This window comes from Zootoca vivipara, chromosome 5 (genome assembly GCF_965207765.1).
Source record: "Zootoca vivipara chromosome 5, rZooViv2.hap1.1, whole genome shotgun sequence".
NCBI lineage: Eukaryota > Metazoa > Chordata > Lepidosauria > Squamata > Lacertidae > Zootoca > Zootoca vivipara.
This window is the reverse complement of record NC_142588.1, coordinates 42,103,533-42,218,861: the sequence shown is the minus strand read 5'-3', so window position 1 is coordinate 42,218,861 and position 115,329 is coordinate 42,103,533. Positions and strand designations below refer to the sequence as shown.

At 42.4% G+C, this 115,329-nt stretch overlaps 1 protein-coding gene across 1 annotated transcript; it reads right to left on the bottom strand.

Annotated features, from left to right (window-relative positions):
* Positions 1–5,026: 5,026 nt before the first annotated feature.
* Positions 5,027–73,529, bottom strand: CPXM2 (carboxypeptidase X, M14 family member 2). Its single transcript, XM_035138310.3, has 14 exons — positions 72,846–73,529; positions 61,690–61,791; positions 48,128–48,237; positions 42,198–42,337; positions 27,867–27,951; positions 26,898–27,048; positions 25,131–25,219; positions 20,740–20,863; positions 18,895–19,091; positions 17,441–17,620; positions 16,804–17,101; positions 10,899–11,038; positions 9,414–9,513; positions 5,027–5,489 (listed from the first exon to the last, which is right to left on the bottom strand). The coding sequence occupies exons 1-14, from the start codon at positions 73,171–73,173 to the stop codon at positions 5,218–5,220; spliced, it is 2,316 nt and encodes a 771-aa protein (XP_034994201.1). The 5' UTR covers positions 73,174–73,529; the 3' UTR covers positions 5,027–5,217.
* Positions 73,530–115,329: the final 41,800 nt, after the last annotated feature.

The window sequence follows — 115,329 nt, the reverse complement described above, 5'->3', positions numbered from 1 at the left end:
CACTGCCCCACCATGTTGTCCACTACTGGCCTTATCTAGAACTCCAGCATTGGAGTAATTGACTTCTCCGCCCAACCATATTTGTCATTTCTATGGACAAAGGTTAGCACCACTGGTTGGTGGGACTTTGGTTGGCATCCATCAGTTTTGGGAGACAATGGCAAAGTTCTCTTTCAGGGCTGAAGGAGCTGAAATGTTGGAGAGCTACAGCACCTGCTGTGGCTGTAGAGACCGATATAGTAGTAGAGAGATGTTTTGCTGCAGTTGTGGCAGATGAATGCGTCCAGTTGTGCTGATGCATGTGTACCATGGCATTTATTCTCTTTGCACCCCTGCCAGAGCTCATTGATCCTCTAGTCACTGCTGTGGCTGCATGGAGCTAGGAAGCAATTTTATGTGCACTCATGAGCCAGCTTCTAAAGATTTTTTTTTTTACCATAGATCACTTGAAAATTGTTGTAGAAATTGTTGTGCATTGGGCTGGATGCTGTATGATTTTTGTTGTATTTGCATTGTTTCTTATCATAGAATCATAGAATTGTAGAGTTGGAAAGGGACCAAAGGGTCATCTAGTCCAGCCCCCTGCAATGCAGGAATCACAGCTAAATAATCCCTGACAGGTGGTCATCCAACCTATATTTTAAAAGCTCCTTTGAATGAAAGCCCACTACCTTCCAAGGTAGTCTGTTCTACTGTCAAACAACTCTCCCCTCAGAAAGTTGCTCCTAAAGTACTTCACAAAGTGGCACTAGGCAGAGAGAGCAAATATGGACTTATTTTGTATGTAGGAGTAAGGAACGGAGGCAAAGGCCCCTTTTGTGAGGTTGAAAATGGAAAGAGCCTCTGAGGTTTGGCCTACGTAGCAAAAGGGATGCCACTTTCAGTGCTTATCTTGAGTCAGCGGATGAGGTAAAACTGAAAACAGTCTTAGATTTACAGAATGCAAACATACCTTTCCTTCGTCAAGAGCAGTCAACAGATTCACAGTAGATATAGCCATTCTAGCAGGAAACAGTGTCACAGCAACCAGCAGAAGTGGATTAAGCAGCCACTTGTAGATAAATCAAAACTCGCACACCACACTCTTCTATAAATATCTAATTCAAAACCTAGAGTGACGTCGAGCAATAATACATCCTGACAAACGCTAGTCAATTCAGGTGACGAAGTAAATGCCTGAATGAGAGCAAGTCTTTGGACATTCTGATTTTTTTACTCATAGCTGAACCGCCACAAGATTGCATTAAACCTGATGGATTCACTGCCTCTGGGCACAGTTTTATTGCTCAGAAACTCTCTTGCTGTGTCAAAGCAAAGTGGAACAATCCTATTCTGGATTCCAGCCTTTTCATGAAATATCAATACAATAATTTACATTATGTTCAGAACAAGACTGTGCCTTAAGTCCCTAATCCTGAGAACTGAGATCCATTTAAGAAAAGCATTGTCTTACTCTGCAAGGGCTTTGAAATGATTCATATATGACAATAGCTACACAAAAAGCACCTACCCACATGGGTACTTCATGAGACAGTATTGTATTTAAAAGCTCCATGCTTTGGTCTACATTAGGATTACCACATTCCACAAAGGTTGTTGAGGTCCCCCCCCCCCTGCAAAATCACACAAAAAATATGTTTCTGAGCTATTGGGGGGGGCAGCCAAAGCAACATTGCCGACATGGGATGCCATTTAGCTGGATTTTCCCAAACATTTTGCCGATTTTCACCAGGACACTGCTTCCAACTGCAGTATTCTGGGTATGTCTGGGAAATTCTGAAAATTCTGGCACCTTCAGTACGTATCTTTAGGTGCCAGGAAAACATGTTTCTCTATAACCAGGCCTTTGGCTTATTAACATTCTATGTCTTTTTAAATGTGCTTGTGGGAGTGGGTATATCGGTTTTTATTTTATTTTATTACGTATTTTGTATTCCCATTTTGTTTTCCCCCGGTTATGAACTGCGCTGTGATCTTCGGATGAAGGGTGGTATACAAATTTGATAAATAATAATGGTGATGCAGGAGAGATCCAAGACCCAAACCAATTTGAGGGATTTGCTCAAATGAGTACTTCCCGCTTCTGACCACGTTTAATTACCACAACAACCATTCCAATCTTCTGCACTTCATTGGTCAGTGCTCAGCACTGCTCCTCTTGTGCCAAATGTCTTCTGGTTCACAGGACATGCCACTTGCTACTTGGTTGTTAGAGGAGAGATTAAAATTAAACCACCGCGAACAGCCTTCTGGGAGAGCATGCTGGGTGTTCCTTAGCAACCCACCATTTTTTTATGTCCTTCTGCCTCATTAGAAGGTGGCAGTTCTGATCTGTGTCAGTCATGTGAGCATGCTTTCTCAGAAAAGCAGAGGGCTTAGGGAGAGAGATATGGGGTGATGGGAAATTTTTCACTATATGCACTACTGAAAGTTAGGATTGACAACTGACCAGGGGATAGGAACAGTGCTTAATGGTACCCTGATGTGGCCAGAGGATTATGCTACACTCTCATTAAAGGCACAGCTATGGATGCCAGTTGAAAAGCTGGCAACCCCAGTGAGAAGTCTGTGGGACTAGGGGAGGTTTCATGCATATAATGTGTTGCTGTTGAGAAGGCTGAGGGGGAAGGAGATCTCCCCAGGTGGACCTGATGTGACCCAGGACTGTCTCAACCTGATCCAGCCAAACCATGGATCGACCCAAATCTGCCTGATTTCATTTGGGACCTGGGATCCAGTTGGCTCCAATGCACAGCCCTAATAGATGCCATCCATTATGGAGAGCACAGTTATTTTGTATAAAGATAGCCCTTTTGGGGTGGCATCATCACTCAGTGGTCCAGCACATGCACAAGGTGTAGTTTGGTAACCTTTGGCAATATGTTGCCCTGAGCAAGGCTAAAATTTGGCACCTCCAAATGGATTTTCTCCATTATAGAACTTCTCAATTTTGTACCCCCTTCCCCACACAGCCCTATATCCAGCACTGGTCCCAGATTTAATCCCTGGTATCTTCAGTTAAAAGGAGTAGGTAGCTGATGATGTGAAGTCCTGCAAAGCCACAACTAGTCAGCAGTAGACAACATTGGTGTTGACTGACAAAAATACTCACCTGGTATAAGGTATGTTCACCATGCAGTAATACATGAAAGGGAAGACAATCTTTTTTTAAGTTTCCCGTTTCCTTGTGATCTAAAGGGAAAGAAATGGAATTTGTATATATGTGCCCTTCATAATCAATGCTTTGTGCTGGTATTATGATGCGTGCACACAGCAGAGGTTGGGTGTTCATCTGTCATGGATGCTTTCGTTGAGATTCCTGCATGGTGAGGGGTTGGAATAGATGCCCCTTAGGATCCCTTCCGCCTCTACAATTTTGTGATTCTATGACATCCATGCAAACATTTTTCAGCCTCATTACCTGTAAACAAGCACTCTCATCAGATGGATGCAGCATGAAGATTTGCAGTGGTTGGAATGTACGCACTGCTTGCTTTTAATGAGATTTAGTCACTCTGCACATTTTGTAGCTTCTGTTCATCACAGAGGATATGTTGGTTAGTGTTAATAAATTGAATATAACAAGTATGTTGCACATCCACTGTCAATTTCCTACTTGCAGCAGTTTTATTTTCTTTAGTTCTGAATGTGACTGAGACAATCATTATTATTTTTTACACGTCTCACAAATATATACTGAATAAGACAACCACTGCAATTAAAAATCATAACGGCTAACGAACAGTGTAATTAGAAAGGCTCAGTAAAGTCTTGTTGCCATGCATGATTCTATATGTGACACAATTGGATTATTGTCAGACATAAGAGAAGGGATGAGGCTCTGCCATTGAATGGCATAATAATGTTCAAACCCTATATAACTGATACGAGCTTACATCAAGTTACATAAGTTGAAGAAAATGTCCAGTATTGACTGGTTTGTTGTTTTACAAGCTGATCTCATTCATTTATAAAGACAGTACCAACACACCTTTTATATATCGCATCTATAGTTTTCACATACATTATCCTTACATCTCTGCAAGGCGGGTAAATACTGTTATTTCTGTGTTGCAGGTGTAACGCAGAGCTGAGAGAGAATCCATTTTCTAAGATCACCTGTTGAGTTCATGGCAGAGATGTCTTGATTCAGGGCCCAATTGCTGGGCTCCACACCTCCTCATCTTTTTGGTCCATCACAATCTAACTATAAACAAGCCTGCTCTTCAATAATTTTAACTAGTTTACATCCTGCGAATCACTAGGAGGAAACTCAAGCTACTATTAATGTTAGAGAGTGAAAGTTTCCCTGGTATTCTATCTGCTAAAGATTTCTCCCAGTCACTTGTCCAGTAAACCTGGAAGTAGCAAGAATATGCAACACTAGTTTAAAGATGATGTTAACTTTATAGTGAGACTAAATATTGAGGTCACTACATTTGCAAGGGTGATGCATTTGTTAAACATTCAACAACAATATGGTGACTGGTGATGTGTAAGAGGTGAAGCTCAGTGTTCCCATTTTTGCAGAGCTATATGGACCTCTAAGCTGTTGCCTTCATGACAGCATGCTGAAATCTGTTCCAACATGGCCCCAAGTTGGACTGATCTGGCATCACAAAGGTGATACCTGAAATAACTCTTGAAAGAACCCCTTGATCTAATGTTTCATTCCTCCAAGAAAAAAGGGCACCATTTTAATTGCTTTTGTTTTAGACATCTCTTTGCTCACTTTTGCACTTTGTTTGTTGGATCAATGACAGAACAGATGCTGGCTGAAACAGACAGGTAGTATCTCAGACAGAATCTGAATTCTGTCTCCCAGCTCAAAAGTATTTCAGAGCTGAATCTTGAAATCTCATTTCCGAACCCCAAAACCAAAGCTTGTATTCACAGAATCTTTAGTTCAATGGTTTCAAGGAAGTACATGGTCTGATGCTGTGTATGTGTGGAATTTCTTCTGGTTATAAAGCCTCTCCTCTGGGTCAGAGAATATCGATGCCACATGCAATCGTTACACATCAGATCTTTTTAGAAGACAATATTTTATTCCACATTTTTTCAGATGAGCATATAAATCTAACATTAAGTAGTAGAATCCCAAGATATCCAATAATAAAATATCCCTAATTAGAATACTGCCGGACAGGGTTGATATTATATATTCTACTACGGGAGTAGGTCCAGGTTAAATGCAGAGCATGATAGCATAATTTGTTACACTGTAGAAAGTTGTCTATACTGCTGGCGCCTCTGCCTTGCTCGCTGTCTGTTCCGCCGAAGTGACAGACTAATGGGCTGTTTCCCAAATTTCTCCATGATCTCTTTGATTCGAGCCAAGTTGGTTTTGCTGATGGTGAAGTCACACCGGGTCGCACCCATGTCATAACCCACAGCACAGTTTTTGGTAGCGGCAGTATAGCCCTCTGCTTTTGCAGTGACGACGTATTCTCCAGGGTTTAGAAGGCGCCAGTAATCTCCATCACTTGCTGTGGAAGAAGGAAAGAATTAATACTGTGATACATTTTTGTTTAGCCTTAACTTCCATCTTTCTATTTAGTACCAAAGAGCTTATCCATCCTTGCATGTGAAATGATTGCTCTAGGATGGGGATTTTGGGATTGGTATAGGAAAAAACTTAATTATCTCAGACTGGTAACCTTGGGGATTTAACTACCATTTTCATGTGCATTTCCATGTTCTAGTTATATAGGCTTGATTTGTTCAATTTATTGTTTCAAATTTATAACACTAGGGAGACCATGTTTCATACCAGTCCACCTAGGTTTGCAACAGTACCAGTCAAGGTTTCATTCAATAGCTTTAGAACCAAGACTGGGGCAGCTGGAGACGTGGACCTCTGGTATAGTTTTCCTCATGTCTTATGTTTGTTTGAGTTTGTTTTAAATAAATAATTTTGGTCTGATCACTGTCCTTTGTGCCAAGACTACATCCTCCAATAGTTTTCCTTCCCCAAACCTTCCCCAAGAAAGTTCTAACCAGCTGTTAGGAGCCATTTTCATCTGATGGAAAGAACACTGGAGACTTAAGGCATCTTTGTAATAATCTGAAAATATACAGGTTGAAGAATAACTTAGGGCTTGTAGGTACTAACACACATGTAGTGTGAGCATCCACAGCATCATCATTCCCTCAAAATCAACCTCCACAATGCATCAGAAAGGATGAAGAGCAGTATACAAGTTTTGATGATGATAATAATTCATTTCCTACTCCACTGTTAGCAATGGAAGAGTAGGTAGATAGATCTGGATTTCACTGCTCAGTAGTTCTGGAGATTCATTTTTCCAAAAGTCAAGAAAAAACAGGCTTCATCTGAAGAATCCAAAGAAACAAAGGAAAGATTCAACACTCTGCACTGCATTTCATTTGATAATAGATTCCTGCATCCTTCAATAGGGAAATGTGGAAGAAGAATCTGTATGGCTAGTAAAAATGTGAATTGCCATCATGTAACACTGGGTGTGTTCACATTACCACATATTCCACATCCAGTGCTCTCCCAGTGCTAGTTTTTAAAGCTGCATTCACACAACTTTAGCCACAACCATATAGACCCTGTAGTTTATCAACAACTACTTCTGTCTGATGCACTTTTTTTCTCAAACCAGATTCAATCTGACTAGAAAACTTAAGCTGCATTCACTTTGTACTGACAGCTGCCACAAATGTGCAAACAACAGCTTCACAAATAGGAGTTCCGGGGGGGGGGGGGTTTGCAGGGGCAGGGAAGCTAAAAAGCTCAGGTGCATCAGAGAAGACATCCCTGCCCCCTCTTTGATGTAAACAACACCATGCAAATGCAGCTTGAAATTCAGCCGGGGGGGGGGGGGAGAGAGACTTTGCTGTGTTTTAAGCCACTGATGTGAACATAGCCACCATTACAGTGTTTATGTCTCATTCTATCCTTCCACAATAGTGATTCTTCTGCCTGGGAAACTAAAGCATATGATTAAACTGTTTCAAACCCATTGATTCCAATGAGACTCAATTGGCTGAAATCTAAATATTGTGAATTGGGCTGCTAATTAGCAGGCTGGGAACCTGTTGTGGATCACAGCCACACACACACACACACACACACACACACACACGGGGGTTCTTTTAGGGTGGAGTTAGTACGGTATATCATGATTTAACTATTGTGAGCTTTGTGTAAGAGGATGTTAACTGTTAGAAAATAAGATAAATTATTATGTATTTTTTTTCTCCTTTATTTTTCTGAGTGCAAAATAGGAACACAGGAAGCTACCTTATACTGAGTCCGACCAAGGGTTCAGGCATCTCAGTATTATCTACAGTCTGGCAGTGGCTTTCCAGGGTTTTAGGCCACAACTTTTTCTCCAGTCCCTATCTCCCTATCTGAAGACACCAGGGATCGAACCTTTGACATTCTGCATACATGTCAAGTTCACTACTACTGAGCTGCCTTTTCTCCCAATACAAGCTGCACTTCTTCTGGAGGGGTTGCCATCAAAATACTAGCTTACAAGTGACAGAGGTAGGCAAATATTTGAACATATTTTCAAGTTTCCTATAAACAATTCCTATAAAGAATGTAGAAAGTTTCTTGCAGTTGACATTTCTCACGATGCAGGGCATTTCGACAGGTAAATTGCCTGCACTTTGTTTTGAAGTATTGTCAACATGTTCAATCTGGGTTATTCCCTGTGAAGCCAATGACTTCCCCTGCAGATTACCTGTAGCCCGCTGAGAGCCTTTCTCCATGTTTCTGAGCATGTAACGCTACATAAAAACACAAAGACAACAAAATAGCTCCCTGTTTTCACACTAATGCAAAATGACACCATTACTATTATATTTGTCTTGCCCGTGGGTAACTTACAATGCCCTGAAATACTATACTAAAAAGACAAGTTACATTAATGGAATGCATGTTGATCATTTTTGGGCTGGTTCTGCACACATTTGAGAGGATATGAATTGTGCCCCAGTAGCACGAAAAAAAAGTTTATGCCTAACCTAACCAGGATAACTCCTCCACCACTTCCTGTGAGCAGCTGAGAGTTGAGACTAAACCATCTATACTATAGCAGTGAACCTGAAGCACCTTGGCAAATTATAGTAAATTGTTGAAATTTAGAACACACAGAGCAGGCTCATTGGTATTCAGCTCCACTCACTTTTCATACTGACCCTCAAAACCTATTTGCTTAAGAACAGCATATAGCAAGCAGGTAAACATCCCAAACAAAGCTTGCCCAAATATTTGATACCTGAAGCACAGGGGTTTTGTTTCCAGATTAAAACTGGAGGCACATGTCAGTCTTCCACTTCGAAAATATTATAGGTATTTTCTCAATCTGCAGCAACTGGCAGACATTCTGCCCCAATTTCTCTCAGTGGGTTAGTTATCCTGCCCTCTTTTATTTTTCTAGTCCGGGCTTGAGGAGGAGACTGCTTTCTGGGCAACAGTGATGATGCTTCTGGGATGATATACCTAGCAGCTGTAATATAGGCTGTGTCAGGGAATGCCGGTGCAACTTGACTTCCTCCTTTGCTATGGTGTCACAAACTATACACTGTCCAAAGGAGGGTGTCAAGAAAGCCTGGTTTTGCTGTTCACTGAATTCAATGGGTTCAACTTCTGAGTAGACATGCATAGGATTGCACTGTAAAGATATGCTTCATTTTAAAAAACAACAACAAACAAGCAAAACCTGATTTTTCAAGACAGTAGATAGCTGACACGCATACTTATGGGTCCATAATCCAGCAGCCTTGGCCCTGTATACCTGGAGCGTCTCCACCCACATCATTCTGCCCGACACTGAGGTCAAGCTCCAAGGGTCTTCAAGTGGTTCTCTCACTGCAAGAAGTGAAGTTGCAGGGAACCAGGCAGAGGGCCTTCTCAGCACTGGCACCCATCAGCTTCCCCATTGGATGTAAAGGAGATTAACAACTACACCACTTTCTGAACACATCTGCAGGAATCCCTGTTCTTTGATGTTTGATGTTTTGCTGTGCTTTTATTATGTTGGAAGTTGCTCAGAGTGGTTGGGGCAACCCAGTCAGATGAGCAAGGTAATGATGATGATGATGATGATGATGATAATTGTATACCACCCTTCCTCCATAGTTCTCAGGGTGGTTCCCAACATAAAAATACAAGATAAAAAAAAACCACACAAAATCCATAACAAAAATAGGAACCAGAACAAACCAATACCTCCCCCCATTGTGATGTCAAGTGGGCAGCTCCACCAACACGACAAATTTAGACCACAATAATTCTGTGCAGATGTTGTACCAAAGCCCATGCTCAATCCGACAAAGTGGCTCATTAATAAAGCCGCAAGCTAATTAACTTGGCATTGTGTGTTCCAGCCCTCCTTTCACCCTTCTCTTGCGACACAGAAGCATGCAATTACCTGTGCGGATGTCGTGGTTAACGCCTTCTACAGAAATAATAGCATTTGGAATCCCCTTGCCGTGTAGATCCCTCACCATGCCTTTAATGCCTCGGTGCACCTGTCAGTAAAATTAAGTACATGGAAATGAAGAATTAGGCAATGGCGGAAAAAAGAGGAGACATGCCCGTCATGATGAACCAAATGATGTCAACTACCAGTAAATAATAGAGAATGGTATTTTTGCATGATATATATGCTATTCCAAAACTATGTAATTCACGTCAGGTCAAAAGCCTGAAAAGAGACATAGGCTCTTAGAAACAAGAAACAAGTAAAGTGATGAATGTCAGAGGTGCCCATGAATGATATTTTACTGGAAGTTTATGAACAAAGTCATTTTCTGCCAGTATTGGGTGGTGCCATATTTCCAGCATCAAACATGACATGGTGTAAGGGCGTTTGTTGGATTCTCATAAGTAAGAGGCTTCAAACTCCGTAGCTGGTTTTTACAGAGTTTTATTATATACATATGTACATGACAGAGCTAAAAAGTCCATGACTGTCTTAGTCCGAATCAGAATCCGGAAGTGGCGTGCGTCTCGATTGGTGCCAACAAAGGAACCTGGGAGCCCTCAGCTTCCACTTTTGCTCCCGATTTTTGTCGTCCCCCCCCCTGCACTCCTGGGGTGGAGGGGTGGGAACGTTGCCTCCCCCCCCCTGAACTACTAAACTGTTGGGCAGGTTCTCTGGTTGCTGACACTTCTCCCTCTACAGCGCTCAGGTCTGACACTTCAGACCTTCCCCACTGCTCCTGTGATCTGCCAGCATCCCCTGGGCTCTCCTCCGCTGACAGAGCCTCAGCCCCACCTTCTGGGAGATGCCTTGAAGCAGCAAAATCTCAGAGCCCTACCACCGACCCAACGGGTTCCCTGCTGACGCCGGTGGTCCCCTGACACATGAATCTTGTGGGTTATATTCATGTTTTTCAAATGAACATTGAAAGCTCTAAGTCTTGGGTCCAAAGCTGCCATCCTGCTCACGTATCAGACTTCTGCTTGTGCAATGTAACTTCCTCCTCACCCCTGCAGCCCCCGCACACCTTCTAAATATGCTCTGAAGCTGATTCTGGGGACACACGGGGGGGTTGGAGAGGAAGGGGAATTCCCATTGCATGAGTGGAGCTCCATTTGCACAGCATTAGACACAACCTCAAGTTTCACGGGGCACGCCCCACAGAAGTAATTTGTTTTGACTTTTCAGAATGTGATCTGCCAAATATATACCATCCTGTTCTGAGTTAGTGGAGCATGACCCAGATTTTGACTCAACTGCCAGTTTCTTTGGAAAGACTTTGCATTTAGCTTTCCTCCTTGATAATCTCATAGGCAAGTAATGGAAAACAGTGAGTTGTGGTAACCAGATGTAAAACACCCCAATTAAAGAAAAGGAATTCACTTGGAACAGATCTAGATTTGAATCATCCCAAGTGTTCTTATTTCATACCTGCTCCATGAAAACAATAAGGGACTCCCTGTTATTTTCCCACTCTTCAGGTAATTCACTTTCATGGGGAAATTTATCACAGCCAACATATATGGATAGTTCAAAACAATTTGTATGTAGGTAGCTGAAGTCATTTATACCTGTCAATGCAATGAAAAGAATAAATAAAAATAATGTAATAAAGAAATACAGCTTTTATTTAATCTAGGGACAATCATTTTAAATAATTAAATGTTCCTAATAGTTGAGTTAAAATAGATTTGATTAAAAAAAGCTTTTATGGAAATGCATGCATTTTGTAATGATATCAATAATTTAATTAAAATGAACTCATAAAACATTCTGCCAGTAAAAGGTGAAGATTTATATTCATTTTTAAAAATATAACAGACATCTTGAAATTTAGCCTGGCCTTGTATTCTGTCAGAGGCTTCGGAATCTGGATGGACTTCCAGGAACTTTTTAGAAAGTCATGAGTTTTAAGATGGCAATGTTACAAAAGCCTTCAGTTTCAAAAGTCTTGACATGCATGTGATTAAATTCTAAATATTATTACTTTCTCATCCAAAGAGGATAATGTCAGGCCACCACAACTTAGTCTGCAGCTCACCAGGATAATGTTAAATGGTTGGTTAAGAAAGGTGCTTTGTTCCAGAAACACTTGTTACTGTCAAACTGAAATTAATTTATAAATATTATTCACAAAAATGCAACTAAATTGCTGATGCCAAAGGTATGTGTACTATTCCTTAAACAGTTGTTACTGTATCTTGGAAATTCATTTTTTATTATTACAGTGGTACCTCAGTTTAAGTACACAATTGGTTCCGGAAGTCTGTACTTAACCTGAAGCGTACTTAACCTAAAGCGAACTTTCCCACTGAAAGTAATGGAAAGTGGATTAATCCGTTCCAGACGGGTCTGCGTAGTACTTAAACTGAAAGTACTCAAACCGAAGCGTACTTAAATACGCGCACAAAATACAGTCATACCTTGGTACTTTTGTCTCTTTATTTCTCTTAGTAGGAATAGGAATACTTTGTTCGTGAGCAAACTAAATTTCAAATTATATGGAGAGTTTTAAGCTTATAGATGAATTTTAATTGTTTTAATTCATTTACTTTATAATGACCAAATATAGAAGAACATGGGTGGAACTAAGTGAAGAGAGGGTGGGGGGCAGGAATCTATTACTATACAGCTGCTACCAAGCACTTAATGAGCCTGAAAACACCTCTGGTTTCTCTGTAGGAGGATTATGTAATGCAGAAGTTAAAGCTTGTCGATAGGGAAAGATTGAAATATCAGAGTGTCGGGTTCTGCTGCTATGCTAAAGCTTTTCTCCTTCCCAGTTAAGAGTAAGAAGCATTTTTACTCAGTCTGAATTAATATTTTCCCAAAGATGCTTTATCTACAAAGTTTCATTAAGTTTTTTAGACTGTCCTAATCCTGAGATGGGGCACCTCTGGCTCTTCCAGTGTTCTTGGACTACATCCCCTATTATCCCTGACCATCCTGGCTCAACCTGATGGGAGTTGAAGTCTAGCATCATCTAGAGCAGGAGTCCCCAAACCTCATTTTCCAGCTGTTTTGGACTACAACTCCCATCAACCCTACCTAGCAGGACTAATGGTCAGGGATGATGGGAACTGTAGTCCAAAACAGAGGGAGACCCAAATTTGGGAAACCCTGATCCAGTGGCGGAGCAAGCTACATGGGCAGCTTGGATAAACGTTACTGCTAAGAAGATCATAAGTAAAATGTAGCAGGAATTCTGCGAAGTAATAGTCAGTTATTTATTGAACACATGCTGTGTAAAAGCTGCTCTCATTCAATTAACACCTTTTAGCTAATTCCACTTTATGTTCATTAATCTGAGACAATTCCTCTTGTATGTCAAGAGTAAATAGATGGAATTTTAAGCCAATATTTGAGAATCATAATCACACAATGATCCGAAATTTATCATTGCATTAGGGTTAGGGTTAGGATGCGTATTATTATTATTAAAAACATCAGAATATAATATAGCTGTAAAAATGAATTTGTTGAAATAAATCCAAAGCAATAATTGCTGCTAAGAAATAAAGGTAGTACTTATTCTTGTGGTTAAAACTCTAGCATGCTGGATCAATTCATTATCAAGTTTGCACAGCACTTATGAAAGTCATAAATTAATGAAGCAGTCAATTCTGAATTTAAAATGCATATTGTATTTGGGGGGAGGAATAGGACATGTATTGGGCCAACTTATTCAAATGTGTGGTTTTTTTATGCTGTACCACAAACATGAAACTATCTCCATTTCCTGAGTTCAAAGAGTTTTTGTAGACAGCAAAAGAAATATTCTGCATGCTGGCATGTGAATCATTATGTCCAGGCCAAGACTAACTTCATGTGGTCCAATGCAAATATTACAAAATTAGCTTCCAAGTTGTACACTGTTTGTTCAGTGAAAGCGCAGCTTGTAGCAACAAAACAGGCCAACAAAAGGACTGCAGGAACTGTTATCCTTATTACTGCTAAAGAGACAATGCTGTGGAGCCTTTCATTACAGTACTCTGTGTCCAACACACACAATTCACTTGAGGTGTTTTTAGCTTGTTTCTACCAAGGTTCATCTTGATGAGATTCATGTCAAGCAAATGTTCAAGCAGGAGCTTTGAAAGCAACTGAGATCTTGCCCACCCTGAATCCTCTACTTTGCACACAATATCCATGGAACCCCATGTGCTTCTAATTGGGTACCCAACTGAAAAAAACATATTTAGACCCGGCCAATTTGGCCAACTATCGCCCAGTCTCAAATCTACCATTCTTGGGCAAGGTGATTGAGCGAGTGGTTGCTGAACAACTCCAAGCACGCCTGGAAGAAGCGGACCATTTGGATCCCTTCCAATTGGGATTCAGGCCTCACCATGGGACTGAAACTGCCTTGGTCGCGCTGGTCGATGATCTCCGGCGAGCTAGGGACAAAGGTGAGAGCTGTTTCCTAGTTCTGCTGGATCTCTCAGCGGCGTTTGACACCATCGACCATAACATCCTTCTGGACCGTCTAGAGGGGCTGGGAGCTGGGGGCACTGTTATACAGTGGTTCCGCTCCTTCCTCCTGGGCCGTGTTCAGAAAGTGGTGTTGGGGGATGAGTGTTCAGACCCCTGGGCACTCACTTGCGGGGTGCCTCAGGGTTCCGTTCTCTCCCCCATGCTTTTTAATATCTATATGAAGCTGCTGGGAGAGATCATCAGGGGGTTTGGGCTGGGTGTTCATCAGTATGCAGATGACACCCAGCTCTACCTTTCTTTTAAATCAGAACCAGTGATTGCGGTGAAGGTCCTGTGTGAGTGCCTGGAGGCAGTTGGAGGATGGATGGCGGCTAATGGATTGAAGTTGAATCCTGACAAGACAGAAGTACTGTTTTGTGGGGACAGGAGGCGGGCAGGTGTGGAGGACTCCCTGGTCTTGAATGGGGTAACTGTGCCCCTGAAGGACCAGGTGCGCAGCCTGGGAGTCATTTTGGACTCGCAGCTGTCCATGGAGGCACAGGTTAATTCTGTGTCCAGGGCGGCTGTCTACCAGCTCCATCTGGTACTCAGGCTGAGACCCTACCTGCCCACGGACTGCCTCGCCAGAGTGGTGCATGCTCTGGTTATCTCCCGCTTGGACTACTGCAATGCGCTCTATGTGGGGCTACCTTTGAAGGTGACCCGGAAACTGCAATTAATCCAGAATGTGGCAGCTAGACTAGTGACTGGGAGTGGCTGCCGGGACCACATAACACCGGTCCTGAGAGATCTACACTGGCTCCCAATACGTTTCCGAGCACAATTCAAAGTGTTGGTACTGACCTTTAATGCCCTAAACGGCCTCGGTCATGTATACCTGAAGTAGCATCTCCACCCCCACCATTCAGCCCGGACACTGAGATCCAGCACCGAGGGCCTTCTGGCGGTTCCCTCATTGCGAGAAGTGAGGTTACAGGGAACCAGACAGAGGGCCTTCTCAGTAGTGGCACACGCCCTGTGGAACGCCTTCCCAGCAGATGTCAAGGCAATAAGTAACTATTCTACTTTCAGAAGACAACTGAAGGCGGCCCTGTTTAGGAAAGTTTTTAATGTTTGATGCTGTACTGTTTTTAATATTTGGTTGGAAGCTGTCCAGAGTGGCTGGGGAAACCCAGCCAGATGGGCGGGGTATAAATAATAAATTATTATTATTATTATTATTATTATTATTATTATCTGTAGGCAAAAGTATAACAGAACATCTCTTCTCTCTTTCGCTGTTAGGCAGAAACAAAAGAGTTGGATGTGACTGATCATTTCTTGTTTCTGAGTGCATCACAAGGACACTCCAGGAGAGCACAAGGGGTGGAAAGGCCTTTACACCCAACACAGCTCATATCTCCAGCTCATATCCCAAAATATATTAAATGACTTCTAGAATGATGATGCAGTTAGAATTCATCAATATATAGGTACATATATGCAGCTAGTTGTTGGGTGCATGATTTTCAATGTATTGTCAGGTTTCAAGAAGAGGGGTTTTTCCCCCCAGACTTGTATGTGTTAGTTATATCATTTAATGCAGGCATCCCCAAACTTCGGCCCTCCAGTTGTTTTGGACTACAATTCCCATCTTCCCTGACCATTGGTCCTGCTAGCTAGGGATCATGGGAGTTGTAGGCCAAAACATCTGGAGGGCCGCAGTTTGGGGATGCCTGATTTAATGCTTTAAACACCAAATTCCTCCACTGCAAGGCAAGATTATATTGGGGAAAGTTTCCTGCACTGCTGAGTTTGGATTGGTCCCTTCTAACTCTACAATTCTATGATTCCATAATACAGTTGTACCTTGGATCCCAAACACCCTGCAGCCAATCAGAAGCCGCAATTTAGTTTTCAAGCATTTTGGAAGTCGACCAGACTTCCAGAACAGATTCCGTTCAACTTCCAAGGCACGACTGTAATTAGAGAAGAAATAAACTGCAGTAGTATACACCTAAGGCAAATAGCTTACGGTCCCCTAAATATATAGCTTTGGCAACTAGGTACTTTAGGGCTTAGCTATATATTACATTAATTGCAAAGTTTACAGCCATGTGTAGGAACTTTTTTTTAAAAAAAGAAATAATCAATCAATCAATATATAGTGTCATACAGAGGATGACATATATAGAGAGACAGAATGATTTAAGAAATAATAATCCTAGGTGCGTCCTCCTCCTTGATTTCTATCAGGACAGTAGCAAGTGATGATGGGAGATTTGACTCTTCCATCTCCTGCAATGATTCAGTTGGAAATTAGCCCCACACCATAATTAGTGGTTGAAAAACAGCAACAACTTCCCATTGATGCAAATGGGACCTTTTTTAAATAGCTAATTGCCGCATTTGCCACTGCAAATGGGGGAAAGATTCCATTGGGATTGTGGTTAAGGAGAAAAGGATTAAACACCCGCCTCTCTACATGGCAGCTGTGATGGGAAATGAGCCCCTGCACCTTGAATGAACCTTGCAACTTGGTTGCAAGTCACACAGTTTACATGTAGCCAAGCCCTTAGTTTCATATCAATTGCCAGTTGCTTAAACAGATGCGTAGTCCCTACTGTATTAAATCACTTCGACAGGTACTATTTAAACCCATTGCACTATAAAAGCAGAGTAGTATGCACAGCTGTGGAGATCAGCAACAGAAACCAAAACCTCCGTGGTGAAAATCTGACAGCTCTGCATCAATCCAGGATGCATTGTAAAACACAAAGAGAAAAAGTTAGTAAAGTATTGTTTCTGCGCTGCGTAGGTGGGTGACAGCCATTCAGTTTAAGTTAAGGTGCTAGAACAAATAGTACAGGCAGCCTTTTTTATTTTTGAACGTTTAGGGGTATTCTGCTTTACAGACACTTACTTCCTGCAACAGTATGCCACGAAGCTCCATTTACAGTCCCGTCTTCCTTCTGGAAGTCCTCCGTATGGCACACTCTCCTGCGAGCGTCTGTCATCAGCCGATGGGTGGAGGCATAAGAATATGCCAGCCACCTAAAAACATGGTCATCTGGGGTAGGCGTGTGCTCCTGGGTTTTCCACGTTGACCGGACCATATCATAGGGGTAGGCAACAACAAGTTCTCCACCTTGTAAGTTGCCACCAAGCACAAAAGGGTTTTTCTCCATCCATGCAATCACCGCTCGTGTTTCAACTGCTACCTGGGAAGTGAAGGAAGAAAAATAAAATCAGGTCAAGAGGTATGAGAAACTCATCTCGGAACAATTGCCACATTTTTTTTATTAACCACATTTTTTTTTAACCAAAGGCATTTTTAAACAAATGGCAGCTATTTCTAGCACATCTACAGAAGCAGAAAACAGTCGTAGTTTAAACATTGTAGTTTCCTGGTCCATTGAGGGATGTAAATGGGATAGGTATGAATTGGAGAGAGTCCCAAGGGCCAGATAGGGAAACACGGAAGGCCGCATTTAACCTACTTTAAACGATTTCAAACAGAGAAGGCGAGTTTCCTTCCCATTTGCACTGATTCTACTCACTGTAGCGTTTTCGGACAGGTACCATTCTGGAATTGGTATGTGATGATTTGGGACCTTTCTCAGAACCCTTTTACGATCTTCAGATTCCCAAAGCAGAGTATTTAAGTCAGGGAAGTTATTGTTGATGTCAATGCCATCTTGAGTCCATCTTCCTAAAGACCAGCCTCCTAATTCTGAACCCTGTAACAAATTAGGTTAGGTTGTATTATAGTGACAAACTCTGTGTGCCTTTCTTAAAGTAATAAAACAAGTCTCCTGAATGTCTACAACTATGGCAGAGCTACAGCGTTTTCAGGACCTTGGTGATGAAGTTATATTCCCCTTTTCTAGAAAGCTCACATTCCTCTAAAACAATTTTTATGGCACTCCTGTTTCCTTTGTAAAATGTATCCCACTGCATGGCTTATGGCTAAAGACTGTGGTTTGCTGAGTGGAGATTTATAAAAGCTGAACTTGAATAATATTCAGAGAAAACGCTAATTAATGTGTAGAAAGAATCAGTGCTGAGCTGTAATTTTTTAAAACGTTACTCTGGTGCAATAAAGCATTGTTTATATACAGCTTCAGTTATTAACTTAATTACAGCAGGAGAAGAAATAAATTCAATATCACTTAACTGCAAAAATCTATCTAAAGACTCTCTTTATTGCTTCTCCCAACCACTCTTTTAAATTGCACAATATGCCACCAAGGCACTTTTAGGTCTTAAGAAATGTTGGTGCTTTGATCAAGATGTCACGTTAAGTGAATTACTGGAAGAAAGGCAAGTCGAGGAGGTGATATCAAATCAGAGCTGAAACAAAATCTCTCAAAGTTTCAGGGTGTTTGTATTTTGAAAACTCAATTTTGGTGTGGACATTTTACCTTAAAATATGACGCTGGAAATTCGGATTCTAAATTTGGCACCAGAAATCACACATTCTGCTTATTTAAATAAAGTCGCAATGTAACATTAACCAAATTCTGTTGCATGCCACCTATCATATATTGTAAGTGGCTGGGGGAACCCGGCCAGATGAGCGGGGTATAAATAATAAATTATTATTAAATTATTATTATTAAAGTGCTGCTGCCAGTAAGCCCCTCATTTTGCCTGCATTGCACTCCCTTAAAACGTTATCAGAATGGCATTGCATTTGACTGCCCATGAACAGGGTGAAGAAAGGTAGCGATGGGGAACATTTCAACTCAACTCTGTTTATGACCACTATTGTGTAATCTCATGGTATCTACACTCTCATACTTCTTGAAACTGTATCAACATGAATTACATATTATTCTACAGTATTATCTTCTATTTTATATTTTTTCATGTAACCAAATAGCAGGAAATAATCTTCTGACTCAAAACTCCCACTGCAAGTTCTACAATGCCCATGATTCTATGCCTCAAAAGGCAGCATATGTCTCTTCTATTAATCAATCAGCTCCATTCCAGTGCAGTTCTTCCTTACCACTTCGTAGGCCTTTTCATATCCGTCTGGGTTGATTGAAGGAAGAAGGTGAATTCTGGTATCCTTAATAAGGCGTGAAATACGTGGGTTCCCAGCCAGATATTCCTGGCACATGAACTGCATTAACAAAAGGAGTAACTCACGTCCAAGCACCTCATTCCCATGAGCCCCTGCCATGTACCGAAATTCTGGCTCACCTGTTCAAAAAACAAAGGAAGATGTGAGCACACCAAAAACAGAATCCAGCTAAAGTAATGGGATTTGGAGGGTCTGGCACAGAAGGAAGACACAACAAAACATGGTACATTCCAGCGTATCATTCATGCCTCTTCGATACCATATGTTAGGGATAGGCAACTACGTGTCTGAGGACAAAATCCAGTCTCTAATAGTTTTATAACCAACAAAGCTATGTTTCCAACGAAACTTCGTCTCCCAAGCCTATCTTGGTCACTTTCTCTAAATGTGCAATGGAGGCAAAGGGGTCTCTTTAACTCCCTCTCCTGCGCTTTGAACAGCAGGCAAGAAGCTTTAGCAGAGTCTTCCCTTATTACATATATCAGCTGCTCTTTCCAATGCACAAAGAGAGATCTGTCAATTTTGATTTCCCTCAGCTTCACGTTTTCTCAATCTTAAACTCAGTTCTCCACATTTCCCTATCAGTTTGCGATTATTATTGCAAATTTCAGTGCAAATTGGCACAAATTTCTTCTAATGTAATTGTCTCTGTATACATTTGTATACATTTGTATTATAATGCGAGATGAGCACGCAACCCCAGAGTAGGTCACGACTGGACCTAATGGTCAGGGGTCCCTTTACCTTTTACATTTGTCCCCAATATGGAATTTTTTGCAAAACAATTTATCCCAATGTAATGCATGTTTTGTGTTATTTCCATGAATATATGCATTTTTGTGCACACTTTTATTCTATGCACTTTTGTACACATTCCTTGGCTAGAGAACTTTTGCACTGCAAAATTCAGAGAATTGCAAATTTCAAAGGCTGGCTGTGTTTCGGTTGGCATATTGTTTCACAAAGGGCAGATGGGGTGGGTTCACCTTTAAATGCAAACTGAATCAAGTTTCTCACCCACCCCTATGCACAAGACAGGGAAATTTCTGTGTGGTAAAAATTGAGCCCACTAAAGCCTCTGCTGCTCTTCACATGGAGGAACAGGCTAGAGGGCTGTTTGTTGGTAAGTCAATTGGCAGACAGTGTTGCTTCCTTGCACAGTCAAAATTGTTACTGACTGGGACCACAAACTCTTTCTCTCCACATTTATGTATTCCCCCTACGTGATTATGCAATTTGAACCACCACAAAGCACACAAATATTGGGGCAAATGTTTTCTTCTCACACCACTGTAACAATTTGGTTACTAATAACTATCTCATTATCATTAATAGTTTTTAAAACTATAGTACAATATGACCAGCAAACATTCATAATCTAGATTTTATTTATTAGTCTACAAAACCGCCAAGTTACTTTATACACCTCTTGCTGTCTATTCTGACAAGGACTGTCAGTGCATACTTTTCGTCATGAAAGTTGGCTCCATTTTTTATTATTGCAAAAGAAGAATATATGATTAGCATAAAGGAGTTTGATCCCACTCTTTGGATGGCTTCTATTTATATCCCTCTTCTTCTCTAATTAGAAGAAGTATAATCAAAATTCCTCCCACGTGTACTCAACACCATGACTGCTTGTAGGCACATGCCTCCACTGCGAAGTGCTGCAGACATGTGGAATGTTAAAAATTTAAACATTCAAAACCACTTCATCCACCAGTCCGCCAGCCGGGATTTTATTTGGTCAGAATATATCGTCCTAACCAACTTCGTGTTCTCCTGGGTTGTCTGAGATTTCAACAGCATACAGCTTTAGCCCTTGGTGGCTTTTCCCAATATTGTAAATTCTTGTGATATTTGGACACATCTCATTCACCACTTTCATCAGCTGTAAAATAATCAAAGAAAGAAAGACATTTGTACAAATTAAAGATAGGTGTGATATATATAAAAGCGTATACCTCGCCCCATGATTGTTTCCATGTTGCAGGGTGTAGGGACAAAGATAGCACTCAACAGGGATGGGAGGCCTACAGATGATGAGAGACTCTATTGCCCAACATCCTTGACTATAAGCCACGTTGACTGAGGCTGATGGGAGTTGGAATTCAACATAATCTGAGAGGGTTGTGGGTTCCCCAGAGCTCGAGGTAGTATGCAATTAAAAAAATCACCCCCTGGTGTAGGATTATGCTTAATGTTTATGAAAATGAAATAATTATGTAAAAGGGAGGAATAGACCAATAAGAAGGATGCAGGATTTTAAACATTATTCAAGAAACTTTGTGCTTCGTTGATTAATCATACAGGTGCTGCTTTTAGGCTTCTCACAAACATCTGGTTGGCCACTGTGAGAACAGAATGCTGGACTAGATGGGCTATTGGCCTGATCCAGCCAGCTCTTCTCATGTTCCCTTACCTCTTTTTCTGGGTTGATTCTTAGCTAATAGACGAAATATGTGGCTGGTTGGGCTGTGTGTATAGTGCAGTGTTTCTCAACCAGTGTGCCTCCAGATGTTTTGGGACTACAACTCCCATCATCCCTAGCTAGCAAGACCAGTGGTCAGGAATGATGGGAGTTGTAGTCCCAAAACATCTGGAGGCACACTGGTTGAGAAACACTGGTATAGTGCACACAACAGTTCCCACCATGTGTGTGTACTCCCTACAACAATTTCTCCAGTTTGAAAATGTACCCACAGGGCCAAAATGTGGGTGACCTTGACATGGGTGATATATAGATATATAATGTTTAAATTAAATGACAATAGCAATTGTTTGGTCTTATGGTAAAATGACTCCCCCCCCCAAGAAATGCAGTAAATAAGAGAGCATTTTTTGCCCTATTTCCCTCTCGTTTCCAAAGCTGTGCGGTACAAATTGCATATTTGGCAATGTGATGTGTTAATGCCTGCCTTCCCCCCCCCCAACAACTTTTGCTTGTGTTTGCAGAAACAGAGAAGCCTCTGATAATATGCAGTCAAAGCTATTAACAACCAGAATACTATAAATCATGCCCAGAGTACATTTGCTAATAGACAATTATTATGAGTTGTATGCAGCAATTATTTCTTCTATTAACTTTCTGGCAAAAAAGCTGCATAAATTCCCTCAGAGAACCCATTAGTTTCAATCTCAGCTCATACGGTGCCCAAGGCTGCAGAAGGATTTTGAGAGCAAATCTAAGCCAGTTGTCGCAACCTTTGAGGAGAATGTAGTGCTGTGGGGCCAATTTATGACAAATTCTCTTTCAGGTTATTGACTAGGTCCTTAGCCAGACTCATTCCATCTATTTATCTCTGTCATTCTCGTCTTCTCTTTCAAGAAGCCAAACATTATCTGTTACAAACCATATGAGACTAATGCAGAGATCATTTCAATATCTCTTCCCTGCAATATGCAGCACATGCTAACATTCAATTGTGGTCACAAAACACAACACGGCTTCTCTTGGCTCAGGGTTTCTTTTTCATTCTTGTTATGACAATTTATTTAGATAGAGTTAGATATACAGTGGGAAACTGTTTCGTTCCCCCCACCCCCATTGCATTGCTTCCTGGAACCTGCAGATAGACTATAACAAGTCTACGAAACAGGCCTACTAAACCTATATTCACAATTGCCTGGAAGTAGTAAGTACCACTGAACTCAATAGAGCTTGCTTCTGAGCACACATTTGAAGAAATCTCTGGCCCTCCAAATGTTGTTGGACTCCCACATCCATCAACCCCAGCCAGCATTTTCAGGGATGATGGCAGCTGTAGTCCAACAACATCTGAAGAGCCACAGGTTCTCTATCCCTGATTGCACTGTAAGGTAGTTTTTGAAGGCTGGTCAAGACACTTTGATAATAACTAATATAATAAGTAAAATAAAATATCACATAGTCCAAAGTGATTATGTAGCATTAATCTCCCATCATATTGAGTATGTGATCCTAGAATGGCTGGTATCACCCATGTGATAAATGAAGGAAGAAAAGGACCCAATTATTTTCTTTCTTTTTTGAGAGGTGGCACATAGACATCAGCAAAAGGAAAATCAATGTCAGCAAGCGACAAAGGTAAATATTAAGTCAATCGTGAGACTTTTTAGCCCCTTTGAGATATCTAGTTCTGCCTTAAAAATCAAAACAAGCAAATATTACCTCTAAACACACACATTTCTTAGAATTAGCGAATCACCCTTTGATTACACCATAGCTAACATTTGGATAGTGCAGAATCAATATCAGTGAAAAGAGACAACTAAATGCTGCTTAATGGCCCAATTATAATAATACTCTCCAAAGGCTCAGTGATCAGAGAAGCAGAGAATGTGGAAGGCTCTGATGAAAGATTTTGCTCTCCACTGGCCAGTTAAGCTGCTGCTACTATTTAATCACATATCTTTTTGCTCATTATATAAGACCAGAGGAAATAATTTTCTCCTGCTTTAAGCTATTAGTTTCCCCCAAATATATTTCAAACCTGAACAACTTATCTTTGCACAATTAGGATCTGAAATGCATTTAACTTTATTGTTCTTGACACTAATTATGCCAATTGCATTTCTACTCATCTAATCTGTCTGCTGAAAATATAGGCCATGAAATCTCTTGTGAGCGCAGTGTGTGACTCAGTACACAATTGCTCAATAAAAAATGAATGATGACTCATTCAGTATAAATACGCTGAAGATTCAGCACACTAAAAATGATTCACATACTTCTTGTCCAAACATATTACCTTTATATATTTGAAGAAAAAGATAGGAAGAGATATCTTTAACACATTGTACACCTACATCTGTGGTGATATAAATCTGTCCACAGTGCCATGTGCTTGAAGCTAAAGGACCATAATTATAGCTGTTAGGTCTAAATGTAGACTGGCAGGGATTAATGCCTATGTGAATCTCGGTCATTTGTGTGGCACAAGCCTTCTGTTGCCAGTCACAGTACCTGTCAACTCTGGATGAGATACTGTTCACGTCTACAGTGGTATAAAATTATAGCTATAGAACTGTAAGGCTTCCTGAAGTACCTTTCCTAAGATGCTCCACACATTAACCCAAATCCATGCCACAAATTCACATAAATGGTCAACATTGTGTTGTATTACAAGGAGAGAAGGGAGCGATGAATCAGTCCTTTTCTAATCCATTTCATGTGTTCATCCAAAGTATGTTCTACCACGTTTCTGCATTAATGTGCTACTTAAAAGAATTACATGAAAATACAGGTGCTAAAATATATATATTTCTCTCATATGTTGTTGTTGTTGTTGTTGTTGTTGTTGTTGTTGTTGTTGTTGTTTTGGAGCCAATAACTACATCAGACCATTTGGGTTGTGTGAAGTCCAATGGATAACTATGTTCTTGGGGTGTGGGGCATACAGGAAGTCCCATCCACTCCAAAATGATATTTTTGATTCTAGACCCTTCTCTTCTTTAATACTCATCAGTGGAGCAAATGTTCTTAATGGACTTGTGTGGAGCACAAGGGTCTACATCTAAGTGGTTTTGGCGCCAGCAGACTTTCCTTTTATCTCATACAAGTGGGATGAATATCCCCCATTCACATGTGCAGAACCAACCTGACAAACATATTTCAGATAGAACAGTTTCAAAAAAAAATTGTGGCATGAGGAGAGTTCTCCACTTGTGGAGGTGAGGACTTGTGTTCTTGTCTTCAACCACTTATGCAAAGTGCCTTGGCTCAGTTCAATCTCTGCCTTTCTCTCTCGTTCACATATCACTAAGACACATGGCATTCTGGAGGGTCCTTTAACCCACATTCTGCTCATGGAAGTATAGATCCATGCATAGGTATCCAACCCAAAGTTCACAACTGAGGAATCTGCAAGCAAGCATAGCTTTTTTCTTCTTAAACAAGTAATTACCTCACACTCCAGCCGTAATGCAAAAAAATTAAATTATCTGGACAGACGAAGGATGAATCTTCATATGAATATAAGTGAATTTCAGTGGGATAAGATCCAACAGAAATAGTTTTTATGTAGGGTGCTCTGAAACCCACATATTGTTTCAGAACATGCTGGATTTGAAAAGTGATTCAGGTGGTGATGGCCTGTTATTGCAGTGCTAAGGATCCATTCTTCTAAAGTCACCACACAAACACATTTGCACCAGAACCTCTATTTGTTGTGTCCTACCTGCCTCATTTCTTTGTAGTTGTGGTGCTTAAAATCAAGGTTGTCTGTTGTTGTCATTTCATTTCTTCTGTGGTAATAATTATTTGGGTCTATGATTAAAAAAACCAGGAGGATACAATGAAGAACCAGAAAACAATTTAACAGAAAATACTTTTAATCTAAAATTGGGGTCCCCAATGCGACTCTCAGATACCCACATTGCCACCACCTCTAAAACTGAACTCTACAATGGTACCCTAAAACAACACCCTTGAAACCCACCCCAAACCCCTCCCTTTCCCTTTGTTTTTTTAAATATCCAGACATTTTAGTTTGAGGAGGTGTTAGTTGATGGCAGATACCAATGGGGGTATCAGAGAAGGGTTCCCTACTTTATTGTCTGTGATGTACTTATTTTGAGGGGGATATAAGTGTTTTGCCTACTTTTTGGGGGGATGGGTATATGAGCATCATCAGTTTCTACCAAAAAGGTTGAGGTTTTTTAACAAAAAACAAAACAAAACAAATCTATCAAGATGGAGAACCTGTAGCCCATAGGCCCCTTGGAGCGTGTAATTTGACCTGTAGGGCTTTTTCCTCAGGAAAAGGCTCACCTGTTAATCAGCTGGTATTACTTATGATAACTGCTGGAGTTTTTTTGGGGGGGGGGAGATTGAATTCTGCATTGCCTTTTCAAGAGTGAATAGGCACCTTCAGCCAATGCAGCAGTCAAGACATGTACTGGAGAACTCCTCAAGTACCATTTCAGAAGAAGTGCCAGCTTGGCCCTGCAACTGTGGGTGCCTGGGGAATTTTGTGGGTGCTCGGGCACCCAGAGAGTTGGCACTTGAGCGTGGTTATGGAGAAGGAACAGATGCTAGTAGTCATCTTCTGATCTTCTGATTCAGACAAGTTGCAGGCTGTGTGACTATATTGTTATGGAGACCACAGCATGCCTAAGACCACCCAGTGAGTCCTCAGCTAAAGTACGATCTGGATCTGCATTGCTATCTGCTACATTACCAAGTGCCTACAGGTGCATACTGATTCTCATTCTGCAAAAAATGTCACCCTGCCTTGAAGCTACCAATTCTATGACATACTCATAAATAAATAAATGTGTGTGCTCAAAGACATTTCCTTCTCTGCTTATATCAAGATACTTTCTTTTCTAAAAGTAATTTCCGGGTGGTTTCCCCCCTCCCCCCCTTTGTGTTCAATTTGTGAGACAACTAGAAATAAAAGTACATCTATCCCTTTCAGGCAACTGCAAATCTCTGTATGTTATTCTGTATCCATCTGCACAGCAATATTCTGGAAACCAGAAAGGAATCTGAAGAGCTTTATCTTCCTCCTCTGAGCCTTCATTATCTTCCTCTTCAATCTCTGCCTGTCATATTTCCTCTTTCCTTTTTGAAGACCGTTTTGCTGATTATCCACTGCTGGGACTATGAACTGGTTGAAGCCCCCCCCCCCCAAAAAAACCCTCAAACATTAATTGCCTGCCTTTAACTAGCTTGGTGATTCAGTGAGGAATTCCAGAAAACTTTCTGGGGAATCTGGGGCTTTTCATTAAGGATGTTTCATTGACTTTATCCCAGAGTAATACAGAAGAATTATTATGTGCTCTGAAAAAACATCTCCAGCACATCTCCTGAATCAAGGGAGACAGACAGGATGCTTGCCATCAGGCACAGTTGTTTTAATAAATAATTCAGACAATTCCCACTGGATCTGGCCTAGGAACTTTGCTATTATGCCAAGCCTGGTCTTAAGCCTGTCACTTACCTGGGAGAGGGCAGCCTAAGATTTCCAGCCTCATGCATATGCTTCCATCTTCATACCATGTCCTAGGATTTATCCGAATGTAACGTGCAACAAGAGGTACTGGCAGCTCATTGAGGACTGGGATCTCCTTTTCACTGTTGCCTTCAAAAATCTATTTCAGCATACAAGTAAGTGAGCATCATTAGTCACAAGACCTGGAATAAGTCAAAAGGTTTTCTCCCTCTTTCATAACACTGGAACTCGTGGACATCCAATGAAGCTATGTGTTGGAATTTTCAGGATGGATAAAAAGAAGTACTTCTTCACACAACTGTCTCCCACGGCAGGCAGTGATGACCACCCATTTGGATGGCTTTAAAGTAGGATTGGACCAATTTCTGGAGAAGGCAGCTATTGATGGCTACTAGCCACAACAGCTATGTTCTGCTTCCACAGTTGGAGGCAGTAATGCTTCTCAATGTTGGCTGCTGGAAATCACAGGAGGTGAGAGTGGTCTTGTGGTTGAATCCTGCTTGCTGGTTTCCCACAGGCCACTGTTAGAACAGGATGCAGGGCTAGATGGGCCATTGGCATGATCCAGCAGACTCATCTTATGTTCTTATCATTAAATCTGGCCAAACAGAATGAAGAAACCAGAAGCACAGGATATGTAACTGGAATCCAGTATCAACTACCGAATATGCCTTTTGCCAATTTCAGTTATTCTGCTCATGAGAACTTGGCAGAAAAGCCTCCACTGAAATTGAGGGAGTGAGTAAAAAAATTCCTTCAGTAGCACCTTAAAGTTTTTATTTTAGTATGAGCTTTTGTGTGCATGCACACTTCGTCAGATACACTGAAACAGAATCAACCAGACCCTTATGTATATTCAGAGGGAGTGAGTGTTACCCTTGAGACATTTTATTAAAATGGAGCTGTGATAAACAAGTGCAATGGAAAAAAATATATATTATGTTTTGTGATACTAACCATGTCTCCGGAACCATTTTTGACAGTGATCCATGCATGGCTGTCATTGCTCACCATGACTTTGTAGGACGTTACCCAGTCACTCCTAGAAAGAATCAAAAGGTTTTCTTTGTTAAAAAATGAATATTGATTTACTGGCTCACACAATATTCTAGTAAAATAAATCAAAACAAGGGAAGTTATAGAAATGTAAATTTAGCAGACAATGCAAGAAAACCTAAGCTTATGAGAAGCACGGGGTAAGAAAAGTAAATGTGGACAAATTCCTCAGGGAAGTTCTCATGCTGAAGCACCTTCAACATATATGAGAGCTATACAAGAGTGCTTGCAGAGTTTAAATTCATTTCAGTGGGAGAACTCCCTGGAGAAATTGGGCCCATTCTTGTTTTTCATCTTTTTCTTTATCTTTACTGCAATAAAACTATGTATGTCAACATAAAGTCTATAACTCTGCTTACTTATATACTAATGGCTTGCAGAGGAAGTTTTGATGTATTCACTGAGTTGAAACAGCTGTTCACCGGAACATGGTCTTGCTTGCACACTATTTGAATTTAATGGTGCTAAATGAACTACATTTAAAGATCCACAGGATCAAAATTGCTTTTCCAAATCAGATCAAAATGCATCAAGTCCATCATTGTGTTTTCGAATGACACCCTGCTCCCAATCAAATGGGATGGGAAAGGTCAATGAATAGGTCTTCCAAAATCTTTTTCTTTAGATAAAAGCAACAGGGGTGGGGTGGGGTTTGAACTGAATCAGCGCTCTTTCCTTCATCCACCATTTCCCTTATTTTAAAGCTCTATTCAGGCATTATGATCACACATAAGTAGATTCCCCACTTCAACTCATAGAGGGTAGCCGCCAATACAATCATCCCCATTTACACATTGCCCCATACGCAATAAAGGCTCAGAGGCATATTTATATCCCATCATTCCTTCCCAAGGAGCCCTGGGTAGCAAACAAATACGCCAATTACTTATATGTGCATCTGTCATCTACACTGCAAAAGTGAGATGGTTCTGGGCTACTTGGTTTGGCTTCTATTTTACAATTGGATAGCACATAGCCATATCACCCCTTGTAGTTGTACAGGAAAGGAATCAATAACAAAAAAAATTCCGTACACTCGGAAATGAATGTGAACCTTTTTGCAATGCTGCAGTCAGTAGAGCCCCGGGTGCAAATTGGAATCATAGTAGGATGCAATAAGTTAAAGTCTCCAACCTATCGATTGTGCACCCAGGGCCGGAGCGTCCATAAAGGCGAGCTAGGCAACCACCTAGATCGCCGTCATGGAGGGGGCGCTGCCAGCCTGCCCCCTGCCCGCCGCCCGCTGCCCTCCGCTCGCAGCTTTCTCTCCTGCTGCTGCTGAGGCGCTTCCCTGCAATGCTCTGCAGGGGGCGCAGGGCTGCGCCACATGACGGGGAGGCGGGGGAACCTGAGCGCTGCCGCGCCCAGCGCAGCAGCGACAGCGCCGTCCGAGCGCCATGAGCCCAGTGGGGGCGGGCGGGCTTCCGCGCTCTACAGCCAGCCAGGCGGCAGAGCTGGCTCTAGGAGAGCTCAGCGCCCTCCCGCCTATGGAGGGGACGCCGAGAGCTCCCCAGCGGCAGCTGCAGCGAGCGAGCGGCGGCGCTAGTGGCGGCAAGCACCCGCAGCCAAAGCCTTCAGCTATGGGCGTTGCCGCCGCCGCTGCCCGCCCGCCCACCCACTCGCTCGCTGAGGATCTCACAGCGTCCCCTCCATAGGCGGGAGGAGCACGAGCCGAAAGGAGAGCTCAGCGTCCTCCCGCCTATGGAGGGGATGCCGAGAGCCCCCCAGCAGTGGCTGCAGCGAGCGAGCGGTGGCGGTAGCGGCGGCAAGCGCCCGCAGCTGAAGCCTTCAGCTATGGGCACTGCTGCCGCCCGCCCGTTCACTGAGCTCACAGCGTGCCCCCCACAACACCAATGGAGGGGACGCAGGGGCATCAGCTGTGTTGTGCGTGCGTCATGACGCATGCGCCCGGGGGGGGGGGCGCCAGAAGCTTTTTTGCCCAGGGCGCAAAAAGCCCTAGCACCGGCCCTGTGTGCACCCGCCACCCACCCACGCTGACAGTCTGTGGAAACAAAAGCAAAAAATCTTGTTCACTCAAGGACAGAACTATGCCATCTAATTTGTCTCTCATTACCGTGTTTCCCCTTTTTTAAGACACCGTCTTATTACTTTTTTTTCTCAAAAAACCACAGGGTGGCTTATTTTTGGTGGGATGTCTTACTCGTATTTTTATTATGAGTCTGAGGGAAGGGAGGTGTGTGCGTCCCTGGCCCAGCCCTCTCTCCCCAGCCCTGGGATGTTCTCAAAGGGCTGCTCTCTCTCTCCTCTGATGTGGGGACTCACTTAATAGCAATCTGCTACACTGGAGCTTCTTAAATCTAAACCAGTATAATGGAATCTATCTGTGTGATACAGTCCTAGCAGTAGCCTATAGTAAAGCAAATAAGGATCTCTACTAGCCAGCTGCCCAAGACTTAAGTTCCAACAATGTAACACTTTGTAGTGCTAAAATAAAAAAATTCCTTCAGTAGCACCTTAAAGACCAACTAAGTTTTATTTTGGTATGAGTCTTTAAGGTGCTACTGAAGGAATTTTTTTATTTTACTTCGACCCAGACCAACACGGCTACCTACCTGTAACCAGAACTTTGTAGTGCTATCACTGATAGCAAAGAAGCTACCTGCTGAGAACAAAGAAGCCAGCTAAACAGCAATTAAGATTGCTGACTTGGTAAATGGTAGCAATTAAGAAGCAATTGAGCTAGCAAGGTAAAATTTTGTGGGTAAAGGAAGCTAGGACCGGCAGTTTAGCTTTTGTGCTCACAAACAGCAAGAAGGAAAAAGTCCTTAATTTTTTAAAAAAAGTCCCCAAGGCAAGGACTGCGATCCAGACTACTTACAAATCCTTAAAGGGGCAGCTCCACAGACAAGCAAGCATAAGGTAGAAAGGAAGGCTGCAAGGAGACAACAATCAGACACAGGAGACTGCCGTCAAGAGGAAATCAACAGGCAACTCATGGGTGGACGCATAGAATGGAAGGGAAAGGTGGAGGGAAGCGAGAGGTGGGTTCTGTGTGTGTGTGTGTGAGAGAGAGAGAGAGACAGAGAGACAGAGAGACACAGACGCGCACACGGAGATCTCTCCCTTAAAGGGAAAACAGCCTTTGCATTCAATCGCTCCTCTCCCGTCAAGAGGAAATCAACAGGCAACTCATGGGTGGACGCATAGAATGGAAGGGAAAGGTGGAGGGAAGCGAGAGGTGGGTTCTGTGTGTGTGTGAGAGAGAGAGACAGAGAGACAGAGAGACAGAGGACACAGACGCGCACACGGAGATCTCTCCCTTAAAGGGAAAACAGCCTTTGCATTCAATCGCCCCTCTCCCGTCAAGAGGAAATCAACAGGCAACTCAGGGGTGGGCGCATAGAATGGAAGGGAAAGGTGGGGGGAAGCGAGAGGTGGGTGCTCTCTCTCTCTCTCTCTCTCTCTCTGTGTGTGTGTGTGAGAGAGAGAGAGAGAGAGAGAGAGAGAGAGAGAGAGACGCAGGGGGCGGGGGGAGAGAGAGAGACAGACGCGCTCACGGAGGTCACGAGGCTTCGGCAGCCAGCAGCTACGGCTCTTCAGTGCATTTTTACAAGCTTTTAAAGGAAATACGTGTCTGTGGAGCGACAGCAAAATGGAGATATTTTTAAGGGGGGGTTGGCTGGCGGGAGGGGGGTTATTGCTACTGGGTGAAGGGTCTATCAGTATGTCTTATTTTCGGGGTATGGCTTGTATCGCGCAATTGCTTAGAAATCCTGCTATGGCTTATATAATGACTACGTCTTAAAAAAGGGGAAACACGGTATACTATGACCCTTAGGTTCTTGAGGGGCAGGTAGTAAGGATAAATGATATAAAATTAATGTAAGTTTTGAACATAGATATGTTCTCTTTTTTCTATTGTGCGGCAGAGTTTGGTCTCTTTCTTGACAGATCACATTGGACTAACATAGCAAGAATGATTCCACTTAAATGAATAGGTAACTTCCCCATTATTTCAACAATCTGGTATTTAAAAAAGAAATCTGCTGAAGATATTCGGGGGGGGGGGGAAACAGATTTGTGGAATATGTTTGTATTTAAAAGCTGGAATCTGAAGGCTTTTTATACACTGGTTTAATGCTTGTCACACAATCTTTTGACGTCAATAGCCCCAAAGCCCTTTAAACAGTTTCCTAAACTTCTGTCTGTTTAGAAATCTCTAAGGGCATAACTTTGCTAGGGCTTTAGCTCGGGGGGGGGGGGACAGACTGGCGTCTCAAGTCTTTCTAGATGTAAAGTGATACAAAAACAATGCAAGTGCGAGCAATTTCAAAGCTTCATACAAGTTCAGTAACTAATCTCAATTTGTTTCTCCTTCCCTGCTCCCCAACCACATTAATGAAAATTATTGTCCTACCTGATCCTACTGCAAAGATGAATATTGCTTTGGAGGCAATATTCCATCTAGCAGTGTTATAGAAGAGAAACCCAAGCCAAATGCCAATTAAAAGAGAAAACCAGTAGTAGAATGCAAAGGAGAAAAGAAAACGCAGACAAAAAAACATTCAAAATACCGCCACTAATGAGATGCAGCACTACTGAATTTGTTAATGGATGAAATTGCCTAATTACTGTAGTTAAAAGCAGGGCAACTGGAATTTTTAAAACTCTATAAGCAGTGGCCAGTCCAGATTTTAGTTTGCCTTATATAACCATTCCCCCACAATGTTATCAGCTCAAGGAGACTTAGAACTACCAGGAACATGTAAAAAAACATCTGGCCATGTTCATCAGGGCTGGCTCTACGTAGACCCCCGTTGGCGCGGTGCGGCAGGGCGCTGGGCCGGTAGGTAGGGCGCCGCGCGGCAAAGCCGCACGGAAACCATGCTGTGCCCTGCGAGGGCGGGGGCACCGGAGCGATCTCCGCCCCTCAGCACCAGGGCGCGCGACCTACTCGAGACTGCCCTGTTACTCATCAGTCTTAGGTATGTCTATTTTGGAGCCTGGCATCCTTGGAATAATAGTTCTGAAGGAAGTCCTGCTGAATTTGATGGGACCTACTCCTAAACAGGTGTACGTATCAGAGTGCAGGTCTGAATATCCCACCAGGAAAAAACATGGGATTGATTGTATATTTCACGGTTAAGCATTTTGGAAAGAAAAGTAAGCACTATTTTGTCTTCTCATTTATTTCTCCCTACTTCCTATAAATCTGTGGTCATATTTACCTATTAGAAAACAGATGCATGCTCTCCATGTTTCCAAACACACACTGGGGGTATGGCCAAACACAGTTTTGGGGACTCACTTACAAAATGTAAAATGTGCCACGTACACAGCAGCCAAAAAAATCCTAACTATAGGAAGCTAGCAGAAGATACATTGTCTTAAGTTAAGTTGGAAAAAGTTGCCCCAGATCCAAACTCCCAGCAGGTTGATCAGGCCTGAGCCTGGCAGAGGGAAAAAAAGTCTTTATTTTGACTTACACCACCATTTTCATATGTTCTGCTGGGTTGCTGGATCATGTAACTGAGCTGAAAGGTGGTTAGACTGGGTGTAAATCTGCCCTTGTCCTGTTCCCAGCCATGGTCCCAGAACACCCATTTCAGGAATTACACCAGCCTCAGTTCAATCAGCTTCTGCTGAGTCCAGACTGAGTGTTGGCTGAGCTGGGGTGAAAGATTTACCATGGCACAAATCCAGCTGAACTAGGATGGAGGACTTCAGCTGGTGTAGCCTCGGCTGAGTCAAGCTTAGTCCAGATCAGCCAGAGATCTGCTTATTCCAAACTTGCACATCCTGGTGGATCTTGGGTTTGGCTTATGCTTAAAAATGTAGTTTGTGGAGTACAATACATATACACACAGTGAAGTACATCAAACTGTGTACAGATCCCCCCCCCCAAAAAAAATCTCCTTCCTTTTTTGGGCAGAGAAATTATGAGGACCATTTCACTGATTTTCTCAGGGGGGAAGGGAGATAATTTCTCCAACAATTGATCAGGGGTTGGATTTACCATTAGCACAGCTTTTTCCTCCTCCTTGGTTTTTCATTTTCTGTTTATTTGTGTTACCTCTTCTGAAAGTGGTAGCAAGAGGTACTGTGTTGGCCTTCTCCATAATAAGCAACATCTTGGATCTTCCACAATGCTCTAGGACCTAGTGTCATTCATAGGCATTTGGGAGAGGTTGCACAGAAACATGGTAGAGAATATTCAGAGAAAAAATTCTTTCTTTGTTGAGGGGGAGGGAGAAAAAGATCAATCATTTGAATGTTTTGAGGGGCGGAAATGTATTTTGAGAGGTTTTGACCCAGCTCTGATTGCAATAGTCTTCTATATCAAAAATAGCTCACCCATGTTTATGTAAATAAGCTGCAATAAATAAAATCTTAAAGAGATTTTTCATGTAATTTTCAAAAATGAAAGATGTTTTATAATCACAGAAAACATGCTGAGGGGCTGAACTAAATTAGTTTAAAACTACTATATGCCTGTAGCATGCAAAATTAGGGATATGCATCCCATTTATGGCTATATAAAAATATAGGAGGGAAAATCAACCATCTGCATAAGAATAATGAATTCATTATCAAGGCTATTTTTGAGCATAGAACAGACAGTCCAAATCTGAATTTTTAAAAGCTTAAAAAGCAATGTTGTCACAAATATATTTTGTGCAAGCATGAAATGGATTACCCCTTTCATAATTCTGCACAAAAAGCTGAATCTAAAAAGAAAAGAATATTTAAATATTTAGCTATTTGACCAATTGGGGTCATTTGGAATCCTGTTTGATTCAGATACTTGGTACGAATAATGTTCTATTTTCCGTTTGTGTCCCTTTTTTGTCAATTGGCTTAGCTTCAGTACATAGGAGCAAAAGGAGCTGCCTGACACTGTGTCACACCAATGGTCTATCTACCCCAGTAATATCCACACAGACTGGCAGTGAGTTTCCACCCTACCAGGAGATCCCAGGGGTTGAACCTATGCTGTTGACATGATCATTCCCAAGGATCCTCTCTGGTGTCGCAGAACCCACACGTCAGACAATGAAGCAAACTGGGGGACAACTGGAACTTAGGTGGTGGGAAATTCACACCAAAGCTGGCTGGGCACTCGTTAGATTACATAATTCTGCCTACCAAATGACAGGGAAGATGGCAAAGCAGAACTACTTTGCCATTGTGTTGCATCCTCAAATAATTGTTTTGGGCAGTCACAGTGGCAGAAGGGCCTCTGGTGTACTTGCTGGCATGCTGTGACCTGTTTGCATGCTACTTTGACAATAAAATCATTAAATTCCATGTTGCCTCAATTGCTGCGGCTTCCTATATCTTCTGGAAAACAGCCCTGGTGGAGAGGGTTGTCAGAATCATAGGATATGCACAAGAGGAGGACTATTAATACCATTCCCTGCACACTGCAGTTCCCATCCCAGTTGCCCCCTTTTCCCCACCACTGCTATTTTTAAAATAAGAAACAAACACGTTAAATGCTGTCATGCACTTGATACAATATTCCAAACACAATCACATTCACTACTGGCCTACCACCTAGAAAAGGCAGGGTTCCAGATCACATAGGCACAACACACACCTGTATAGTTTGTACCCCTTTAGACCTTATGATGAGCATGCACGGGGTCATGATCCTGCTTCTTCTTCCTCTGTGTGTGCTCACAATAACTTCCCAATAGGGCCTTCATCTGTAAACATGGGAAGTTTCAAAGCTGAAATTTCCAGAGATGAATACCCAAGCAAAGCTTCTGGCTTCATGAGTTTGTCAGACTAGCTCTAATCCCCAAAGTGCTTAAAGGATTTGTCCCTATCACCACATAACCTCACACCTCAATGCAATTCAACATGATTGGCAGTTTCTCTTCAACAGAGGGTCAAGTCTGAAATAGCAATATTGGAGATTATTCATTGGGGAAGTTCAGGGAAACGCTCATCGCAATATATGCAGCACCTGCAGATAGAATTCGCCTTTCATTGCCCCAGAAACCCTATTTAACTACACAAAGCCATAATGAATGAATGGAAATTCTAAATAGTCAAAAGAACAGGTTTTCACCTTAATCATAAGCTTCCTAACATTTACAACTAGAACGCTTTGAAGCAAATCAAACTCAAAGACCAGGTTGAGATTTTCTCTCTCTAATACTTTAACTTAGTAGTTGTCTCATGTGCACAGCCAAATGGCAAGAAAAAAGTACACCAGGATTTAAATAAATTTGTGCCTGAAATGAAGTTGGTCCTCTTGAGCAATTGTGTTTTGTTTTTTTAAAAAAACCAAAGGGGACACTCAACTTATTTTTCTAGTTGCACATAAAATTAAGAAAAAAGGCACATGTGGTTGAGTAGAGAAGTAAGGTTAGTTGAAAGGTATGGGTATAGTCTCTGCTCCCATGCTCAAACACTCTCTTTTAAACTGGCCTCCTCCCTATACTAGATGGCCTTCACTCTTACCCTGTTTAGGGAAGTTTTTAATGTTTGATGTTTTATCATGTTTTTAATATTCTGTTGGGAGCTGCCCAGAGTGGCTGGGAAAACCCAGCCAGATGGGCGGGGTATAAATAATAAATTATCATCATTATTATTATTACTACAGCTGATCATACCTGGATTCTGCATGCACCTTTATAATCGAGAGTAATAGCTCAACTCATTTGTTAGTTGGTCTGGGAATACATCTACTCTCTGCTTGGGGCACATTATGTTCAGTGACATGGGCACCACAAGATACCTATTTGATAGAAATAAAATTTGTGATGCTCAGAAACTTCCCCCTCACCAAGCAACAGGCAAAGCACCTACACTCACCAAAAGAAATAAAGCACACATCGTTTTTTTAAAAGGTCCACCTCTCCAACAAAACAACCCCCAAAGTAAACAATTATGTAAAAAGAAATGAGAGGGGTAGGGTGCCAAGAGGGGAGCTTCAGGGCACTATGGTGCCCATGGGCACCATGTTAGAGACCTGAGACTTAGTATATATTCAAGGCGGGGTTGGCAATCCCTTCCAAGTTTAAAATACATGAATTTCTTCAAGCCAGGTTGCAGATCTGGTTCTCATTGGTGCCTTCTTCTTCTTTTTTCTAGCCAGCCTCCTCAGGTTTAACCTCCTGCTGGAAAGGCTTTTTGGCACATGGCCAGTATTGATGTCTGTTAGCAGCTTCGTGGAGCCACCAGCAAGCATTGAGTATCTGACTGGGAAATGAATGCCTCTTATAAAAGAATGTAGCTATCCTTTGGCAAAGTGCCATTGCTGGATAGACAATAGAAACTGTGGGTGTGGGTGCGTGCTTGCGCGCATACACATAGAAATTCTTAAATGCACTTTCTTAAGTTTTCAAGTAAACACATTTATTTGAAGAAAGAAATAAAAGAAGGAAGGAAGGAAAGGAAGGAAGAGAGAAGGAAGGAAGGAAGGAAGGAAGGAAGGAAGGAAGGAAGGAAGGAAGGAAGGAAGGAAGATTGCTGCAAAATGTACAATATTTGGATGGCATCCAGTTTTCTTTCCAATGTTGCAGCATTGAATAACCTATATAACAACCTTATCCCAAAGCCAATCAGGTAGTCAGTATTTAAATAATAAGAGCCCAATTATCTCTGAGGCTCAGGAGCAGCTGGCAATGGGAAGGCCTGCACAGATGTCCTCCTGACAGCAGGATGCTTACCTGGACCGGGCAGGACCAAGGGAGGGTGAAGGTTGGAGCTGTGCTACTGCACAGTCTCATGCCTTGCCCCTTCTTTGACCTGATCCTGCACCATCCCCATAAGCAGCAGTGATGCAGCTGCTGGAAAGGCATCTCCCCTGTGCCAGCTCTAGCATGGCACTTCCAGACAGATAAAGTCCTCAGCATTCAAGCCGAATGAAGTAATACTTTGGCTATTGCAATACCTTATACAGTCATACCTCGCAAGACGAAAATAATTCGTTCCCCAGGTCGTGCCGTCTTACGAAAATTTTCATCTTGCGGAAACAAATGGCAGATGGCAAAAAAAAGAGCAGGGGGGGAATCGTCCTGCGAGACGCGGACTTCGTCTTGCGAGGCAACAAAGAATCGCTAGATGCTTTCATCTAGCAAGCTTTTTTGTTGCGCGAGGCATTCATCTTGCGAGGTACCACTGTATCTACTGTTGCACAAATACATCCCTAAAGGACAAAGCAGAAGCACCATACAGACAAGGCCAGTAAAAGCTCTTCTTGCCTAGGTAATAACCCCAGCTTGGGTGGTGATGAATAGTTTCAGCTCTTAATTAAAACTGTCAGCTGGTAATTTTGTTATGTCAATAGTCCCCCCCCCCATTTTCTCATAAACTGGTATTCAGCGGAATACTGCCTCTGACCATGGAGGAAGCACATAGCCTATTAAATGGCTAATAGCTCCTTTAACAACTGGATGTCCGGCATGGTGTTTTAACAGGACATTTAACTACATCTCCTGACATGTGGCTGTTGAAGGCAAACCAGCACAGAACATAATTCTCCAGGTTTAATCAGGAAGACTTCCCATTATGGTTCATTAGTCTGAACAAAAAAGCTGCATTTTAATCAGCACTCTATAGAGCACAAGTGTTTTTGTTTAAGCATCTTAAATTAGAATTTTGATTGAGGCTACAATGCTAAACATGCTTCCTTAGAATAAAACTTACTGAAATCAGCAACTTGCATCTGAGAAAATATGTTTTGGGTAAATGCAATAATGGGAAAGAAAGCTCTAATCTCTGTTTGGAAAGTTATAATATGTGAAACAAAGCTTCTTTCCCCAGCCAAATATATAGTTTTGTTCCTCCCGGCCCAACACACACATTAGAGTGAAGACATGAGGCAGAGTTATGGTTATAAAGTGTCTTGACTGTGTGGTGGGCTGGATGAGCGCCAATAAACTGAAACCAAATCCTGTCAAGAGAGAGGCCCTGTAGGATCCACAGTCTAGTACAGGCACATCCAACAGGTAGATCATGATCTACCAGTAGATCACTGGTAGATCACTGGCTCCCCCCAAAAGGGGGGACCTGAACCCCCCAAAAGGGGGTAGATCACTGCCACTGGCCACTGATTACCCATTCTAGATGGGGTTACACTCCCTCTCGAAGGGATAAGTACATAGTTTGCTCAAGTGGCCTCAGGGGCTAGGGATGCTTTTTACCAGCTTCAGCTGATATGCAAGCGATGACCATTCCTGGAAAGAGATAGCTTGTCTACAGTGGCCCATGAACAGGCGACCTTGACAATTGATTATTTCTATGTACTCTATGTTGGGCTACCTTCATGATGGGACCCAGGTGGCGCTGTGGTTAAACCACTGAGCCTAGGGCTTGCTGATCAGAAGGTCAGCGGTTCGAATCCCTGTGACGGGGTGAGCTCCCGTTGCTTGGTCCCAGCTCCTGCCAACCTAGCAGTTCGAAAGCACGTCAAAGTGCAAGTAGATAAATAGGAACCGCTACAGCGGGAAGGTAAACGGCGTTTCCATGTGCTGCTCTGGTTTGCCAGAAGCGGCTTTGTCATGCTGGCCACATGACCTGGAAGCTGTACGCTGGCTCCCTCGGCCAATAATGTGAGATGAGCGCCGTAACCCCAGAGTCGGTCACGACTGGACCTAATGGTCAGGGGTCCCCTTACCTTTTTATGTACTCTATGTTGGGCTACCTTCATGTCCAGAAGCTGCAGCTAGTGCAGAACTGGGTAATGTCACTTGTGGCTGGCACTGCCCTCTGTCAGCACGCGACACTGGTGCTGAGGAAATTGCACTGGCTGCCAGTATGCCACCAGACCAAGTTCCGGATTCTGTTGTTGGTCTACAGAGCCCTAAAGTAATCAAGAGCAAGATTCCCTGTCTCCTTGCTCAATCACTATGGTCATTTGTGGAGGCCCTCCTTCTGGTACTGCATGTGCCAGAGGTTTCCTCTGTGACTCTTTGCCCCGGAGCCTTGAGTGCAGTGGCAAATGAGCTGTTGAACATGCCTCCCCTGAAAAATCAGACACCAATGACCAGGACTTTTCACTGTATGCTAAAATCTCTTTCTTTCTTTCTTTCTTTCTTTCTTTCTTTCTTTCTTTCTTTCTGCGGTCTTCCTAGAAAGAGGAGTCTATTCCCTGATAGGAACTCGTTGTCAGGTTTTTTTAAAAAAAAGAAAAGAAAAGAAAAAGAAAATGTATTTTATTTTAGTTTTATTTCTTGGTACACTTATATTCCAACTTTCTTCCAAGGGGCTCAAGGTGGGGTACATCATTCTCCCTCTACCTGTTTTATCCTCAGAACAACCCTTTGAGGTAGGTTAGGCTGAGAGTTGGTGACTAGCCCCAGGTTACTCTGTGGGTTCATTTGAACCCTGGTCACTCTGGTTCTACTCTGACATTCTAACCACAGCACCACATTTTCTACATTTTGATGTAGGTTGATCTTTCTTTCTTTTTGGTGCTATGATACATCTAAATATTTACTGGTTTGTATTCAAATACAGTGGTACCTCGAGTTACAAACTCCGCTAACCTGGAAGTGTTACCTCGAGTTGAGAAATTTGCCCCAGTATGAGAACGAAAATCATGTGCCAGTCATAGCTGCCAAGTTATCCCTTTTTTTAAGGGATTTTCCCTTATGCTGAATAGGCTTCCTCGTGAGAAAAGGGAAAACTTGGCAGCTATGGTGCCAGTGGTGCAGTGGCAGCAAGAGGCCCCATTAGCAAAAGCACGCCTCTAGTTAAGAACAGTTTCAGGTTAAGAATGGACCTCCGGAATGAATTAAGTTCGTAACTAGAGGTACCACTGTAAATCTAAAGGGGCCATGCACACTAACTTGGTGATCTGCACCAAACATTGACAAATGTGACTATCCTGAAAGAAGACATAGGACCAGCCTCCCTGCTTTCTGCCTGAACAATATCGCCTTCATCCCATTTGAAACACCTGTCAGTGGTGTGCTTCACCAATGTGAGGCCCATGGTTGCACATGCAACCACAGACACCTTCCCAGGCACCTTTCCTCTGTCTTTCACCAACTGAAATAAGACCTGGAAGAGGCATTCTGTTGTAGCCAGTAGCAAAAGGGGTGTGTGTGTGAGGGGGTGTGCTTTTGTGTTTGTGTGGTGCCCATGAAAGTTTACTTACTGCAAATGCAGCCTAAAATCATGGTGACAACCACATTGTCAGAATATTAATTAATTAATATTAATTAAATGTACAGTGGTATCTCTAGTTATGAACTTAATTCATTCCGGAGGTCCGTTCTTAACCTGAAACTGTTCTTAACTAGAGGCACACTTTTACTAATGGGGCCTCTTGCTGCCACTGCGCCTCTGGCACACGATTTCCGTTCTCATCCTGGGGCAAAGTTCTCAACTCGAGGTAACTCTTCCAGGTTAGCGGAGTTTGTAACCTGAAGCGTTTGTAACCTGAGGCATTTGTAACTCAAGGTACCACTGTATTTGCCCAAAGAGATAGAGCAGTGTTGGGTAATCTCCAGCCAACAGGCAAAATTAGGTCTGTCTGTCCTTCGTATTTCTCTCAAGTTAAGCTCCAATCAACATGAGTGAAAGAGAATAATCAGTCCCAACTTAGCAACCTGCCAAGAGCATTAGCTAACAGATGTGTGCCTTCAAATCCCAGAAGCTAAAGTTGGGGAACTTTTGTCCATGATGGGAAGTAGTGTTGGTTGTTTTAAAATATTGTCTTTCCCTAGCACATTATTTCTCTTGTGTTTAATTATGTCAGTGTCATTATTATGCACGCTACTGACTTTATTAGGCATTTGCGAATCTGTCAATTTCAGTTTCTCTCAGTTTCTCATTTTTCCAAACTTAAATTTGGTTCTCCACATTTCTGCATCATCTTGTGATTCCCCCCCCCCCAATTTAAAAAGCCCTTGGGAATATTTACCAGCATTTTGATATCTCCTAATATCCACATTTTTGTTTTCAATTTTGCTAATACACGCATTTTTGCAAAGCCATTCTTTCTAAAGCAATGCATTTTTCTGTGTTATTTTCACTTTATGCATTTCAATGCAAACCTTACCTTAATATAAGGATTTTTGTACACATTACCTGGGGAGAGAACTGCATTGCAACATTCAGAGAAGTGTGAAATTTGAATGGTGGCAGTATTTCAATTTCCATATTGTTCCAGAAAGTATGAATGTGGTATATTTGCCTTTATATGTTCTGAATCTAATTTCTCCTCCAGCGCTGTTTTTATATAGCACAAAACTATCACCCAAATTTCTGGGTTTTCTGTAGAAAGTCAGAAAGAATCCATGCACTTACAGCCAGAGAGAATTCCTTCCTTGCGTGATAACTCCTGTGAACTTTGTTAGCCTCCGAGCATCCACTTCAATCCACTGGTACGGATCATTCCGTCCTGCACACCAAGCACCATCATAAAAATCATTTTCATTAACACCTGCCTGAAAAGAAGGCAAAGCTGTCTTTATAAATACGAATGGATACATTTTGAGTTCTTGTTTTTTTATAAAAAAATATATACAAACAATGAGAACATGAAAATATTGTTTACTCTCACTTCACTTTTTGTCAAGACTGGTAAGTCAGGGCTGGGAACATGGAGCCATGTTTAAGATAGTTGTCAAGACTGAAGAGTTAGAACTGCCTTTTCTCTCACTCACATTTTTCAAAGCTTAAATTCGCTTTTTTAAAAAAGAAAAAGAAAAAAGAAAAATCCTCATTGAAATTTGCCAGTATTTAAGTGCTAATTTATCCTAATAATCACATTTTTTGTACACATTTTACAAATTTTTGCAAGAATTCTCCTTTCCCTAGATGTACACTTCTGCCTATCTTTTGAGGCTAATGTTAGCAGTAAAAGCCCCATGCTATACCCTTTAGACTTAAAAGAATCAGAACAATCATAAATTTGTGGGATGCAAAACAGAAATGAGAATATAAGTCGGTCATTACATTATTCAGGTGGCTTGGCCTATAATTCTATCATCCCTGACCAGTGGCCATACTGGCTGGAGCTGATGGAAGCTATAGTTCAACAACACATAGTAAAGGGCACCAGGTTGAAGAAGGCTGAGGCACAGGCAGCCATCATGCACTATGTTTACATCTCTGTTTACCCAGAGCTCTTTTAATCTAATGTTGTTTTGGACAATTATGCACAAAAACTAGGCATCTTTGGAGTGCTTAAAGGATCCCTGCACATCTAAAGCATGCAGAGCTGTCACTACCATGCATTGTGCAATATCCTGAGCTTTCTTAACAACTAAACTAGAGTCTGCCACACAAAAAACCCCACCTCTTCATTGACCCACAATTTCATTTGTCTCTCTGCATGACTCAAGGTGTCATCAAAACCACAATGCTCCTCTGATAGGCAGGACAGTTCTACAAGAAGCTTAAAGTGAGAAGTTTTAAAGCATTGCACAATCTCTGATGGCATGGAATTGTGATGATTGAAACAATCCCAATTAGCTCCTCAAATGATTTGATGCAGGGGTTTTCAGGTGCTACCAAGCTTCTAATCAAGCCAGATGTCTTTGCTCCACAAACACTCAGCAAAATTACACGTTTCTTGCTGTCATCGTCAATATAATTAGAAAAGAAGAACTAAGGATGTCTCTCAGCATACTGCAACAGGTCCTCCTAATCAGCCTACATCAAACTTAATGGCGCACTCTCCCTTATTCCTATATATATTGGGTATCTGGCATCTGGGGACAACACTCCATACATCTGACGAAGTGGGCTCTGGGAGCACATGAAAGCTGGTGTCACAATACATTTGTTGGCCTTTAATGTGCCACCAGGCTCTTTGTTGTTTTTACAAATGCTGTGTATGTGATTTTAAATTTTGCTGACAATCGTACAATGAAATACTTAAATTTTGTTTTCTTAAATATTGTACAAGTTTCCTGTACATTGTAATCATGTTTATGTGATGAGTTTGAGCAATTTCTTCTTTGGGCAATATTATTTTGTTGTTGTTTAGTCGTTTAGTCATGTCCAACTCTTCATCACCCACATGGACCAGAGCATGCCAGGCACTCCTGTCTTCTACTGCCTCCCGCAGTTTGGTCAGACTCATGTTGGTAGCTTCGAGAACACTGTCCAACCATCTCATCCTCTGTCTTCCCCTTCTCCTTGTGCCCTCTATCTTTCCCAACATCAGGGTCTTTTCCAGGGAGTCTTCTCTTCTCATGAGGTGGCCAAAGTATTGGAGCCTCAGCTTCACGATCTGTCCTTCCAGTGAGCACTCAGGGCTGATTTCCTTCAGAATGGATAGGTTTGATCTTCTTCTTTGAGTCTCCTCCAGCACCATAATTCAAAAGCATCAATTCTTCGGCGATGGGAAAACCATGGCTTTAACTATACGGACAGGGCCGGCCCTAAGGCAAGGCTGGGTGGCGCAAGGCGCCAGGCCGCCAGGGGGCGCCGTGCGGCAGCCACACTCGGAAACGGGAGGGGGGCACCGGACGGATAGTTCACGCCAGGGCGCCAGCTGTGCTTAAGACGGCCCTGTATACGGACCTTTATTGGCAAGGCGATGTCTCTGCTTTTTAAGATGCTGTTTAGGTTTGTCATTGCTTTTCTCCCAAGCAGCAGTTGTCTTTTAATTCCGTGACTGCTGTCACCATCTGCAGTGATCATGGAACCCAACAAACTAAAATCTCTCGCTGCCTCCTAAAATACTGTAGCAGCTATCATAAAGTGCCAAAACTGGCAAAGACAAACCTAAGGGAATGGAAAGAGGACAAAGTGTTTTCAATAAATCTAGAAATCCCCCCAGTTCGAAGTGACTTGGAAATGATTGATTTGAGACCAGAATGATCTTAAATGGAAAGGATAAAGAAAAGAGTAGCAAAAAACCTCCCATAGACACAAACTGTCAGTCATGGTGCACCACATGAATGGTTGATCAGAATTATGAGATTAGCACCTGGTTGTCTGGCTGTCACGCAGCAGGAAGAGTGGGACTCTAGCATTACTGGGCATGTTCATTGCAGATAAAGTTATATCACAGAAAATAGGCAATATCTGAACAGGAAAAGCCAAACAGATAAACTCAAATGATTAAACACTGCCATGGATTATGAATTTGAGCGCCATTTATCAACATGTGCTCCTGAGTGATGGGATTATATATATATATATATATATATATATATATATATATATATATATATATATACATACACACACACACACACACACACACAGAGAGAGAGAGAGAGAGAGAGAGAGAGAGAGAGAGAGAGAGAGAGAGAGAGAAATTGATAGAACTAGAAGTCAGAAGCAACAGAGACTACTGAACAGTTTCCTATGAGAAGCCATAGTGTATAGTGTTGTGGCTAATGGCTTTCAAAAAGACACATGAATTTTGACCACACAGAGAAGAGAAACAGTAGGTCAAGTCTAGGATGTAAATGTTTCAGTAGCCTTTGATTTGAGGATCCTCAATCTAAAAAGTAACTTAAAGCTGAGATTTCCACATGATGGTGGAGTTAACCCACCTCTAGTTTATTACAGCATATGTGGGCTACATAGAGTCTTCTTGAAGTTTTTATCAGTAGCTTTATTGGTATTGCCATTATTATGGGAGTACACTTTGGAACAAGAAAACCTGTATAATTTTATACCTCATGCCAAGAGCAACTTTAAATACACACACACACACACACACACACACACACACACACACACACACACTATATATATATATATATATATATATATATATATATATATATATATATAATTTTTCAATATTGTTCCAATAATACCCTCATTATCACAGTACCATTTTTATCCAATTAATACAATTATTAATGCCAATTATTCAAATGTCAAACTATACAATTTAATTAAACTGGCCCCCTCGCATGCTAGAGTTGATGAGTTCATTCTTCTACATTTTTTCTGCATTCCAAAGTTTTAATAATTCTGTTACATTCAATTCAGATGGGAACAGCTACAATCTTGTGATTTCAATTGTGTTGGTATAATGTTGTTGTTGTTTAGTCGTTTAGTCGTGTCGACTCTTTGTGACCCCATGGACCAGAGCACGCCAGGCACTCCTGTCTTCCACTGCCTCCTGCAGTTTGGTCAGACTCATGTTGGTGGCTTCGAGAACACTGTCCAACCATCTTGTCCTCTGTCGTCCCCTTCTCCTTGTGCCCTCCATCTTTCCCAACATCAGGGTCTTTTCCAGGGAGTCTTCTCTTCTCATGAGGTGGCCAAGGTATTGGAGCCTCAGCTTCAGGATCTGTCCTTCCAGTGAACACTCAGCGCTGATTTCCTGCAGAATGGATAGGTTTGATCTTCTTGTACTCCCATTTCTTTAAGAACTTGCCATAGTTTGCTGTGGTCGACACAGTCAAATGCTTTTGCATAGTCAATGAAACACAAGTAGATGTTTTTCTGGAACTCTCTAGCTTTCTTCATAATCCAGCGCATGTTTGCAATTTGTACTCTGGTTCCTCTGCCCCTTCTAAATCCAGCTTGCACTTCTGGGAGTTCTCGGTCCACATACTGCTTAAGCCTGCCTTGTAGAATTTTAAGCATAACCTTGCTAGTGTTTGAAATGAGCACAATTGTGCAGTAGTTGGAGCATTATTTGGGACTGAGATGTCCACTCCAATCCTCTGGCCACTGCTGAGTTTTCCAAACTTGCTAGCATATTGAGTGTACCACCTTAACAGCATCATCTTTTCAAATTTTAAATAGTTCAGCTGGAATGTCATCACTTCCACTGGCCTTGTTATTAGCAATGCTTTCTAAGGCCCATTTGACTTCACTCTCCAGGATGTCTGGCTCAAGGTCTTCTTCTTTTTTTTTTTAAGGTTAAAATAAACTTTATTAATTCATTTTAAAAACATTGCAAACACGAAAAACCAATATGGTTTCCCCATCATAACAATATCACAATTCATAAATCAAATTATTATACATAAATAAATTTAAAATTTACTTCCAAACTCTAGCACATCGCTTTGCTGTTAATTTCCCCCTTTTTCTTGCGTTACTATTCTCCTAAAACTAGAATCAATTATATGCTTCATTCTTATCACAATTTCCTCTTAAATTCCCTGTGATGCTCTAGTCTAAACAGATCACTAATTCCGTTTTAATTTTTTTCCCCTAAAATAATCTTCTACATATTCCCATTTCTTCCTAGACCATTGTTTCGGGGTGTTCCTGATTGCCGCAGTCATCCTGTCTAAATTCATGAAATCCACTAATTTTAACTGCTATTCTTGAATTGTAGGTGCCTCTTCATTTTTCCACTTTTGACCAAGGTCTTCTTGATGTCTTCTGCTTCTGTTAGGTCCTTTCCACTTTTGTCCTTTATTATGGTAATCTTTGCACAAAATGTTCCTTTCATATCTACAATTTTCTTGAACAGATCTCTGGTTTTTCCCATTCTATTGTTTTCCTCTATTTATTTGCATTGCTCATTTAAGGCCCTCTTGCTCTCCTTGCTATTCTTTGGAAATCTGCATTCAATTTCCTGTATCTTTCACTATCTCCCTCCTGGAGGGAAGGGGTTGCTGTATCATAAATGTCAAGAAAAACATTAAGTAAGCAAACCATGGGCTCCCCTCCCTGCACCGTCTCTTTCACCGAATGAAACACGCTCTCAATCCAAACCTTTCACATCCTTGTAGCTGGGTTGTTTTTTGCAGTTTCTTATCTCATTGTCTCTCGCACATGCCTGATTAAAGTCCAATTAACAGGATAACCTGTGCTTCCAGGAATGGGATCAGGGAGATGGGGGTCGTGGCAACTGGAGTGCTCCTTGCACCCAGTGTCTTTGCCTGTCCTTACATTCCATGGGGAAGCGAGTGCCAGACCGCCATGCAAACTGTGGATGAGAGACTGGTTCCTCTTCCAACCCTGTCATTATCTGATTATCTCTGTCTGTCTCTCTCCTGTGGTAGTAGGAAAGACTCCGTTCCTGGCACACCGGAAACAGGAAGCCAAGAGAAACTTGTTCAACTTTTGTAAACCTCCCTACCAATAGTTCCCAAAGTCATTTTTTTAATCATCTGTATTAAATTTTCTTTTGGACATTCATGCCAGAACATTCAGAGTAAAGAAACAAAAGTAACTAGCATATATTCTTTTTTTTAAAAAAAATGTTAGCCATCAGTATGGTCAAAATCTGTAAGTGTCCTTTGGGGGAAATTGCAGAGTAATCCCATCTTCTTGACCAGTTGGAAAGGTGAACTTACCTGAATATTTAGCCGTGCTCTGTGGGCCCCAAGGCCATATCGCTTTACTGTAGAAGCATGCAGTTGGAAGTCAGTAATTTTTAATGTTTCAAGACCAAGTGGAGGGCAACCTGGAAAGCAAGGATTTATATCTTAAGTTGAGAAAACAGTGTATGAACTACTGTATTTGATTGTGTATATGCACAGGTTATATGTGTATAAATATAAACATATTTTCTGACAAATGCATCTCAGAGATAGATTAATTAGTTTTACAACTTCATATTGTCTTTTGATTTCAATTTAGCAAGCTGCCGTACATCCCAGGTTACTGTTTTTCATTAAAACCAATTATCAAGTCCTTTATCCTTCTTTCCATTTTCCTTTGAAATGAACTCAGTCATATCTATCCAGATTTAGACTGAAAAATGTTTTCCACAGCCCAAGCATTTCAAGTTCTTCCACTCACAATCTCCCTTCCCTGGGGCTTCTGGGCCAACTGAGGAAGTAAAAAGCAAGACTGCAAATCGTAGTTCTTTAATCTTTGTTTCTAGTTCATCCACTTCCAACTATTAAGTTATCATTTAGTCAACATACCAGTAGAATAATATCTGTGTTCAAAGTAACCACGGCATCTTGATTCCTCTAAGGTCAATCGCCAGGAGTTAGTAATGATTTAGAACTGTGTTGTCTTCAGTCTAAAAAGCTATTTAAAATCCATAGCAATGTCTTTATTAGTCCCATATGAGGGCCCGACCTCTCAGCAGTCCATTTGAAAAGCACAAAGTTTTCCAAAGAAAGGGTTGAGCCCTTGAGTAGATATAAACATGCTGGAGATACAAAGGACACAGTTTGAAAAAGTTTTCAACAAAGTTGGTGCGATGCTAACAGAGGTTTTCTCCCATTTTATTATCCATAATTTATTCACAATTGTCTCATGACATCACTGCAGCCACATTATTGCACCCTTCTGCAAAATGAAACCATTTGCAGCATGACCTGTATTAATTTGGCTGGATTTAGAAAACAACTCTCATCTGACCCACACACATGGAGGAGACAGAGGAGGCGGTGCCTTGCCTGCTCACCTGTCACACCTGTCCTGCATTCAGTATTCTAGGATGTCCACACAGGGCACTAATGTCTGAATAGCTCTGGTGTAAGTAAAATCCAATATACAATGGATTGTGTGGTGAATCATCAGTTTTTATCTAAAATAACTGAACATGCGAAACCGAATGGAGGATTTTATGGTCCTTCATGCAGGGACGTCCTGGAATGATGTCACTGCTGTGTCTACACGTGGGGCAGATTCAGGACAGGTGTCAACCAGCCCAGCATCATAGTGGTTGCTACATAAAGCATCCTGGGTGAAACAGTGGAAGGATGATCAATTGATGTTTCCTAAGAAGTAACAAATGACTGGAGATGTTTCCTTGAATAGGCCATTTATCTGCATGGTAGAGTCTACTCTGTAAGTGGTGATGCAAGAGAAGAAAGCAGTTGGAACAAAGACCCTAGCGCTGAACTCTGGACTCCTCACTGTTCAAAGAAGTGGGGAGAACTCAACTGTTGTGTTGCTGAAGTAGTTTCAGAGATGTTTCTCAGTGATATGATCCTCCCATGTTATTTTGGTAGCATATGTAATAATGTTGGGCTATAACATATGGCTGTTTCATATGTCAGCGTTGTCTGTAAGAAGAAAGCACATGGCTTCTGATTCTGAATGTTACCAGAGTGGTGTTGGACTGGACCTCCAAATATACATAAGAGCATTAGGTCAAGGGACTATCCAACCCAGCACAGCATCTTGCTCCCCTCCTGGCCAACCAGGTGCCTATGGGAAGCTCACAAGCAAGACCTGAGCACAAGAGCATCTTCCCCATTTGTGATTCCCATACAGAGTCATATTGTCTCCAACAGTGGAGGGAGATTGTAGCCAGTACTGCAGCTCTGGCAACATACATAATCTCATTAAAAACAATCTGCAGTATAAACCCAGGATTATGATTATTTAAAGATTTCTACCCCATCAGAGCAATATGATGGGGCTGAACTGCCACTCTCCGGGACAGCTCTATGGGTATACTGTAAATCTGTTGCCAATGATGTTCCCACACGATGTAATGGCCAAAACAAGGCATTCCATGGCCATCCTGTTACCAGCCCTGGATCAAAAGTCTCCTGTGCTCACAGATTGGACCCTGCCGCCTCTCAGTAACCTAGCCTGCTGCTGGCAATACTTAGCTTCTCTCCCATTGGTGTCAATCTTAAAAAAAAAACCCAGTTAATTTATAATTGCGCTGCAGTCTATCCTATCCATTTCCTTTGCCTTTCCTGAAACCTCTCATTCTATTCTCATCACTATCACACACACAAAAAAAAGTGATGGACTCAAAAGGTTGACTTACAATGCATCTGAATCTTGTCACGTGACCCACAGGATTTTCTCTGTATAGAAAACAATAGATGCACCTTTTCCTGCCACAGAGCTTTTTTGAGTTGAAAATATGGCTTGATTACTTAGTGTTGTTAAACATTGCCGTGGACAGGCTTTGTGGAGGTTGGAAGAGACTGAACAACATATTTCATACAATTGAAATAATTCTGTTTTATTTATAGCTGCAGACAATTGATAGGGGGCGGAGGATAAATTGCAGCTATATTCTGCCACCTTGAGGATGGATCCACTCATATGATATTTCCACATTTGTCCCAAATTTATACCATATGTTTGGTATATTAATCTAGAGTTTTGAGGGCTTAAATTCCGAACATGGAAGTTTGGGCATCTCTAATACCCCTTACAAGTCACCAGCAAAGAATCAAGTTCTAACATTTTCACACTTAGCCATTGTTGACTTTTGGAATGATGTTTTGTGTATTATGGGCCAGAGTTAAACACTTAAATTGTTTCTTATATTTTTAAAGCAACTGTCAAATATCAGCATTGGAAAGAAAGAGAAATTGATCTCTGTGTGAAATTTTATCTTTCTTAAGCCACAAGGAGACCCTGTTTAACATATCCTCGCCCAGAATGAGCTACCCGCAGTTTCTTTCTAAGAGTTGAATGAATGAATACATACACACATAAATAATTTTGTATGCCGCCTTTCCACAGTTCAAACCATACTCAAGGAGGGTTACAACATGAAAATAAGTACATAAATCTGCAACATAACAAAAGTAGCCATAAACAATCATTAGAAAGTACCCAACCAAACTGAACCATTTCCACATAAATCACAGCAAGATTTAAAAGAAAAATACAAAGATCCCAAAAGAAAAAACTCAACAGCAACAACCCCCGCCCAACAAAAAACAGCAACAACCCCAAACAATACCCCAGCCCAAGGGTGTGTTCGGCAGCAGCTTTTGTAGCTGTAGGCCTTAGTTTGGCTACTCATGGTTTAAACTGATTTTATCCTTTGTATCTCTTTAGTGACCTCAGTGTATGCTGCTTACCGTAGAAACAATGGTGTAAGCAGCATGTATAAATTGCTGAAATAAATAAAATTAAATAAAAATACTTCTAAAACAGCCACACTCTGGAAGCCTTTCCCTAGAAAAGCACAAATGTGGATTTTGAAAAGCAGGATGGGCCCCCCTCAGCTCTCATTGTGTTTGGAATTTCATAGGTCTTCACTTACGCCTTTTCAGAGCTTAATGATATCGTTCCCTTTTCTGAAACCAGCTGCATCATGTTGCGCTCACAGAGACACATCAGAATGCTTCAGTTTGTTGAAAATAGTGCAGTATCAGTATTGGGGGTAATGCCCTCTCCTCCCACTGATCATTTCCTCATTCTTTGCATGATAGCAAAAGAACAGGGAGATAATTATCACTGTGGTCCCTCTACTCCAAACATGGAATTGTTGAAGCAAACATTTTGGATATTTAGAAAGGCTGAATTGTTTATTCATCAGTCTCCAAAGGAGTGCTCCTTTGCACTTCTGGGTTCCAGCTGGCTGTGTGGCTGCCAACTTTTCCTGTTTTTAAAAAAGCACATTTAACGTCGAGCTTCTGTTATTTTGGCAGGGTTGAAAGTGGGAATTTCCAGTAAATCTGTTCTCATGAGATTTCCTCTCCAAGTTTTCAGACTGAAGAGGTTCAGTTAAGCTTTAGATAACATACAACAGGATATCTTTGAAACGGGTATGTTTGAAACTACTGCTGCCGCCTTATCTTGTCTTAAGCAATATAATTTTATGATGCTCATAAAATGAATGCTGTATATCTCAGAAGACCCTGTGGACATCCTGTTTTCGAACTGTTCTAATGATTAAAAACATAGCTTGGAAAAGAGGTTGCTTTCCTGCACGCACGGTAACCCAATGCCAAAATGCAGGTAAATTATTATCATGTTCCTCCAAGTATATTGCTGTGATGTTTATCTCTAAAGCAGTAATGTAATGGAGCATCAATATATTTATTAAAAAACCAAGAATCAGAAGGGATTCTTTGAGCAGAGAAATTGCAGGTGTTAAGAAAGACACTGAAGGTAGATGCTATGTGTGGCTGAGTAGTTACAGTGCTAGACTAGGATCTGGGTGACCAGGGTTCAAATGCCCACCAACCATTCAACTCACTGGGTGACCTTGGGCCAGTCATGATCTCACACTAACCTACCTCACAGGATTGTTGTAAAGATAAAATGGGGAGGGGGAAGAACCAGGTATACCACTATGAGCTCCTTGGAGGAGCAGAACACCTTCAGTGGTGGCCAAACTCGGTCCTCCAGCTGTGGGGACTACATTTCCCCTCATCCCTGACCACTGGTCCTGTTAGCTAGGGGTGATGGGAGTTGTAGTCCCAAAACAGCTGGAGGGCTGAGTTTGGCCACCACTGACTAAATGATAAATATGGTGTAGAGAAATGTTAGGAAAAAATGGGGTAAGCAGCACCTTCCCTAAGAACTTTTCTTCTTTAAAAAGAAGCCCCCTTTTGAAACTGTTTTGCTTTCAAAATAAAGTACAAGGACTCCACTACAAATCTTTCCATGTACTGCTATTTAGTTTACAAAGAATACTTTTCTGAAATCTCTATGCTTGAAGGAATTCTATCACCAAAGCCAGAATTCTGATATAAGAGCCCCTATGTCCTCCTCACTAGGATACCATTTGATCTAAGTCAGCAGTAGGAAGTAAGTCGGATTTTGTTGTGGCTCACTCCCTGGTGCATGTGTTTCGGGATTATAGCCTAAGCTAAGCCTTGGAACAAATTGACAGCAATGGCTATGCCACTAACAAGGCCCTGGTTATAATAATGCAATTGGAGCTCTTGACCTTCCTGAGTTGGGACCTCACAGCTGACCTAAATTTCCAGCTTCCAGTTTTTGAAAAAATAAATAAATCCAAGTCTCTAGCCCTTGTAGAACCAGTGATGGGAAATGCTTTAGATCAGAGTGAACTTGACAACATTTCCAGCACAATCAATATGTTTTTCCATACTGGCATGCAACACAAAAAGACTACAGTGTAATCTGATCCTGTGGAGTAGAGGGAAAGAGGACAACCCTAGGAACACCCTCGTACAAAGAGAGTTCATATAGGCAGCCTAACTTTAGGAGAATCCCTGGACATCTCAGAGATACAACTGGAAATGAAAGCATTTACCACTAGTGACCAAAGACAGGTTAAGGTTGTTAGAAGACTTAAGAGCAGTTCCAAAATTAACAAACAAACAAAAACCCATATGGGCTTGTAGTGTGGTTCATCACCTTAAAACAGGCATCCCCAAACTGCAGCCCTCCAGATGTTTTGGCGTACAACTCCCATGATCCCTAGCTAACAGGACCAGTGGTCGGGCAAGATGGGAATTGTAATCCAAAACATCTGGAGGGTCGAAGTTTGGGGATGCCTGCCTTAGAAGTTATCCTCACATAATCCACCGTAGTGACTTCTACCCTCTCACTCACGCAGCTCAAATGATAGAGAATTTTTCATTTAAAAAAATCCACTGGATGCGTCCAACCATGGCTAAACCAGAACTTTGGATCCTTGCCATACCCGTCAACGCCCGGATTGAAAAATCTGGGATCAGCAGTGGTGCGGCACTGGAAGTCGCTTCTACGCATGTCCAGACATGCGCAGAAGGAGCCTCCCTGGCCGGCAGGAGCTGCTTTGAAAATCTGGGGGAATTACGGGATATTTCGCCATTCGGGATAACAGCGGGAAAGGGCTTTAAAAATGGGGGTTTCCTGCGAAAAACAGGAGACTTGGTAGCTATGATCCTTGCCAAGGAAAGACAAATATCAGAACAATCATGGGTTAAGATAGGGTTAACCAAAATGCTGCCCTCCAGACATTGCTGGACTACAATTCCCATAATCCCTCCCCATTGGCCATGCTGGCTGCTGCTGATTGGCATTGTAGTCCTGGCGACCACTAGCTGTGGGAGTGTATGACATTTTAAATATGTTTTTATTTTATTTTAAAATGTATTGTTTTAACATGGATGTGTTTGCCACCGTGGGTTCCCTTGGTATCAAAGATAGATATATACATTTAATAAATAAATAACATTAGAGGACACCACATGGTCTATTCCAGGGACATAGGCACTGACTCCTAGGGGCTGAGGCAGTTTTGCCCACCCCCAAAAAATTATAAGGGGGCCAGGCCCCCTAAATATTCAGGGGACGTCACATGACATTGTGCAACCTCATTCCTGCCCCCTCCGCCTATCCTCTGCAGAAGCTGCCCCCTCTGTCCGGGGGTAATAAGCTATGCAACTACTAGTATTAGGCAGGTACCTTCATTGTATTGTTTTTACAATACAAATCTACTCAGGCATGCTATTTTTATTAGATGCATATGGCTGTCCTTTCTACCATTCATGTAAACCAGTTAATGATTTATTTAGCGGTATATATATATATATACAATTGCTATGGGACCCAGGTGGCGCTGTGGGTTAAACCACTGAGCCTAGGGCTTGCTGATCAGAAGGTCGGCGGTTCAAATCCCTGTGGCGGGGTGAGCTCCCGTTCCTCGGTCCCAGCTCCTGCCAACCTAGCAGTTCGAAAGCACATCAAAATGCAAGTAGATAAATAGGAACCGCTACAGCGGGAAGGTAAAAGGCGTTTCCATGTGCTGCTCTGGTTTGCCAGAAGCGGCTTTGTCATGCTGGCCACATGACCTGGAAGCTGTACGCCAGCTCCCTCGGCCAATAATGTGAGGTGAGTGCGCAACCCCAGAGTCGGTCACGACTGGACCTAATGGCCAGGGGTCCCTTTACCCTTTACCTTTATATACAATTGCTAAATATATGGTTTTCTTTTCCTGCCAAGACACCTTGACTATAATAATCTCCATACAACAATCCACCAAATATTCAGTTTTCATAATGGAATCAATGATGGAATGGTTTACAAGTCAAGATCCTCTTGAAAAGAAATAAATATCAGTAGATTGAAGGAATCACACACATATACAGGGAGAGCAAAATAAGCAGATTTTTACACAGTGTGGTATGCATGAGGAAGCAGAGCAAGAAAAAGATGGAAAGGAAAATTGCTTTTTTTAAAGTAGGTAACCAATATACCAATCAGTTGAAAAACTGGATCGTTTCTCCTCTTCAAAAATATTTCCATTTGCTTTCTGCCAACAAATGCTTTCTTTTTTAGTTTGCTTTAACAAATCTTCAATTCTGCCAGGCACAACAAGAAAAATATCATTCTTGTTTCCCTACAGAACCCTCGTGAATGATAGTGTCTCTTCTCCCCTTGAGTATAGGAAATGAGACTTATATAAGTAAGTTGTATAAAAATGCATAGGCCCATATCTATGCCAGCTCAAAGATTGTGGCTCACGTATTCCCATGTATAGCATGGCCAGAATGGAGTCTATTATTTTTCAACAGAAACAACTACTATAGCTAATTAAATATGATTTACATTCAGTAATCAAGTTCAATTAGAAAGTAACATGCAATTTGTATCTTAAGATTTAATTGTAAGCTCCTCTTCAAAGAAATGAGGGAAGCTAATAATGTCAGTTTATCAAAGCCTGGACTATAAGACAGGGCCAGTGCATCCTGTTTGGCCACCCGAGGCAAAGTGGGACTGTGCTGCCGCCCCACCCCCACCAAAGCCTCCTTTGCCTGGGTTGTGTGGCAACAACGGTGAGTTCTGGAAAGATCCCATAAGTTCTTGTGGAACTCTTGTGAGATCTCAAAGAGCACACAAGATCTCATGAGATCTTGGCAAAATCTCACTGCCACTTTTCCACCAATGATGGAGGCTGCAGGGGCGACACCTCTTGGGCTTCTGCCGCTTGAGGCCTCATGGACAAGTTGGCTCTGCTTTAAGAACATAAGATGAGCCTGGTGGATTGGGCCCATGGCCCATCTAATCCAGCTCCCTACTCTCATGGTGGCCAACCAGAGGCCAGTGGAAAACCAGTGAGCAGCACATGAGCCCATAAGCACTCTTCCCACCAATGATTCCTAGCTACTAGTATACTTGCCTCTCAGGATGTAATGAACTGGCAGGATGGCAGGGAAGAGGATCCCAGTGAGGGGGGCAGCCAGCACTGGGACACACCAGGGCAAACAGGGGATGGAGAAGGAAGTGCTCACAGCATGATAGAGGATGGCAAGGGGATGAGGGTCAATGCACAGAATCCAGAGCAGCAGGACCCATCACCAGAGCCAGAGGGACTCCTGTCCCCACAAACAAGGCAGGCTCTGAGGCACAGGGAGCAGCAGTCAGGGTGCTCCAGGAGCTGAGGCAGGCAAGGGCCTAGCTGGCCAGGTGGGGCTCGCTAGCTCTGGGAGGAGATGTGTGATTCCTCAGCTGGAGTAGGCTCAGAACAGGTGAGGGTCACCTGCCTCATTAAGCCCAGATGCTGCAATCAGCCTGCAAAGTACAAAAGGGAAGCAGAGCTGAGGTGCTGTTTCTGCACAACTGTTTGTGGAGGCTCCTGGATCCCTTTCGGGTTTGACTCTGGACTGTATGCCGACTGCTGAACTTCAGACTTGGCCACTTGGATTGATCCTAGACTGTGTTTCCTGACCTTTGGATTTTGCATGTGTGGATTGACTCTTGGACTTTAAACTTTGGACTTGGCCTGCTGACTTGCTACCAGGTAGGCCAGGGGTTCAGGACACAGGATAAGTGAAGAATAGCGTAAGTGTTCCTCTTTGCAATAGAGCTGAGCCCATGTTGTTGGACTCTCAGCCTACACAGCCAATGGTCGTGAATTATGTGAGTTGTAGTGCAATAGCATTTGGAGAGCCACGGGTCAGCTAGCTGGGTGAATCTCATGATCTACACCACACCTCTCACTCTGTGAGAGGTCTGCCACTTCAGTTAGGCAGGAACCTGACAAATTTCATTGCTTCTGGAACAGTCAATCTCTAGCTTAGCCTTGAAGCTAGGTTATTTTTCTAATGTTCGTACATGTAAATTAATCAATGTATCAAAAAACAATGACCTTTTTTCTTTCTAGAGAGCAGATGCTTTGAAATTCATTTTTATGCTGGGTGAGAGATTTCTTTGGCAAAGATTTGTGATTCCCTGGAGGATGGAATTTGGAAAGCCAAAATGCTCCATAACAGTAGTTGTGCCAGTACATGCCTATCAGGCCAAATTCTTTAAAGCTCCAGTCCAAACTATTAGTCATATATGGTTTGGCTTCTTCCATTATAAAACAAATGCTTTCTTTGAAAGTACCTCTTATGATCCTATTTCGCATCTCATGGGGCAATGAATAGCCTTAACTCAAAATCTGCCAATGTTATTGAAACAGGAATCTTAGAAACTTTGTAGAGGTATTAGTCAAACATTATTTCAGATGAAAGCTTTGTTTCCAGTTCACCTGATTCTACTTTATTTCCCTTCTCCATCATAAAGCAATACCCCCGTCTCTTTTAAGGTACATGTCAGAGCCCAGAACAACAAAGTACAGTGGTACCTCTACTTACGAATAACTCTACTTACGAATGTTTCTACTTATGAACAGAGCTCCGTCCGCCATCTTGGATGCGGTTTAGATAGGATTTTTTCTACTTATGAATTTTTAGATAGGGTTGCTTCAACTTACAAATTTTTTCTCCCAATGCATTCCTATGGGATTCGACTTACAATTTTTTTCGACTTACAAATGTTCGGAACGCATTAAATTCGTAAGTAGAGGTACCACTGTATTCATTTTTCCTCTTCATTGTACTTGTTTAAACATGCTATTCAATGCTTATTTTTCCAGTCAATCCTTGATGGTTTATTCCTGATATATAATGTAGCTACTTTACAATGCTTCATTCCAAAGATCAAACTGTTTAATAATGATGTACCTGCTCTCTGTAGTGGCAGATTTGCCTCCCCCCTTCTCCCCCCCCATGAGAAAGAGACTCAACTTGGTCTCTCCCAGAAGGAGGGGGGTCATGAGTCGCGAGATCAGAGTGCAAAGTAGAGTGCCAGAATAGCAGACAAGTCTCCTGCCCTAACTGGAAAGGCATGGGGTTGAACCTGGGACCTTCAGGCTAATTGGTTTGACATGCCCAGAACAAAGCAGTGAGATGTAAACAAACTGGGACGAGCATAGTATTTCCTTGCTGGTGCTCTTGCTTGGTCAGGAGTGAATGTAACTCAACCCAAAAAAACTGATTGTCCTGGCCAATGGTTGGGCCACAGCATGATTCCCTTCTACGTTATCTCAGAGCAACTGACAGTTAGAACCAAATATAATTTCTGGCAGGGCAACAGAAAGGAAATCTGCCATGACTGTTCCTGGTCTGGATGATGGATGAGGCCAAGTTGGTTCCCCTCCCTAGTGTAGATATTCTTTCTAGAAGGCAAGAGATGCCACCTCTCTGTGGCCCTTGGTCCCCTAGGTGATGGATGGGGGGGTGTCCTTCCCCCCCACTCCATAGTCCCATGAAGTGTGACAAATAGAAGCATGATTCAGAATTTGACACCTGACTGTCAAGATGTGTTTGGCTATTTTAAAGACTATATTATTATATTTATTGGTTTCCATGCGGATGCAATAATAGGAATCTCTTGCCAGATTTTTACACATAAACAGTGGTGGTGTTTTGGCTAGAGTGGAGCAAATGCAAACCATTCAGATTTGATTTCGCTTTCACTGTTGCCAAACAAACAAGCCTTAACATCTGTTTCCAGTGATCCTTCAAAATTGCCCTGGATACTAGAAGGAACATAACCAAGCAGCCATGCAAGCTCTAGGGAGCCATGTATCCCAAGTTAACCAAGGAAGCACCTGAACAAAGGTGCTAAGAATCCTTGGGTTTGTATGATCTGACCTAAATTGAGGTAAGGATTAAGCAGGGTTGGAAAACATGTGGGCCTCCAGGTGGTGTTGGACTCTTATTTCCCATCAGCCTTGGCCAGCGTAGCTGCTGGTCAGGGATGATGGAGTGGTAACCCAACACCTGTGCATGTCATACTGTTCAACGTGCTGCCAGAAAACAGGCATGCACCTCCTTCCCCAAGCCTAGGAAGCATTTGCCCAGCCCGCCCTCCTCCCCCCCCCACAAAAAAGGGGGAAGAAAAAAGCATTGACTGTTAGCTGCAATGGCTATATTCATGATGGTGCAAATGTTTAGGGTCAGCCTCCTAGCAGTACTTGAATTCTTAATTTCCTGATGAGATTCAAAAGCATCAAAATACATCAGTGTCGGTCTAAGTATATTGATAATACAACTGAGACTGACCTATATTTAAGATAATGGCTGCAATCCCCCCCCCCACACACACACATACATGCAAGTAAGTCCCATGGAGTTCATTAGCCTTATTTATGAATAAACTTACATAAGATTGCATTGTACTAAGCATGCACTTAAATACTATGGCCTACCGGGGGGGGGGGTGTTTTTTCATCCTATTTTTACTGCAGATGTACAATTGTGTAAAGATGAACTTTGCACAGCTCCCTAGAGGAAACCAACCAGGGAATGTTCAGAAACCCACAAGTGTTTGTTCAGTACGGTGTAAATCTCTGGAGAATAGTTTGAAATTGGTTTGGTGTGGCCTATCATTTCCTCATGATTCATTTTCATCTGTTCTATGGCACTTAAATAATATTTTCCCCAGGGTTATACAACATCCATTGGAATTTACCTTTTGAGATAGTTCAACTCTATATTGTGGGGTGGGCTAGTGGCATTTATTTTAAAGACACTCTAGATTTGATGGAAGTACTTAATGCAAAAGTAAACTTTACTGCTGCAGAAGTGTATCTGCAATTTTTCTACAGGAGTCTAAGGAGAATGTGAAAAAATACATGTCAAGGGTCAGTTAAGATGTAAAGTACAACTCAATATATATATATATTTTTAAAAAGTTTGTCTAGTTCCTGAGGGCCATTCTGTGCATAATGCAGAGTGAGGCACTAGACCAGGCATCCCCAAACTCGGCCCTCCAGATGTTTTGGGACTACAATTCCCATCATCCCTGGCCACTGGAGGGCCAAGTTTGGGGATGCCTGCACTAGACTGAGGTAATGTAATTTTGAGCCTGGCTCCTTCCTACAGCAAGAAGGCCAATATTTTTGAATGCCGTCTCATCATAAAAAGAACCTCCCAGACGATAATAAATAAGCACTTTGGGAAGAAAGTTCTTCTCTGTTGTGTGGCAGTTCACTACCTGCAGGGTGCTTCTTTTAATCCAGTCAAAAATATGATATTCTCTTACAATATGATTTCTGTTTCCCTGATATGCTGGATTACAAGCAGGTAATTTTTTCACTTAATCATTCAAAAATATTATGCCTTCCCTTTGCTGAATGAAGCGGTTCAGTTCAGAAAGCTACCACCTACATCTGTTCCATGCTGCCCAATGGATACAACATTCAATCCTGCTAGTGTTTCAGAGACCCACCAATCAAGTACCTTTACTATATTCATGGAAAACTAGTTTTGTTGAACAAAATCTCTCATTAAAAATGTGGGTTTCCGCAAATAACTAGGCAGTTTATTCATCCACCCTTTCCCTTTTTGTGAGTTCAATGGCAAAAACTGTGGGGAAACTCAGTCTCAAGGGTTAAATATGAATCTCCACCCCTCTTTACCTGACCCACAGAACTCTCCCTAGACCACCTTCACCATTTCCCCAGGCCACAACCCTCACTAGCTCTCCCCCATCCCCTGTTTTTTTTTTCTGCCTGGCTGGAATTTGTCCTTGAATTCTGTTAATTCATGTTGCTTGTCTGGATGTGAGATGGAGATGGCTGGGTGAGTACTCTTCCCCCCCCCCCTCACCTACTTTAGCATCTTGGTTCTGCCCACCACTTGCATGTGGCCCTTGGAAGGTTGCCAGAAGTGAATGTGGCTTTCAGGCTAAAAGAGGTTTCCCACCACTCCCAGGACTGATCAACGTGGCCTGAGGTGTAAATTAAAAGTAAACACAACAGCAAAAGTGGCATGATTCGAGCCTGTAGTTTTGGTCAGCAGCTCATAAGAAGGTTCCAGAACACATATCTGGAATTGACAAGAGTGTTTTGCAATGAGCTAGGCTCTCTTCAAGGAGGTACCATTTCACCTCGTCATTTCTCTCACAAAAATGTTCACCAAAGACTGAAAAAAGTAAGATGCCATCTGAGGGGATTCTAGCTTACTTTCCCAGCTCTCCTCATAAGTGGTTCGTCTTTCATAGTCGCCATCTGGTGTCCTCTCATTGCTTTTCTTGTTTTTCTCACCTTTCTTGTTCCCATTTTTAACTGTTAGGAGAAAAGAAAAATATGGTGTATTGTTTTCCCCCAAATATAGACTATTGAAACATAGACACAACCCACTAAATGAAGGGGGGGGACCCTCATACTTTAATCCCTTCCTCTTTCTGCCAACAGCAAAAAAAATGTTCCCATGCCTTTTTCAAAGGCCTCCCAAATCAGATGACTTGGGGGGGGGCATTGCTCAGTGCTCCAGCGCCTGCCTTGCATGTAGTGATAGATGGGCCTGTCAGTTACAGGATTCTCACTTTCTCATTTTTCCTACTCTTAAATTCAGTTCTCCACACTTATTTATTTATTGGGACAGGGAAATCCTCTTGAAAATTCATGCATATTTATTTACTGTTTCATAAAATTCATACACCACTTGGTTGTAAGAGAAACCTTAAAGCAGTTTACAAATTGTGGGCATTGTGGATTTCTCCTAAAAAGCACATTTTTATGCAGATTTGCCTAATATACACGTTTCCTGCAAAGTACTCCCCCCTCATATAATTCATACCTGTGGGTTACTTTTGCATATTTGTACCCATTACTTGGCTGTCAAACTGGGCTGCAAAATTCAGAGAAGTGTGAAGGGTGATTTGTATATTGTTTCTGAAAATTGCAAATTTGGTGAGCTTGCCTTTTGAAGCAATCTTAATGGAATTTCTCCCCCATCCCTACTTGCATGTAGAAGGTCCTCATCACCTCCAAGGTAGGGCTAAAAATGTCCCCTGTTGGAAACACTAGAGAGCCACTGCTGGACAGTATATACTCTGCTAGATGGACCAATGGTCTGACTCAGTTTATAATAATAATAATAATTTATTATTTATACCCCGCCCATCTGGCTGGGTTTCCCCAGCCACTCTGGGCGGCTTACAACAGAAAAATGAAATAAAATAATCTAGTAAACATTAAAAGCCTCCCTAAACAGGGCTGCCTCCAGATGTCTTCTGTTTAAGGCTGTTTGCTAAGTTCCTAATATTTGATACACTTCTGAAAAAAGTGAGATGTCTTATGAATTCCCATGGGACATGCAGTGCAATCCTGTGAGTGTTTATTTGGAAGTGAATTTCACAGATTGCAATAGGACTTGCTCCCTGGGAAGCATGCACAGTTTCTCCAACCAGTAGTCTAAACATCTAGAGAGACAGATTAATGGCACAGTGCGCAATCTAGCCAAAGTCAAGCATTTTAATTCTACTTTCAGCTGAAGATTGAAGAAACACAGTTAGCTGTTTCTCCCTGAAAATCAAAGTGGTGTGAAATTGCTTATCTTGCGGCAGAGTTTTACCAACACATGTCAGGACCTGGTTCCTGTATGAAATCAGGTGCTTGTAGTGGATTCTTAACAGTGACAATCTCAGTTCCAGACATCAAGTGTATCTGTATCAGTGAGGATGCAAGTTAGGAGCCCTACAGACCAATGGGTTGATTGTGACCTATGTTTTTGTAGGCATTGTCGTCTTTTCGGTACTCATGGCATGACTCATAGAGAGCAGACAATTTCCTGCAGAAGTTCATGACCCAAATTCCCATAAGTACTGCATGCTGTAGATCTTAAGTCTTGAGTCTTGAGGAGTAGCATTAATAAAGGCTGTAAGAGTGGAACAAGCTGCGAGCTAGAAACACTCTTCCATCACTGGCAAGTAAAGGAACATGGCAGGCTTCCTATTTTTATCTTCCAGACACAGCCAGTGAATTGGTTTAAATTTCATCTGGGGCAGAAAACAAAGAGACAGTGTCTTTCACATGTTATGCATTATCCATAGACAAATTAAGGTGCAAATTTAGATCCTGGTCTTCACCAAAGTATTGGAGCTTGACTATACTTGGGAGAGTGCAATTGTGCATGAGCTGCTTGTGAGTTCCCTATAAGCATTTGTTTAGAGACTGAGAACAAAATGCTAGATGAGATGAGCCCTTGGCCTTATCTAGCTGGGTCCTTTTTAAGTTCTTACAACCTCATACAGAGATTCAGGAAAGGCATATGATTCACATCTAGTGATCTCAAGGAAGTTTTGGCTTGTAAACACTTAGCTGGGAGTAAATCCCATTGATCTTGATATTTTTGTTTTTAAATTGTGTTGCTCGTAGGGAGGAGGAATCCGCTGTACATGGATTCCAGAGCAGACTCATCGGATCCAGTCAAGATACATCTTGACCCAGATGAGATCAGTGGTCAGCTTCAGAATCCACAGTTTGGTATATTCTTTTATCAGGTGATCGGAAGATATCACACTGCCCCCCCCACCAATCCCCCCTTTAAAACCTTTGAAACAGGTGCTTATAGAACATGGTAGCATTATATTGCTACAAGGGGCAATTGTACAGAAGAAAGCATGGCAGTCCCAGTGCAGAAATGGCAGTCCCATGATGCCTTGTCTCTCTTCCTTCCAGTGCTTTTTTTGGGGGGGGGGTCGCAGGGGTGCACATACCCCTAAACATTTTGCGAATCTAAGTTTGGGCTCATTGAGGGGGGCAGTATTTCAATATGAGTAGGAAAATGAGAGTACCCCTAAACATTTTTTTTAGGATAACAAAGGACTGCTTCCTCCTAATAAGCAACAACAACCCATGTGTTTGATAGCTGGTGTAATGGCTCCACTCCACCTGGCAGGCTGTGTCTGCTCCAGAAGCCAACCATTTTTTTCATATAATTCCCCTGGGGAGGGATAGAACATCTCCAAATCCCATCATACTCATGGGATCTTTCAAATGTTTTAAAGGAGAAAAATCTGGGAGTGAACAAAGGCAGCTCACAAGCCTTGTACCACCTCTTAAGTACTTTAAAAGGTGTACTTGTCTTTTAAGTGTGTTTCTGGGCATTTTGAAAAGGATTTTTCATTAACAATCTGCATCAAAGCAGGTCAGGACAGACTTCGTTCTGTAACCAAGAAATAGGATGGGCCTGATTTTAATGGGTCTACCAATCCCAAGTTCTTAGCCATATTAGGCATCTTGATGACAGGTTGGAAAGCCAGGATATAAATATTTTAAATGAATAAGAAACAAACACGGCGATTCAATCAAGGTCCATTTCTCTGGACCCTCTTAACTACCCACTATTCGAATAATTTATACTGATTTCACACATGCCACTAGAATATGCAGCTGATAATAACAGTGGCAAAAAGAAGGGAAGACTGCAATATGCCATTTTGCCACTTGTAAGTCCACGAACCCTTAGTCCAGGCATCCCCAAACTTCGGCCCTCCAGATGTTTTGGACTACAATTCCCATCTCCCCTGACCACTGGTCCTGTTAGCTAAGGATCATGGGAGTTGTAGGCCAAAACATCTGGAAGGCCGCAGTTTGGGGATACCTGCCTTAGTCTTATTTTATTATCCCCCTTTTCAATTTTATTTTTGCCCCCCTTTCAAATTCCAAGTCAAAAATTTGAGAATGTGAACTTTCGTCACACCTCTCAGCCCAACTTTCAGTAGAGATTCTTTGGAGCCTCTCACTTTCTGCTGCAGCTTGTGTGTAAAAGACTTTTAAAATATTATCATGCAGGGAGGTGCATTTGCAATCAGTTTGTGAGTTTCCTGTGGTTTTTGTATCACATGTGAACCAATTGACATTCTTTTTGAAGAACATCGTCAGCTCCCCTTCCACCATTTCCCCCCACAGGGCTGGAATGAGCTTGTTGTTGTTTAGTCGTTTAGTCGTGTCCGACTCTTCGTGACCCCATGGACCATAGCACGCCAGGCACTCCTGTCTTGCACTGCCTCCCGCAGTTTGGTCAAACTCATGTTCGTAGCTTCGAGAACACTGTCCAACCATCTTGTCCTCTGTCGTCCCCTTCTCCTAGTGCCCTCAATCTTTCCCAACATCAGGGTCTTTTCCAAGGATTCTTCTCTTCTCATGAGGTGGCCAAAGTATTGGAGCCTCAGCTTCACGATCTGTCCTTCCAGGGAGCACTCAAGGCTGATTTCCTTAAGAATGGATAGGTTTGATCTTCTAGCAGTCCATGGGACTCTCAAGAGTCTCCTCCAGCACCATAATTCAAAAGCATCAATTCTTCGACGATCAGCCTTCTTTATGGTCCAGCTCTCACTTCCATACATCACTACTGGGAAAACCATAGCTTTAACTATACGGACCTTTGTCGGCAAGGTGATGTCTCTGCTTTTTAAGATGCTGTCTAGGTTTGTCATTGCTTTTCTCCCAAGAAGCAGGCGTCTTTTAATTTCGTGACTGCTGTCACCATCTGCAGTGATCAAGGAGCCCAAGAAAGTAAAATCTCTCACTGCCTCCATTTCTTCCCCTTCTATTTGCCAGGAGGTGATGGGACCAGTGGCCATGATCTTGGTTTTTTTGATGTTGAGCTTCAGACCATATTTTGCGCTCTCCTCTTTCACCCTCATTAAAAGGTTCTTTAATTCCTCCTCGCTTTCTGCCATCAAGGTTGTGTCATCTGCATATCTGAGGTTGTTGATATTTCTTCCGGCAATCTTAATTCCGGCTTGGGATTCATCTAGTCCAGCCTTTCGCATGATGAATTCTGCATATAAGTTAAATAAGCAGGGAGACAATATACAACCTTGTCGTACTCCTTTCCCAATTTTGAACCAATCAGTTGTTCCATATCCAGTTCTAACTGTAGCTTCTTGTCCCACATAGAGATTTCTCATTAGACAGATGAGGTGATCAGGCACTCCCATTTCTTTAAGAACTTGCCATAGTTTGCTGTGGTCGACACAGTCAAAGGCTTTTGCATAGTCAATGAAGCAGAAGTAGACGTTTTTCTGGAACTCTCTAGCTTTCTCCATAATCCAGCGCATGTTTGCTATTTGGTCTCTGGTTCCTCTGCCCTTTCGAAATCCAGCTTGCACTTCTGGGAGTTCTCGGTCCACATACTGCCTAAGCCTGCCTTGTAGAATTTTAAGCATAACCTTGCTAGCGTGTGAAATGAGCGCAATTGTGCGGTAGTTGGAGCATTCTTTGGCACTGCCCTTCTTTGGAATTGGGATGTAGACTGATCTTCTCCAATCCTCTGGCCATTGCTGAGTTTTCCAAACTTGCTGGCATATTGGGTGTAGCACCTTAACAGCATCATCTTTTAAAATTTTAAATAGTTCAGCTGGAATATCATCACTTCCACTGGCCTTGTTATTAGCAGTGCTTTCTAAGGCCCATTTGACTTCACTCTCCAAGATGTCTGGCTCAAGGTCAGCAACCACACTACCTGGGGTGTACGAGACCTCCATATCTTTCTGGTATAATTCCTCTGTGTATTCTTGCCACCTCTTCTTGATGTCTTCTGCTTCTGTTAGGTCCTTACCACTTTTGTCCTTGATTATGGTAATCTTTGTACGAAATGTTCCTTTCATATCTCCAATTTTCTTGAACAGATCTCTGGTTTTCCCCATTCTATTGTTTTCCTCTATTTCTTTGCATTGCTCATTTAAGAAGACCCTCTTGTCTCTCCTTGCTGTTTGAATGAGCTTAAATGAGCATAAATGAGCATATGCATAGTTTAAGCTCTCCTCTCTGAATGGAGCCCCTCTCTTTAGTCATTTGTACCATCTTAGGAAAGTTAGAAAGCCTTATTGCCTCCCTGCCAATACTTTCCACTGCAGCAATCCTAGATTGCTATCATGTAGGTTTGTAGTGCTGAGGTTTGCTGCTCAAAAGCACTGCTGCTACCAACCGCACACACAACATGCAGCAGGGAGATAGCGAGAGACAAGGAAGGGAAAAGATATCCCCGCTTGCTGTATTGCTGCAGCTGTTCTCTCTGAGCAAGCCTGAAAAAGAAGAAAGTGAGACAAGAAAAGATGCAGGAGGAAGCCCTGATTCAGAGCCAGACACTAGTTCAAAGCAAGGCAGGGAAGAGGGAGGAAGTAAGAAAAAGAACAGTGTGCACACGCACACACGAGCTCTCTCTCTCTCTCTCTCTCTCTCTCTCTCTCTCTCTCTCTCTCTCTCTCTCTCTGTGTGTGTGTGTGTGTGTGTGTGTCATTCAGCAAAGCAGAAGAGCACCACAGCAGCAGAAACTACTGACAGTGTACACCAACCACAAGATTCAGTTCAGAACCTGACTCAGTGCTTCAGAAAACAGCCAAATTTGTTCCAAGACTTTTTAGAGGGTATCGTGCTTGGAGAAACATCCAGTTTTGTCAAAAGAAAAAAGCTATAGCTGTGCGAGCAGTGAGAGGTTAAGTTGACAAAAATGCTTGCCTTGTATTGCAACGCTATCAAGGTCAGCCTTACCTTTAGGCATAAGGAGGTAGCTGCCTCAGACAGCAGATTTTGGGTGCCATGAAATCATTGTTGTTATCAATGTTATGTTTTTCCTTTGAGGTGGTGGTGGGGGAGGTGCTTGCAGGATTTCCTGCCTGAGGAAAAAACGTAATATGACCAGCCTTGGATGCTACCCAACATGACTTGGACCAGGAAGGGGGCAGCATTTGCTGTTCTCACTCAGCCAGCAAAATGTCTTGGGGTAGCCCTGAAAATAATTGCTTTGCATTGCTAAGGCAGAGGAGCGATTGAGCAGATGATGGGGCAACTCAATGCATTGTGGTTCTGTTTCAAAGTCTAGTTACAAAGCATTGCAGACCAGAATCCAAGATAGGCATGAGAAGGAGTATCTGCACTAGTTGGAGGGGAGGGGACTGCATAACTTGTGTGTGGTGGTGACAGTGCATTAGCTGCATGGCAGATTCCTATTCCAAGCAATCATTGAAATGCTTAAAAATGTACATTTCATCCTCAGCATTCATAAGAAATTAACCAGAAATGGAGGCACGTGTTGACACTCATGCAAACGAGCACAAAACTAGGTAAGCACTTTCAGAACTATCTTAAAGATGAATACATTCCCAAGGAAATTTTCCTGATGTATATACAAAATGCAGAACAGTCAAGATTTGTTGGTTTGGCACATTAAGATTTCAGAAATTAGAAACATAATGCAGTTTGAAAGGCTTGTGTTTCGCAGGAATGCTATGGAGAAGAGACGTTTGGCATGGAGGCATTTCGGAATAAGGAATGTTCCCTTAAATAAATTACATCTGGCAACTCCGGCAAGATATTTTTATCCCAGTCTTACTTAGATGGAAAACATAGTTCTCATCCTAAAAGCCTTTCTATGCAATCTTTCCCTGCCAATAAAATCTTTATATTAGGGGTGGAGGGAATACAATTTTGTTGGCTACTTCTCGTCTGGTGCACCAAGGATTTATTTATTTGAAGAACAATGCTTAGCCTTCACCAACCTGGTGCCCTCCAGATGTTTTGGACTACAATTCCTAGCAGCCTTAGCTAGCCCAGATGTCCTGACTGCTGCTGATGGGAGTTGTAGTCCAAAATTTCTGGAGGCCAGCAGGTTGGCGAAGGCTGCTTCACATGTATTATCATAGTCCTACTTGCAACTACCTGATTTATACTTGATTTATACAGGAAGCAGAAACAGTTGGTGGAGGGGGTCTACCAACTAAATGCTTATCCTGTCCTTGTTTGCAAAAAGTGTCATGCACCCACTGAAGCACATACGTCATACGCTCCTCATATTCACATCCTATATTGCACTGCCTATAGATTTATGATGGATGCAGATACGTAGGCTTCCTCAAACTCGGCCCTCCAGATGTTTTTGGCCTACAGCTCCCATGATCCCTAGCTAGCAGGACCAGTGGACAGGGATGATGGGAACTGTAGTCTCAAAACATCTGGAGGGCTGAGTTTGAGGAAGCCTGAGCTATGGTATATAATGTGCACACACAGCTACTATGAACCAAAAAGTCTCCTTTCAGGATGCAGTGAAGAGAGTGAGCTGTGCACACCCTGACTCACCCCAACTCCCATAGGGCTTCTCCCACCACAGCACTTGCCAGGGCCTTAAATCTGAAGGGAGCACCCAGGTTCCTCTTCCTCTGCCCCACATCGTCCTAGAGTCTTGTGCAAAAATGCTTTGTGAGCCCCCTCAGTGGCCCTATTCCCCCTGTAGGACATAGCATTTCGGCTGCTCCATTAGTCAAAGAACCCACAAAGTGAGCAGGATAGACCACTGGTGGGTGGGAGGAGGCCGGAAAGATAGAGCGGGGGTGGGGGAATAAATAAAAGGAAAAAAAAACAATTGCAAATCAGCACAATTGCTGCAATGAGCAGAAAAATCATTCCAGGACCCTCAGCAATTTTCAGGTGGTCTATGGGGTTGGAGTTTGGGAACCACTGTTGCAAAGCATGTCGCATTGCATCCTGGTTTGGGAAGGTGGTGGTGGTAAACCTGTCGAGGCCATAGCAACATAGCATTCGCCATTCTCTTTAGTTACTGACCTGCTACCTACTCTTTCTTGATAGTAGCAACCCTGGCTTGCCACTTGGGCATTGGCCTGCTTTGTTGTGGTTCAGAAAGGTGTTGTCTGCCACTTGGGGACCTTCCTTGCTGCCAGCTGAGTTGTAGTCAGGGCCTGGGGTCCAGGCACACACCCGCCAACTGATTTTTCATCTACCATGAATTTAGTAGGTAACCTATCTTTCAACCTCTGCACTACATATGCAGTGTGAGGTTAAGAAGACCTGATATATACACAGGTCTTGCCAATGTGTGTATTCCATGCCTGTCTGGTCTCTCTCTCTCTCTCTCTCTCTCTCTCTCTCTCTCTCTCTCTCTCTCTCTCTCTCTCTCTCTCTCTCTCTCACACACACACACACACACACACACACCTCTACCTACCTACACCTACCTCAAGCCATCAATTGCTGGTGCTGTAATAAGATTGCCTGTAAATGGACCAAATGATTCTCCATGCATCCTGTATAAATCATAGAGTGTTGAAGCTGAAAGATACACAAATTAGTGAAGGACACCTACTTAGTTCATGGTAGCAACAATATCTTCCCAGTGGCTGCTATAGTATCTGCATCTGTATAATTCCCAGAAGTGAATTATAAATACAGTGGTACCTCGACTTACGAATGCCTCGACTCCCGAAGTCCACAAACCCAGAAGTATTTCCGCCATGTACGTGGTTTGCGGATGCGCAAAGTGCAAAAATCGCGCTTTGCGCATGCACAAAATGGACGTTTTGACTTACGAAGGATTCGATTTCCGAAGAGCGCCGCAGAACGGATCACCTTCATAAGTCGAGGTACCACTATATGAGGAAGTATGAGGAAGGCACTATAGGAAGTGTGTGGAGCAGGGGCTGTATGGCATTTATCACTTCAAATATGATGTGATCCACGATGTGTCATTGGTGGGAAGGCGAAGAATAGTTCTGTCAATTCATATTATGCATGGTAGTAAAGTGAAACAATGGAAATGAAAGGCAAGCTAGTGTTTGAAACAGCTGCATTGGAACTTTCTATCCCCATTACTTTACATTAACCAAACGTGTTCATAGTGTTCAGACTGCAATGAATTTTAGCCCTACTGATTCAAAGGAACTATGGATTGTTACCAGCTGCTCAGCCAAAGGGCAGATCACATGTTCCTAATTCCTGTCCGTCAGCTTTGCTTCATTCCGGTTCAGACCCAGCTGATTGCTTGCTACAAACACCTAATTAATCCCACATGCCTTTAGTTCCGCCAAACTGAAGACAAAAGGTGGTTTTAATGCTAGCCAGTTCAATTTTCCTCTTCTGTACACAATCTGTTTTCTCAAATCCCATTTTACATAGGCAGGCTGTTGTTCCTTGTGCAAAAATTCACAGCTGTAAACTAAGGTTCCTTATCTCCTGTTGCTACTGCCCTATGCTGTCCTGCCCTTAGGAAAATAGTTGTTCGTCTAGGCATGCTGTGTAGTTAATCTGCATAGGAGAATCTCACAAAGGTCTATCTAAAAGTCCCGTACATCAAAAGACATGTAGAAAGGCAGCCGTCATGTTGCTACATTTCAGTGAAGTGAGACTGGTGCAAGCAGACACATTTTTAAGGTGCAAGGGTTCCCTAGCAGAGTATGCTGTATCAGCATATTCCTCCCAGAGCACATCCCTCTATCTCATAAACCCACGTCTAAGAGGGCATAACTGCATAGGTCCTTAATATGTTTTCTGTCCAACATTCAAGCACTTTATGGTCCTAAAAAGAGGGGGGGTACCTGTGCTTATGTCTTGAATGCAAATAAGCAAAGGACACAACTGATACAGTTGCCAAAATCTGGACGTTTAAAGCAACAAATCCAGGTGCAAATTCTCTCTCAGCCAGGGAATGCCTTGAGCAGTTCTGGACAAATATTTGAACCATATTTCAATATTCTGGGCCATATTTCAGCTGCCTTAGTTTACTACACTTAAATTAAGTGTTGATGCAGGAATAAGCAACTTATGCTACATAAGGTGCTATAAAATAATAAAAGCAATAGTAATAATAATATAATCATAGTAGTGTTTGCTGAGGTCAGATTTGCAATCATAACCATGCCTACTTAGAAGTAAGTCCTGTAGAATCCGGCATGGCTTACTCACAGGGAAGTGGAGTTAGGACTGCAGCCTCAGTGTCCTGACTCTAAGGCCCAGACTTTAATAACTGGGTTATGCTAAGTTCCGATTCACAATAAAAACCACAATTTGATTTTAGTTTATATCCACTGAGATCTGGCTTTTGCCAGGGAGGCAGGCAAGGCTTTGTTATGAAATCAGAAGTTCACACTTCCTAGAAGCAAATCCCAGAACCCCTATATGAATGAACCTGGGCAACCTGCAAACAAAACTCAGCCCATCTCTACCCTTGTTGGTAACATGACTATTTTACTAAGCAAAAAAAGAAAGATGCTGTTTGTTAGAGGCAAGAGTCTGCACACAGGATGTGTGACTTCTTCAAGAAAACTTTCCCTGAAAACCTTTAGAGCTAGAGAGAAAAGGAAGTGGAAGAAAATTTTAGGCTTCCCAAAAGAGTGAAGGCAGGGGTTAAAATTAGACTTTCAGACCAGCATGATCACTAACTCTGTTAGTGTAGCAGCTGCGATTAGTACGAGGGTGTTTAACGTCATTAGCAGTGCAGTTGCTATTTCTGCTTTTCTGCTTCGGATATTAACTTATGGGGGCGAAATCCTTTGAGACCCATCTGGAATCTCAAAATTTCGGAAGTGAAAGAAGAAAGTTACCTGGTGGGGTCTCGAGAGTGGATTTATCTTTTTTGTTGCCTTTCTTCGTTTTTAACTCCTTCTTGCCCAGCTTGAATCTTTGGGGTTCTTCTTCTGTCTCCAAAGGGGGCTCGATTTCTTCCTCCCTTGGCTGTTCTGTGAAAGGTGAATACTCCTCTTCAGCATCTGGAAAGGAATAATAATGATCCCTGTTGATGATTTCCTGCAGATAGTAATCCTGCTCTTCCATAGGTAGAGCCCAGGCTATATCCCCAAGCAGTGTCAGATCAAAAGCACACAGCGCGAGGCAGAGCTGAGCAAAAGAAGCTTTCTCGACAAAGGAGGTCATTATTATTTTTTTGCTTTTTGCTTTTTTTTGCAGTAGAAAGTTCCTTTGTGAATATCCAATGTAGGATCAGCAGAGTGGGAAAAACAGATCTTGGCAGTTAGCAAACCCCAGAATCAAGAGCAGAGTCTGGGATAAGTGCTTCTGCTTTGGAGTAGTTTGCAAAAGTTGCAAGTAATGAAGTGGGAGTGAGGGCTGGAATCGGAGGGAGGGAGGTGGTTGCCTGAGGTCCATGTGATCGTCAGGGCTCACCAGCCAGACACACATGCAGACATACGGGAGAAGAAAGAGCTGGCATTTGGCAGGTGTTGGACTCTGTGAATCCTTTACAGATCTTTGCTCCTTTCTCTGCTTTCTCTTCCCTCCTGCTCCTCCCCCCCGCTCCCCAGGCAATTAAAAACTTTTATCCAACTCTTGGCACCTAAGATGCTGTGTTTTGAGAACTGATATTAACACTGAGTCTAAATACTGTATATTCAAAGAAATGAAAAACTGGCCATGAGCCCCACTCTCGAAATCCCTGTACAAAAAAAATGTATCTCTATTTTCTTGCCAGGACTATATGCAGTGGGGTGTGTTTGGATGAAAACTTGGAAGCGGAAAATGTTTTCTCCTGTGGTTTAGGGGTTCCTGCTCCCCCTTACAGAATATTAAGATTGCATTCAGATTCTATGGAACAGAAAGGAAAACATGCTTGTGAAAATTCCTTCTACTCCTCCAGCTCTTGATAAAAAACAGGTGCAGACCGTCAACAGCATAGAAAGTTTACATTTTACATTTATAATCTGTCCGCTAAAAAAAAAAACCCAAAAACCCTTGATAGACTAAAAGGTTAGGGACCCAGGTGGCGCTGTGGGTTAAACCACAGAGTCTAGGGCTTGCTGATCAGAAGGTCGGTGGTTCAAATCCCTGTGATGGGGTGAGCTCCCGTTGCTCGGTCCCAGCTCCTGCCCACCTAGCAGTTCGAAAGCACATCAAAGTGCAAGTAGATAAATAGGAACCGCTCCAGCAGGAAGGTAAACGGCATTTCCGTGCGCTGCTCTGGTTCACCAGAAGCAGTTTTGTCATGCTGGCCACATGACCCGGAAGTCGTCTGCGGACAGACGCCGCAAATCCCTCGGCCTATAGAGCGAGATGAGCGCCGCAACCCCAGAGTCGGACATGACTGGACCTGATGGTCAGGGGCCCCTTTACCTTTAGACTAAAAGGTTAATAATCAGGATTCTTTTCCAGATTTTCATCTTTATTTTATTTCAGGCATTATTTTTTCTGAACCCACCTCAATCAGGTGGCCCTGGATAAGGGATCAGATACCAAAAGCCTGAATTCTCCCTCAACTATGTAAAATAGTTCCACTTGAAGGTTTTTCAAAACAGGAATGAGTTAAAAGCATTGGAAAGTTACCTCACCTTCCAAAACACACTTCAACAGCAAATATAAAATGCTGACTTTTCTCTTTACTGGAGTTCTGTATCTGTACCAATATAATAGAAAAGTACTACAAATCCCATTTAACTTTTTGCCTTACGCAAGTCAGTGTCATTGCTAATCCTGAGCCAAAATGACAAGCCCATTTTCACATTCATTTCCATCAATTGGAAAATAAAAATAAATCAAGTACTGTTCTCAGCTTGCTCCCTGCCTCCCCACCTATGTCCAGATGGAATTTGTATAAATGGTCTTGCAAAGAAATTAAGTGACATCAGCTTTTAATTGCATAATCACAGACAACTTTCAACTTCCCAAATTTGCTCTTGCTTCTTAGCAGATGTCAGTGATGGGAGTAGTCTGTGCTATGGCACACGCAGCATGGGAAAGAGTTTTAATGCAGGGGTGCTCCTGAATTTATGTAGAAATGCAAAATGGAACCAGTAATTCACCAATCAGCTCTCTTGTAGAACAGAATTTCATGGATATGCATTTTGGGATGATTTCATATGATGTAGATGTTGATGTACTTACTTATACTTAAACCCTTTATTACTCGCTCTCTATTGCAGCAGGAGGACAAAAAGAAACAAACAGTAGAGATTATCTTCTTCTTCTTTGGCGATTACTCGTAGCCAAGTAAGATTGTCTTCCATAAACACGGTTTTAATGATGGGTCCTTAAGTGACTGTGGAGGCCAATTCTGGATCCACACGTCCTTCCACAGTGGGGACATTGGTTTCCAGGCGGGAGTTGATCACGGTGTGGATTTATAATAGAGATTATAAACAGTACATCAATCCACTCGACAACTGGAAAACTAGCACAATGATAAAACTACTGCTTAAAGGTACTTAAAGATACAAAGATTAAGCAAACACCTGGCCAAAAGGGTGTGTCAGCAGCTGGAGCCAGAAATTCATAAGAGGCGATAAAGTGCATATTTCTATACATAGATTAATTCAATTTCTGGTCCATGCATTCACTGCCTTGATTTGAGTGTATTGTGAATATAACTTGCTTTCATGACAGAGCTCATCTCTAGGAACAAAAAATGTCAGTGGTTGGCTCGCCCTGCATGTATATGGACACACATTCCAGGCATGTTTAACCTCCACCTTGGACAGCAAATTCTTTACAGCAGTCATTAAAATAACCACCAAATTGAATGTAAGAGGGTTGGTCTGTCAGGTTCACGGTCTCTATCAATCTATATCAACGGGTCAATCATACAAGAAGCTGTACAACTGTGAAAGCATACAGATATGAACCTAATGGGACCTAAAACGTTTTTTTTGCAGCTGATCAGTGAAAGATTGCATCATGCAATGCCTTGTTACAAAATGCAAGAAGGGAAGCATGCATGCACCAACTAGCTATACTTCAAAATATAGCAACTCTTCAGGAGTCTTCTAGTATAGAACACTTTATCATGGTCCTGGTGCGTTATTTGCTTGCTGCTAAAGGTAAAGGGACCCCTGACCATTAGGTACAGTCATGACCAACTCTGGGGTTGCGGCGCTCATCTCATGTTATTGGCCGAGGGAGCCGGCGTACAGCTTCCGGGTCATGTGGCCAGCATGACTAATCCACTTCTGGCAAACCAGAGCAGCACACGGAAACGTCGTTTACCTTCCCACCAGAGTGGTACCTATTTATCTACTTGCACTTTGATGTGCTTTCAAACGTCTAGGTTGGCAGGAGCAGGGACCGAGCAACGGGAGCTCACCCCATCACGGGGATTCGAACCACCGACCAAAGACTTTGTGATGCTGTTACAGCTCGTAAGAGAAATGTTTGTCTGATATTGTGATTTTTATTGGAGTGAATTATGTGCTTGGATGATGCCAGAGGGGAGGGTGGTAGAGACAGCCCAGATGAAACCATCATGGATAGGGGTGGGAAGAGATGCAACCTCATTATCATAGATCATTTTCTCATGAGGTTTGCAGTGGTGGTAGCTTTGTCCCCCAATATGATGACACACCCACCCCCGAAACCTATGGAATCTGATGAATTTCTGAATGATATGGTGAGTTTCTGGTGGCCATCCCATTGAGGTGCTGGAGGTCTCACTGTGGAACAGTGTGATGAAAAGGGCAGCAGCACAGTCACTCCTGAGTGCTCCCTCCCACATTGCCAAGCCCATAATTCCACCTGGTTTTCTATGGAGCTCTGGACAATGTAGCAGCCTTGATAAAGGTCAGAGCACAAATGGCAGATAACTCACCAATCAGATGACTGGACATGGGCTAGAACACAATCATGTGGTATAGAAGGATAAAACTCAGATGGTGGGCCACTCTATGAGAGCCAACTCTCCACATCTCTCAGCAATGTGTAGCCCATTCATAGCTGAAGGTTGTTCAAACATTCACTCCCTGCTTGCCAAAAATAAATTAATTGTGTCTCCCAAAGCCAGCTTCAGTTCAGAAAATGAATGCCCGAATAAAATTACTGATTATGATGAATTTCCTTATAGAATGCCAAGGTATTTAAAATTGCAGTGATTAGCTTAGTTCTGAAAATGTGCAGTTGATGAAGTCTGGATTTAGAAAGAGAGAGTAGCTACATTAACTGATCTGGTTTCTGAAGTGGAACTGTTTTACCAAAGTGCAGGTTTTACGGTATACGAATACACAGAACAGCATGTGGGGGAACATCACGGGGAAGTAAGTGAATGAGCAAGCCAGTGGAAGAAACAGTTTTTTCAGTATGTGAACTGCCCAATAGGAGAAGTTAGGAATCAAGCAGAGTCAATTAAGCAGCCAGAGCAGGCCAGCCAATGTGGTGTTGTGATGGGGATGGAATTTTTGAAAAATTCCAGCAGAAGATGGTGTTTTGGCCACTTACAGAGGTTTAGTAGGAAGGAGGAAAAGTTTTAGCAAGGCCCTGGAGAATGATGGGGGCTGGGCTTGGGATCCTACAGAGATAATATGCAAAGGTTTGGTGACGGAGGGGTGTTGGCAAGTCTGCCCCAGGTGAGCAAGGTCCAGGCAAGCCACAGAAAGTTGGCAAAGGGAGAAGGATGTTTCAGCAAGGGGTAAAGAGAGAGGAGATAGTGGGCTTGGTGAAGGGGGTTGGGGTGGGCAAGTGAAGGGAGCGGGGTTCATATCCTCCAACATTTCTCTGATGAAAATAGGGACATCCTATTCAACAATAATAATTTTACTTATACCCCATCATCCGACTGGGTTGCCCCAGCCACTCTGGGCAGCTTCCAACATATAAAAAACATAATAAAACATTCAACATCCTTTAGAAGACATTTGAAGGCAGCCCTGGACTCCATATCCTCCAACATTTCATGAATCAAATTTGCTCTTGATGTGAAAGAGTCCTATTTTTAACATTCTGACTCTCTTTTTTTGGGGGGGGGTGCAGCATATGTTGCTTTAATTAAGCCTCTAGGTTAATACTGAAGCTTGCTTAAATTATTCAAGGACACACAACTCTGGTTTGGGTAAAAATATAGCATTGTATTTACCTTTCCCCACAAAATAATTCATTATATTGCCTTTCTACTTTCATATAATGAAGGAGCCCCAATTGCCATGGTAACAAAAAACTTCCTGGTACTTTTATCTCCACCTTAGGCACAGATGCCATCACCACCTGACTTTTAAACTTTCTTAAAGAGATAGTTTGGGTTGTATAATTTAAGCTATTATTTTTCATACAGCAGAAGGCCTGATGGAGAGGCCCCTAATAGATGGTGTTGTGTCATTCTCTGCAGCAAGCAGCTGGGGGAGAGAAGGAATGAATATTTCACAGCACAGCCCTACTGTATTTTTATATTTAATTATTATTCCACACTATTCTAGACAAACTGTGTAGGAAAAACAACCATTTAAGGGAGTGGGAACATTATGCCGCTCACTGTGCCTGTGATGACCTCACAAAGGCTGTGAACACAGTTAACATTTCTTCTGGCATATTTGAAGGGATCTAGTGTTTCTATTTTAGGATCCTGAGAAAAGCCAATTCCTCCATGGAATGGTATGCTTCACAGACTGAATGCTGCTCAATCAATTGACCTATCTGAATGAATGAATGCCTGGGAAAACCACCTCCCACAATGCGAGGCGTCAGGGGGAAAAACCTGTGGTACAGGAGTGCCTATACCTGCCTACAGCAAACATACCTTTAGAACAGGCTTTCTTAACCTCAACCCTCCAGATGTTTTTAGCCTACAACTCCCATGATCCCTAGCTAGCGGGACCAGTGGTCAGGGATGATGGGAACTGTAGTCTCAAAACATCTGGAGGGCTGAGGTTGAGGAAGCCTGCTTTAGAAGCATTTGGGCATTTCATTTTTATCCCACTCCTTTTCAAACAGGAGTGAGGATCCTCAGGCCTGGGGGCCAAATCAGCCCTCCAGGCTCACTGTCTGATCACAGACAAGCCACAATCAAGCCACATTCATTATCAAGCCCCACTATGCAACCTCTGTCATGGACTGCCTGCATGCAGAGGAGTGGTGGAAGGCACCAGCTGGGGAACCCCCAATGGAAGAAGGTTCAGAGCCAGGGGGTTGGTGGTGGGATGATGAAGAGTGGTCAGAGGGAGAAGAGCATCAGGCCAGGGAGAGTTATTGTCAGAAGCTGCAGAGGTAACAGGGTTTAGGAAGCAGGAAGAGGCTGGGGAACAGGGAACAGGGCAGTCCAGAAGCCGAAGCTGAGGCTGGAGAGGAGGGATCCCAAGAGGCAGACATGAGGCAGACTTCTGAAGAATTTGGGGGGGGGGTGTCCCCCTCCTGCTGCAACCAGCTTCCCCCACCCCCCAGTCTCTCAGAACCCACAGAGGTATGAAGAGGGTGGAGCAGAGACAGGCAAGATGATAGAGCCTCAGGTTGCTTGTAATGGAACTGGGGGAGTAGGAGACTTGGAGAGCTGTGGGAAAGTGGGGGCCTTCAGTCCCCACAACTGCTTCACTGGAGGACTGATTTGGCCCCCAGGCCTACTGGGAAGAGTAGCTGTGCTCACTAGGCCTGAGCTGCTCAATTTCTTTGAATAAAGAGTTAACTTCACTGATACCTTGCAAGTTGTTGCTGAACAGCTCCCAGCTCCCGCCTTGACAACCTCCTTGAGTGCTCTTGTCTGGCTTATATGTGTCTCTGAATTCTGATAAGTCTGCTTACTTGCCTAGATGGAGGATAGAGAGGGATATTTGAGTGTGAAGGAACTAGACTACTGTACTGACGGTAAAATCTGCATTCATTGCTCTACCACTTTTTCCTCTGGCTGTGCCCACCACTGACAAGTAGCCCTTGGGTGGGTGTTGGATAAGGTTGCCTACATCTCAACACAGCTTTCAAAAATGACCAGCATTTGGGAGTGCCTTTTACCTAATATACAGATTTTTGCAAGTAACTTTCCTTGATAGAATGCATTTTGTATGTTATTTTCAATACAGTGGTACCTTGGTTTATGAACACAATTGCTTCTGGAAGTCTGTTCATAAACTGAAGCGTTCATAAACTGAAGCGAACTTTCCCATTGAAAGTAATGGAAAATGAATTAATCCGTTCCAGATGGGTCTGCAGTGTTCATAAACCGAAAATTCATAAACCGAGGTGTTGATAAACCGAGGTTCCACTGTACATGCATTTGACTGCACCCCTAATGTAGACATTTTTGTAACACTTGGGGGGGGGTGGATAACTGCATAGCAAAATTCAGAGAACCACAAATTTTGAAGGCTAGCTGCATTTCCATTTATGTATTGTCCCAGGGAGTGTAGGGCAGGAGTTCCCAAAAAGTAATTCACAGACCATCAATGGTCCACAAGCTTCATGCAGGTGATCCATGGAGTGTCTGTGAAGAACACTAATAATCTGAATTCTATGGAATTCAAATTGTAATACAATAAAATACTATATAAAAAAATAAAAGAAGCAATAAAATACAATTTAAAACCACCGAACATTGAGCACAGCACATTTCAATTGCTACAACAGGCAGAAAAATAATAATTAAGTGTTCCACCAAGACCTTCAGAAATTTTCAAGTGATCCGTGTGGGAGGGAGTTGGGGAAATAGGCTTTTGCATGTCATACAACATAATAAATTATATGACGATATAATTTTCCAGCTGTGTAACAAATGTGCTCAGACCTGACTTAAGAATCATTAAACATGGGCCTGTGCCAGCATGTCAGATGAAGTTGTTTTTAAAAAGGTGAAATTGCAGACAAGTATTAAATCCATTAAAGACAAAATATTTCCTAATGTATTATTTGATGCTTAATACAGAAGGAATTACACAAAAACATTGCAGGCCCATGTAAGTGACAGATGTGGGCCATTAGTGGACTAAATTTGACAGTTATTTGTTATTTATCCACTTATTTATTCAGATTGCTGTTTCTGTGAACATCGAGGAGGTAGCAAGATTCCTCAGGAGATTTTGGATCACATTTTCCAACCCTTAAAAAAGGAGTTGTAGATAAAAGTCCAGAAATACCACAGTGAGAAAAACCAGAGGAACGTGGGGGGAACAAAGCATGACCAAGAAGAAAATGTGGTTAAGGTTGGTTTTTTAAATATATGCTTTCATGTAGAGCTAGAAAACATTGAACGATTTATTTTCATCTGTCTAGGGCCAAGTCATAAAACTTGCTCATGGGCAGATCAATGTGGAGTGCATGAACCTGGCCGCAGCTGAGATTATTGTGTCACTGATTGTGGTGTCACATTAGAGGGTTCACATGACCCCATTCCTGCACTCACAAATTCATGTCAGGGAAGCAAGGTTTTGGGCTGTCGGCCATGCCCCTTGCACAAGCCCCATCAACCACATGTTCAGGCTCAATGTGAGAGCCACATATTTGCAGCAGTGTCCATTCTTTAGGTGTCTGTATAGGGCTCCTCCACAAAGGAAGTCCTATGACAATCAGGATGTTCCATTTTCACCGATGAAAAACATAAGACCGGCAGGCATTGTGGCAGAAAGGTACAAACCCATGAAAACCCACTTTCCCATTGCACATTTGAACCCTGTTTTTTTGTGGCTGTGCAGAGGCACAAATCATGGCTCTGCTGTACCTGCTACTAAAATCTAATATCTGAACGTTCCTAATGTTTAACTGAATGTCTCTGCAAATGAGTGTGGGGAGTTTAGCTGAATGGGACACAGCTGTAGGCACCCTGGGGAAGTACAATCCACCTTGAGCCTGCCCATAAATAAATAAAAATAAGGCTAGGGTGAGAGACTAGGCCTGGCACCCCCAAACTCAGCCCTCCAGATGTTTTGGAACTACAATTCCCATAATCCCTGACCACTGGTCCTGTTAGCTAGGGATGATGGGAATTGTAGTCCCAAAACATCTGGTGGGCTGAGTTTGGGGGTGCCTGGACTAGGCTGGTGTCTGTGTTGGAGATTCATTATCCATGTCTGCTGTCATGGGATTGTTGTCTTTCGCATGACTGTGTATGTTTTGACTCCACACAGTGGGAAGTGATGAAGACAGGATGTTTGTGTTACTGTGTTCCATGAAGTGGGACTATTGTCCTTTGTTCATTCTCTTTGCTAGCTGATGCTAGAGAGAGAGGGAGCCATGTTGCAGTGCTACGTGTGTGTTTATATGTAAATAAATGTAGATTAGCCAAAATGTTGAGTTGCTGAGTTCTGTTACACAACTGTGCAAATTCTGTGGATCCCTAAGTGTGCTAATGCTTCTTGGCATTAGTTGCTATGATGTTCAGGCTAGAGAAAGCTTTTGAAGCTCCTGAACGGTTGACCAGGAGGGAGGGAACATGCCAGTCGGGCATATGTCTCTGCCAGGGTCCTACTCGTGTGTAGGAAATCCTAACAGTCTGCTGTTTCCAGAAATTCTTCTCATTGTGAGACTTTTGTCGATGAGCTGAGTGTTTGTTTGAACCCTGGATGAGAACAGAGGGGGGGGGGTGTCAGAAGGAAGTGAATACACACACACACACCCCAAAAATATATATGTAACTGTGTATTTTTGTAATATTTTAAGTTGTCTGTAATCAAGTCCACAGCCATTGTCTAGAATGGAAATGTATGAGCTTAATACAATTGATTTCAATTTAATGTGCTCTTAGCTTTAATTAATTGTGCTTGTCACTTAATTGTGTTGGATAATGGCCCATGTGGTTTTAATACTCGTACCATCAGGTTATACAACTGATTGTAGGGTTCCACAATGAACGTAAGCGTCTTTGTTCAACAATAATACTTTCCTTGTGGTTTGTGAGCCACTAGCCTCTGCAATCCCTGTGCAGTTGTCAAGGACTCTTTCTTTTAGGCTTAATTGTTGAGAGGCGAAGGCAGCTACAGATTTATTGCTTGATTCAGTAGACTTCCCACCTCCCTGCAAGTTCAATTTAGGTAGCAGAGAAAATCTTTCCACTTTCCCGCACAATGTCTTAATTTCAGATATAAGATGAGGGAGTTGAACTGTAGGAAAGGGGGGAAGCATTCAATAATGCTAGCAGGGGGAGTGCAGCAAATTGCTAGGTCTTCCATTTGTCTCTTTCTGTTTAAACCTTTCCTTTCTTTTTTTTATTCCCCAGATCTTCCTCTGGGTCACTAAGTATCAGAATTCATGTTATCCAGAAAGTGAAGGCAAATTAAGCCTTCCCTAGATAGAATTCTTCTTCTTCTTCTTCTTCTTCTTCTTCTTCTTCTTCTTCTTCTTCTTCTTCTTCTTCTGAACAAGCAGTGGGGTGGATTGAACTGCTGTACATTCAATTGTTATTATGCAGAAGCCCTATTAACTTTCCTGGTTTGGTAGCAACTAAAACAGCTGGTGACCTGACAGTCATCTGGACATATCAGTACTATGGGATTTACTGGGAAGGGGTGTCACATGCTTTAGATGAACTTCCAGAGCAGTAACAATGGCAAAGGCAACACAATAATATTGTGGCACCTTAAAGATTTAAGGAGGATTGCAAACCATTTTTATCAGATTTTGTGTATGCCAGACCACAGTCTTTAAGGTGCAACGAGATTCGGCAAGACATGCCATCCTGTGAACAGAAGTCCCCCCCCCCATTTGCAGAAGGGACTCTGATCCAGCAAAAGCTCCCACTGGAGGGAGAGGGAAAGTGATTTTTGCTGATTCCCCCACCCCACCCCAACTTTTCCCCCATCCTACTTCCTCCACATCTCCAGAGCAGCTTTTGCAGGAGGCACTAGGGAAGAAAGAATTGGTAGAATTCAATTTGTGGTTATCCTGGATTCATGGAAGCTTTAGCAGCCAATGCAACGCCATCCAATGGCACCGTCACCTGTAAACTTTGGAGTCACGAAATTCTAAACCTTAAATTGCAAGGATTAACTTTCTAACAGTCTAATGAAGCATTGTTTAGACTACTCTTGCACTCCTCAGTGATCCTATCCATGGGGATCTTGAGAACCTGGAATCACAGCTGCAAGACAGAGCATGCCTTAACTGCATATACTCTTTTTCGAAGCCCCATTTGCCAAAATAATGAGCCTATCATTAACAAGCCCAGAAAATTCACAACCTGAAACATTCTTCTTAAAGACATGTTTGCCATTGTGGCTTCCAGTGCATTAATTTCTCTATAAAGGGATCTTAATGGCCTTTCATCTGCTATATTTGCAGAAGCATGGATCCTAATAAGCATAATCCCTCAGATAGTTTACTAAAAGCTGTCAAATCAAAAAGGGATTACAGTTCACCACACCAAAATATGCCCTAGCATTCATCTTGGAACATGGCCATGACAGCTCATACCTGGAGAGGGAACCTCAAGAGAGCTGATTCTGTCCTTGTGTTCCCTTGAACTGAAGAGGGCAATTGTCAGAGAAACTTTAGACCATGCACCCCAAGAGATAGCTCAGTTGCTCCAGCATGGTTGAACACCTGCAGACACTGAAGAAAGATGACTAAAAATAAAAAAACAAAAAGTATCTGTATGTCATATGAGCATATAGTGACAAAGTTAGTGAAGATGAGGGAAGAATCAGTTTCAAATGGATTTATGCACAAAATGTAGCTGTTCTGACCCAACTGAGCCTTGCCTACATCAGAGCAGCTCTTGCATTGAGCACCAACTTCTGTCTAAGCCACTTTCACATTGTTGATTTGTTTTTTAAAAAAAGTCTAAATACAAAATACAGTATGTATATTACAGTGGTACCTCGGTTTACAAACACCTCGGTTTACGAATTTTCGGTTTACGAACACTCCTGACCCGGAAGTTAGTAAACCAAGGTGCCCGAGGCCTACTGAGCGCCCGATGCCTTCGGGGAGTCCGGACCTTCACTCTAACGGCTCCTGGAGGCCCAGAGGGAAGGCCCGGCCTCCCCGAAGGCATCGGAGTGAAGGCCAAACCTCCCCGAAGACACCGGAGCGTCCGATACCTTCGGGGAGGCCGGGACTTCGTTCCAATGCCTCCCAGAGGCCGGGGAGCGCTTCCGCGACTGGGTTGCAGCCACGGGAGCGCTCCCTGGCCTCCGCAAAGGCATCGGAGCGAAGCCCCAGCCTCCATGAAGGCATCGGAGCCGGGACTTCATTCTGATGCCTCCCAGAGGCCGGGGACAGTTACCTGGTGACATTGGTGCCCACTAGACCTTGTAGGGCTGCTAGGAGGTCACAGAGGTGCGGCCAAGTTGTTCTGGCCAGGGGTATAGCTAGCTGCTCCGGCTGCTCCAGCACCGGCACTGCTCTGACATGACGGCAATCTGCCCATGGAGTCCGCCTGGCGGACGCAAGCCCCACGCTGCCGTTTCAGGCAGCGCGGGGCTCTGAGCCACCGTGTCACTCCCAGGAGAGACGGGTGGCTCAGGCGCCCCATGGTAAGTGCCACCCCCACAGTGTGCCATTTTGTCACCCTCTCAGGGATGACACCCAGGGTGTCCCCACACTCCCTTCCTACGCTCCTAGTTCTGGCTTTCTCTTCATTCTCCTTCCTTGCAAAGATACTGTGGACACTTAAGATTGCAGTTGTACCCAAACCATTTGAAGTATCTTTACATTGGTTCAGATGGGGTCTCTACTGTCACTACTGCTGCTACTCTGGTGGGAGAAAAGTTGTGTGTGTATCCTCAACCTCTTTTGGTTCTCTCTCTGCCCTCCTTTTTTGCAAAAAAAAAACACCAAAGAAACCCAGTGGACACTGAAATGATAAACATTAATAAAAGTGCAATGTTTGAGTGTCCTATTTTGGTTCAGAAGGGGTCCCTGCTGTCATGATTTCTAGTGCGGATTCATTCCAATGTAACCATTTGTTCTTCAGAGGTGAGTTCCACTGAATTCCACCAGGATTTCTTCCTGATTAGTATGTACAGGATTGCAACCTAACTGGTTAATCTTAAAAGTGCCACGCAGGACTGTTAACAAGGGACCCCAACAATTTCCAGACAATGGGAAAAGATTATTCTCCCTTCCCAGCTTATTCACTTACATGTCACCATTTAGTAATGTGGAATAAGTTGGAGGGATATTAAGTGGACTAGGACCGGGGAGTTAAGGGACAAAATAACCACCCATTAATGAAGCTCACTGTGTCCTTGGGCTAGTCACTGTATCTCAGCCTTGCCTACCTCACAGGGCTGCTATGAGGATAACAAGGCCAACAGTATACAAAATATATAATATGCAATAAAAGATCCTTCTATAAATCACAAATACACTAAAAATGTTCCTCCACAATGATCTACACTACTCAAATAAGAATGAACAACCAACCACACCATGAATTGTATCCAAATGTCTGGAAGGATAAAAATGTTGTGGTCCTTTTATTGTTTTACAGTTATGATTTGATGAAGATTCATTCTTTCCATTTTGAGGTTTTGCCTTTTCTTTGACTTATTCTGGCTTTGGGGGCTAACCATCCCCCTTTATCAGTTCACAACTTCAACCAACCACTACAGCTGTGCCCTTATGAGTTGCATATGCATCATGTGAAAAAGAGCAGCTTTCTGTTGCATTCTTCTACTTCCTGTTGAGAGGGTATGACATATTGGACTAATTAATTTAAAGCAGCATGCTGTCTGGGCTTATGGATCTCAAATGGTGGTTCCCAGCATGAACCATGCGGTATCCTGGGTAACTGAACACACATACATGCCATGCAGCTGCCTTCATAATAAATTATAATTGCAGTTTAGATAAATGTTAATTTATACTTATGTCTGGAGGGATCCCACATTTATTACTGAATGTCAGTACAGTATACACCTTGAGTTCTGTGTGCGTTTGAAATAACTGATAAATAATAATTGCCTTTCAAAAGTTATGAACTTCCAAGGATTGTCCATAGCAATGAGATTAATCTCACTGAGATGAACATCAGAATTAGGGCTGAGCAAATCTTTGCAGAATTCAAGGGGCAGCAATTGTTGGTTAGAGAGATATTCTGAAGATATTGTTAGATGAAGCCCGCTCACTGTCACAGTCTGGGAATGGGCACATATACCACGACTAGAGGACTACACCAGTCTGGGTCAAAGCCAGATACATTCATGACCACAGAAGTCCTCTTTGGTCACTTCGGACACATCTGGACCACAGAGAATTCTGGGAAATGTTGTTTGCCAGGTGTGCTGAGAGTTGTTAGATGTCTGTTCTGCTCAGAAAGCTACAACTTCTAAAGCAGGGGTCCCCAAACTAAGGCCCGGGGGCCGGATCACCTTCTAAATCCGGCCCGCGGACGGTCCGGGAATCAGCATGTTTTTACATGAGTAGAATGTGTTCTTTTATTTAAAATGCATCTCTGGGTTATTTGTGGGGTCTGCCTGGTGTTTTTACATGAGTAGAAGTGTCCTTTTATTTAAAATGCATCTCTGGGTTATTTGTGGGGCATAGGAATTCATTCATATATTTTTTCAAAATATAGTCTGCCCCCCCCACAAGGTCTGAGGGACAGTGGACCGGCCCCCTGCTGAAAAAGTTTGCTGACCCCTGTTCTAGAGTTTCCCTGAGGAAGAGGGTGGATTGTTCAACCACTTTGGGAAATGCAGCTCTGTGAGGGGAACAGGGTCTTTGAATACTTCTGAGTACCCTGAACAAAATACTGTTCCTGTTGGTTTTAATATTTTGGTTTGGTTAAAAGAATAAATACTAGATAGGGAAAAATAAAAGGAGAATTCCCTTGATGCCTAGCTTCAGGTTTGGGGCAAGTACTCTTTGGTGAAAGAGCCCCAGCAGAGATTTAAAATCACAAAACATGCAGCAAAGTAAAGCATGGAAATATAGGCTGTTAGACCTTTAAAATATCCCCTAAGTGACTTCTGAATTTCTCCACTTCCCTTAGCATAGAAAGAGACTACACGTTTGATAAGTGAAAAATGGTTTACTTGCAAACTCTTCAAAGGTCAGATTCATGTGCTTTTCCATACAGCAGCAAGAAAGGACAGGTAGTGCAACTTAGTTTCAAAAATGGTAAGTTTCTAAATTATACAGAGATGGCTTGCTAAAGCCTTGCGGTCTAAGCTTGGAGCATCCAGTTTAGACATCCTTACTGGCAAGATTCACATAGTACAGTGATGGCCAAACTTGGCCCTCCAGCTGCTTTACTACTGACATAGTAGAAGCAGAGAGAACGAGTTTAGTAACCCTTCCTCCCAAGGTGAGGGGCTGTGACCAAGTGAAGCCTGGTAGGATGGCTTACTCCAAAGTAAGTCTTAACCCAGTGGTAGCCAAACTTTGCCCTCCAGATGTTTTGGGACTACAACTCCTATCATCCCCAGCTAACAGAACCAGTGCTCAGGGATGATGGGAATTGTAGTCCCAAAAGAACTGGAGGGCTGAGTTTGGCCACCACCCTTCATGCATTAAGTTAAGCATGTTGGTTATAGGAAGCTGATTTATCCCACAGATCCCAGGATTCTTTGGGGGAAGTGGTATGATACTGCTTAAAATGTATGGTGTGGTGTGGATATGGCCTTATACTACTCACATGTAAACATACATGCTACAGTGAGAAAGGGGTGCTGCCAAGTTCTCTGCTGAACTAGTTCAAAACGACTGGCAAGCGGAAACTGGGGAGGACTGCAAACGGAGCTTACCCCTATCTCTAGAGGACTTGTGAACTGCGTCAAAAAAGCGATATGGGACTATAATATTTGCAGAGCCCTAAGAAAAGAAGGAACTGACCCCCCCCCCCGCAACGCCTGGTCTGGATGTACCCACCTTCTGGGGAAGGGACGAGGTGACAAACGCAAAGACTGTGAGTAGCGGGATAACAGGGGAGCGCGAGGGGTGGTTCCTCCTATACGAACTGCTACAAAGAATTACAAAGAAACGCTAAGAGAGTTACAAAGAGACAAGAAGGCAAAGTGAGGGGCGGTGAGAGGAGGCAAGAAGTGAGGAGGAAAGAGTGCTGGACGGAGTAGATTAATAGAGGGGGCTACAAAAGAAGGACTGAATTGACAAAAGGGGAGGGAAGGAAAATTAAATTTTGAACCACCGTGAGGGACATTGGAGGCTGCCAGAAGGGGGTAATCACAACAGGAAATCGGCAGCAAAAGAGATTAATGGCGGTGAGAAATTGTTGAGTCACTGAGAAACGGAAGTTGGTGATACAAGAAGCAGGAAGAAGAAAGTGAAGAGTGGCAGACTATAAGAAAAAGGCTGGGAGAAGGGGAGGAAAAGTAAGGAAAGAGTGACATCTAGTGACAGCCCATACTAGCCCATACTCTTCACACTCCTGCCCTGTATGGGAAAGTGGATTTAATCCCTCTCTGACTTGCATCCAGTCTCCCCCTTGACTTTAGCGGTAGAGATATGATACCAGCGTAAGAACTTGCCTCCCCCCCCCAAATGTTAAGGTTGAATATAAACTTCTTTCCACTTTGAAGTCGAGGAAAAAGGACTCTTACAACTTTGAACTTTAAAGCTTTGGGGATATACCCTACATTACGTAAAAATGGGAGAGAATAAAAGACTCAAGAATCAACTTGCGATTACGCCGGCTGGTACCCAAAGAAGAGGATCAAATATGGATTCGGATACGCTGGACATAAAGGAACTGATTCTTGGGTTAAAGACAGACCTTACAGAAAAGATGGACTCATTGAATGACAAGATGGATAAGATGGGGAATAGAATTGAAGAAAATTGGAAAAAGACAGAAGAGAATACCAAAGCGATTGAAAATTTGGACAAACATGTCATGGACTTACAAGAGAAAAATAAAGAAATGGAAAGTGAAATCCAGAACTTAACAGCAAGGTTAAATAAGCAGGAAGAAGTGGCTAAAAAGCATGCAGAGGAAGGTAGAGAAAATAGGAGAAGTCAAGAAAAAATGAGGGAAGAAATACAAAAATTAAAAGACAGTCAGGAAGCACTACTAGATGCTCTTGCGATGCAAGAATTAAAACAAAATGATTTGACCCTGAGGTTCAGAGGATTGAAGGAAAAAGCAGATGAAAATATAGAGAATGTCATCATTACAGCTCTGGCGCAGTGGATGGACTTGCAGGAGGAGGACATTTCTATATGCCTGGATAAAGCATTCAGGTTGAGATCGAAACAAGCCCGTGCGAATAATTGGCCAGGTGACTGCTTAGTCTTTCTGAATTCAAGGATATTGAGAGACAAAATTATGATACGTAAGAAAACCCAAAAACTGAAAATAGATGATAGAGAAATAGCAATCATGAGAGAGATACCACCAAGACTATTGAAAAAAAGGTCAAAATACAACTTCCTGACTGAGGCATTAAAGAAGAATGACATCTATTTTAAATGGGAATTCCCTGAAGGAATTACCTTCACCTACAAGCAAATCAAAAGAAAGTTGACCACAGGACTAGACGCAGAGAAATTCTGGAGGAAATATGAAAAGTTTCTGGGGGGGGAGGGAAACCGGGAGACAAGAAAGAAGCTAAAGGGGATAAACATAGTTCAGAAAGCGAAGAAGAATAAGGAAATTTAATAAATGATAAATAAGGAAGATACCTACTCTGTTTAAGATACATCTATCTCTAGTATAGTAAGAAATCACTATAACTGTATGCAGAAATTTGTGACCATTTTTGATATTTTTCCTTTTTTTATTCTTTCTAATTTTTTTTCCTTTTTTTTCTTCCTCTTTACTGATCTGCTCCCGTAAGCCAACTCTCTCTCTCTCGCTCTTCGTTGTTTTGCCCGTCAATTTAAAATTCTCTCTTACTCCCAAACGAGGATATTTAATAAAGATAGAATAAAGATTTTATCAGCTTAAAAATGGATTTAAGATTTATTACATGGAATGTCAATGGCCTTAATAATAAGACGAAAAGGAATAGAGTTGAACATCTACTGGGCAAAAGGAAACCTGACGTAACTTGTTTACAAGAAACACATATCACCAAAAGACACCGCAGACTACTAGTGAAGAAAAATCTGGGGGAGGAGTTTATATCTTCGGATGTAGTTAAAAAAAGAGGGGTCGTATTATATGTGAACGCTAAATTGAACCCGGAACAAATTTATAAAGATACTGAAGGAAGAATTATCATGGTGAAAATCCAAGGGAAAGCAGAAAAGATAATAGTGGTGGGACTCTACGCACCTAATGAAAATAAAACAGAATTCTATCAAAAATTAGAAGAAATATTATTGGATTTTATAGACCAAAAAATCATTCTACTTGGAGATTTCAATGGGGTGGTCTCCCCAGAGATGGATAAACTGAGTAAAGGTGTAGGGAAAAAAGAAGGGAAGTTACCCCAAACTTTTTTTAACATGATTGAAAAATTGGATTTACGAGACATGTGGAGATATAAACACCCCCTTGAGAAACAATATACATACTATTCCCACCCAAACGACACTGAAAGTAGAATTGATTTAATCTGGATTTCTAGAGAACTAGCAATGAGATGTAAAAAAATCGAAATTCTGCCTAAATGTTTGTCGGACCATAACCCAATTTTAATGGAATTAAAAGGGAACGACCGGATAACCAGACGGTGGAGATTAAATGAATCCTTATTAGAAGATGAAGATATAATAAAAAAGGCGGAAAAGGTGTTAAAAGAGTACTTTGAGGAAAACTTAAATCGAGGGACATCAGTAAATGTAGTGTGGGATGCAGGAAAGGCGGTGATCAGGGGTTTCTTTGTCAGCCAAGGTAGCTGGAAAAGAAAAGAAAAAGAGAAAAAACTAGACACCTTGCTAAAAGAAATAGCAAAGAAGGAAGCAGAATTAGGGAAGGCCAAGATACAAAAGAAGGAGGAAATAAATAGAGCTATAAAACTATTGAAAGATCAAATTTCTAAATTATTAGATAAGGAAATTGAGAATAAAATAAGATTTTTAAAACAAAGAAGTTTTGAATTCTCAAATAAGGCAGGCCGATATTTAGCATGGCAATTGAAGAAAAAACAGAAAGAAAGAGTGATAGACAAATTAACACAGGAAGGGAAGGTTATAACAGAACCCAAGGAAATCAGGGATTCTTTTGTCCAATTCTACACAAAATTATATAAGGAAGAGGAGGTAGACGAAGGAGAAATAGAAAGATACTTACAGGACTCCAATTTAAAAAAATTAGACAAAGAAAGACTAAATGTATTGAATGAACCCTTTTCATCTCTGGAAGTACAAAAGGTAATTCGAACAGCAAAAATAGGAAAATCACCGGGGACAGATGGGCTCTCAGCTCTTTATTATAAAAAGTTCGAAAAACTTTTGTTAGATCCTATGAGGATACTGATGAACAAAATCATTGATTATGGTGAAATCCCCAAAACATGGGAAGAGGCTTATATAGCGGTAATACCTAAGCAAGGAACAGATAACACCCAAATTAAAAATTTTAGACCGATCTCCTTACTTAATAATGATTATAAAATATTTGCGAACCTATTGGCTAACAGAATGAAACAGGAATTAGGGAAAGTAATAAATAAAGATCAGTCGGGCTTTCTACCAAAAAGATATATGCATGAAAATTTAAGAAATGTTATTAATCTATTGGAATATCTTAGTGTAAAAATCGATAAAAAAGCTGCATTTTTACTGTTGGACGCCGAAAAGGCCTTCGACAGAGTATCGTGGGTGTTTATGAAAAAATGTGTGAACTTCCTCGGATTTGGAGAAAAAATGAACAACGGAATAGGGGCAATCTACAAGACCCAAACAGCTAAACTAATAATAAATAATGAAATTTCGGGAGAGATAAACATCCAAAGAGGTACCAGGCAAGGCTGCCCTCTATCTCCACTTTTGTTTATATTGAGTCTTGAGTTTTTATTGGAAAACTTAAGAAAAGAGGAGGAAGTCAAAGGAATCAAAATTGGAGAAAATGTCTATAAAACAAAAGCATTCGCAGATGATATCATCATTACAGTTGAGGAACCGACAGAAAGCATCCCCCATGTTTTGAAAGTAATAAATGATTATGGGAAACTATCGGGTTTCAAATTAAATATCAATAAGACAAATATGTTAACCAAAAACTTAACAAAACAGGAGATTTTTCAATTAGAAGGGAAAGTGGGGCTAAAGGTGGTGGAAAAAGCAAAATATCTTGGGATTTGGATAACTAACAACACAAACAATTTAATAAAGGATAATTATTGTAGAATTTGGAAAGAAATAAAAAAGGATCTGGAAAATTGGGAACGATTAAATTTGTCACTGCTTGGTAGAATCGCGGCCGTAAAAATGAACATACTCCCTAAAATGATTTTTTTGTTTCAGATGATCCCGATTTTAGGTACAGGAAACAATATTTTCCAACAATGGAAGAAAGATCTGATGAAATTTATATGGAAACACAAACCCGCTAGAATAAAGTATAAACTCTTGATTGATACTAAAGGAAGAGGAGGCCTGGCATTGCCCGATCTCAATCTCTATCATGATGCGGCAGGCTTTGTGTGGTTGAAAGATTGGATTAAATTGGAAAATAATAAATTACTGGATTTGGAAGGGGTGGGGAATAAATTTGGATGGCATGCCTACCTGGTGGAAGATAAGGTCAGAGTACATAAGGACTTCAACAATCATGTAATTAAAAGATCTCTTTTAAAAATCTGGACTAAATATAAAAGATTGTTGGAGCCTAAAACCCCCAGGTGGGCATCACCAATAGAAATAATCACAGTCAAAAAATTAAATTCAGGGGAAAACCGGGGGAGCTATAGGGACTTATTAGAGGACAGAGAAGGAGAAATCAAACTTAAGGACTACGGGGAAATAAAACACCAATTAAATGGATGGTATCAATATCACCAAATTCATAGTAAATTTAAAGAACACAAACAAAAATTAGGCTTTTTGGTAGAACCTTCTTTATTGGAAAAAAAATTAGTACAACCAGAAATCAAAATTATTTCAAAGATGTATAATGTGCTGTTAGAATGGGAAACCAAAGATGAATTGGGTAAGGAGACAATGACAAAATGGGCCATTGACATAGGAAAAAACATACAAGTTGATCAATGGGAACGCTTATGGAAAACAACGTGGAAATTTACAGCCTCAGAGGGAGTCAGAGAGAACATGGTCAAAATGTTCTATAGGTGGCACTTAACCCCTGTTAAAATCCACAAGATGTACAAGACCAGAGATAATCTATGTTGGAAATGCAGGGGGGAAACGGGGACGTACATACATGCATGGTGGCACTGTGAAGGAATTAAAAAATTCTGGAATCAAGTCTTTGAAGAAATGAAAAAAATATTTAGATATAACATAAAGAAAAGTCCTGAATCCTTTCTGCTGGGGATTACAGATAGCACAATCAAACCACAGGATGAGACATTGTTCTTATACGCAACAGCAGCGGCGAGAACTCTGATCGCATCCTATTGGAAGCAGAAAGAAACACCCAGCATAACGGAATGGCAGGAGAAATTATTAAGTTATTTGGATTTAGACAATTTGACTAATTTAATTAGAGGATATTCAAAAAAAAAATTTCAACAAAACTGGGATAAGTTTGGGGAATACATGAGGGGACAGTGCCCAATGATAAAGTCTTGGGTCTACTTCTAGTACCCCGTATTGAGTTAAAGGAAAACAAAACATATGGTGTTGAGGGGAAGGAGAGATTTATTATCTTATTTTATTTTACTTTATAACTTAAACGTTATTGATGTGATATGTTAAGAAAATGATATTGGACATGCGTACTGAATTATTTTTATTGGGGAATGCAGTAATAGGAAATAATATCTAGAGAAATCTGAGAATAGGGGTAAGTGGAAGTCTTCAGTGGGAGAAATAAGGGTATTAGATTGAGATTATTAAGGAATTTAGATGATATTCTTATTGATTGTTTTTGGATGAGATTGTTGAAATAAATGTATGTTTCTTCTTTCTCTCTCTCTCTTCTTTTTCTCCCCTAATTCCCTTCTATCTGCCTTTCTTTTCTCTACCTCTGCTCTTTCCTCCTTTCTTCTCTTCTCTTCTTCCTACTTCACTCCCTGCCCTTATCCCCCCTCTTTTTTCTTTTTCTTTTTCTCCCCCTCTTATCACTACACAATCTATATGATTTTGTATATTACAATCTTTATGGTTTCGTATGATCTGTATGGTATGACTTATATGACTTTGTATAATTGATTTTGTTTGGTATGATTGCGATTTTTGAGTATGTGTGGATTGTATTTTAATTTTAAATCTTAATAAAGTATATTAAATTAAAAAAAGAGAGAGAAAGGGGTCTGGCAAGCCTCTGGCATATCTTCTTTAGCCATTTTTCAGCTCTTCCTGACTGAGGGGACTATGTAAATAAGGGAGCCTCGTGTCCGACTCTTGGTGACCCTATAGACCAGAGCACACCAGGCACTCCTGTCTTCCACTGCCTCCCGCAGTTTGGTCAGACCTCTACTTACATAACTTCAAATACAATTTAAACTCCTGAATGTGCTCTTTAGAGCTCCAATGATTTTCAGTGGAGGGTTTATTATTAGTGCATTCAGTCAAGCACCCTTAAAAGCCCTCTTCAGGCCTTCATGCTAGTCCTGTGAAGGTCTAAAGAGCAGACTGCACACCCAGGGACATTCAGGGGTGGGCTGGTGTCCCCTAGTTTTATAGCTCCCACTTTCAGGCAAATGTTTGAATGCTGCTTGATTCAGGGTTACATTCAGTCAAAAGAGGATGTCAGTACAGGACACAAAAGATGACAGCATGCCAACAGTGATAGGACTGAGACGCTTGATTGCTCAGACAATCTTCTCTTGCAGCAGGGGAAAAGGGAGGCTTCTCATATTCACAGAGTGGTTCATGTGAGAGGATGTGCAATTGGGAGGTTATAATTGCCAGTCAATATTGTCAGGTTCTAGCAGAACCCAATAGTTGCCAGGTTGATGAGGGAAAGTTCTTGCAGCGGAGTCCTATTTCACTCAGAATGCAGCTTAGCAGGGAAGAGCAGAAGGCCTTGTCATCCTGTCAGGCTGCTGCTGCACCCAGCAGGATCTTTTCCGCAACAACAAGGCAGTTGTAGACTACACTCCTCCCCGGGGAAGCTTCCATTTTACAATTTAGAAAACTTGTAAAACCTTTTACCCCACAGGTTATTATTTATTATTATTCCAATATTTCCACTGTTTAAAGTTTAAGCCCCCATCGTACACTACATGGGTTAAGGGGATCCACAATACAGACAGTTTCTCCCCATTTCTCATTTTTCCAATCTTAAATTCAGATCTCCACAACTTGTGAATCTTTTTTTTAATCTTGATGAGCATCTGTCAGCATTTCAGAGCGAATTTCTCCCAATAAACAATTTTTATTGTATGCAGCATTGACAATGAAGCATTATTTTGCAAGCAATTCCCCCTAATATAATGTTTTATTGTTTATTAGTTTCGGCAATATCTGCAGTCTGTGCACTTTTATATGCATTTTTGTATACTTTTTTGGTTGGAGAATGCATTGCAAAATTCAGAGGGGTGTGAGTTTTGAAGAATAGCTGTGTTTGAGTTTGTGCGTTGGTTTGAGGAGTGGGAATTAGGAAGCCCTAGGCCACACATGAAGCAAGTAGTAGATGCTGATGACATGTCTGAACCTCTACCTATGAGCAGCTCAGTGTGTGGGCATCTGGGTGGGTAGAGGATATGCCACCCATGTGATGTTGTGGGCAGGGACCATGAACCTGGTTGCGTGCCAAGTCTTTCTTCAAGGATATGATTTCTCTCTCTCTCTCTCTCTTTGCCAAATGGCCACACTCAGTAACTCCTTTTATTAGTTTTTCAATTATAAGCCAACTATACAATACCAATTATTTCCAAATTAATACATTAAAGTTGTTTCCTGCACTCCTTGTCTGATGCATTCTTTATGATCTAATATTGCTGTGTTTCATATTCTTATTACAAACATATGATTTCTCAAGGGAGCTGTGGTTGTACACTGCCTTGGGCATCTTCTGGCAGAAAGGTGGCAATGAAATAGCAAGAAAAATATATTTATTTTCATTCCAGTGTATTTTTTTTAGCAGCCAATGAATTTCAGGAAAGATGTAATTTCTCAATTAATTTCAGGAAGTTGTCCAAGTCTTGTGGGCTGATCTTCCAGTGAACACAGCTTTCCAAATGGATAACCATGTAAGCATACACTTTGTGACAAAATAAGACAATTTTGTTTTTAAAAAATTAAAAAATAGTTGAACAAACATGCAGTATTTAAAGTTTCAGCTGTTGCCTGGTGTGCATCTCTTTGCCAAATGTCATTCATACAACATGAGGCAAGTGGTCATAAATGTAGTCCAGATGTTTCCCTGTCTCAGCTGAATGGTGATTAATTTTAAACTTATCTGAAAGGTTCTACATTTGCCAGGTGCAATTTGTGGCCTGGAAGTGCTGGGTATTAATGGCATCTTGGGCTGGCCCTGGAGAAAAGCTGGCGCTGCAATGGAGGCTGTTCTTCACCCACTCCCCACCAGTGTCTTCTTACTTACAACCATTCCAGGGGGCAGTACTGGAAGGTACCCCTTCTAGAACTCAGCAGAGAGGAAGGTGGTTGGGGTGGCGGTGGTGGAACAAAACCAGAATTAATAGGCTCTGTTATTGGCTCTGTTGGTCTCCCTGCCTCTTCCCTATCGGTCTCGATGGGCACCAGCCCATTAAAGAAATACATGTATTATTTTTACTGAGGATGAGACCATAATAGATTATATATTTACAGACCAATCTGACACTGACCTAGGCATACAGAAATTCCGCGATTTCAGGGAGCTTCAGCAATCGGCACATCTAACTCTTTATAGGACTGGGCCATTTGAAACATAAGACACTTTATAGGAAATCCCTTATGCTTTTAAATGTGTGTGATTATATGTATTAGCAGCCAGAGGCCATTGAGCCTTTGTTGTGCTTTTAAATGGAATCCAATCAAGTTATTTGACGCAAGAAGCAACGTGCTACTAATCACATTCATGGATTTATTCACAAGCCAAGCTCCTTACTACAGTTAGTAGTAGCTTTCCAAGGTAGAACTTTTTGTATTCTTGAAACAAAAACGAACCAGAGTGTATGGTTATTTAAGATAGTGAAGAAACTACACAAGATCAGGCCACTAAGAATTAAACCCACGGTCCTGTGCGCATGGTCACTATTCACTTCCCGTTAGCATGTGTTAGGAATGAAATCTGAACGAAATCACAAGCACCTGGGTAGGTGACCTGAAAGAATTCCAGTGGGAAGTATTACAGGTCAAACTTGGTATGCCTGCTTTTTATTTAAGCTAAAAGAACAAAGACCAGTTTGTCATTAAATGATTTCATGGTACTTGCTCTTAGGTACCAATCAGGTGGTTCTTTCATCATAGCATTTAATAATGCATTTGACCTCCTGTGATCAAATGAAGGGTCTTCATAGCAATTTCCTGGGCTACATTATTCAGTGACAGCTCTTTGATCAGCCATCTGTCACATTATTTCTTTCATCAACCCTTCCCCCCACTCCCAGGTTTTAAATAATTATTATCAACTGGCATTTGGGGGTGGAATAGGCACTTTTTGGCCATATTCCTATCAGTTTGATTCATGATACGGAGCTGCTGGCTTACACAGGAGGGGAGAGAACTCTTGTACTTGAGGGTCCTGCTTGTGGGCTTCTCATAGGCATGTGGTTGGCCATTGTGAGAACAGGATGCTGGGCTAGATGGGCCCTTGGTCTGATCCAGTGGGCTCTTTTAATGTTATTATATCCTTACCATTTTGGAGGTCTGTGTTTTAAATTTCTATGCTTTGTTGTTGTAAGCTGCTTTGAAGCCTACATGGTGAAAAGTTGTGTGTGTGTGTGGATTGATGGATAGATGATAGATAGATAGATAGATAGATAGATAGATAGATAGATAGAACACATAATACATACAATGCCCTGGGTAAACTCAAGGTGGGCCAGGAATTATGTGTGTGTTTATTTTATTTTGTATACTGAAGAACCATGTGTTAAACATTGCAACCCCAGCAAAGGCTATGTGTTGTTGTCTGCTGCGTTGCTGCTTCATGTGCAAGAATGCCCTCAAGGAAATTATGACACTGCCCCAGGCAGTACTCTGTAGACTATAGACAGTTGCCATCTGGGTCTCCTCTCAGAGTGTCTTTAGTTAACTTTTCTCTATGTGCATTTCTAAGTTTTATATAATGCCTTTCCAATATCAGCAGCTGAGCACTTCACACAAAACCACACACACACACACACACGAGATCCATATATTGGAATCTCATAAAGTGCCCCTTCAGCTGAGGTCATGGGGTCAAACTATATGTGATGTTAATTTAAAAGCAATTAACATGCTTTAAAAAGAAAAGTATATAGCTACAGTGGGAACATCCAATCAGGAACATGGTGTGCAGGTTGCACTCTGTTCCTCCCACCAAACAGCAGCTAGAAGGAGATGCTGTAGAGCTCCCCTCCTGATCATGGCTTTGCTGCCTTTTACCTAGCCGCTGCAGAGGCAGGTAAGGGCAGAGGCAAGGCGGGGGCTCACTACCATTTTTACACAAAGGGGGGGCATGGACCACAAAGCACAGTTCTCCCAAGGGCAAAATGTTATGCTGCTGATTTTAAAGGAAACACAACAATAATTCAAGGGCCACTAACTTTATTTCAGTGCATATCTTTCAGACCCTTGCAAATATTAGTATGTTTGGATAAGCATTTGTGTTGGCAAAAAATAATTCACTGCTCCCTATGTATAGAAGCAGAATTTATTGTTCTAAAACATGTCATAAAATCCCTATTGTATTTCAGTGTCAACACTCTGAAAAGACCAAGAACCACTTGGAGTTTCAACAGATGTGAATGTGAAAGCAATAAACAGATGTGATTTTTAAAATTCTATCTTCTTATAGTAGCTTAAAGATGCAGCTATGCACATTTACTTGAAATTAAGGTTTGTAATCAACTGTCATTTGTTCAGAGTAGACCCACTGAAATGAATAGCCATGACTAATTTAGATCCATTAATTTCCATGGGTCTACTCTAAGCAAAAATTAGTTGAATACCACCTTAAATCCCTTTGGATTTAGTACAAGTTACTGGCTCCCTCGGCCAATAATGTGGGATGAGCGCCGCAACCCCAGAGTCGGTCACGACTGGACCTAATGGTCAGGGGTCCCTTTACCTTACTATTCAGTTGGCATGTATAGGGTTGTGCTATTAAGTGTTGGAGCAGGATTGGTGGAGGGGGTGTTGAAAAAAGGACAGATTAGAAAAATCGCAGAGAGTGTAATTATACTGGGAGAAAATATGTATGTGAAACAATACATTACTTAAGAGACAAATCAAAAATTCATTAGCTGCCCAGGGATTAAATTATCTCTCTCTGCAATGCAGTCAAGCAATTGAGCACTTGGGGGCGGGGGGGAAATAGGAGAAAATGGAAAAAGAGAGAGATTAGAAAAATCACAAGGAGTGTCAACAGAATGGAGGGATTACTCAAGTGCATTTGGGTGTTCACTGGTAGAAGCATTACTGTCAATATGTTGAAAACATAGTATCAAATTATAAAAGGAAAAACCTGAGACAATACCCTTACCTAATTTAAGAAAGGAAATGACAGAAAAATGGCTGAAGAAGCTCTCGGGAAGAATCTATGAAGCCAATCCAAAGAGGTTTGTAGGGTGGGGCATTTGTTGAGAAGATCAGTGGGTTCAGTTGATGTATTTAGAGTTTCAGGGAGAAGCTAAAGTACATTCCCAATGGCTCAATCCAGCGCATTGTTAGGAATGCTTGAATCTCACTGAAATAAAGGGGTTTATGTATGCTTACCTCTGCAGTAGATTGCTCATGCTATAATGCACGGGTGTCAAACACAAGGCCCGGGGGCCTAATCCGGCCCGCCAGACCTCGTCATGTGGCCCGCGTAGCCGTCGACAGTAGCCGCTGACAGTAGTTCTGGAGCCTGCGATTGGCCAAGGGTCAAAACCGGGGGCGGGGCTGCAGGCGGAGGCCAGGGCGCTGGAGCCACGCTGACGGCCTTGGCCAGGGAATTTCAATTTCGAATGAGGCTGAGGGAGGCGGTGGCACAGCGGCCAGATGGGGAAGTGAGATGCAGGAGGAGGAGGAGGAAGCCCGCCGAGGAGGTAGGAAAGCCCTACAGGCGCCGCCGGCAAAGTTGGTGCCGGGATGGAGCAGCGCTGGATTTTTTTTTGGCGGGCTTTGCTGTTGTCTCCGAGAGCGAGTGAGGCGGCACTGGGGAGCCGTCGCCCGCCGCTTCCCTTCCTCTCCTCGGCTGCATCCGGGAGGTGGGCGGGCGAAAGGGACGCAGAGTGAGCCTGAGGGGGAAGTAGGCGAAGCGCAACAGCCGCTCTCTTGATGGAGCTGGGTTTCTCTTCCCTCTTCCCCCGTTTTCTCCTCATAGACACTCGGGAGGGTGCCTGGCTTTTGCTCTGCCCCCCACCCCCGAGCCGCCCTTTGGCTTCTCAGTTCCGGCGGAGCTGCTCCCCAGGGGGCGGCCGGGAGGGAGGAGGCGGCGACGGCACGGGTTCCTGCTCTTCCCGCTCTGCCGCCTCCTCCTCTCAGCCCCTCGTGATGTAGGGCTCCAGATGGAGTCGCCTCACGGTTTGAGTAGGTGGGAGGGGAATTTTTTTTTGGGGGGGGAGGTTTTCAAGCCTCCTCTGCCTGCAGTCCCGGTAGGGAGAGGCGGCGGCGAAGACGACAACAGCGCGGGTGGGGGGAAGAGCAGCTCTGAGGCGAAGATGCACGTCCGCTGGGGCTGCCGCCGCCTTCCTCCTCGGGAAATCCGCTGCCCTCCCTCAGCACCAGGGGAAGGGACTCTGGCGCTGAGGAGGGAGGATGCAAAAGCAAAGCAGGGAGTTGGCGCTGCACCGCATGTTCCTGCCCCTCTCCAAAGCATGGGGTGGGTTGCAGCGTGTGGCATCCTGCCTAGCGGGGTTTGGGTGTGCACAGGGCAGGAGAGGGAAGCCCTCTTTCCATCTGCAGGTTTTTAATCCCAGCAGTGGCTTTCTCCTTCCTGCGAAGGATTAGTTGAGCCTCCCCCCGAAGCCGTCAATCCCCACCTTTTGTTCAAATTTCCCTCGTTTACATCCCCTCCCACACACGCGCCACGACGCAGGAATGTGATCCGCGTGGGGGCGGGAATGAGCTTACATTATTACAAAAAACAGTAATAATTGAATGCAGTGACAATAATTTATGATAATAAAGAGTGGACACATAGTCCTACAGACACAACCGGCCCTTTGAGGGTGACCAAACTGCTGATGCGGCCCCCGGTGAATTTGAGTTTGACACCCCTGCTATAATGGCATCAGTTTATTATTTTATTGTCATTTAAATTAATAATAATTCAATTACAGTACATTACATTCATCTAAATTTTGAATTTGCATCTCTCTGTGCATTGTCACTCCCACCAAATAGCACTCCTGTGCTATTTAAATCAACGATAGCCCTGGCAATACATCTATGCTGACAGTTTACCTTTTGTTCCGGTTCCTCTGTAACACAAACAGTACAGAACACAGAAAGAAAGGAAATCTCTAGGATTACAGGAGACACCGTTCCTGCTCTATAATACCTACTAGGATTCAATACTCTCAAGTGACTATAGTGGTTGCCAAGGCATAATAAGCTAGTATAAAGAGCTTTTCAGGAGAATGATTGGCGGAACAATTTTGCATGGACCTGGAAGTGACATTCTCTTTCCCCTACCTGTAAGGTCGTCCCCTGTAGAGATTTGCTAGTTAGCTGAGGAAAGTGTCAGATCCATTGAGAGTGCCTGTGAATGAGAGAGAACACCAAGGTGTAAGACATACACACCCCCAAAAAAACAGGTGTGGATCAAAAGCTTAAGTATGCCTCCATCAGGCTAAAAGCAGCAGCAACAGCTCACCTTCAGCTATTAGGCCTCTGGTCTTCACACCATGGTGCAGGTAGCCACCATGACACCCTCAGAACCCACGATCCTTGGCACCTGCCAAGGCCCCCTGCCCCCCATGTTTATTTTTATTTAAATTGAGTTCTGAGGAGGCATGGAATTTTGATGAGGGTTGCATGGTTTTTTGGGGGGTAGCTTACATTTTTCATCAATTTTTAGAGGTGTAAGAACCTTGCCTGGATTTTCTTTTGGGGAGGAGGTTATCAGTATCAACAATTTTTACTTTTGCGAAATGGGTATTTTGTGGTGCCCACCTGCAGCTTAGTCTTGCGACTCCTCCAGCTCTCTGAACAAGGAAGAAAAATATGTAGGAATTCAAAATTATACTAATAACCTGAGCATATGCAATTGTGGCTTCTCTCAATATGTCTTCTTAAGCAGCTCGGGCTGAGTGAAGAAACTACATATACTCTTAAGGGACTGATTGACTGTAAAAAGATTTGACTAGAGTCGTTCATGCTGTCTGAGTGATTATAAATTCTTTCTTGAGGGTGTGGGTGTGCGTACATTCATTTTCTCTCCAACTCTCATTCTCACACACGTGCGTGTGTACACACGCAACCCCCCCCAATAAACAAGCCTAGATCTATGGATTCCCATCTGGATCCCAAAGCAAAACTGGCTTAAAATACAGATGTTGCCTTTTTACCGATAACATGTGGTATTACTATATTTCCTGTCATATTTTTGCACTTCGTAAAAGCATAAGCCTTTTCATGAGGAACAGGCCCAATAAATTTTGTTTCTAATGCTTTACGTGATGTTTTATAATCTTCTTTCATCATCTGTGGCTATGTGTTACATTAACCACAGATGCAACCGAAAGAAACAAAAGGGAAGAAATTAATTAGAAGCATTTTCAATATATTTATACAGCCTTTTCAAATGTAAGATGAAAGAGCTTTCCATGTAAAAACCGAGTGTTTTGTATAAAGAATCTGGTAAATGGCCACTTGTGCTGCTGTTCCAGAAATGCTTGTGCAAGCACTAGTGGAATTGTCCACTCAAGCTTCAGACATGCATAAATTCTTGCTGCAGCAGATCCTGTCTGGGTTTAACTTTCCCTCTTTTTTAACTGCAGAGGTAGGAAATTGGGTGAGATGTAAGCCTTGGGCCTCCACATCTGGATTCCTTGGCCCACTCTTCCCCTGTTGCAATTAGACCTGGGGAAAAAAAATCATTCTATTGCAGCCAGTATAATACCACCACGCCACCCCTGCTTACAAACCTACACATGAAACCTAATTGTGGCTTGGGAACCTTGCCTGCAGAGCCTGTGGCTGGGGCCTGAAGGACTGGTTTCCCCTTCCCACACATCCCGATTATCACCACCACCCTATTGCCCTCCAACACGCAGACGGTGAAAGTCTGAAGCAAGGAGCCTTCTCTAATTGTGAAGGCTCCACATGTGATTTAGAATCCCAATTATCAGAAGCGTCATTCCCATAAGGGCTAGTGGCTCGTTGCGCCAGGGCGCCAGCCTCTTAGGGGCACCCCAGTGAGTGGGGGAGCTGCACGGCTTTGCCAGCGGCCTACCCTTTCCCTGCATGCTGCCAGATGGTTGGGGGTGGCACAACGAGCCACTAAGCCCTATAGCTCTGCCGCAGCCACCACCTCCTCTCCCTCGGCCACGGGAATCCCCTCAGCCGCCAGCCGCCGAGCCTCTGTCGTCTAAGGGAGCAGCTCTTGAGGGGCCTCCTATGTGTCACTGGTGCCTGCCGCACCACCACTACCACTCCCTGGGGCACAGGCGGTGGCGAGGCAACTGCCTCCTGCTCCTCAAGCCACTGGACAGCAGTGAGAGTGCCGGCAGTGGGCTGTCGTCATCAGGCAGCGGAGGAGGAGGAGGCGCCCCAGAGCCTCACAAGCAAGCATGGGGTTCCGGCGGTATGGCCAGCCATGCCACGGCCACATCAGCGGTGTCTTCTGTGGGCGGCGGCTCCCGGGGCTGCAAGGTGGTCCGCAAGTTGGGCCCTGAGTTCTAAATTCTGGGAAAGGGAGTGGGACGCCAGAGAGATCTTTGCACCATGGCGCCGGATGTGCTTAAGACGGCCGTGCCAATTATGCATCTTTCTAAATCCAAATTCAAAAGTTAGAGGGCAATGGGGTTAGTGATGGGTGGCAGAGTTAGCATGTTTGTCCCTGATCTTTCTACTCGCTTGTGCAAGCAGAAGGCTGAGATAGTCCACAATCCATAAATACGTATGCCTTGATCCATTCACTCAGTAGTCTGAACTCTCCCACTGTTGTGCCTTCTAATGAAATTAGCTCTCTGTCTGCTTCCTTCCTCCAGGTTATTTTAAAAAGTGGGGAGGGGTAAACTAGGTTACTGAAGGAGAGAATCTACAAAGATTGGCTCCTTATCATTTCTGTCTTTTGGCAGTTCCTTGTGAATTTCCACTTCACATACCAAGGGAAACGTCAAAAGCAATTATGGTTTGTTACTTGTATGGGATTTTGTACAAAAGTGAAGTCTAAACCTCCAGAAATAATGTGATGATATTTTTAGCCTCATCCAGTGGTAATTCTGCTCTCTGGCACCCCCACCCCAAATCATTATAAGAAACCTTGATGTTTTGCAGCATTTCCATATCATTCTGTTTTTCCTTAATTGCACATTTCAACAATTTGTATTTGCATTGATTTTTATCAGGTGTGCCAGTGAATGCACTGGACTGCAGCTTTTAAATGCACAGGTTTGTATTAGATTGTAGGACTCAGCTAGATTGGTAAAGAAAAAGGGATTTATAGGCATGGTATGTGTGGTATAATATTGTGCCACCAGATGGTGACACAAACGAGTAAAAGCTGGTCCACAAAGAATCTCAGGTGCGAAAGACCTGTCTGAGTGATACAATTTCAGGAGACATCTAAACACGAGAAAGAGTGGCTCCTGTAAGGAGTGCCACAGGTTAAGGCCAGCCACACTAATAGCTCAGTCCCTGGTAAGAGTTGCCAAAACTTCAGAGGCACCAAAAGTGCCCTATCACAAGACCTCAATATTCCTAATGCTAACCATGCCTACCCAAATGTAAATTCCATTGAATTCAGTGGGGCTTATTTACAGGTAAGCAGAGACATCACCTTGCCGACAAAGGTCCGTATAGTTAAAGCTATGGTTTTCCCAGTAGTGATGTATGGAAATGAGAGCTGGACCATAAAAAAGACTGATCGCAAAAGAATTGATGCTTTTGAATTATGGTGCTGGAGGAGACTCTTGAGAGTCCCATGGACTGCAAGAAGATCAAACCTATCAATTCTGAAGGAAATCAGCCCAGCCCTGAGTTTTCACTGGAAGGACAGATTGTGAAGCTGAGGCTCCAAGACTTTGGCCACCTCATGAGAAGAGAAGACTCCCTGGAAAAGACCCTGATGTTGGGAAAGATGGAGGGCAGAAGGAGAAGGGGACGACAGAGGATGAGATGGTTGGACAGTGTTCTCGAAGCTATGAACATGAGTTTGACCAAGCTGCAGGAGGCAGTGGAAGACAGGAGTGCCTGGCATGCTCTGGTCTATGGGGTCACGAAGCGTCGGACACGACTAAACAACTACAACAACAAGAAGAGTTAGGATTCCAGTCTTAGTTTGCAAACATCTGCTTGTTTAAATGATTCATTGCATATTAACAGAAACCTCAGTTTATCTGCAATTTTGAGATAGAAAAGAAACTGTGCAATAATTTGCTTTATAACAAATAATAGCAACCCATCTCCTGGGATCAGAAAGCTTCAAAATGCAGACTTGATGTTGTATGCTTGAATGGCCACACCAGTTAAAACAACCTCACTGCATATCCACAACAACGGTGTCAGGGCAAAAGTGACACCCAGAAAAAAATCTCCTATTGTGCTAATTTGGCTCGAAGAAGGTGTTTTTTACCCGAAGGAACAAAACATGATTGCATTCTTCTGTACCTCAAAGGTCCCAGGAGGGACTGTGCCACATGATGTTTTTGAATGTGTAATTTATTTCTTATAGCTTTATAGTTACTTTGCTTTATAGTTAAAGCTCATCCTAGAGAGAAAGTATTTCTACCTGTCCTGTTGTAAAGGGTATCAAAATATACTGTGCTGCAACATGACATGAAGGATCAAATTCAAGTTTGCTACTTTCCAGCTAGGGTTGGAAGAATCAGTCAATTGCAGTTCCCTCTGTTTCTCTTTTTTCCAATCTTAAATTCAGTTCCCCACATTTTGCAGAAATTTGTGATTTAAAAATACAACTCATGAAAATTCATAAGCATTTTAGTGTGAATTTCCCCTAAACACATTTTATATACTGTTTTTGTGGCATTTCCCTATAATTCATTTCATTTTTGTTTGTTTCACTAATATCTTTATTTCCATGCACTTTTTACCTTAATATCTGCATTTTTGTAAACATGGTTTGGCATTGCAAAATTCAGCTAAGGTAGCTGTGTTTTGGTTCACATTTTGTTTTGGAAAATGCAGGTGTGATAGTTTCAGCTCTAAATGCATACTGAATCAAATTTATTCTCCATCCTTTGTTGAAAAAAAATCTTTTCTGGAATCCTGGGAGCCACTTTACTCCACCAGAGGTGGGAAACTGGGCAGGAGGTCCAATCCTTAGTTGTCTCGCACACATAATCCCATGGGCCAACTTTGACAGGTGGGTTGGGCAATCCATACTGACACCAGGTGACTGGCACATGTGACTGGCACATGTGTAACCTCCAGTCAGCTGAATCTAAAATGCTGCTTCTAAATGGATAAAGTGAGCCAACTCCCCAGTGGGGAGCTCACTCAAAGCTTTTGCATTTTCCTTCGTGGCTGCATATTTTATCCGATGTTGCGCTGCCACCCCTAACCTGAAACCTGGGGCCTGCACCTTCTCTTGCCTCTCTTTGATCTGGGCATGAAGTGAAGAAGAAGCAAAAAAAATCACTTTCAGCTTATCATATGCCCCAGGAAAATATTTTATCCTTTTGAAAGGGGCGTAGGAAGATAGGGGCGGTGGGGGCGGTGCGCCCCGAGTGACGTGATCCCAGGGGCACCATCTCTGCTGCCCGTCTGCCCCCAAACCCCTGCCCTGCCCCTGCGCACGGCGTGCCCCTCCCCAAATCACGCTTCACGTCACTGCGCACGGTGCACCCCGCCTCCAAAACGCGCACTGAGCCCCGCCGCCAGAACGCGCGCCACGTCACTGGGGGCAGCGCACCTGCTCTCCGCCACGGCTCCTAAGTTCTTCACAGAACCTGGAGTCTTACTTCCTTTGTAAGAGTCACTCTAAGAATGAAAACATTACAGAACCTCTGCGAACTACAGTGGTACCTCTGGTTAAGAACTTAATTCATTTTGGAGGTCTGTTCTTAACCTGAAACTGTTGTTAACCTGAAGTACCACTTTAGCTAATGGGGCCTCCTGCTGCCGCCTTGCCGCCGGAGCACAATTTCTGTTCTCATCCTGAAGCAAAGTTCTTAACCCGAGGTACTATTTCTGGGTTAGTAGAGTCTGTAACCTGAAGCGTTTGTAACCCGAGGTACCACTGTATATTAGCACTATTGTCCAACATGTGGGAGTCATCCTTTTTAAAGAAGAAAAGCATTTTAGATTGTTCTAAACTGTAATCACCTCAATTGTTCGAATTTACATTTCTAAAGCAAATAATGAACGGGCTGGATTTGCTCTTGTCATGTGTGACAGCATTTAAACTAGAGGTTAATTCTTTGGAATGAATTCCCAGTACTGCCAAACATTTCAAATTAATGGGTTTTCAGGGTGGGTGAGATATTAAATGTGTTTTAAATTAGGAGATTCTTCCACTAAGACGTATTAAAATTTCATTATATATCATAATGGGAAATAACCAAGGGAAAAGAGTAAACATACATTATTAATAAATGTAATTTGACAGAAAACACCATAAAATTGTTTATTTTTTATAAAAATTCTGAGTACATAATTCATCACCTAATGTTTTCATTGTGTCGTGTACATGCAACCTGTTAGCAATGGCATTCCCTAAGCTTAAAACTACTTATCCACTTATCAGAATCCTGTTCAGTTATTCAGGAACTGCCTTGTGTCTATATATCCCTGCCTGACAATTGCACTCCTCAGAGTGGGCATTGTTGAGATAATCACAGGCCCCAGAGGTATGCTTTCTTATGTGCCATAAACTGGGATGTTAGTGTTGCAGCTCCAGCCCTCTGGAATCAGTCATCAACTGACATCTCAGTAGCCACTGAAGACATTTATGTTTAAGAAGGTGTTTCCTGAAGTGTGACCCAGTTATCTTATAGAATATTAACCGCACAATTAATTGTAGAATTTGTTTTATTTTTTATTTATTAATATTTTATACTTTATCTTATTTACACCACTTTGGTGGCTTTGGGTTGTGAAGTGGTTTATAGATATGCAAATAATAAATACATACATAAATACATAAACCCCTACACACCCACACACGCACACACCACACACCATGTCCCTGATGTCCAGCCTGGCTGCTTTTCACACACTGGTGCCCAAAGGTCTGGAAACCTGCTCTGTGTACATAGGCTCCGCACAAAAATAGTCTGAAGTGACTGAAAAACTAAATAGATATTTGTTTTAATGTAATAGCGTAGCAAAGGTGGGCACTTTGGTTTTCACGTTGGTCTTCTTTTGTCACATCCTTTGTACCCTGTTTCTCATATTTTAAGGCATCCCCATGACATCGAAGTGGAAATGAAGTTTGTTTGCCAAAAAACAAACAAACCTGTTGGTAAATAGAATGATAGAAGAAAACAAATGCACTGAACACTCATAATCCCTATTGCACAACCTTATGACTATCCATGCTACCTAAAAGCCTTTTAACTGCAGGTACCTTGGAATAAATCTGAGACTTTCTACCTGTTGGACTTTCGCTGACAGCTTCGAAACCCTGAAATGCAATTGTAAACTGATTGTGTTTTTTGTTAAGCATTAGAGAAAGGCAGCGTGCTTCTGAGAACCAGTTAGTGGAAACCACAAGAGCAGAGAGTACTCTAATAAAGACTCCTGTCAGTAAACACTGCTTAAACTCTTGGGCTTTGGGTCTGGCTCAGACAAAATTCTTCAAGAGCACTGCACATGTTGCTCCTTGACACTCCCTGGGGCATTGTCTGGTCTTTCCTTTTGCAGGGGTCTGAAATATCTTAGATGGGGGAGAAAGTTGTTTTAATTGGGAGAGAGAGAACAAACCTGGATTTTTTAAAAAAGCTAACTTCAACACTTTTGTAATAAACTTTTCTTTCATAAAGCTGTTTAATGGAGCATATCACTTGTTTTTTTAACCAGCATGTCTCTCCCTCCCTCCCGCCCCCCTTGTTTAGTTTGGTTTCTTCAAAATACACTCTGTCCTCCAGGGGCTGCTGACAATCTCCCATTTCTCCAACACCAGATAAAACTAAAGGCACTGAGCAGCCGAGAGAGTCCCACAAACTGCTTTCTCTCCTGCAGGCAGATTCTGTCAGTCTCCCTGTCTGTCAGTCCATCCATATGGGAATAATCTCCAGTCATTAATAATCTAAGTATCAGGACTTCATCAGATATAATAGTACCAGAAAGCCCTGGGAACTTTTGTGGAGCGAGCCAGCATGACAAAACAGTGGTATGTTGCAGGCTTTACATAGCCTGTTGTGAAATGTTTGCAAGAAACTTTGAGGATAAAGTCCCTCATATCCATCCTGGCTTGGACTCCCTGTTCAATGCAATGTCATTGTCAGAGGTGTCCAGAGAAATATCTGGCCCAGCTATGTTGGAGCGTTTCCAGCTATTGATGTCTGAAGATGGGAACAAGGAGCTTGGTCAAATCCAATCAACTATTCTTATGCTCAACCCTTGGCCCCATGGCTTATTAAACTATACAGGGAAAGGATATATGATTGGGTCCAGGCACTGTGGGTTAAACCGCAGAGCCTAGAGCTTGCAGATCAGAAGGTCGGCGGTTCGAATCCCTGCGACGGGGCGAGCTCCTGTTGCTCGGTCCCAACTCCTGCTACCCTAGCTGTTTGAAAGCACGTCGAAGTGCAAGTAGATAAATAGGTACCGCTACAGCGGGAAGGTAAACGGCGATTCCGTGTGCTGCTCTGGTTCACCCAAAGCGGCTTTCTCATGCTGGCCACATGACCCGGAAGCTGTACGCCGGCTCCCTCGGCCAATAATGCGAGATGAACGCCGCAACCCCAGAGTCGGTCATGACTGGACCTAATGGTCAGGGGTCCCTTTACCCTTTACCTTTAAGAGGCTGTAAATACCCTGTTGATAGAGGCAGCAACTCCAGCTTCTTGTTAAAAAAAGTATTCATTTCACTGGTCTTGGAGAAACTTGTTTTGGATCTGAGAGACGTCAATAATTTCAGGTTGGTGGTCAACACCTGCTTTTGAGCAAGGTGCTCAAGATAATACCAGCTGGCCAACTCCAGTTGCTCCTGGATGAACTTCCTTTCTAGATTCAGTTCAGTTGGGCTTCAGACCTTGTTCTGTAGCAGATATCACCTTGGCCTCTCTGTGAGATAACCACTGCTGAAAGAGATGAGGGGAGTATGACCCTTTAGATTATCTGAGCTGATGGCAGTTTTCAATACCATTGGCCATGGTGTCCTCCAGGAGGTTATCTAAGCTGGATGTTGTAGGCAGTGACACTACTTGGAGATGGCTCCACTCATCTTTAGATAACTGATTCTAAAGGACCACTTCTCAAACCCTTCACAACTGTGCTTTAGGATCCCAAATGATTCTATTCTTTACTCCCATACTGTTAAGATTCTTTTTTATGGTATTTCACAAATTCACATCTACTCATTAGTAAAATGCTACACATACAAAATCTGTATGCCATATCTAAAAGATATGCCTTTTGGTACTGTAAAGGTACAGAAAAGATGCAAATTAGCCCAAAGAACTGAAAGCTGTAGGAAGCTGCATGTGCTCCAGTTCCAGAACTAATGAGACATGGTCCTAAATCCAAGACAGGTAAAAACACAGGGCATAAGAAATGCACAGGAAGATAAAGTAACAGAACCATGGCAGTTCACTCATCCCTAGTTGGAAGTCTTCAGGGATAGACAAAAGAAACCCGCTGCCACAGGCTCAGACTTGTACAAATAGGTGTTATTTGTACAGAATGCTTTTAGCGTCATCTGACAGCTCCTTACAGAGTACCCAGTGAGATAGGGGCGGTGGGGGCGGTGCGCCCCGAGTGACGTGATCCCAGGGGCACCATCTCTGCTGCCCGTCTGCCCCCAAACCCCTGCCCTGCCCCTGCGCACGGCGTGCCCCTCCCCAAATCACGCTTCACGTCACTGCGCACGGTGCACCCCGCCTCCAAAACGCGCACTGAGCCCCGCCGCCAGAACGCGCGCCACGTCACTGGGGGCAGCGCACCTGCTCTCCGCCACGGCTCCTAAGTTCTTCACAGAACCTGGAGTCTTACTTCCTTTGTAAGAGTCACTCTAAGAATGAAAACATTACAGAACCTCTGCGAACTACAGTGGTACCTCTGGTTAAGAACTTAATTCATTTTGGAGGTCTGTTCTTAACCTGAAACTGTTGTTAACCTGAAGTACCACTTTAGCTAATGGGGCCTCCTGCTGCCGCCTTGCCGCCGGAGCACAATTTCTGTTCTCATCCTGAAGCAAAGTTCTTAACCCGAGGTACTATTTCTGGGTTAGTAGAGTCTGTAACCTGAAGCGTTTGTAACCCGAGGTACCACTGTATATTAGCACTATTGTCCAACATGTGGGAGTCATCCTTTTTAAAGAAGAAAAGCATTTTAGATTGTTCTAAACTGTAATCACCTCAATTGTTCGAATTTACATTTCTAAAGCAAATAATGAACGGGCTGGATTTGCTCTTGTCATGTGTGACAGCATTTAAACTAGAGGTTAATTCTTTGGAATGAATTCCCAGTACTGCCAAACATTTCAAATTAATGGGTTTTCAGGGTGGGTGAGATATTAAATGTGTTTTAAATTAGGAGATTCTTCCACTAAGACGTATTAAAATTTCATTATATATCATAATGGGAAATAACCAAGGGAAAAGAGTAAACATACATTATTAATAAATGTAATTTGACAGAAAACACCATAAAATTGTTTATTTTTTATAAAAATTCTGAGTACATAATTCATCACCTAATGTTTTCATTGTGTCGTGTACATGCAACCTGTTAGCAATGGCATTCCCTAAGCTTAAAACTACTTATCCACTTATCAGAATCCTGTTCAGTTATTCAGGAACTGCCTTGTGTCTATATATCCCTGCCTGACAATTGCACTCCTCAGAGTGGGCATTGTTGAGATAATCACAGGCCCCAGAGGTATGCTTTCTTATGTGCCATAAACTGGGATGTTAGTGTTGCAGCTCCAGCCCTCTGGAATCAGTCATCAACTGACATCTCAGTAGCCACTGAAGACATTTATGTTTAAGAAGGTGTTTCCTGAAGTGTGACCCAGTTATCTTATAGAATATTAACCGCACAATTAATTGTAGAATTTGTTTTATTTTTTATTTATTAATATTTTATACTTTATCTTATTTACACCACTTTGGTGGCTTTGGGTTGTGAAGTGGTTTATAGATATGCAAATAATAAATACATACATAAATACATAAACCCCTACACACCCACACACGCACACACCACACACCATGTCCCTGATGTCCAGCCTGGCTGCTTTTCACACACTGGTGCCCAAAGGTCTGGAAACCTGCTCTGTGTACATAGGCTCTGCACAAAAATAGTCTGAAGTGACTGAAAAACTAAATAGATATTTGTTTTAATGTAATAGCGTAGCAAAGGTGGGCACTTTGGTTTTCACGTTGGTCTTCTTTTGTCACATCCTTTGTACCCTGTTTCTCATATTTTAAGGCATCCCCATAAAATAAGCCATAGCAGGATTTTTAAGCATTCAAGGAATATAAGCCATACCCCGAAAATAAGACATAGTGATAGGAGCAGCAGCAATGCCGGCCATGGCAGGAGGAGGAGGAAAAAAATAAGACATCCCTTGAAAATAAGCCATAGTGTGTTTTTTTGAGGAAAAAATAAATATAAGACGTGTCTTATAATATGAGAAACACGGTATGTCAAACATGCCTGAAAGTTGCCAGGCATTATCCCCTCAGGGAATAAGATGAAGTGTGCAAATGTCATGCCGTTTGGATGAAAATGCCAGCATTACAGAGAGTAGACAATCAAACAAGTCTCCCTCATGGATGGATTTATAATTGTGCAAACGGTGCAATTGTACCAGGGCCAGGGCCTGCTAAGGGGCCAGACTCCGAGCTTTCATTTTAAGAAAAGTAAGCAGACTTCTTAGTAATTTCGGTCAGTTAAACCAGCCTGGCCATTCTTGAGCATTAGTAGCAACAACATCCAAGTCCATCCAAGGTCCAGTCCCAGGAAAGCAATAGTTCCAACAAGGGCTCAGTCTCAGTCGAGAGGCACTCCAGGTCAGAAGGGGTTCCAGCAGAAGTCAGGTTAAGGAGCATCCCAAACGCCAAGTAAACACACACTCAGGTTCAAGTGTGAGATGCTGTTCCAGCTAGTCCCTCAGTCTTGGAATTAGGTTTTTAAGACAGAGGCTTGTGTTGTCCCACCTCTGCTTCAGAGGCCAAGTTCCCTTTCTGTGGGGAGGGACCCCTGCCAGTCTCCCCGGGCCGATGTTCTGTTTCCAAATTTCTGCAGGCTCCCTATCCTCCTCCACCAGGTCCTCTTCGGAAGGGGGGGTCACCTGGGTGTTTTGTGGGGGAGGATGGCAGAGAGTTGATGACTGACCCAAGTTTGGAAGTGAACAAAATCAATTAGAAGTGAGTTTAAAATAGGAAACTGCATGCGCTTAAAACATTTTCTCTTTCTTTCTTTCTTTCTTAATGAAGGTTAACAACGTTTCTGGTTTGTAATTTGGTTAAGAGTTGTACAACTGCACATGCTCAGAATATTCAGTGTTTTGTTTTTTCACTTATGAAATAATAAATATGTTCATTTGTAAGATATCTCAAGTTGTATTTACTGGTATCTTATTTTCTGCATACCCTTTTTTTGGGGGGGGGGTATTTTGTGAACTGTACCAGAGACCCCAGTCTCTTTAAGCTGACATTGGTCTCCCTTGAAATCGAAGTGGAAATGAAGTTTGTTTGCCAAAAAACAAACAAACCTGTTGGTAAATAGAATGATAGAAGAAAACAAATGCACTGAACACTCATAATCCCTATTGCACAACCTTATGACTATCCATGCTACCTAAAAGCCTTTTAACTGCAGGTACCTTGGAATAAATCTGAGACTTTCTACCTGTTGGACTTTCGCTGACAGCTTCGAAACCCTGAAATGCAATTGTAAACTGATTGTGTTTTTTGTTAAGCATTAGAGAAAGGCAGCGTGCTTCTGAGAACCAGTTAGTGGAAACCACAAGAGCAGAGAGTACTCTAATAAAGACTCCTG

Coding starts and splice junctions, on each gene's coding strand:
- CPXM2 (XM_035138310.3), bottom strand. CDS start 73,173: ATGACCTCCTTTGTCGAGAAAGCTTCTTTTGCTCAGCTCTGCCTCGCG. Junction 61,792..72,845: donor CACTCTCGAGACCCCACCAG/GTAACTTTCTTC, acceptor TTCTCCTAACAG/TTAAAAATGGGAACAAGAAA. Junction 19,092..20,739: donor CCCAGGAGAACACGAAGTTG/GTTAGGACGATA, acceptor TTTTTTGAACAG/GTGAGCCAGAATTTCGGTAC.